At 37.7% G+C, this 144,179-nt stretch overlaps 1 protein-coding gene across 4 annotated transcripts; it reads right to left on the bottom strand.

The window, feature by feature from the left end:
• Positions 1-33,470: 33,470 nt before the first annotated feature.
• Ptn (pleiotrophin) lies at positions 33,471-131,683 on the bottom strand. 4 transcript variants are annotated; one of them, XR_003585057.2, is made up of 5 exons: positions 57,115-57,304; positions 55,879-56,052; positions 53,246-53,407; positions 34,148-34,253; positions 33,471-33,573 (listed from the first exon to the last, which is right to left on the bottom strand). XR_003585057.2 is itself a non-coding variant. In XM_027952170.3 (5 exons), exons 2-5 carry the CDS (start codon positions 57,227-57,229, stop codon positions 34,198-34,200), a joined length of 507 nt encoding a protein of 168 aa, XP_027807971.2. In that variant the 5' UTR covers position 57,230; positions 131,411-131,683; the 3' UTR covers positions 33,471-34,197. The 4 variants fall into 4 exon arrangements, 3 of the variants coding, with proteins under 3 accessions (XP_027807971.2, XP_027807969.2, XP_027807970.2); XM_027952170.3 differs by adding an exon at positions 131,411-131,683 and having other exon boundaries at positions 33,471-34,253; positions 57,115-57,230; XM_027952168.2 differs by having other exon boundaries at positions 33,471-34,253.
• Positions 131,684-144,179: the final 12,496 nt, after the last annotated feature.

Below are 144,179 nucleotides of genomic sequence, written 5' to 3'. Positions count from 1 at the left end.
CTTATGTCTTAAAAGACCTAAGACATTAGTCTTTATTTAATGCCATATTTTCCACATTTTTGTGGTTTTTCATTGATGACTTTTCAGTTTAAAATGTCCCCCAGCACAGTACTGAAGTGCTGACTGGTGTTCTCAGGTACAAGAAGTCACCACGTGCCTTGTGGTGAAAGTATGTGTATGAGAGAAACTGAGTCCCAACGTGTATGGGAGTCTCACCACAAGTGAGTTCAGAACTAACAAATCAACAATCTGTATTGAATAAGGTGTCTTGAAATGAGAACACACCTAATTCAAAGTTATTACTGATGAGTTGATTAAAATGTAAATGGAGGCTCACAGGAACCCAAGCACATTCCCCCTGGGAGCACTGATTCAGTACCCACTAATTTAGTGTCTATATCCACTTCATCACATATGACTATCAAAATTAAGAAATGATGATCTCCTTAAAAAAAAGTTCCCTTTAAAATAATAGAAAAAGAATTTTTAAAGTAAATCTAAGACGTCTGGGTACCTGAAGACATTGTGGCTACTTGGGTCTCTGTCTTTTAATATTTCACCCATACTTAATCAAAAGAAATTTACACAATAAGATTTTTCAGCTTAAGTTGATCAAGATAAAGTTCAAGTGTGAAAATGATTGTAGCTAACAAACAATAGAATGCCAAATCCCAGTTAATAATCCTTCATGTGCTCCCTCTGCTGTAAGTCTTCTGAGTTCAAAAGCAGAGAGGAGAAATTGGGGGCTACTGGTGGAGTACGATTGAATCCATACTAAACACAGAAATATTTTTATAAAATGCTCTGATAGGTCAGAGTACGGTTTCCAAGGAAGAGACTTTATGTACAATTTGAAAGACTGAAAAGAAGAAGCAGCAAAAGGGGAAAAAAATTCACAGTGTAGAAAGACAAAAATGTACAAAAAGACAGAAGGTGTTATAATCATTTTATCACCAACACAAAAGTAAAATATCCATTAGAGATCAAGTACTTAACTAACCACAAAACATTACATGGTACCTCATAAATGTAGAGGTAATTTTGATATTTAAAAATAATATTAATAAAAAATTACCACAAGGGCCTACTCTATGCTAACGATTTTGAAAACTCAATGAAATGGATAATTTCCTGAAGAAACATATACTTGCAAAATTAACTCCATTAGATAAAGAAAGATTAAACAAGTAAAAGAAATCAATAAAGTTGTTCGGTGACTTCTCATACTTTGTAGGTATTTCAATGGTAGTTCTAGATGTTGTCTCATAGAAATTCTATAAAAGCTTCCAATACTGTATAACATTTTCCAGAATACTAAAAATAAATAAATTTGCCCAGCTTTTTAATGAAGTAACTGAAATATTGACAGCTCAATCTATTAAAGAGAGTATAATTAATAGGTCAGTATACTTTATGGGTATCAAAAGTACTTTAAATTTTAACAGAGTCAACTCTGTGTTAAGAAAATGATACATTATGATCACACTGAATTTATTCCAGGAATGTGAAAAATTAGGTGCAAGTGATGAGGAGAAAAGATGAAGGAAACATAACATTGAGATTTTGAGTCTCAGTGGCTGACGAATGTTGGTGCAATGTTCAAATATATGTGAGTTGTTTTGAGAAAAACCACATTTCACTCTGGCCTCACATTAGGCCCTAAATTGTTTAATGGTGTACCTTGGTTTGCGATTTCTGTTAAATGAGAATTTTGTGTAAATATGATAAACTGTAAGTTACCCACATTATTTATTATGTATATATTCCTATAGCACTTGAGATGGTGACAGAGAGGACAATGACTAGAAATACTCTGAAGTCAAAGCATCATTGGATGGCATAACTACGTGCAGGAGAAGATCATCCATACGAACAAGCAATACCTCTGTCAAATGAGAGGGAGAGAACAGAAGGGCTGGGTAAGAGTTGTCTCCCACCCAGGGCTGAAGGACCAAGACTTGGGATGACAGTCTAAGCAAATGACTTTGCAAATTGCAGAAATGAGATGTTTCAAGCACATCATGGCAACATCCAGTGCCTGCAGGAATAACTCTGCCATGCTTTCGCAGCACCTTGTGTTCCTTTAATAATCTCAAATCTCTAGACAATGGAAAGCAATGGGAATACTTCCCTAAAATGTGCAGCCACAAACTTGGCACTTAGTTAGGTTTTGTCAGACCCAGGTGCAGTGTTCTGGAATTTGGTCACCTTTGTAGAGACGATGCATTTCAGCTGGAACCGAGAAACACTGTTATGCAGTGTGGGGGAGTTTTTTAATATGAGGGGTGAATATTGTACTTGTTGTCATTTAAAACCTCTAGGGTTTTAATTATTTTGTTTATGTATCAATAGCTGTTAGAACTAGGTTTTCTCCTCATAAAATTGATTTTCTTAGACATAATGAAAGCATTTCTCTTAACATCAACTTATATAATTTCTGTGCTTTGACTAAACTAGCAGGGTTTTCCTTCCTGCCTCTGTTATTCTCCCACCTGATATCTTCTCCTTTGCACACCCAGACAGATCAATTTTTCTAAAAGATCCACTTTGACCATGTCACTCACTCCCCTGCTTACAACCATTTAGTCCATGGTATCTAAACTCTTTAGCCCCCAAATAAAACTCTCCACAGTCTGTAAAAACTCTTCTAATGTTACTTCCCATCTCTCCTCTGTATATAATCTGTGCTCCTGACAAACTAGCTTACTATATACCATCACTAATTTTTTTTTTTGCCTCTACAGTACTGTGGGGTTTTTTTCTATTTTGTTTATTTGTTTAGCTATATGTAATTTTTCATCAGAAAATAAATTTAAAACATGCAAAAATTGTGAGAATGGTACTAAGGATGTTGATATAACTCTTAAACTAGATTTACTGACTGTAAACAATTTTTTTTAATTTTTTTTTTGTTTTATTTTATCTGATTTGCTCCCTGCTTTTCAAAAATATATACTACTTTTATTAAGTTGAACTTTTAAATTCTGAGATAACTGTAGATTCACATGAAGTTTCAAGAAACAGCACGAAGAGGTTCCATATCCCCTTAACCTAGGATCCACCAATGGCAGTTTTCTGCAGACCTGTGCTACAGTAGCAGAGACAGGAAATGGACAATGATACTGTCAAGGTGAAATAATTTAAAAATTATTTTTTAGATATTATATTATGACTGAATTCTATTCTGTTATCCCAGTGATTTTGTTTGTTTGGTTTTTTATATAAATTTTGGTAACCAAAAATCTTGATTAGGCTCTTATAACCTAATCAACCTTAATTGTTCTTTATTTACACATTATTGGTGCATGAAAATTGTACATAATGGTGGGATTTGTTGTTCTATTCGTACATGCACAAGATATAACCATATAATTTGGCCAATGTCCTTCCCTGCTATTTCCCCTTTCCTTCCTCTCTTCCCTACCCCTGGTCTTTTTTCTCTACTCTACCTATCTCTCTTCAATTTTTATGAGATCCTTCCATAAGCTGTTTTCCTTTTTCTTCTCTATCTTCCATATATTAAAGAAAACACACAACCCCTGACTTTCTGAGTTTGGTTTTATTTTGCTTAGCATAATGTTCTCAAGTTCTACCCATTTATCTGTAAATGTCATGATTTTATTCATCTTTATGTCCAAATAAAATTCCATTGTGTGTATGTATGTATGTATGTGTGTGTATGTGTGTGTATGCATATATGTATATATACATACACACCACATTTTCATTATCAATTCATCCATTAATGGACAGCTAGTTTGGTTCCATATTTTGTCTGCTGTGAATTGTACTGCTATAAACATGAGAATGCATATATCAATGTATTGAATTATGCTGATTTTATTATTTGGAATAAATACTCAGGAGTGGTACAATGAAGTCATATGGTGCTTACATTCCCAGTCTCTTGAGAAACTTCCATACTAATTTCCCTGGTGATTGCACTAATGTACAACCCCACCAACAGTTTATAAGTGTTCCATTTTCTTCATATCCTCTCCAGCATTTATTATTGTTTGTATTATTGATGGTTGCCATTTTAATTGGAATGAGATGACATATCAGTCTGTTTATTATTTGTATTTCCCTAATTGTTAAAGATGTTGAACATTTTTTATATATTTTTCAGTCATTTGTATTTCTTCTTTTGAGAAGTGTCTGTTTAGTTCATTTCCTCATCTATTAGATCTATACTTCTTCATATATTAAATGTTTTTTTTTGTTATTTATATATTTGGAATATTAATTCTCTGTCAAAAGAGTACCGTGCAAAGATTTTCTCCCATTCTGTAAATTCTCTTTTCACATCCTTAGTTGTTTCCTTTGCTATGAAGAAGCTTCTTAATGTGATATCATTCAGTTTATTAATTATTAGTATCATTTTCAGAGTTTTAGGCATTGTATTGACTCATTGATGTGGCAAATTGCATTCATTTATTTGCATATATTAAACCATCTCTGCAACCATGGAATACAACTAACTTGATCACAATATACAATCTCCTTAATATGTTATTTAATAAAATTAACTAATATTTATTAAGGAAGTTTGCACTTAAGTTCAACAGGGATATTGGTCTATAGTTTTCTTTTCTTGGTGTGTCCTTATCTGGCTTTTATATGAGAGTGATATTGGCTTTGTAGAATGAATTTGGAAGAGTTCCATACCTTTCTAGTTCATAGAATAATCTGAAATTATTAATTGCCATTAATTAATTTTAAAAGTCCATAGAATTTATCTGGTCCTGGAATTTTTATTTGTTGGAATACTTTTGTATTACTGCTCCTATCTCATTGCTACTATCAGTCTGTTAGGTTTTCTATGTTCTCTTAATTCAATCTGGCAGACCTCATGTGTCTGGAAATGTATCCAATTCTTCTAGGTTCCCCAATTTATTGGAGTATAAATTTTCAAAATAATCCCTACTGATTCTCTGGATCTCTATTATGTCTGTGGTGGTTTCCCCTTTTTCATCTCTAATTTTATTAATTTGGGTCTTCTCCTTTTTTCTTCTGATTGGTTTGGCTAATCAAATTTGTTGACCTCTTCAAAGAATGAACTCTACTTTTCATTGATCCTTCGTATGTTGTTTGATTCTCTGTTTCATTGATTCCAGCCCTTGTTTTAATAATTTTCTTCCCTCTATTGGTTTTAGAATTAGTTCGTTCTTGTGTTTTAGGGGTCTGGAAATGTATGATTTGGTTGTTTATTTGGGGTGTTTCTGATTTTCTTATGTAGGAATTCGGCTATAAACTTTCCTCTTAGAACCACCTTCAGAGTGTCTCAGAAGTTCTGTTGTGTTGTATCATTACTCTCACTTAATTTTAAGAATTTTCAAATTTCTTTTCTAATTTCTCCTATCATCCATTCTCTATTCAAAAGTGTCTTATTCAATATCCATGTGTTTGGATAGTTTCTGTGATTTTTTTTTCTTGTTTAGTGATTACTACTTTTGTCAGATCAGATGCAAGGAATTATATCAATTTTTTTTGTATTTTCTAATAGTTGCTTGGTGGCCTAATGAGACAATTGTCAACCAATCAGCACAACAAGAAACACACACACACACACACACACACACACACACACACACAGGAGAGGACACAATATTTTTAATTTAAAAAATGAAAGAATTTTATCCATCAAAGTGGTCAAAACTGTTGGCAGGGGTGGATGATAGCTGTCTTTGCCGGTCTCTCCTTTCTGTTTCTTTTTGGGCTGCATACACCTTAAAGAGAACAAGGGCTGGGGGTTGTTAAATCCCTCCTGGTTTTGTGTTGCTTACTGAAATGCCAACTGGAGTGGCCTAAAACTGAAGCTGTTTAAAATAGCTTTCAGTTCCCTTCTGACCAGTATAAGGTGGTATAAAATGGGCAGTAATGTCAGTTGGAGTTTTGTCTGGACCGACCAGATTGATGCTGCAGAGTTCTAAGTGGAATGTTTTGGCAGCTGAGGCTTAGCTCTATGCAGGCCTTTGGAACTTTCTTGGGTGTCATCTCCTTTGGAGAGATTAAATCAACATACCCTTAGGGTTGCGCAGATGCCAATCTCTGCTGAGAGCCTGGATCTCAGTAGCCTCAGGAGAATTCTATTCATAGGGCAGGGGAGTCAACCTTCCACGGTTCTCACACACACAGCTACCCACAAATAGGGCCTTCCCAGGCTTAATCCTCAAGTGTATCCATGCCTGCCTATTTGGTTTCCTAGCACTCTCTTGTTGGTCATGTGAGCCAACAGACTCAAAGGAAAAATGAGCTGCACCCCTTCCATATCTCTGACTTAAATCTCCCTGGGTACAATCCTCTCTTTGCTTGTTTGATTCATGTTCTGCTAGGTACGCCCTGGGTAACATGGTGGGTGCTTGCTGGGACAGTATGGAAATATTCGTTATGATCTCCCATGCTCCTACAGCAGCAAGATGCAGTGTGGCCTCCTTGGTGGGTCCTGCCTTAGTTCCCCACTTACCAGTTAAGAAACACAAAACACTTTTCATACACAGTTCACCGTGTAGCATCTGTATCAGCTACTGACTGCTTTACTGTCCCACAGATTTTTTTCATGCCAACTTTGCCCATCGGTATTTCTTTCTCTGTATTATCCCTCTTTTCTTCAGCGAACCCATGTCACTGCAGTTGCCACAACTCACTTGGCTCCAAAGTAATCTTTCTTGTTCTTTTTCAGGTCACCCACATGTTTGAGTCCCTGAGACTGACTGTCCAATATTGAATTTCAGTGAATTTCCTGTTCCACCCACCTCGCTGACAAGCAATAAGATTGCTACTTAAATTCTGAGCCATGGAGCAACAGCCTTTCTTTTATTCACTATCTTGAGTTTTTCACATGGTCAATTTTTGGCTGGCAAGTGACATCTTAGTACAGTAATTTGATTGTTTTTATGCCATGTTTTGAGGTTACTCAATTCATATATGATTCAAGAGTCAGTCAGAGATTAGGCAAATATCTGCATAAAGTTTGGCATTCCCTCTCCGTTTCTTTCCTTTCTAGAATTCCTCTCACATCATCTATTGACTGTGGTTTTCTGAACTATTTATAGAGAAAAAAAAAAAAAACGAGTATAGATTTCTACCAGTGATTAGGAAATTTTTTTAAATGATGAAAAAGAAAATTTTATGAATAAAAAATGAGAAACAATTCTCTGCCTTTCTTTTCTTCCAGGTTATTTTAGTCAGTTATTTTACTGCTGTGACTAAAAGATCTGAACAGAACAATTTTAAAGGAGGAAAAATTTATTTGAAGGCTCACTGTTTCAGAGGTCTTAGTCTGTGGAAGGCCAGCTCCATTCCTTGGGGCGCCAAGTGAGGAAGTCATCATGGTGGAAGAGTATGGCAGAAGGAAGCAGCTCACATCATGCTAAGGAAGGAGGGAGAGAGAGAGAAATCCACTCTCCAGATACAAATATATACCCCCAAGACATGCCCCAATCCCCACCTCCTCCAGCCACACCCTACCACTTCAGGTACCACTCAGTTAATCCCTATCAGACGATTAATTCACTGATTGGGTTAAGCCTCTTACAACCTAATCATTTTTCCTCTGAACCTTCTTGCATTGTCTCACGCGTGAGCTTTTCGGGGACACCTCACTTCCAAACCATAACACAGGTGTTGCGTGTTGCTGCTCCTCCCAAATCACAATGTTCATGTTCACTTGCAAGTGCCTTCAAATAAATATATATATGCCTTGTCCAGGCCCTATATTTGCTATCTGATAAAGGGTTGGTCCCCTGCAAGCTTATTCAGCTTCATGATAGAAGGAGATATTCTCCATCCCCATTGTTAATTTTCATTTCCTAAATTTCGTCTTTCTCCATTTCACATATGAATACTGGCTAGTGACTTGTCTATTTTGTTATTTTTAATTAAGATTTTATTTGTGAATTTGACTTAGGGCTCTTCTGTTTTCTATTCATTTTTTTAAAATTCTATCTTTAATTTTTCCTTCCTGTGACTTTATATTGACAACTCAATTATTTTACTTTTAATTTTTTAATATTTATTGCTATAATGATTCAGGGCTGGGCACTTTTCTGTGACTACTTTTAAAGGCAACATAGATTCTGATACATAGAATTTTAATTCTTTAAATAAATAAAATTTCTGGTTCTTTATCCTTTCATTAAAGAGTTGTTTTATAAAAAATAGATTTTTTTATATAGGAGGCTGTTTTTCTCATTTGATATTCAACCTTTATTTTTATTATATTGTTGTCAGATAGTACTCCTTATAGTAGTTCTACTTTATGAAAATTAATAATTATTTTTTGTGTACTGATGAATATTCAATTTATAGGAATATTTCAACAGACATTCTCTTAATGTTCTAGAATTTAATTTTAGAGTCTACAAAAGTAATTGACCTTCTAAATGAGTTCCTGGGAGCCAGATTTCCACTTTACTAACTTAATACCAATTTTCATCCCTTGAAAGAATCCTGGTTCAGAAACCACATTATGGCCTAACCTCCATTATATACTATATTTGATTTTCTTGAAAAATAAGTTCTACAAGGATCTTTTTGTTTGTTTATTTATTTGTTTATTTACTTCAGTGCTTTAGCCCCAGGTCTTAGAACAGTACTTTGCAGAGAGTAGATTAAAAAAAAAATTGGACAAAAAGAGCAGTAGGTCAATCAAATTGATTCTTGAAGTTGATTTTTTAAAAGAATTAATCTACATAATTAATGCACATGTTTGGGTTTGGTCAATTTATAGGCCTCCCTTAGGGATGTGTAAAATACATTACTAAGAAAAACTTTGGCCTCTTATGGTGGCTTTTCTACAAAAAGCTGGTTATGTGGTGGGTAGCCTGATTTCAATGATGAAAATGGGATTTCTTGGTGTCAAGGACCATGTAGTAGCAATAAATTGCCAAAGACCAGAAAAGTATGAATGTCACAATCAAAGAGAGAAAAAGGGAAAAATAAATGTTTGGTATCCTGGTATCCCTAATGTAAAAGGAGTGTATTCTATGGTTTCACTTAATTTGTGTAAGTAGCAAGCTCTAGATTTGGTGAACACAGGTTTGATTTAAGTTACTGCAATTACTGAGTAAAGCCAACTTTTCAACAGAACCAAGGCTGCACAGGGACTGTTCTCATCTGTGTCAAAAAAGGACTAACCCTCATGGCAATGGTATCATCAAGTTCAAAACAACGTACAATGAAAATAAAAAGCAGTCACAAAAGCAGGGTATTAATGACATCACAAAATTCCACCAGAACCTTAATCTTGGACTTCTCAGCTTCCAAAATGTTCAGAGATAACTGATAGTTGCTGAAGTAAGCCAGTCTGTGGTAATTTGCTATAACAGCTGGACCTAAGACTGCAACATAGGTTACACTTTGGTCCTTGAGGCAGCCAAACGTGTGTGTGCACTTATGTACACATGCACACACTCATTTGGCAATACATTGGAATACTATTCAAATAAATAATTATTTAACCCAATAAACTTAGAACAGGACAATTTGATTTGATCCTTGGATAAGAACAATATGTGAGCAATTTTGCCTGTAAACCTGGAGGATAAATTCACGTTGTTGTGGATTCTATCCAATGAATCAAAATGTTGATAGAAAGTTTGTGTCTCTTGTGTGCTTTCCACATTGCTTAGATATTTTATTCCTTAATAATAATTACAGTGCTTAATATGTATTGGAGCACCGCTAAAAATGAGTCTATTTTGCAACTGCATAGCAAAAGGAAAATAAATTTCCTTTCCTACATTGTTTCTGATCTCTACCCTATTAAATTTCTCTTCTCCAATTGACCTTTTAAGCAGCCATAACATGGTCACATACTTTGAGGATGACAATTCATGCACTCGTTTTCTGTGAACCTCTCTGTAGCTCATACAAATGCTGTAAGAAGTGTCATTCGAGTCTTGAAGATTTTTTTGATATATAAGAACTCTCCTCTCCCTACTTATCATCTTGAAATCTCTCATTTCTCTCTATTCTCATAAAAAGTGAGAAGATGCTTTTTCAAAAGTTATTAAATTTTATTTTGCAGTCCACTGCCTAGGAATGAGATTTCCTGGTGATTTAATTCTGTTGTGTTTCCTAACTCAGGTTTAATTCTATTCACCCCCATGGAAATCAGAGTAAAGAAGTACTCATTACTATGAATATGAACTGCATTGCTATGAAGTTGATGATATTTTAAATAATTTAATGCAGAGCATTTTTTTACACGGGTAATTTAATGACCCATATCAACTATAGGAATTTCAAAAACTGTTATGTAAAACACAAGAACCACTTGGAAAAGGCAAGTTGCATATTAGAAATTACCCCACAGAGTGAGATTACAATGATGAGTGTTCTGTGGTTTAAGGGTTGACCCCAGCAAGCTCAAAGACTCAATTATCAACAGACTATTGCTAAAAACCTATGGTAGAGTAGATTCACATTAAACATGGATTAATTTCTAGGAATGAAAATAAGTGCATTTCAGACTGTAATACTTTGACATTGCATTGATTTTCTTCCAGTATGGAGACCATGAGAGTATAAATATAGGAGGCGTTTTGCTTAATCTTCCCTTCCTGAGCATTTTTCTACTTGCACTGTGGAATGAGCCACAGCATATCCTCTTATCATATGGTAATCATTCTTTCTTATCTCCTCATATGGCCCAACTCCTATATTTGATGGGAATCATCCTTGTTTGATAACTTTGTGAAATCAATCTTTTTTTTTTCCTACACATTTTTATTTTATATTTTAAGACCGGGTAGTTGCTTAGGGACTTGCTAAGTTGCTGAGGCTTGCTTGAACTTGCAATCCTCCTGCCTCAGTCTACTGAGTTGTGAAATCAATCTATACTGCTTCTTTTTTTGATTTAAAAAAAAATCATTCCTTTTGAGTTGCCTTTACTTGTGCCCTATTGAGTACTGATCTTATAGACATCTTTAGAAGGCAATCTATTTATTTTTAAATATATATTTTCAAAGATCACCCATTCTATAATTTCTCTCTTCATGTTTTTAATTGTTCCTTTGCTGTGGAGAAGTTTTTAAATTTAATGACATCTCAATTACTGACTCTTGTTTTCATTTCTTGAGCTTTAGTGGTCTTTCTAAGGAAGTTGGTATCTGCATCAATAAATTGGAGCATTGAGTCTGTTTTCATCTAGGGGTTGCAAACTATCTCATCTAATTTTTAGGTTTTGATCCACTTTGAGTTGACTTTTTTGCAAGATGAAACATAGGAATCTAATTTAGTTTTTCTATATATGGAGCTCCAGTTGTTCGAGCATCGTTTGTTAAAATGGCTATTTTTCCTCCAGTGTATACTTTCGTAATTTTGTTGAGTATCAGATGACAGTATCTATATAGATTTGTTTCTGTGTCTTCTATATGACTCCATGGTCTTCATGGTTTTTTATTTGTGTGTTTCCAATACCATGTGGTTTTTGTCACTAGAGCTCTGTAGTATAATTCTAGATCAGGTATTGAAGTATTGTGATGCCTCCCACATCACTCTTCTTGCTCAGGTTTGTTTTGTTTATTCTGGGTTTTTCACTGTTTCAAATTAATTTCAAGAATCTTTTCTCTCATACTTTGAATGTCATTTGTATTTTGATGGGGATTGCATTAAATCTGTACAACGCCTTTGGTAGTATGGCCATTTTGACAATATCAGTTCTGCCTCTTCAAGGACATGGGGAGCCCTGCCATTTCCTAAGATCTTCAAAGTTTTTCTACAGTTTTCATTATGAAGGTCTTCCCTCTTCTATCAATTCCACTTATCCAAGAACATGGAAGGGCCTTCTATCTTCTAATGTCTTCTTCAATTTATTTCTTCAGTACTTTATAGTTTTCATTGTAAAGGTCTTTCACTTTCTAAGTTTATTCCCCAGAATTTTTTGAGATTATTGTGAATTAGACTGATTTCTTGATTTCCTTCTCAGCAGATTCATAACTGGAGAATAGGAAAATAATTTACTTGTGTATGTTGACCTTGTAGATACACTGTGACTTTGCTAAATTGTTTATGCACTGCAGAAGTCTTCTGGTGGAGATATATGGGTCTTCAAGATATAAGAACATGTCATCAGCAAAGAAGATAATTTAATTCCTTGTTTTCCTAATTGTATTCCTTTAATTTTCTTTTCTTCCCTGATTGCTCTTTACAAGCTGTTCCTTTGAAAGGGCATTAATATTCAGAATATAAGAAGAACTCAAAAATTTTAACAAAAGATAATAATGATAATAGCACAATTCATAAATAGACAAAACAACTAAACACTTCTCAAAAGAAATACAAATGACCAACAAATACATGAAGAAAGTATTCAACATCTCTAGCAATCAGGAAGACGTAAATCAAAAATACATTGAGATTTCATCTCACTCCAGGTAGAATGGCAATTATCAAGAACACAATCATATATTGCTGGTAGGATTGCAAATTGGTGCAACCAATCTGGAAAACAATATGGAGATTCCTTAGAAAACTTGGAATGGAACCACCATTTGATCCAGCTATCCCACTTCTTGGTCTAAACCCAAAGGATTTTAAATCAGCATACTATAGTAACACAGCTACATCAATGTTTATAGAAGCTCAATTCAAAATAGCTAAACTCTGGAATCAACCTAGATGCCCTGCAAAAGATGAATGGATAAATAAATTGTGGTATATATACACAATGGAATATTACTCAACATTAAAAAAAGAATAAAATTATGGCATTTGCAGGAACATGAATGGAGTTGGAGAATATCATGTTAAGCAAAGGAAGCCAATTCCAAAAAACCAAAGGCTAAATGCTCTCTCTCATAAATGGATGCTGATCCATAATGGAGGGGTGGAGCATGAAAAAAAAATTGAGGAATTTTGATGGGGCAAAGGGCAGGGAGCAGTGAGGTGGGGGGAAAGAGGGAAGGAAAGATGGTGGAATGATATGGACATCATTACCCTATGTATATGTATGATTACACATATAGTGTGATGCTACATTGTGTACAACCAGAGAAATGAAAAGTTGTGCTGCAATTTTGTACAATGAATCAAAATGCATTCTGCTGTCATATATACCTAATTAAAATGAATAATTAATTGATTTTTTAAAAGAATACAAGCTATATGTGCTGGTAATGATGTGCATGGAAAGGTACACTAATACATTGTTGGTGGAACTGCAAATTATACTACCATTTTGGAAAGCAGTATGGAGATTCTGCAAAAGTCTAGGAATGGAACCACTAAATGACCCTGTTACCCAACTTCATGGTATGTATCCAAAAGAACTAAAATTGACATACTATGGTGATACATGTACATCAGTGTTAATAGCTGTATAATTCACAATAACCAAGATATGGAACTAACCCATAAAACCTGACAAGAGATAAATGGATAAAGAAAACTTGCTATGTATACACAACAGAGTTTCTTCTTTATTACATTTGCTGGTAAATGGATAGAATTGGAGAATAATAGTCTAAGTGAAATAAGCCAGACTCAGAAAGGGGAATAGAATGTTTTGCCTCATATGCAGAAGCCAGAGCCGAATAATAGAAAAGGTGTGCCCCATGAAAATAGAAGGGAAATCAGTGGAGTAGAGGAAAGGGATAGAGGTAGAAGGAGGAAAGATGGGAAAAAGGAAGAACTGCAGAATAAAATTAACCAAGTTATGTTATTTACAAATATGAATATACAACTGTGAATTTCACCTTTATGTATATCTATAAAGGACCAATTTTAAAGAGCTATAAATAAATTCAAGGAAGACCAGTGGACTAGAGGAAGTGGTGTGGGGCGGGAGAGGAAGGGAAAGAGGAAGTGCTGGGGACTACAGTGAAGCAATTTATATTCCATGAATGTGTAGTTATGTCAAAATGAACCCCAATATTATGTGTAACTATAACTAACTAATAAAAACATTAAATGTAGGTGCATATACACACATGTACATAAATATACATTTTTTTTCAAATTCTTAGACACTGGCTTTCTGTAAATTTCAATCACTGACAATAGGTTAAAAATTATATATATATATATATATATATATATATATATATATATATATTTGATTAAAAATTGAAATGCATATTTGAAATAAGTCCTAAACATTTATGAGTTAGGAAACATAGTTCATGACTGGTGACCACTAAAGGAGCTTAATTCAAATAGATGTCAAAGAAGATACTTTTTTATGGCTCTTCAAGACTAGGCTGACTTTTTTTTCAGAATCATGCAAATATTGCCAACAACAAAAAAAGACTGCCTTTTTTAATATTGAGAGTATGAAAGTGAGAAGTTCTTGTTATAAACAATTTTGCAGATATAAAATAATGATTTGTCAGGCAAAAATAATTGCTTACATATTTTCCTCCTATGTAGAGATTAATACTTCTTCAGACTAAACTAACCTTATCCACCATATATTGTCGCAACCCCTCGCCGGCAAGGGAAAACACGACAGGATTCTTCTTTCAGCAGTTTATTCAGGCCTTGATTCAAGTATCATCTTCTAGCGACCCCCCGCCGAGCGCCCAAGCATAGCCTAATAAAGCCTCCCGCATACCAATCTTAAGCCGCCAGGAGGATCTTTCTCATAGGGCGGTCAGGGATTGCGTGCCAACTCTCCATAAAAGGAGTTGTTTACCACAGGCCACAGTGGAAGCCGGCGCCATCTTCTAATGGCGGCCACGATCTATAACAATGGCTTACCACAGTTCCCCCTTCTATTTTAAATAACAATGTAAGCGAAAGTAGAGGTCCTATCCCACTGTGTAAAAGTGGCTGCAATGTATGGTTTAGTCCTAAGGAGGCGCCTTTCCCAGACCTGATCCCATATCAGCCGACGCCTTTTTTCGTAGGGTGGGGCGTGGACATCAAACCCACATGCAATAGGACATGCTTTCCTTGAGGTCCGTTGAGGGATCACTCAAGTGCAGTGCTTTGTCTTGCATCCTGTATCGTGACGACAGCGAGAAGTAGGATAACACAGGTAGTCTGGTAATAATAACAAAATTTAAGTTGGCAACACAATCTCTAAGCCCCAGAGGAAGGTGAAGAGTCTGTAGCTGAGAAGAAAGACCAGTCCTGAAACCCATCTGTGTGTAATGGTAGCAAGACCTGCAGAGTGCAAGGGCTATTCAGCACTGGGAGAGAATAAGGAAGAGGACATGTCAATCCCAGTGCAATGTGAAAATAACTTGGGGTGTAATGGCCCTGTCCAGAAATCACTGTTTAAGATGTGCAAGCCAGATTTGTGGAGAAATGCCATTTTTCAAGGCCGCAAGAGCCTGTACGATCATAGCCTTCTCTTGTGCATGGCGAGTTTTAAGGCGACAGAGAAGCCACAAACAAAGCACAACACCGAAGCAACACATAGCACCAAAAATGCCCACTCCCACCCATTTCTTAAAGAAGGAAAAAGCAGAGGATAGCCAACTGGTGAATTGACCCAAAGTCACTGGTTCGACACGAGTACTATTTAAAACAGTAATCTGAGTTAGTTGAGACTGGATCAAGTTTTTTGTTTCCATGGACCAGGTTTCGGATAGATACTCTCCGATGATGCGAGAGGCATTTCTGGAATCATTAAATCTGACAGAGGTTATACATAAATGTGCACGTTGATCGACACAACCCAAATGTACTAGAACAGACAACTCCTCAACTTGAGCTTGAAGCAGATCTATCCTTTGATTAGCAGCCAGAATCCCAGATAAAATGTGTTGATCAATTTTACTTTGAGATTTAAGTATGGTGGATGATTGTTGAATAACCTGATTAATAGTGGCAGCAGTTTGTACCTGGCTGGCCATGGCTACTCCAGCTGTAACTGCTGCAGCAGCAGATACCGCCACAGCTGTCACTATAGTTGCCGTTATTCCAAAATCTCTACGGGCTCTAATCAGTTTAACAATAGGAAAAGATTCTGGATCTGTAGTAACCGGGATCGGGACAAAGGTTGGAATTTTTATAATCACTGCCATAGTTCAGGAGCCATTTTAACACTCAGACAAATAGCAGGTAACATTAGAACAATTAAGCATCCCCTGTGATGTATCATTAGCCAAAAGAAACAGGAACGGAGATTGGAGACAGACTGCTGCGGAGGGTAATGTAGCAATAGATAATTGTGAATTATTTGTAGAAATTTTAAGCCTTCTACCTCACTCCGAGTCTTGGGTAATGCCAGAAACATTAAACAACCAACTTTGAACTCCTTGTAATTGAGCCAAAGCGGAAATATCAGCTGTGGCTCCCTTTTCATTGGAAACCAACCATTGAAACCAAGACCAACCTGTTCCTACAGAGGAAGCATTGCTGGAAGAATTATACAAATATCTTTTGAGAGAGGGGGAAAGAGAAACCTTTAGCGACCTGATGTTTCTCCCAAGAATGATCTTGGCAAGGCGTGAATATTGGGGGGAAGCCATACTCAGGGGTGTAATAAGGAGAAGCCTTAAAATGAGTGGCATTAGAGGTCTGATTAGAAGGAGACAACGGAATTAACACCTGGGAAGTGATAGCCAGAGTGGTAATATTAAGCTCAGAAGTATTTGTCATGTTTCCTGAGCCCTGGTGCATCCCTGAGCTAATTTGTAGGAGCGCTGCTTTTAAAACTCCCTGTGAGATCCAACTGTACTGTAATGGGTCCTCCCAGTTAGTCAAGTTTTTAAGTTTTAAATGGATGCAATCACCCTTGGAAAAACTGAAGCAAAAAAACTCCTGTGAGATTGATGTTGGAGAGATTGAAGGACCGATCTTGGTCCCCTCTAGGGGAAACACAAGGAGCAGACTAGACTAGCCCAATCTGAAGGAGTCATGTAAAATCTAGTAAGTCCCTCCACCTGAGTAAGGGTGAAAGCGGCATCTATGTCATAAGTGCAGACAGATTCTGCCAAGGTTTTAATTATCTTAAAGTCTAAAGGCTCATGATATCTTCCCCTGTTATTGTCCTGAAATACAGGGTATGCAAGTCCCATATCTGTATTAACTGTCCTCCAAACTTGTGCATGAAAAGATCTCCCGGAACCTTGGCTCCCCCCCACATACGGGGGTGGGGCAACCGGCACCATATCTTTTTTTAGATATTCTACCTCCTCCTCCTCAGAGTTTTGTTGACCGATATTAAATCCCTTTTCCTTTTTACAGTAGGCCTGCGTGCCCTGTGTCTCCTTTTTTTTTTTTTTTTTCATTTTTATCTTACGTAGTTGTTGTAACAATATATCAAGGTCCTCAGAACTCTCTGAGTCGCTTGTGTTCTCAGGCGTTTTTAATTTGGTCAAATCTGGGTAGAGCCTTCTCCTATTTTTATTTTCAGGCTCTTTTGCCTTCTCACTACTCTTACTCTTAATACTCTCTGCCACTTCACTATGTGATCCTTCAGATTTTTTTTCATGTAGTTGCTCAAGAACAGCTTGACCCTCACTCACAGCTTCTTGGCATTTACTATCTACTATACATCCTCTAACTAACTTCCAAAGTGGTATAACACCACCCTCTAAGGTGCCTTGTTCACGAGCGAAATCTAGATCTTTCCCTAATTTGTCCCAGCTAGGAATCGTAAGACTTCCTGAAAAAGCAAACCAAGGAGCCGCTATATCAGCTTCTCTCAAAAACATTTGTAAAGTACTCTGCTTTACCTTAAGTCCTTTTGAACGTAGCAACCCATCTAGGGCCAACAAAATTGGGCTTGAAGAGGTAGCGCCCATAATGTTTTCAAAGCTATAAGGAAAGTGAAAGTACAAAAGCTCCGCTCTCTCTTCCTTTACAGAGGAGCGTCCTATTCTATTATTTTTTCCCCGCTCTTTCTCTGTTTACAGAGGAGCGTCCCGCTATTTGCTTGCAGATTCCCACTTACCTGGGAACTTACTGGTGCACCACCCTGACTGCTGAAAGTTCTGGATCCTGGGTTCGAGGAATATTCTTCCCCGTACGGGCCACCAAGTGTCGCGACCCCTCGCCGGCAAGGGAAAACACGACACAGGATTCTTCTTTCAGCAGTTTATTCAGGCCTTGATTCAAGTATCATCTTCTAGCGACCCCCCGCCGAGCGCCCAAGCATAGCCTAATAAAGCCTCCCGCATACCAATCTTAAGCCGCCATGTGGATCTTTCTCATAGGGCGGTCAGGGATTGCGCGCCAACTCTCCATAAAAGGAGTTGTTTACCACAGGCCACAGTGGAAGCCGGCGCCATCTTCTAATGGCGGCCACGATCTATAACAATGGCTTACCACAATATATATGCACAGTAGGACAGCAGAGGTGGGCTCCTTAAAGTCTCAGGTAACAAGGACCTTAGAGCCTGAAATATCAATGACTTTCACAGAAGGAATATTTCTGCTAAATGGAAGAAGTTGAGTCACAGGAAGTAGATGCTAAATGTAAAACAGGCATTGAAAGGTGAAGACTATGCTTATTTACCATTTAATATTTAGATGGAATTCTTATTTTTTTCCTTTGAATTATCTAATATCCTATAGATAATCAATTTTATAAATAAAACCAAACACAGAAGTGTAGGGCAATTATCTTTGATTGTCCTGAATGTCAAACTCAGCTTAAAGTTATTTATTATTATTTACATAGTTATATATGTATAGTTACATAAATAACTAAGTTTGTGTGTGTGTGTGTGTGTGTGTGTATATGTATATGTTTGTATATATAAATAGTCATGTTCAGAGGTGGGGCTTTTGGGAAATGGTTGGGTCATTAAGGCTCTGATCTCCTCAATATATTAATCCATTGATGGCTGAATGGACTACTTGGAAGTGGTGGGAACTGCAGGCAGGAGGACATGGTTAGAGGAAATCAGTCACTGGGAGACTCCCCTAGAAGTATATTTTTTGCTCCTGGCCTCTTCCCTTTCTGTCTCCAGGCTGCCTTGAGAGGCTCTGCCTCAAGAGGAATGGTTTTGCTCTATCATACCCTTTGGCTATGGTGCTCTGTCTCGCCTTAAGTTCAAAGCAATGGAGTCAACATACCACAACCTAAACCTCTGAAACCATGAGCCAAAATAAACCTTTCCTCCTCTAAATTGTTTGTCTCTGGTGTTTTGGTCACAATGATGTAAAGCTGACTAACATACTATCTAAAAACCTAGTCTTAAGAATCAGGATATTTTCAGATATTTAGAAGACTCTAAGATGAAGTAATCATGTTATATATATAGAAAAATAAATAATTATAAAGTATCGGTTGATATAAAAGTTATGAAAATATTTCCAGTCATATTGTTATTTCCCTAATTTTTAAAGTTGTTTTTTTGAGTGGAATAAATCTTGATTTAGCTACTTGGCTTCTATTTTGCAAAGGTCTGGATTTACAAGACATCAAGAAGCTCAAAAGAAAATCTATACTTATTTTTTCCATATAAATAGTTGAGAAATAGTATAAAACTAATCATTTTTATACTCATATCTTAAAAGATTTTAAAATTTTGATGATAATCATTGACAAAAACAGGGAATTATAGAAACTCCTGTAGTCTACCCAGGAAGATATAAGTTTCGTTTAATTAATTGACAAGAAGTTCAATGCTTTGAAACTCTAAGGGCCTATCGTTTCCTTCTTGCCCTAGAGTTTTTCATAGATGATTATTCCATCTTTACTTACTATTGACATCCATTGGCCACTCCATGGCATCTCTCCTAGCTCATGATGCCCCAGCTGTAGGGTGGCATGCACCATAGTCTGGACCTAATATTGAGTCTTTTCCTAATTAATGTCACACTTGCTGCTGACAGTTCGGCACTACCTGGTAGATGGGCCAGAGCACTAATTACTAGGTGTGAAATATTTTATCTCTAAGACCCAGTGAGGCTTGCCAAGTCCTTTGGCTTTTTGCTCCTGTTTGTTGTGGAAGCATAAGCAACATGTGGCATTTGTTTTAGTCTATAGTAATAGAGATATTGGCAACACCCTTCCCAATGGACACCTAAAAACTTCACTGAAGTGGAAATTCCCTGAATTTTCATAGAGTTCATCTTACCGTCTCTAGAACATAAGTGTCTTATCAAGATCTCTCACACACAAGCCACCTCTTCTCATCCTGTCTGATTTGTTGATGTCATTGACATAGTAGATTGGTTTGATGTTCTGTGGAATGTCCAGATGGTCAAAATCTCCTCAAATAACTAAACTGAGACAGATAATGCCAGAGTTAAAGTAGTTCTAAAGCAAAACTATAAATGAATAGTTTCTGTTCCACAAAATCAAACTGTTTCTGGTTCTTTTTTCTAATTGCAATCAACAAGAACACATTTTTCAAATCAATGGATGCTTATAGTATAGCTGAGCATCCTTAATGATACCAGCTCTGGAACAGAAGCTTCAGTTGGAGATTCTTGAAGTATGCTATTAACTTTTCAAAACCTTTCCGTGTTTGAAGACACTGGTCTGTCAAATTAAAGAGACTGAAAATGAGAACCACAATCCCTACATGCTTTAGGTTTATCATGATATTGATAATCTCTATCAGCTCAACTCCAAGAATGTGATTCTAATTTTGATTAAATGTATTGTTTGCAATGCAATGGCAGCTTTAATTTTTCTATGGTAGCTTTTATTTGAAGCCCATGAACCAATATCACAGTTACTCCAATTGCTAAATGTGTTCTCCATAAAGGAAAGGGGGTAGTAAAGCATTACATCTTTGAATGCCTCCTTCCTGTTCCTTAAAACCTAGCCAAGTTAAAAAACAATAAGAGAAATCCAGAGCCAGAATGTTTAGGTGCATATCATAGAAAGTGGCTTTCTTGCATATACACCAGGACTCATGCTCCTTGGGATGCTGGTATACAAAGTAAACTAATGCTGATGGTGTCACTGTCTCTGCAGCCTAACATATAAAAAACCCTCTCACTGATAATTGACAGAACTGAGGGTACTGTGGAGAGGATATGTATCACTAGTCCAGCCAGTGACCACTAGAAAAAGTACTATGAGGGACTGAGGTGCTACCAATTAAGGCTGTCACCAGTGAACTCTTCTTGGAGCAGTCACTGATCTCTTGTACGCTTACCCCAATAAATCATATGTCTTGCATGCCGCCTCTGGGCACCTTCTTCAGCCTCTGGGCAACCTACCCTGCTGCCCTGGCACATGTGAACTAATTACATATCAATTCCAATTACACAGTCTGGAACTGAGACCACTGGTTGGGTCTGCAGATGGAACAGGCCATCTGTGACCTGGACTTTATCCAGGGCATATTTTCACTTGCTCCTGTTAGCCTCAACTCAGGTAGGGGGAGGCGTGATGATGTTTGGAATCTCTAAGTATCAATGTCAAGTCACTGTCAAGTTCAATATATCTCAAAATATCTAAGAATTCTTCCTCCAGTGTGTAGTAACCATAGATCCATTTGATAAAGGGCTAAAGAAATCATTATAGTGTTTATTGTCATATAGTTAAGTTTAAATTTCTGATAATCAATGAATAATTTTGTATTAACATATTCCATGCAATATTTCTGACATACTTATACTAACATTTTCATGTATTATTTATGTGAAATTGAAACTTAAGGATACCTTCTGTATTTTATTTGCTAAATCTAGCACCTTACATGTCCTAGAATGCAATGCTAAAACTGCAAAGGTGTATTCCCTAAGCTTACACTTTAGTTAAGCTCCTAAAAAGTCAATCCAAATTTCTATTGGACCACAGTTCAGATAAAGTTAAGTAAGGTAAACCAAGGAATCCTGAGGTCATTTGTGTATTTCAATACCTTCTTATTTGTTTATTTATTTATTTATTCCTGTAAAATAGGTCTTTTGAGACACTATTCTGAAGTTTGTCTGTACATCTGGCACTCTGTGATCTCTTACATGGTTAAGGTATCAGACGTGAATTAGGGACATTCTTTTCATTGTGTGTGGATAAAAATTCACATTTTTATGTTTTCTTTATCTATTGTTTTCTTTTCTCTCTTTTTCATCCATTTCTATTTCATTTTAATAAACTTCCCTATCATAGCACCTAATTGAAAATGAAGCGACTTATTTATAGGAAGAAAGGGAGATAAAGACTGTCTTAAATCTAGAAGGAGAGACCTTTATACATGAATAAGAGTTACTTATGGGAAGGAAACCAGGGAGGAAATTGATCTGCAGAGAGTGGAAAACTACCACAGTATGGGGAATCAAAAATCCACCAGGAAGATATACATGTAGGCCACAGGTTGGCCAGAGTCTGACATTAGGGAAACCCAGCAAGAAGTAAAAATGTTTGCTCAAACTTAACCTGGATATCATGGCAGCAGACATTCTAAAATCTGGCAGAATGTAGAGCTGTGTCCTGGCCTGGAGATTTTATTTGCATCACATGTCGTTGCAGACATATTAAGATATTCACAGCAAGACTGCAACATGAGGTGGTGATGGTGTGTGTTATGGTTTGGATCTGGAAGGTCATGTGTTGAAAATGGTCCCCAATACAGCAGGATTTAGAGGTGGGGTTTTAGGCAATGAATGGATCATGAATGCTCTGACCACATCAGTGAATTAATCCATTTGGTGGATTAATCCATTAATAGCTGAATGGTCTACAAGGAGATTGGAACTGGTAGAAGGAAGTAGGTCACTGGGGGTGTGCTCTAGAAGGGTTTGCATCTCTCAGCCTCTTCCTTTCTTATTGCTTCCTGGCTGCCATAAGCTGAGAAGCTTTCCTCCACCATGCATTTCCATCATGATGTTTTAAAATAATTTTTTTCCTCCTCTCAGCTGTTTTTGTCAGATTTATTGGTCACAGTGACAAAAAACTAACACAGTGTGTTGGTGGAGGATGATGGAAAGGGGAAAACAGTCTTAAAGGAGCTGAATAAAAAGGAATTAGGCAAGGACAGGATAGAAAGGGAGACTTTACCTGTGATATAAAGCATCACCCTAATTCTTATCCCTGGGTTGAAAGTGAGCATGAGAGAAGCAAGGTTAACTTGAACCAAATTTGTTGTTATTCTATTGGAATATCATAAATAACTGAGTAGAGGATGGCTTACAAAATCCATGGTGTTTAGACTGCTAGTCTAAGTGACCTGATTCATGATAAAGAGAATGTAGGATTATGAAGTTCAGAATCCTGGAAATTATAGCACCTTGTCAGCTTTCTAACCCGGCTTCACTCCCTGAGAGACCACCCTGTGTGATGTTAGGCCCCCAATGCATGAAGCAAAATGCATTATGAAGCCAGATCTCCTTGACCCACAAGGAAAACACAAAGGCAACCGTGATAGAAGAAGAGAAAAAGGAATAATCTAGAGAGAAAATAATTGGGTAGCCGGGAGCAAAATAAATGACAGATCCAAATGAACTTCATTATTTCTCAGCTGGAAAATGTCAATGAATTTCTAAATTGCCTTCCCATCTTAAATGCTTCACCATTAAAATTTATAATATTAACCACTTCTAGGTGACAGACTAAAATTCTTCAAGTATATACTGTCACTTCAGTCGTCTACGAAAAATCAGTAACAATTCTTCATTGCCTCCTAAGCTCCTTTTCTTTGCATCCAAATCTTCGCACAGTAGATTCATGTCTGGTCTCATGTTGATGTTTTTTTCTTAGTATTTTTCATTCTTAATGTTGAAAATCATAAATTAAAATATTAGCATTCTAGTACTTTGTTTTTAATATTCCTTTCTGTTCCCAACAAGTAGGCTCTTCTTTGAAGAATTGCTCTACATCATTTCCATGCAATTCTGGTGATCTGCCAATATGGAGGCTATTAGATTTTAACAACAGGGGCACCATCTGGCCCAATTTAGGCCAACGAGAGTCTCCTTCCCAGTGGCAGTGTCCTAAGAAGGAAAACACACACACACACACACACACACACATACGCCAAATCTTATGATATAAGTCATGGGAGGAGGTATCAAAATGCTCAGGTGCTCAGAGCATTTGTGACTTTTAGCTTCTCAATATACCTAATCTTTTCCCCTTTCCTGGGCTCTTCTACTTAATTCTTTGAATCACCTATAATATAATACTTTAAGGAAAATCCTTCACACACACACACACACACACACACACACACACTTTTGTTTGAGAATAGCAATTTCTATTTCTTGCAACTAAATATCACTAATAGTATCAGAAACAAGCATAAAAGCAGAGTTGGGAACAGATCCCCAGGGATCTTGGAGTATGTGGAATTCATTATTGAGCTAAAAATGCCATGTGACATTAATGTCAGGGATGAGACTGACATTAAACTGGGAAATTAAGAGTCCATGATTAATAATGAAGGGTTGATAGACAAAATTATAGACAGAGTCTCCTGAGATACTAATTATAAAATCTTAGGAATCAGTGGCTGTTTCAATAGATGGATAAATTAAACTGAGGAAATGATGAACTTGATGCTAAAATTTGAGACACAGACTGAAATTCAGAGCCTTCCTATAACACCATGCCCTAAGCATCCCTTTTAACCAGTTGTTATATTACAGACATTCCATGAAAACTGAACTCAAAAATGGATCATGCAACTTGTTCAATTTGATAAGTTTAATTGAAAACTTTTCCACTTACCTTACAGGAATCTTAAGGAAAATAATGGGATCCAAGCTGTTTGCCAATTTTACTGGTGAGGATTTAAAGACCTAACAAAACCTAAGCCATCAAACTTCTTGCCAACATTTCTGTTTTGCTTCCATTGCAATATTTCTCACAAGAGAAATAAGTGCCCATACTTCATTGATACTGACCCCATTTCTCATTACTCTCATTGATCTCTAGCACCTTTCTCCTTTTCTTGCTTAATTTCATCTACACACTCCCTTGAATACCTAGAATTCACTAGAAACTTCTATCCCAGAACTTGTGCCTCACTGCTCTTACTTTCTCTGCCTGTACATGTTCTTTCCCCAATAACCGTGTGGCTTGCTACCTTTGTTCCCTTCCAGATCACCTTCTCCTGGAGTTCTTCTCCAGTCATTGAACTTGAAGTTTCAACCTTTGCCCAGCAATATGTATTGCTCTTCATTGTTTTATTTTTCTGTTGCATTTATCCTAAACCATATATTTTACTCTGTTGTGTACTTTTGCTCAAACTTGGCCCCAATAACTTATGCCTCCTAAAATAGCTTCCTTGGATAGTTGACTCCCCTAAAATCCAGCCCTTGACTCATGTTAACATTTGAGTGGCAGAAATATTATCAGACAAATTGCTGGATGAAGTCTTAAGAGAGTTTGGTGGCTTTCAAATTTTTTTCTTCTATTTTTTTGTAAACTATACATGACTTTCATTTTTCTTTTATAAATGACAGAAGAATGCATTACAATTCTTTTTTTAAAATATTTATGTTTTAGGAGTAGATGGACACAACACAATGTCTTTATTTTTATGTGGTGCTGAGGATCAAACCCGGGTCCCAACCGTGCTAGGTGAGCGCTCTACTGCTGAGCCACAATCCCAGTCCCAACATTACAATTCTTATTACACATATACAGCACAATTTTTCATATCTCTGGTTGTATATAAAGTATGATCACACCAATTCGTGTCTTCATATATGTGCTTTGGATAATGATGTCCATCACATTCCACCATCCTTTCTAACCCCCTGCCCCCACCCCTCCCCTCCCAACCCTCTGCCCTATCTAGAGTTTGTCTATTCCTCCCACGCTCCCCCTCCCTACCCCACCATGAATCAGCCTCATTATATCAGAGAAAACATTCGTCATTTGTTTGGGGAGGGGGATTGGCTAACTTTACTTAGCATTATCTTCTCCACCTCCACCCATTTACCTGCAAATGCCATGATTTTATTCTCTTTTATTGCTGAGTAATATTCCATTGTGTATATATATATATGCCATATTTTTTCATCCATTCATCTACTGAAGGGCATCTAAGTTGGTTCCACAGTTTGGCTATTGTGAATTGTGCTGCTATAAACATTGATGAGACTGTGTCCCTGTAGTATGCTCTTTTTAAGTCCTTTGTGTGTAGATGGAGGAGAAGGATACCTGGGTCAAATGTTGGTTCCATTCCCAGTTTTCCAAGGAATCTCCATACTGCTTTCCACATTGGCTACATCAATTTGCAGTCCTGGTGGCTTTCAATTTTGAGCTTTGCTGAGGTCTGAGATGTCTTATTAAATTAAAAGTCTAAGTATCCATTTGGATAGACCATAAAGGAAAAGATGATGCCATATGGAGAAAATGAAGTCTTGAGACTTCAAGACAGAGAGCTAGCCTTCCAGCATTTCACTCAAATCCAGTTTTCATCTGTTTCCTCTAAGAAGCCATGTTGGACGTGTGAGCCCCTCAAGCTAACAACACATGGATCAAAACAATGTCCTAAATAAGAGCAGTCAAACCACTAGGAGAACCATGAGAAATAAAATGACTTGTTCTAAACCATGGTGGGTTTCTGTGCACTGATAATCAGAGCAATATTCATTGTCTGTATCTCCCAGAGGAGTGTCAATTCCATGAAAACAGGGGGATTTGTTCGTTTTGCTCTTTGCTGCATTCCTAGCACCTATAACTGAACACTTAATAAACATGTTGCATAAATGAATACATGAATTAGTTAATAAAAATAAACTGATTTTATTTTTATGGATACTTGTGTAATCAGTGTTTAGAAGGGGAAATGTGTCCAAAGAGATTTTCAGGAATCAATCTATATAACTAATACTGAACAGTGTTTATAATGAAGGACTTTGGAGGTATAATTCCTAGGATAATGAAGTCTTATTTTGGATATGGTTGAATTTATTGATAAGGATCCATGTAACAGAATGTCAGAATTCAATTTGCCAGCTTCAGTTAAGTTTCCTCGTTTAATGAACAGATATCTAAACCAAACCTTCCCAAAGCAAGTTACCTAAGACAGCCAGATATCTACTGGCTTACTATGAAGGGAAGGAGCATGAAGATTTTGGAAAAGTTGGATCAGATAATACACATCTTGCCTCTCCCTTATTGAATACATCTCAGAGCAGACCTCTACTATCTCTCCCTTTACCCTTGCTATGAGACAATATATTGGAAATCTCTAAATAAATTGGTAAGAATTTCAATTATTGGCTCTTGAATTTGGATCTAGAACACTTGAAATCTAGAAAGCTAGAAGTTCAACTGGAGTTTCAATTGCAATGAGCCCATTTATCACAGCAGAAGGGGCAGAAACTCCACTACTTAGGCCACTAAATGGCAGTTGATCCTTGAGCTAATATGAATAAAACTTATTGTTAATAACATTCACATTATGTGACAGCCACAGAGAACTTAATTCAATTATCCTTAAAACAGATCATGTGGTGAAAGTTTTTTCTTTTGTTTACCAAAGATAGGGCTTAACTTTAACCACCGAGCATAGAAAGCTTCAATATTTTCGTTGTCATAATCTAATTCATTAGGACTTCAATCCTCCAACATATCCCACCTGTGTGATCCCAAGGTGCTGATGTGACTTAACTAGTTGGAATCAGTGAAGACTCAAGTGAATTGGTAAAAAACATGCATGAACAGTGGGAGATAAAAATAGTGCAAATAGAAATGAGCTTACAACAAGAAAAGACAGCCTGATACTACTCAATAGAACTTCTTATCTAATATGCTCAAACTTAAGAGAGCCAAAATATTGTTTCTCTCTAGGACAAGCATCGTGATCCCTGAAAAATCTTTAAACTTTTGTTCCTCTGAATAAATACAGAAACCTCTAAAAATTATAAATGTTAACTGGTATATACTTTCTTATATATGTATTATTGGTGCTCTTTCAAAGAGCATGTTTGAAGTATACTAATTTATGATTATGAGGTGCTACTGTCTTGCCCTTAGTGAGCACCTTTATAAACAGTTTAAACAAGGACTACAAAGATATGCATAGTGTATCCAGAAACCTCAAGGGGTAGTGCAGAAACCAGGGGCAATTTTCCTGTGCATGAATAAGTATAATGAGAGAGAAGATGCTGGGGGTGGGGTGGGGTGGGAGATGGACACTTACTTCCCGACAGGCACCAAGAACTTAACTAGAGAGATGTAGCTAAGGCAATCCCACAGGGAGAGCAGCAGGGAATAAATGAAATGACCTCAGTAGCTTGCTTTCCTCCCTCCTTCTTGTTGATACTCCCAGGTAGAAATAGAAGGTAAGGTGCCTGGGAAAACCTCATGAGACACAGAGCAGACTGGAGAAGGTAAGACGTAGCCCTCTATGGGCACATGGAAAGACTGTAACACAACCTCTCTCAGACCTATTCTTTGGGGAAATATCTCCAAATTACTCATAGGCCCTTGTGGAAGTTGAATGACCACTGATCTTGCCTCTCAACCTCTGTAGCCTCAGGGGGGAATTCCTTCCACCAGATGCAGGAAACTCTTGCCCAGGTAGCTTTGATCCCACAAAAGACGACTATGGAAAAAAATGGAAAAGTCCTGGACAAAAGTTGCAACAGTGCATTTTTTTCTCCTAAAGAAATGGTGTCTTGAAATCAGCATGAACATCAATTCTTGCCTAGTAGATAAAGTTATAGCTAGATGTCAAAGTGTCTGGAAGGAAAAACTGCTCAAATAAGGATTTTACTCCATGCATAGATTACTAATGAAATTAATGAATTGCAGCTGGCTTTTTGGAAAAATGAAAGAGAAAAATATATCAAGAGTATATAATACATAGTATGGATAAATATGGTTTTGTGAAAACTATATTTCATTAATAATTGCGTGTGTGTGTGTGTGTGTGTGTGTGTGTGTGTGAGAGAGAGAGAGAGAGAGAGAGATGCTTCCTGAAAATGCAAAATTCAACTTTATGTGATGGTATAAAACATTTCAAAGATACTACTTCAGCTTTAGGTAAATTAGTTTAGCAATACTAAACAAATACTGTAAACTGCTTGTGTTCATAAGTCTGTAACATTTTCATACCTTTGCCCTTAGAATTCACTCTTAAACTCCATCTAGATATTATCCATCCTCCAAGGAACATACCAACACTTAACTCCTTCCTTTATGAATTCTCTCAAGACTCCAGTCCTATAATTTCTTTGAAAATTTTAGGTCTCATCTACCTTTAATCATAATAATCATTATGATTCTAGTACATTACATTATTAATGCTTTTTCCTAATTTTGAAAATCTTTGTGTATTCAGGATGTATAAATGAAAGAGATTGGAGACCATGATTTCCAAATTTTATTTGTTTTCTTCCTAGAGAGTTTAATATTACATTATGCAGGTAATTGTGATTCAATTGATTCTTGATTACATAATTAAAAGAATGAATAAAGCAGAGGATTAGTCAGGGTGTTTTAGGAATTTTACTTTTATCCTGTAACTCAAATGTCATAATGTTTTAATGAATTTAGTCAGTTACAAAGATTTTTTTCAATATAGTATGTAATTTTATGAGTTTTCAAATATTGTGTGTAGCTAAAGAGTTCTTATCATTTTGTGGAAGTTTATTGAATTTTTAGAAGGCATTAAAACAAAATACTAAGGATGGTTTGCTTAATCCTGAAATTTAGTTGTGTAATTCTATATAATAATCACTTCATTATACTATCCCCCAGCTCAAGAGGAGCATGTAGTTCATTCCATCTTCATTAAGAAGAGACAAAATTTAAAAGGAGCTACATTGATCCTGGTGACTTTTTGCTATTTTCTCCTCATATCAAGTTATAGGTTACATTCCAGTATGGTATCTATTTAATGCTCTGATCCATGAGCAGCGCAAGAGAAAATATTCACAATTATAGCTGAAATGGTAGCAAATGATAATAATCTGACATCATGGTTATAAGAATTTGTGTTCAGACAAGTTCAACTTATATTTATCAGAGTCTTGTAAAAAAATAATGTGGTACCTACTTTTTTTTCAGAAAGAATATTAGGCAAAAAATGGCAATCTTAAAAATATATGGTATTGGAAATTATAAGTCTAAAATTCATGCCATTCATTGCTAATATCTCAATCTGTGGTTGCCCATTCACAGTAAATAAGGCATGCATGTGATTCTCCCAAGAATCTCTGAAACTGACATATTTTAAGCTTTACTCTGTGTTTGATGGAGCTGACAATCGAAAAGGGGATCATTCTCTGTGATTAGTTTACTTTATGTAAATTTTTATCTTCACTAAAAGCAAGTCAAATGCGTGGACACAATTTCCACATCTCTGCAACCTCTAAGGCATCCATTCCTTCCTTCCCAGGAGGCTAGGGATATGGTGTTGGTATTTTTCTATGTTCCATTCTTTGATAAGGTATATGATTTTCAAGAACACTTTCAAAGAACAAAGGAAAATATGTAGCAAGATTGTAGACACATAGCATCTTTAACCAGATCCACAAGTGACCCAGTATAGTAGTTGAAATGGATATAAGCAGAAGAAATGTGTATTTGGGTGTGCTTTGTATCTGTTTTGCTTGTATATCTATTTCATGCTTTTAAAAAATCACTTAACAGAATTAGATACTCTCATTGTTCATTATTTTTCTTGCTAGATAAAAATAATTTAACATGTAGTTCTGCATTCCTCTTCCATTCGAGTTGAAATACTCCTGAATTACACTGGATTCCTTGTGACTCCAGCAGAATACAGCATTTGTACTTGCTTTTGGTGCCTTTCATGAAAGAGTGAAGGATAGAAAAGTAGCAGGAGGGTGGATTTCTAAGAGAATGATGTGTTTTCCTCTGATGAAGATGCTCCACATCTTTTATTTCTAGAAGAATTAGAATCTACATAAGTTTGAAGTAGGCATTACTTCCTGGATTCTTAGAATAACATTATGCTCATTTCTCCTCATGCAAATAAATGTAACTTTTTAAAAAGTGCATTGAATGCTGTGATATCCTAATCTAAGAATGTTGATCTGCCTTATTCTTTTGGGAGAGGATTAATGGGAGGAAAAGTCCTTGCTTTTCTTCATTAGAAAAACCTATAACTGAAGGTTGATAACATTCTAATTTTTATATATAGGAACTACTTTTAAATTGTTCAATTTGTGGAAGATACTGGCTTCTATTCTCTCTGTTTGCAAAATCATTTTGATCTCTGTTCTTTTTTTGAAGAAGTTAGAGAACAATTAGTTTTAGATTTGCAGAATTATGGGTTAGATGTTATGGGGAAAAATACCTCTTGTTTCTAAAGAAATATCTGCCCCTTCAATAGGTAAAGGACACAGCCTTTCTTTTCTCACAATTTATTACACTCACATGAAATCATTTAACTCTTTTATGCCCATGTCTTCCCACCTACCCAGTTTAGCAATCCTCCTTTGATAAATATTCAGAGCATTGGAGTCCCTTGGAGTTACACTCCAGTAGAGCTAATAGGATATGAGGAGGTTTTTCCAGGAGTATGTGGAGTCACAAACCTTCCCGCAAGATCCTCTTTTTCACAATCTGCCCACAAATGAGGGTGACATCATCCATACTTGCAGGATACAGGAGGAACTCTCAGGGATGCCAATGCTAAGCTGAATAAGGACACTCTCTGGTCACTGGAAGGTTGTTTTCACTAGGTTTTTGGTGAAAGTGTTTTACACCCTTCCAATGACTATAGGAAGAGCTTATCTTCACTTAAAGTCTGAAGAAATAGACATGACTTCTTCACATTTTCCTTACCATCCTCAAGGTTTAACGAACTTCACGGTAACATTCTTAAGCCAAGAACATTTGGAAAGAGACTCTATGAATTGCCAGGGACAATCTCTTCTACCCCTCTCGCAATTGTGAGAATCAGTGATTTGGGGAGCTGGTTCCTTTATATTTGTGTTTCAGTGCTTTGGTGTGATTTAATGAGGTGTTCGAAGCTGAGGCTGGGTAGAATAATTCTCAGGACTTTGGGCATGTTGAATTTCATACCCTGTGCCAAGAAGATTTGCATCTCAGCCCTATTTTAATGGAGAATCGGGGCATTGTTATGGGGTTTGCTAGGAATGGTAGCTGACACAGCAGAGACACTGTGCCCTTTTGGCTTCCTGCCATGCCCTGCAATAAAGGAGTATGCCACAGTTATTTACAGGACTCTTTTTCCCTTGGGAGATTTTGTTCTAGTTCACCTGATCTCATTCCTGATTCATGGTTTTGGCTAAATGGTGATGAAGGGGCAATGTTAACTAACAAAAGTCTAACAAAATTTGCCACAACCATCATTCTACCCTCTGGAAACTTGCTGTTAAAAAAAAAAAAACAAAAAACATTTAAGATGCTGCCTTTTTTCGTCTTTTCCATCCATCCCTATAAGTACTTTTTTTTTATTCAGGTCAGCTTGTAAAAGGACTGTATTTACTATTCATGTTTTTGTCATTTGCACTTTACAAGGTACTCTGTTTGTATGAAGCACCCATCCATAAGACGCCTGGAAGCTTGTCCTGTTTCTATTCTGGCAGTTGGCTTTGACTTAGTGGGAGAAATGGACCCCATCAGCATTCCTAGCTCAGAGAGTTTTAGACTAGATGGCCAAAGCCGCTGAGCTGCCAAGACCCTTTGGCTGCATCATCAGACCAGTATGTAATGAATGGCGAGCCCAGGGTATGTGGAAGCTGTCATTTCTGAAAATGGGCTTAAATCATCTTGGTAGATGGCATTTGCTTATTGAGTTATCACTTTAGGATTAGCAGCCACTATGTCAAGATAAATATTTAAAGCTAATCTCAACCAGTTGTCCTAGACTCGACTTCTCTGAATAGTAGAAGCAAAGACTTGTTTACTTAAAGACTCTTTGTAGAGTCCAGCAGGTAAGAGTTGCACAAATAGTCTTTTTCACTGGTTAAAGAATTAAATAAATAAATAAATAAAGGAAAATGAAAGCTTTGGTTTATGGAAACTAAGTACAAACTATAATTCTGTATTTCAGTGTTCAGATCTTGATTTATACTGTGCTGGCCCAAACTTAATACAATGAGAGGCTTTTAGTGTTCCACTTTCCTAGACTATTGTGTGATTTTTGTTGATCTTGGTAGCATCAGTTGAACCTATTAATAAATAATACAGGTTGAGTCTCCCTTATCTGAAATGCTTTGGACGAGAAGTGTTTGGATTTCAAATGTTTAAGGGTTTTGGACTATTTGCGGGACTGTGATTCCCTTGGGAGATTTTGTTCTAGTTCACCTTAACTCTTTCCTGGTTCATGGGCTGTTTGGCTAAATGATGATGTAGGAGCAACTTGGGGATGGGATGCAACCCATACTTATTCATGTTTCCTATACACCGCACACACAGGCTGAAGGTTGACTCTCTGCAATATTTTTTATGCACCTGCATTTTGACTGAAACACGTCACATGAAGACAGGGATGGAAATTTCAATGTGTGGTGTCATATTTGTAATCCAAATTTTTGGTATTTTGGAACGTTTCAGATTTTGGATTTTGGATTTAGTGATGCTTGAACTGTAGAAAGTAGCAAAAACATGTGTCACATTTGTGCCCATAGTGATGTAACTAATTTGAATGATGAATTCTCACTGAAATTGCACTGAAGAGTGCAGGTGACAAAAGGAGAGCCACAAAATCAAATTATTGCACACAAAAGCACCTTTTATTCAGCATCACCTTGATTTATTTTTCTAGTATTTTTTCCTCAGATGGAAAAATAATTTCATCAAGAAAACATCTGTTTCTGCCAAAATGAAAAAAAAAAATCATGTTTTAATATTTTAATTAGAAAACAACAGCATTGCACTAGGGCACGGTTCTGCCTCTCTCCCTCCCTCATTTTGCTGACTTACTTTTTAAAAAAGAATCCAATGGCAGAGAACAAGGTATTTTCCTCAAATGGAGTGATTATATTTTATTGCTGCTTTGTTTAGTATGTACTTTTTTCAATTTGGGAAAAAAAGAAAAGTCTAGGTGAAAAAAAAAATACCTAGAAAGATAGAAAGATATGTAGTTTACATGTTCACAACATTTAAATTGCTGCCAAAAAAAGTAAAAAAAAAAAAAAAAAGTAAATGTGAAATATCGCATAACTTCAAAAACCTTACCTCAAGTGTCTATCATTTACCATGTACTATAAGTCAACTTTCTAAATGGGATTACAGTCCTTTATTATAAGCCCCTAGTGGTACTATGGTATATATTTAAAAAATGCTACTACAAAAATTTCTTTCCTCATCATTTTGCCTATTGTGTACTTAAGCTATAGATATTTTTTGAATAAAAAGCCTACAGTAGGTATAAATGCAATAGTTAACTGATTCCGGTTGCTGATGTCCTTTTCCTGTTCCTCAGAAGGTGGGATCATCTAATCCAGCATCTTCTCCTGTTTCTTGCCTTCCTTTTTCTTCTTCTTAGATTCTGCTGTGATTCAAAAGAGAAAGAGAGAAATCAGCCATCAAGCTACTACTCCGTAAGGGAAGGGGAAGCCACTTTTCTTATAATTGGTCAGAAATTAAAAGATAAAATTAATAAGACAAGGTGCTTACTTTTGGCAGTTCTCTTGGTGAATTGACAGAAGTGTGTGTGTACGTGTGTGTGTGTGTGTGTGCACGAGAGTAGCCAGGAGGAACACAGCCTACCCTGGTGTAACTATAAATGCCTGTTATCTTGTTGGTTGCCTCCATGTGGTATGGAAAACATTGTTTGGGGGTCCTGCTTAGAGAGCAAACACAACATGCAGGCGTCTATCTCAGGAAATTAACCAGTCCCCCACTTAGTGGAAAACTTCAGGAGCTTAGCTTAGCTGAGAAAGCTCTCAGCGCTCTCATTCCTTTGACTAGGAACTGTTTATGAGCCTTAGCATTTTTTTTTCTCCAAAGCATAGTGATTCTAAAACGCTTCCACTCTGAATATGGCCTCTGCTTACATAGTCAGCAACTGATTTACATAGAAGAGAACAATCATGAACCACACATAGTCTGCTTTGTACTTCCCTGAAGGAGCTCCTAGTCTTGGTGAAGCTAATGGAAGAGGCCAACCTGAGTTAAACCAGGCAAGCAAAATCATGAAAATTTAAATCCACATCATATACAACCACAAGACCGAGATCCTAAGTAGAATAAGATATACTCCATGTTTGTATAAATTTGTCGAAATATACTCTACTGACATGTATAATTTAAAAGAGCAAATTAAAAAAAAAATTAAATCCAAAGGCTCCATCCTTTTCCACTCAAACTTCTTCCTTCTCTCTTTTGCTAACAAGAGGATACAGTAGAGGGGAGAACACATTTACTTTGGCTGCAAAGACGAGAATGGTCAGAATCCCTGAGCTAGAATCCCAGAAGATACTGCTAGTTGTCTCTGAGCTGCTTCACCCATTTGGTTCACACTGATGGCAGAATCATACCAGCTAAGTACAGGGTCTGAAGTCAGATTGCCAGAGTTTAAATTCTGGTTAAATCACTAGGCTACTGTGAGACTTGGGGAAAGTAATTTAATGTTTTTGTGTCTCAGATCACTCACTTTTGAGTGGGCATACGAATAGTACCACAGCATAGGAAAACAACCACAAGATTAATATCCAAATTAAATGAGTTGCCTAAATCCACTGAGAACAGAATGTAGCACAAATAGCTCAATAAAGGTGCATAGTTATCATTAGTTGACAATAGAATAAGAACAGGGGGCCATTTCTCTGTATAATTAAAATTCTTCATCATCACCAAGACATTCATACTGAGCATGTCACTGAACGTGGTAGGCAACAGAAGAATGGCCATCAGGAATCAGAGCATTGTTGATTAAGGAATCATGCCCATCAGAAACACTGTACACTTCCCAGGTCATACTAAGTAGAGCTGGAAAAATTTCCATTCCTATTTATTCTCCTCATCACCTTTTCAAGTAGCTTCCAAAGTCCACTGAACACTAGGCAAAGCAGTAATTCTATTCAATGTAATTTTCCAAAGCTTCCTTTACTGGGCTTCAAGAGTGTCCAATATGCAATTGAGTCAGCAGTTTCTAAAAGCTGGCTTAATTATTGGCCATAAATATATTCATTCGGTTCATGCCTATCCTCAGCTTTCCCCATTTCTATACTGAAGAGATTTAATCTTTCATTCTCTATCTTTTTTTGCTTGATTTTATAAATGTCTCATTTCATCAGCCTATGAAATGTGAAATAACCAGAATTTCCAAGTTCAAAGATACACGTAATGTCAAAGAAGGTATTCTGTTTAATTTCTGGACAAATATTTAGTGTTTAAACATTTAATAATTTCTAGTCACTGATTGACATTTTAAGCAACAGCTGCATATTAAGATCACATCTTCAGGGAACAATCTAGAATATCAACTGGGAGCCCAACTCCAGTTTTCCTTGTCTCAATTTCTTCATGTGCCTTACTGAGCAACCCTTGGAGATTTGTAGTAGAATGGTTACTTGATGTAGTATTTTCATAGTTTAGCTAACATGACCCTATTTTATATTTAAGTCTGAATGGATGATATACGAATCGGCTGTTTTGTGTACATTTATTTTATAAAACTTGAAATTATTTTGAATATTGTGCACTACTGATCTAGCTAATGTAGGTTGTCCATCTCAATAAACACTTTCCAAATTCAACTTGGCAAAGGCAAGAGAAGTGCATCTCTGTTACCTGGGCCTGACATTTCATTTTTCTTCACTAATTAACAACTTGCCCAGTGCCAGGCAATCAACCACTTGCCCAACTAATCTGCACAATGCCAATCAATTTATTCTTCTGACACAATTGGCACATCATTCTAACACGGCCTCGAAATGGAAATATGAGAAGTCTTTAGTAAAACCCAATGGAAAGATGGAAGAATTTGCATTTATAATGAGATCATTTTGATTTTTCACATAACTAATAAGTGTTTGAATTTTTCCAAATAAAGAAAATCAGGTCAGTAATACCGCCTCCAATCAAAGCCACCTTTTTTTTTTCCCTGACTTTTATTTAACTGGCAGACTAAAGGAGCTTATCATTGCTTATCTCTGTGGCCTCAAGAACTTATTAACAAATTCTCAATTTTGACCTGGCATATGTACAGAATTTAAAATAGTATCATGAAACCTATGATCTAGCAAAGACCTGATCTGACTCTTTTATGTAAGGGATAAAACACAGAAACAATCAAATCACCTCCCTTTACTTCTGTCTTCATATTTGTACTTATTTTTATTCCCCAATGGGTCTTACCGTTTTTTTCTGTCTAGTCTTTGACCTGAAACCTAGTCCTCTTTGTCAACCTCATACTTCCATTACTGCTCCATCCTCTCACTTCCTCCCACCCTTCAAGCACCAGTTTTAACATTAGTTCTAGTTTGCTGACTTCGTGGTTTGCATTAGAAGCTCTCCTTCCCTTACTGGAGCATATACCTTTGGGGTTGCCATTGCCACTAAAGTATTAGTAGTGAGGGAGCGGAATCTCTACTCACTGTTGTATGTCAGCCCAGGGCAAGGTGATTTATGCATAACAGCTGACGAGTAAACCTTCAGTGAGATGCATAAGTGTGTCATTTGACAAGAGCAATCCTCACTTCTTCATGGTGCTGCCTTGTGTCTTTCTAGCTCAGCCTCTACCACACATTGCCTCTGCTGCATATTTTTCTTCTCACCATCTCAACTTTACATAGCCAACATCTGCTCATCCCTATGATCTTAGTTCAGTTTCACTTCTTCAGGAAAACCTTCCAGAACTCCATGCACAGATGCTTATCTTGTACTTCTCACTGCTTTTTCCAAAATTAGAATGGAGTTATTAATTTTATTTCTAATTCACTGATATGCATTTCTACTTCCAACAAGGGTAGAAGCCCATTCTGTCTTTTCTACCTGTATCCTCAGTAGCCAGTACATTTGTGTTCATGAAATACTTGTTCCACACAGACTGGATAAAGGAACACTTGAATGGAGAACAAAGAGAGTCAACTAATCACTATGTGGAAAAACGGTATCTCTTAAGGAAAGCCAGGAGTGTAAATTCAACTGAAATCTTGCTATGGTTTAGTACATCTTTAAACATAAATATTTTATGAGGAAAGGAATTATAGACAGACATGATTTTCTTGTCTTTAACGTAGAAGCCTGGATTGATAAAACCAATATCCCATTTTAGTAGTTCTTCCAGTTTATAGTGAGAAATGTTTGCTGTGACCATCAGAGTCATGAATTGGCCTGGAGCAGGGCTGTAACTAGATAAACTCAAGTACTCAGTAATGTAGTCTTGTAGTGATAGTGGCCACCCTGCAAGGTATTCAGAGCAGAAGGACCTGATGTGGAACAGTAGGGCACCTTAGTTCACACTGAACAAGAGCCAAGTTGCAGGTCACACCTTAAATAATACCCCAGGCTGACACTCTTCCCCACATGGAATGAGGCTGTGAGGCAGACACAAAAGCAAGCTGGAAATAAGCCATTGTCAAAACGTGACTGTGAAAGGCACCTGCTGAGAAGTGACTTGTTCTGCTCCTTTGATACTGCCCACGAGGACATCACTGCGCTGGAAACTCACAGTAAGGCCCTTGGTGCTGTTTGACTTCCTGTGTTGGCAAGCCTTGGTCCTTTCGTTAGCCAGTTTTGGATTGATGAAAGCTAGGGTGCATAAAAACTGGGATATGGACCTGAGAGAGGAAGGCAGGTGTGCCAAATCTTGTGCTACTCAAATAGAAGCAAGTTTTGTCTGAAGATATGTTTGAAAGTGTTCGAAAAGTCCTGAGACTTTCCAAAGGAAAAAGCCTCAAAGATTCAGACTTTATTCTACGGATCACAGGAACTGAAATTCCATTTTTACCATATTTTCTACAAAACTCAAAATTTCACTAAAGAAATTATTTTAATATATAACAACTACTGACAGGAAAGAAGAAAGGAAGTGGGGAAAAAGAGGAAGAATTAATATGCACCATTTCACAATAAATTCTGAGTCCATGTATTTTTAATTCTAAATACAAAAAAAAAAAAAACCCTTAATAAACAATGAAGTAATAAAGAGCACAATGAATGACCTTTGGGTTCCATGAGGCAATGGGGAAACCAGGAAATGTTGCTAGGATCATACTGAGAACCAAGTCCTAACCTAGAGAATTAGTTCTAATCGATATCTGCCACTCAACCAGCTCTGTAATTTGCAGGAAATCAATCATTCTGCATCTGCTTCCTATAACCTGGGGATTATAAAAATCTATATCTTTCTCAGAGGGCCATTGGGAGTATTATGTAGGATTATGACCTTTGAGATCTCAATTGACCACTGCTGTCCAAAAGTTTTCCATTTATTCATTGAGCAAATATGTACTTCCTTTCCACTATATATCAGGCTAAATTCTAGATGCTGGGATATAGTGATGAGCAGAACAAAATTCTGTCCTCATGGAGCTGATATAAGTAATAATTTTAAGATATCCCTATATCAATCTTTCAGAATTGCACATAAGTTCATATTAAAATTATGGGCAGAGGTGGTTGCTACTTTTATAGCTTTGAGGCCCATTTTTCTTGCTTCTCATTTACCATTACATTTCAGATATACATAATGTAAAAACCTAGAATATCAACAAGAAGAATGAATTCCTAGAGAAAAAAAATATGCCTATCAGTGATAACCTGAAGAAAAAGATAGAATTTGTCCCCTATGAGTTATTTCATATTTTAAAAAATATTAATTACTTTTCTGGTTTGAAAGGCAATCCAATATTATATTAAAATAAAGAAATACATATACATTTATTAACAAAAATTATCCATTATTTCTCAATATGTTTAATTATGGGCTATATTTATGTTTTCTTCCTATGATTTAATTGGGAATACAGTAACAGCTAATCAGGAATATTTTTATGCTAAATATTCAATTGCATCTATTTTCCATCACATGTACTTTGAAACATGACCAAGTAGAATCCCTTTGTGTCATCCTCTCCCCTTATAACCTTTCTTCTTTTATAGGTCATTGGAATCATTCCACATTTTGTTATTATAAATAATAATTCAATGGTAGTTTTATTCACAAAGCATAACATATTTAAATTTTGCCTTAGTATAGGTTATTAGAAGAACACTTACTGGATCAAAGAGTAGGACATTTTTAAAGTTCTAGGTAAGAACTGACAACTTTCTTTCCAGGAAGGAAGTGCCAATCTAAATTCTTAGCAATTTATGTGAGAGCGTATCATAGCAATCTTGTTCTCAAAAGGCAAAAAATCAAACAACACGCAGCATCTCTTTTCCATCTATTCAGAGGTCCTTTAGGAATACAATTGCCTTGCAGTTGGCACAAGTAAACATGTACTCCCACTTTCTATATATGGGAACTCTGGAAGAAATGGGGTTGGAAGAGGGCCTCGAGAGAATAACATCAATTTAAAGGTTTCTTGAAGACTTTGACTGAAGATGCTTTTCCAAGAAGCAAAGAGCTGAGAATTCTGGAACTGGCTAATGTTAGTCAAAGGCTTTGCTTTGATTACTTCATTTCAGATGGCCTGCTGTATGCACAGAAAACTAAGAGGGAAGTCAGGAGATAAAGTAATTGAGAGGAGCCCACATTGTAACTCAGTCAGCCTCTGTTTGCTGCTGACTTGAGAGGCTTTGGTCATTAAAGCCAAGGGAAGGAATATTGATTAGACTAGAAATGAGAGACTTGTTCCTTAAAAATTCATACTTTGTGGATGGTAGACACACTCAGAAATGCACACTTCAGATTCAGAGGTCAAGGGCCAGTGGCCATGGACTGTCATAAAGACCATTATGAGTTTGTTTCAGGAGACTTGTTCAATAAGTCACAAGAACTCATTGAAAGAAAAAGAACACACCACTATCAGACAGTACAATCACAATGTAAATACACCCTAAATCCTGGATATCACCAAGATCCTTCTAGTCCTTCTTGAACCTACTAAAATAACTCACTCACTCTTAAGATCAGCTGCTTAGAGAAACATAATTCCTTGCACCACCTCAGCTGTACCTCAGAACTGATAATAAGACTTGTTGAATTGTGAATGTATAACTTGAAGGTCCATCCAAAGTCCAGGCTCTAATAGATTGGGCTTCTTAACACGGCACCATTCATTAAATTTCCAAACATTTCCATTTAAATCAGAGTAGCACATATTAAGTAGCACAATGCAGAAAGAAATTTCTATCTATTTGAAAATCAAAGTATCCTCTTTAAAAAATCCATTTAATATATTATTCACAGATAAGCTTCTGTTGAATAAAATGTGTAGTAATTTTGCTTCTTCTTTGACTTCTTGTGTTGTAGTACCACTTGCCTCATTTCCTGTCTCATGAACTCCATGCATGAACTCCTAGGAGCGTGCACGGAATACATGCTGCCCACAGAACTGCATACATGCATATGCAGGACTGCCCTTCAGTGCTACCTGCATACACACAGGACTGCCCTTCAGTGCTACCCACATTCTGACACTTTCCTGCCCTCACTGTCCTCCTGTTTCATCTTCTCTCCATCTCATCACATCACCTCCCTCTCCTTCTCAACCATCTGCACTTCTACACATATGCCTTCTATCAAGTATAAGGAAATAAAAATAGAGCATTCACCCGTGTGCAGACATGAACTCAATCTCCACAGCCCTTCAGGAGCTTCTATTTTACTCCTGCTCACTTTGGGAAATGGCTCAGCTCTTAAGTGCAATCCTCAAAATCGAAAGATCCTCCATGAGAGCATTAGTGAGTAATGTAGATGCAACTGAAGGTTTAGTGGAGGAAATAAGGAAATTATTTCATCAACCAAATAGAGCAAAAGTAGTAAGAGTCCTTGAACTTGTTTGTTTTCTTACAAAGCAAGTCTGCAACATCAGTAAATGAATGTAAGCAAATAAGATTAATAAATAAAAATAGTAATAAATAATAAGTAATAATAATAATAGTAACACATGAGTAAATATAGTAAGTAATATAAAGTCAAGTCAATGTTGTGGAATCCAAACTCCTTGGCACAAAGTTTTTAGCCTCTTTCCCCTCCCATCTCTCTACTGGCCTGTCATTAGATGAAGCCAAAGAGGTATCTACTGGCTTCTCCAATTCTTTAGGAGGCAGTTTGTACTGTTGAGTCAGAAGTGGGCAAATCTGCCAATGCTCAGATGTCCTGCAGAAAAATCTTTACACTGTGTGCACCAGGCAGAAAATCACCAAGGTAAACTACTTTTAATTAACACATTTGCATCACATTCTTATACGTGAGCTACACCTATTCTCTCCCCCTCCACACTCCCAGATGAGAAACTGATGTTTGCTTTTCTTTTATCCAGCAAAAACCTCTGTTCCTTCCTTAATTTGTGGGTCACTTTCAAGACATTTTATTTGTTGACAGTGATCTCCTCATCCAAATAGATTCACTGACTTCTCCTATCCCAAAACAGGAAGGAAAATTATCTCTTATATGACATTTAAATATTTAAGAGCTTATATCTGCAATAATGAGGACATAGGTAAAAAACTTGCCCTTTCATAAAGTATTGCAGATTATACCTAGCCTCTGTCAGAAATGAAGCATATTATTATAAGCAATAGTAAGTAGTTCCTACTTAGTACATCGTTATTTCCCATTATCATGTCTGATGCCTACCTTAACATAATATGACCAGTGTTACTAGAAAATCAAATTATGATTTATGAAAAGGGGGAAATTTTGAACTCCATCACATGTGAAATTCTAGTACGTACAGCCCCATAAATTGTTCCATATTTGCTTCCAAATGGATTTTTCTTTTTGGTTCAAAAAATTATAGACATAGTCAGTAGAGAAGAAGAAGGGGAATAGGCAGAGGAAGCAGAAGAGGGAAGGCAGGGCACAGGAGTTGAAATGGAGTAAATCAAATTCCACGCATGCAATTTTGTCCAAACGAACCCAACTACTGTGTATAATTCAAATGCTCTAATAAAAAAGATTGCATTGACTAAAAAAAAAATCACAGAAATAGAATCAATTGGTATCCCTCAATACACTCCAAGCCCTAACCCCTATACCTCACAGTGTGAACGTATTTGGAGACAGAGGCTCTATCAAGGTAATTAGGGTAAGCCCAAACCCAATACGGTGTCCTCGGAAGACGAGGTGCTTTGAACAGACACACACGTTAATGAAGACACAACAATATGGCCACTGCCAAGCCAAAGGGCAGCTCAGAAAGCACCAACCTGTGACATCTTGATCTCATACTTCCAGGTTCCAGAACTCTAAAGAAACACATCTATGCTATTCAGACCACACACAGTGTGGTGTTTTGTTATAGCAGCCCTGGCAAACACATGCAGCCACAAATTAGATGTCTGTATGTGCTTCAGAGTATCCTCATTCACTGTAGAGGGACAAGATACATGTGTATTATTTTTCATTTGTCCAGCAGAATTAAAATTTCTTTTTAAATTTTAAATAATTAAAGACTGTAATAGTATGTAATATAGGATTTTATACTCAATGATGGTTTCACAAATGCACATTGCATTAAATTCTTTCACCCATCTCCATGCCTGTCTTCCCAACTCCAAACAGGGAAGGTGTTCATGCTCTATCTATAGAAGCAGCAAGTATCCTAAAGAGCTTTGTCTGCCCTTCTTTACATTTTGTAGACAGCAGTCTTCAAAGTTGAATTTTATTATTCTTGTGCATCTGAGTAAGGATCTGAAATAATGTTTTTTTTTATTTATTTTTTTTGTAGAATGAAAATTATTTTCAATAGCCTTGCGAGAGAGTGCTATGAATTTGTTTATTTATCCGAATTAAATATCTCTGGGCCCTACCTCCTATGTGCCTGAGCAGCAGGACACCAGAGAAATTTTTACCTGCATCTTGTGTTCTGAATTTCTGATGAGCTTTTCTACAAATAATGTTTACTCTTCTAGAAAAAGTCTTTTTTTTTTCTTTTCTTTTCCCTGCCTTTGTACGCTAAGCACCAGCCAGTCTGCTTTGACTTCCCTGTGGGCTCCTGGAAGCTCTGCATCAGTGCAAAGCTGAGTCGAGTCACTGTGAGCATGTGATGTATCCTCACCGATGGCACTGCTTTCTAGTACGGCAGTGCCTAAGATCCTGGCAAAGCACAGTCTCTGTGAATTTCGCAGCAGAGAGAAGACAGTGCAGTCTAGGGTCTAGACTAGGAGGATGCTCAGTGGAACAAGGTGTCTTACACCAATATTTCTAACTTTCAAGAAATGTGGCCCCTATAATTGAGCCCTGTTCGAAAAATACAGCACAATAGCAACCTATAATGACCCATCTCCTTTTGGCTTTGCTTCAATCATTATACAAAGGCATGCTCAGGTCAGGAATTATTTAATAGGAGTCAAACAAAATTTTTATTATTTTATTTTATATTATCAAAACAAAATATCATCATCATCATCATCATCATCATCATCATCATCATCATCATTTAGAATATCAAAGACACCCAGGAATCACTCACTTTGGGAAGCAGTGGTATAACTGAAAAGAACTAGAAATCCACTGTCCTATCTTCATGTTCAAGACTGACCATTCAGTGGTGGGGTGACCTTGGATAAGTTGCAATCTTAGTGTCCTAGATTGTAAAATGTGAATACAATTGTTTGGGGATGCCATGAGGTATAATGCAGACAAAGCATGCTAACGGCTTAGCATGATTCTGTTGTATCACAGATGATCAGTGAATAGAAACTGCTTTAATTATGTTCAGTAAATGACATTTGCTACAACTTGAAACACCAGAAGAAATTCTCCATTCAGAAGTCAGAAATGAAAAATGCAAAAGTTTCAGGGGGAGAAAAAATCAGGTCCTCAACCCAGTAAGTAATTCGTGTGAGCATTGTTCTATTATACTGCCTTCCTTAACATTAATTATTGTATGGCTGTTTTCTGTGTGCACAACTAATGAGTCTCTGAGCGTAGAATTTACCCAGGGAGATGAAAGTAGACACACAGTATGAAGCAAACCCTACCTATATTTATAGCTCCTAGTTCTCACATCTGCCCTGGCAATTAGGACCAAAAATTATTTACTAAAGATGGCTGTGAAACATGAGATAACTACTCTTTCAGGTGAGCTCCTTGTGTGTTAACCGCAATTTCTCTGCATATATTTGAAGCCAGTGAATGTATGAGGTGTCCTAGTGAGCCAGACCAGACAATTTAGCCAGATACATCATTTTTTCATTCCTGCAAATCAGTACACTTAACTGAGTTCCTCCCATGAACCTGGTCCTCTGAGATGCAGTAAGTTATGAAGGTGAATAAGATGTGACTCATAGGAGTTTCTGTGTAAGGCAAGGTAGATGTGCACTCAGCACAGCATAGTGAGTGCCTCCTCAGAGGAACCTCTCTCAGAGAAGTCAGTGGCTTGATATTTAAGAAAAGAAGTCTGGCAAGATTCTACTCTGATATCTTTTCTAGTCCTTAAGCAAAATTCTTGGCCTGAAGGACTTTGAACTTCACCTTGTTTCATTCATAGCACTAACTTGGTTAGCCTCTTCTCTATCATGACCAAGTTCAAAAGTTACCTTCTGAAAAAGACTTTCCCTGGTTACTTTCTCTACACTATTCCCTTTCAGTCAATTTGGTTTTTAAGGTCACCTATTCCAATATGGAGTTATCACTTCAATTATTATTTCTTTATGTTTTCACTCTCTGTCCACCTCCAGTAGAACATGGCAATAAAAGGGGGGGGGACTTACTTGTTAAGTATCACAAGGACTTAATATACTCTTCACCCCATTGTAGGGCTTGTATTAGATTTTATAAATAAGTGAATAAATTAGAAATGGTGCCAAATGACTAGTCTTCCTTTTCATAGCATTTTTTACTTGGTGTGAAAACACTGGAATGTATCTCTCTGCTTCTGCTGCTCCACTTATAATCCCATTAAAGTCATTATTTTTTCACTGGTGCTAACTCTAGTGTACAACACCCACTCAAGGAATGAATAATGCACCTATCATCCACTCATGCCCCCAGTGACCCATCTCCTTGCCACTGAATGGGCAAGCTAGATTTTATAGAATGCATGATAGGAGGAAAAGAGTCACAGGTGCAAAGAAATAGATGCATAAGACATCACAATGCATTCCGCCATCTTCTGAGGACTGGGAGTATTCTTGACTGGTGCAGAGTGTACCAGCAATGTCTGGCCCATGGGTCATGCAAGAGACCAATTAGGATGACTCATGAGCAGGATGTCTCATTATGTTTACATGAGAAACTTGGATACCAATATCAAATAGATACAGGGAAGGAACTTTTCATAAAGCAGGGGATATTGCATTAGACTGCCTTGCTTGTGAGCTCTATAACCTTGCCCTAGGCATTTAACTTCACTACATCCTCTGTTTCCTCGTATGTAAAACTGACGATGATAATACTATTTTAGAGTTTTGTGAACATTCAATGACTTTGCATGTCAACAATGTACTAAACTATGACACTAAATAATTATTAACTATAGATACTATTATAATCAGCATAATTCTTCTCTTGCCTGAAAAATTGCTGAAACACCTACCTCAAGAAAGTGATTTGGAAAAAAAGGAAACAGTCTCAAAACCACTGCACATTGACCAAGAATTTTTAACTATAGTTCTTAAATTTTATCTTAACAACAACGCTATGAGGTATTCATTATTAACACTAATTTACAAAAGACAAAGCTTATCATTCTAATAAGAAAGGAACAGAATTAGATCTTCTCACCTCAAGTGCAATATCATAGGAAGGAAAATATAGGTGTTAAAAGATATTTCCACAAGCAGAATACAAAATTTAAAAATCTTGAGACCAAACTGAGAAAGAGTTCTTCCTCTGATAACGAACTGTAGAACTCCCACAAGGTACCCCATGCTACCACTCCAGGTCAAATTCAAGGGCAGTAGGCAGTATCCCTGCCCCATTTTTTACCCCTGTCAGTGGTTATGGTGGGGGAGGGGCAGGTCCTGGGCTAGCCCATGGTGGGATTCTGCCCCTCTACCTCTCTCAAAGTCTCAGCCTAGTAAAGCCCATCTAAACAGTGTTGCTATGCTCCTTCCTGAGGGGTGTCAGAGCCCAGAAAATAGAAATGATGGAGAACTTCTTTTATCTTTAAAGGAACTAATAAAAACATCTATTTAATAGACAAAGGATCGAGAACACTGGGACTATCCCTTTACTGACCCCTTTTCCCATTTAATAATCAGCTGCCAAACACTGAGTCCTGCACACAGAGGAGCCTTGACTTAAATGGCGACTGTTCTTTTGATCTTCAAAGATGAATTGTCAAACCTAAGAGAAGGCTGGGCACTTGTCCAAAAGAGAGTGGCATAGTGGCAGAACTTTTAGAAATAGCTGGGAAGAAATAAAAGGAGTTGGGGTTATCATGAGCAGGGAAGTTGGTCAAGTGTCTGGTTGCAGCACAGTGTGGATTGTTAAAGAAGGCAGGAGGAATAAACACTCATTCCCCAACCACCTACAACCCAACATCTATCCAGGGACTCCTGCCTCTGCCTGTCCCAGGAACCATTTGAGAATGTCCTTTCTGTTGGCAGGTTCAGAGGCCAAGTTCAGAGGCTGCCATGAATGCCATGCTAACTTTGTCAAGACCAAAAGGAGTTTCACAATATCTTTTATTTGTCCATCTTATTTTAAAAGCAATGACCAACAACTGCCATGTGAACAATAATCCAAGACCCTGGAATGTTCCAAGATGATCATAAGGCAATATCTTCTGTGCCCCCCAGGAAATTCTAAGTTCATTGGCTCCTCCCACACAAGCCCCAACCCCAGCCCCAGCCCCAGCCCCAGCTTGACTCTGCACTCCAGACACTGATGCCTGCTCCTTGGGGCCATACCACACACAGATGGGACTGGCTATAGGGCCATGATTCCAAGACAGATGGGTGTCTCCTGGAAGCCCTGCCTGTCTTGGCAATCCTCTAATTCCATAGGGAGCCAACTGTCTAAGGGGATCCCTGAGAAACAGCCAAGGCTGGGAAAAGAGTTACTTATCCTCTGAAGAGTCCTCTACTCTGAGACTCTTCACAGAGCTGTCAGCACAACTGACTTTTATTTCCAGTTTTCTTCACTATTTCACAGATCAATTAGCCCCACAGGAAAAAGAAAAAAATTCAGATGGTTCCAAAGAGGAAAAACCTAATTCTTTATACAATGGGACACTCAATTGTCCCAAATAAAACCACTTCCGTCCACCTTTTCTCCAGGCATCAGGGCCTCATCTAGTCCAAGAAAAGAAGCAGGATGATTCTAATGATTGACTCCAACACGTTCCAACATTCCTGCTCGCTCTGGCAGAGGAGCTCACAAAATACCAATTCAAGACCCTTTCAGCATCCCCTGTTGTGTTTAGAGGTATAGTCTGGAAAGCCAAGCACACATTTCCCAGACTCCCCTGCAGCAGGGGAGCGACCTAGTTTCTACCAGGTAGATAGGTTAATGGATGGAGACAAAAGTTAGTAACTCACAACAGTGGCCAAACTGACGATTCTGGAAAGAAAAGATGTGTAAGTGTCTGGTTTAGGAGACAGCTATAGTGGAGTTTCCAGGGTTCAATTCTTCACATCGTACATGCCAGCCAGTGGGTAATTTCAGTAAAAGGGTTTCAGCTAGATCAGTCACATGGTGTGATTAGGTATTTCTTCTGAATCTATTGCCTTTGGCTTCATTATTGCTGGCTTTGCAAGACTCAAGTCAGATCCTCCAGCCCTCCCAGAGAGTCTTTGAACTATATAAGACCCTTGAATAAACACCTTTCTCCTAAACTAGCTGGAGTAGATCTTGCTACGCCCCAAACTCTGACATTTATAGGATTTTTTCAGTAATTAAATAAAACTTAATTAAAACTTTTTAGCTCTTTTTCTAAGAAAATAAAAGCTGAAGTCTCCAACACAATCATTCACTAATATATCAATTGTTAAATTCTTCTAATAGTTAAGCACATTCCGGTTTCAATTTCTCAGTTGAGTAATGATCCATCCTCAGTTTGACTTTCAATTCCCAGGTAAGCTGCCTTCCAAATAGGCATCTTTACAATGTTATGTCTGCAGAGGAAAATAAAATTGTATGATTGAATGTTCTCTTTGGTGTAAGTGGGGCTTCCACGTGAAAGAATCTTTAGGTAGAGGCTCCAATGTGACATTGATAAGCATTGAAATTGTGGGCTCAAGCTAGACTATAGAATCAACACAAATTTTCAGAGCACTAGGAAGGGTACCTTCTACACCTTGAGTGACACTGATGTTGGCCTGCACTAGGGTGAATTGTAAAGCAGTTTTTAAACTAAGTGGTATATTTTAACCAAGTGTTTAAATATCGACTTTAGATATTAAACCTCCCCTTCTTTCTCAGTCAAGTCTTATAGTCTTTTAGCCTTATTAGTAGTTGTCAAAATCAAGGTTATTGTTCAGTCTTCTTCAATTCACTGTTGAATAAGTCACAACCTTATCCACATCTTTATGTTCCATTCTAAAATTTAAGCCTGTGTTTTTCACACTAGAAATCAAACAGTTTTTATATTAATCCAGTACCATTTCCCAAAACAGAACAGGTGAGAAAGTAAAAGAGGTAAATTTGAGGGGTTCTCGAAAACAAAACAAAATGAAAACAAGACATACAAAACTGAGCCTGATCATGGGTTTGATGAGAAGGATAATGATGGAGGAAAAGCATGTTTTTGTTTATGTGCCCATTAATTAAATTACATGAAATAATTAAGCTTATTTTTTTCTTGAAGACCATGATATCCTATGCAGTTTATTTTTGAAAGTCTGCTGTAAAAAGTCCAATAGTCCCTGTTTGAAAAAAGACAAAAAATATAAAAGATCTCAGCAAGAATGAACATTGAAACTGATTCCACTAGACAACAGGACAGACATGGCTGAATAATTGATTTTCTGTCATTTGACACTGAGCATTAGCACAGATAGGGAGGTTCCCCAGAAACTACTATTTAATGATTTTAGATGGGAAAATTATCTAATATTACCAGAGTTTCATGAGTTTTAGGTAACAAGAGAAAGCATGGTGTCATTGAAAAAGCAGACGGAGTTTGATGTCAGTGAACTATGGTTTTAAATCCTGCTTCAAGGACTTAAAAGCTGTGAAACCTCAGGCAAGTTGCTGAACCTCCCTGAGCCTACGCTTTCTCATATAAGGCAGGATAAATAAAATTGACTGCGTAGAGTTGTTTTGAAGTTTAAATTAAGTGATGAATAGCTCCTATCACAGTGCCCACTTAAAATTAGTATATTTCTACTTGTCTTTCTCCTCTTCCTGCATTGATTTAAAATAAGAGAAAGCATTATTGATTTATTCTTTCCTGAATGAAGAAAGTCATTTCTATTTGGACCACTTTGGGAAAAGCTTAGGTAAAGGACTACCACTGCAGTTTCCACTAGGGTTTGATGGATTTCAGGTGCAAAACCTTTTTGCTTAGCACTCATTTATTGCATAAATATATGTTCACTACCTACTATGTGCTACCTTGTTCTAGGCATAAGGGATACAATAGAAAACAAAAAGGCCAGGTTCCTATTCTCCTGAAACATGTTCTGATGGAAGTCTTCCAGAATTGTCTTAAAAATAATATTGCAGAAAACGTCTTCTTCCATTTGACACACTTGTCTTGGGCTTTACAAAGCTAACCTTCTACTTCAAAGGAAAATAAATCCCATACTCATATGGGATTTAGATAAGATATCAGCAAGGTGCAAAAGAGAATACAAGTTTAGAGCTGGCCAAATCTTGGCTCTGTCATTTATTAGAGATGTAAGTAAATAAATTAACCACTGTTGCTCAGTTTCTATTATAATAATATTTACCTGTAAGGATATATGGCATTATATGAAATAATATATGCAAAATACTTTGAGCAATGCACAGGGGTAGAAACAGAATAAGGGTGCCATTACAGATTCCATTTTAATATGATTGCTAATTTCACTGATCAGAAGAAAATGAGCTATCTTAAGGTTATGGTTTCAAATAATCCACAACCTGGGTTATTTGAGTAAAACAGTACAGAATCATATAAACTCATATATGCCACTTGTTACATAGTATTAATTAATTAATTTAATTAATATTTGGTACTAGGGATTGAACGCAGGAGGGCTGAACTCCTGAACAACATCCCTGCCCTTTTTTATATTTTATATAAAGACAAGTTCTAACTTTTTTAGGTCCCTGCTAAACTGCCGAGGCTGGCTTTGAATTTGGGACTCTCAGTCTCTGGCGCCAATGCGATTACTGACTGGAGCCACAGCTCCCGGTGTTATGTTGTATTTAAACCATGAAAAATACATCATGGAATTTGTGTGTTTTTCCCATTAAGAAAATTTGCTATCTGCCACATCTCCCTGGCTCAACTCCTACAATAAGATTATTCTTTGTGCAGAGTGTCTAGTGCCAAAAATGGCATTCATAAAAACCCTCCTCTGTTGAGAGGGAAAAGATTGGTTGGCTTTAACAAAAGCACATTATGCACAGAGGGAAAATTACATTTTAATGACCTAGAAAATGCATAACTAGTAGTTGAAACATGGCACTCACTTAGGCTAATCCATTTTCAATTAATTACATAATTTAGCTCATTACTATTTATGAACATTACAGAATGTCTACCCACCTGGAAGATTTTTTTCCACCATTATTCAAGCTGAAAGTCTGAAACAAACTTTTAACCTTCATCAAATATTACTAGGTGGGAAAGGTAAAAAGTTGAGCTATCCACCAGTTCAATTAAAAGAATTGAACATATTTACTTAAACCCTTAGGGGTCTTTCTTAGTCATGGTCTGTGTGTTCTAAACTTATCAGCATCTTCCACATTCACCAAGCCCCACCATCCCCTACCTAATCACATTCTCACTTTTTTCTCCCCTTTTATTAAGCTGTGGTTTCTCCTTCCCTCTGTTCCAAAAACAATGCGCATGCATGTATTCCCGCTTGATTTGTTGTTGGTGTTGTGTTTTTGTGTGTGTTTTTTTTTTTTATTAGAAAATAGCAGCTCTCAATTTTGACTACATAGTGAAACTGTCTAAGGATCATTTAACTTTTTTAAACAACTGATGTTGACTTAAGTGCTCTAGTTTATGCTCATGCACTGGGATGTCTATAAGCTTCTGCAAAGAATTCTAACGTGCAGCTTGGGTTGAGAATCACAGTGCTGGAGCGCAGAGGCCTTAATTTCTTTTTCTTTCCATTTTATATATATGCTGAATATGTGTAACAGCTGGTTTAAAAGAAACTAATTTGAAGACTATACCTCTGAATTCATTGATTTGGAGAAGTTTTACACTTCATAGATGCAGTGACTGGTTTTAATTTGATCCATGTGGTTTTCCATAATACTTAGAAAGTTGGCACAGCTACCCACAGCACTAACCTTAGCCCCAGTTTGTGCTTTCTAAAAACACACTAATGCAAGTGGAGATTTCCATAATCTGGAAAGGGCAGCCTGAGTCCTGGAGTGATCATTCACAAGTCCAACCTCATACCTGGCCATCCTGAAGTTGAAGGTAAACAATTTCATGGATAACTCCATCAGAGGCCAAAGAGCTGGGCATGCATAAAGAATTCAGGTACCAACTAGCCATTCCTCCTCCGCTTCTTGGGGATTTACTCTTTCCTGTTTTTATTCATCATATGGTCATTATTCTGAATTTCTCTGTTTAATTTTTCTGGTATTATGAATTGGGGGAAGATTATTTTAGGGCTCAAATAGGAGTAGAATCCAAGAGGATATTTTAATTTAGAGCTCACTGAGACTTAGTGCATTGGTTAGCTGAGGCTTCTGTAATTAAAGTACCACAGAATTATTGGCTTAAACAATAGAGATTTGCTTTCTCAGAGTTCTGGAGGCTGGAAATCTGAGATCCAAGTGTCTGACTGGTCTGATTTCTTCTGAAGATTCTCTCCTTGGCTGGTAGATGGCTGTCCTCTCCCTGTGTCTTCACATGGTACCCCTGTGTGTGTCTGTGTCCTAGTCCCTCTTCTTGTAAGGACACTGGCCATATTGGATTTTGTGAAAACCCCATTGCAGATAATGTCAGAGAGGTCTGATTTAAAATCTGCCTTGTGAACCCCCTAAGTTTGTCTCCTCAGGACCTAGTTCTGCTGTTTTAGAGTTTGGAATGTATGTCCACCTATCTTGAATACACATCTGACAGCTTAACTGACAACTGACACCTTTTACTCTCCCCTCTCTGCCTCCCTGTCAGCTATGCAGAAGACATCAACTTGAACTCTCTGGCTGCCTGCACTGCTCGGTATTTGGAACTTTTTCAATCACTTTCTTAAGTGGCTGGCTAAGATTTCCTTCTAGAAAATTCAGGATCCCGCATTTGGAGATTGTGCCTGAGTCCATTAAAATACTCAAGTTGTGGAAGAAGGACAGGGACCTACCTTGAGGTTTAGGCTTGGTCAGCTTGCCACAGGGCTTGGAGATGGTGACTGTCTTCTGGCAGTCAGCATTGTGCAGGGCGCGCTTCAAACTGCCAGTTCTAGTCTTCAAGGCCGTATTCAGGTCACATTCTCCCCAGGCCTGGAACTGGTACTTGCACTCGGCTAAAGCAGAGTCAAATAAGACACAAACCCTTGAGAGATTCTGTTTTGGTGCCATGGTAATGACGGTAGACTTCTGTTTTTAATTTTTTGTATTGGGATAATTATAGATTATCCGATGTCGTTAGAAGTAATACAAAGAAATTCCATATGTTCTTCGCCCAGTTTGTTCCAACATGGTATTTTGCATAACTCTAGCCTGGTAGCACCACCACAAAACCTGCCACAGAATAAGTTCTGTGTGTCTATTTAAATCTGTATGTCATGTCAATGCACATCACTACCAATGCCATGAGCAGCTCCTAATGCAGAGGTCCTGTGCATCATCATCTATAGACATAGTCTTCTAACTTCTAAATGCCCGGCCACCAATCTTTTCTCCAACTCTTTAATTCTGTCATCTTAGGAATGCTATGTAAGTGAAATTATACAGTCTCTGACCTTTTCAAATCGTCTTGTTTTTACTTAGCATAATTTCTTGGAAATCCACCAAAGTTCTATGTGTCAATAGACTGCATTTATTATTGCTGACTAGCCTTCCATGGTATGGTTATACCACATTTAGGTCAATCATTCACCAGTTGAAAGATATCTGTTTATTTTTTTCCTCTACTTTTTTAGCTATTACAAATAAAAGTACTATACACTTTCATATTTTAGTAGAAAGAGAAGTTTTCATTTTTCTGGGATAATGACCAGGAAACTGATAAATTGCATGGTAAATCCATGTTTAATTTTTTAAGAGAAAAGCATCACAATTCTTTCAAGTGCAGTTGTATAATTTTGTATTTCCTCTAGCACTACGAGTGATCTAGTTTCTCTGCACCCTCACGAGCATTTAGTATTTTTACCACTATGTTTGTCTGTGTAGCTGCTCTGTGTAGCCACTCTGACATGTGTACAGTGATATTTCATTGTGGTTTCAATCCCCAGTTCCCTGAGAAAAACAGTCAAATATCTTTTCAGATGCTTATTGGCCACCTATGTATTATCTTTGCTAAAATGTCTGCTAATGTGTTTTGCTCACTTTTTTACTAGTACTTTCTTCATATTTTTTCTGTTTTGATAAATATATCCTTAAAGATGTTAAACTTTTCATAGATGGAATTTTAAGGTTCCCATAGGCAAAACTAAAATGTATCTGAACCAGAGCCCAGTGTGCCTCTACTGAGCTCCTCATCATTCAAAAATGTACCCCAAGGACTTGGGATGTAGTGTACAGTGTAGTGTACAGTGTTTACCTAGCATGTGTCAGGCCCTGAGTTCAGTCCCCAGAACTTGGAAAAAATGTACCCCAAAGGTTACAGAGAGAAAGAAACATGCATTGGCCTTCTTCAACTTGCCAATAGACCAGTGTGCTGAGAGCCATAGCCAAGTAGGAATGGCATTTTTGGTTGAAAGGTGACCCTGCTCAGGGATTAGGGTGGCTCCAGGTTTAGGGTGGATCCTGCTGGATTAGGGTAGCTCCGGGTTTAGGGTGGATCCTGCTGGGAATAGGGCGTATCCTGCTGCCTCAGGCGCATGCTCCTTGAGTTCCGGTTGAGTTCTCTGGGGTTCTGAGAGTAATTAGTAAGCAGAGAACGGTGGAGGGAGTGTATTTTCCCAGAACGTGCATGTAGAGTGGCAGTGAGAGTTCGGGAATAAAGAGTTGCTGTTGGAATCTACAAGTTTTTGTGGTGGCTAGGTTATTTTGTGCCCAGCCAGACTGCGGCATTTGGTGGCCCATACGGGGAACCTTTGAAGCTTGCAGGTGAGTGATTTTTGTGCCCAGCCAGACTGCGGCACCAGTGTACATTGCATTTCTCCATCACACAGGTATTACATTGGGGGTATTAGGTCCCACAATGGCCACAAAAGACAAAGCACCTGGGATTCAATACTGGGTTGAAGTTGAAAGTGTTGAGAGAATCTGCCTCAGATATACAGATCAGATCCACATGAGGCTGAGCAGTCAGTGAGAGGGAAAAAAAAATCTATAAAAATTGGCCATGACCAGCCCCTGTTTGATCAATAAGTCAATCTATAAACTTATGTGAAGGGAGGAGAGGAATTCAAAGAGAGAGGGCTTAAGTGTAACAGAGAGACACAAGGAAAAGGAAGTTAATAAAATGGGGAAAGAAAATTAAAGGAACTTGAAAGAGGGAACTTCAAAAAGAAGTTAGTTCAAATTTGACCATTAATACCTGGAGATATTTTTTGTTTACTCATCTGTTGGGGGGGAAGTGTCACTGGAAACCAGTAAGCACAGGACATATCCTGCATAAAACAACAAGAGATCACCTGGTCCAGAGTGTCTCACTGGTACAGAAGCTGAGAAATCCTAGGGTTAGACAAGATGTTTGGTCATCTTGCAGCTGATAAAATAAACATTTTTAGAAAGAAATAGCACCCAAACTCAAAAAGACATTTGATGGAAATACACCAGAATTATCTCAGAATAGACTAAAGCAGTAGCACAGTAGAAAGAGTCTTACCTCCAAATTGCTTTTTCCAGTTGCAGGGGATCTTACATCTCTGGGTCTTCATGGTCTGCTTGCACTCGGCTCCAGTGCGGGTGCCCTCCCGGGTGCCCAGCCCGCAATCCCCGCTGGTGGGCACACACACGCTCCACTGCCATTCTCCACAGTCAGACTTCTTCACTTTTTTTTCTGGAAGTAAAGAACCAAAAATAATCAACATTCAGAAAACTGTTTATCTCCTAGATATAACTAGGTTCATCCTGAGAGCCTTAACTGTAGAGACCAGTTTACCTCTATCTTCTGTCCAGTAAACAGGAGGAATGTGACAGATGTCAGTCACCTGATCGAATCAATGAGTAATCAAGCAAAGAGAGAAAGAAAACTGAAAGAAGAGCTAGAACTACTACTAGTTTAACCCCTATATGTGTTAGAGACTAAGTGATTTACTGACATCTCTTTCTAGAAGCAAATATTTCTATTAAAAAAAATCAGATGTTCAAGGGCTGGGGTTGTGGCTCAGCTGTAGAGCGCTCGCCTAGCACATGCGAGGCGCTGGGTTTGATCCTCAGCACCACATAAAAAATAAACAAATAAAATACAGGTATTGTGTCCCAAATATAACTAAAAAGTATTTTAAAAAATTAGATGTTCAGAAAAAATTAGGCCGAAAGAGAAAACATTCAATTAAAACCAACAGTTATTAGATCATCTATTTCACTGCAGGTGGACGCCCCTTTCTGCTTTATGGATGGAATAACAGACACAGCAGACATAACACAGACATAGGCAGACTCCCCACTCCACAGCCTTCTCTGACTCTGGGAGTGACACAGGGAAAGTGCTACATGGGCTTCAGTTTTCTTCTTTGTAAATTTAAGATTGAAACAAACATCCTTGTGTGACATTATTTGGGGAAGAGAGATGACATAAGTAAATTACTAAGAGCTGTTACTTCTAACACAGTGTCTCCTCACATTCTTTAGGCTTCATTATGAGAATCTCTTCTTTTACAGAAGCACCTGATTAATAGTCAATGTTCTATACAGGGACCCCCTAATATGATCATATTCCAGAACCTACAGTGGGGAAAAAATAAGGGAGATGTCTCTGCTGCTTCTAAATAATTAGAAGAAAGAAAGAAAAAAAGGGGGGGAGGAGGGATTAAAGGCAAGGGAGTTGGAAACAAAGGCAGGGAGCTGGGTTTGATGGCTATTAACCGATGAAGCATCCCATCCTAACTCTGCTGCTTACCTGGTTTCTCCTTCTTCCCTGCCTCAGCAGTGTCCACAGCGGCCAAAATGAAAATGAATGCCAAGAAGACAGCTGCAAATTTTCGACGCTGCTGCTGGTACTGTTGGGACTGCATTCTAGGAATAACAAGAGAAAGGAAAAACAGAGATGTCAACCTAAGACAGAGAGACATGGAACCCCTTGATGAAGGAAGGGCTCCACTTTCCATTTGTGGAATGTTGGCTTTCAGAAAGATGCATGTCAACTATTATAAGCAGAATTTTATCTCTTCTCCCCAGTAGCTGCCGAAATACATGATCTTCTGCAACCAGTCACGTATTTACAGACAAAATGCAAGTTTTCCACATGATTCCAGGAATTATGGAAGTGAAAGAATTTTGAAGACATGTATTTTAGCAGACTCCTACAGCAAATTTTGCTGATAGCATCACTTGTTAACATCAATAGCTACAACCATCTTCAGAATTCCTGATAATTCCTAGAAACAACCAGGGCATTGTAGTTCACAGGGCTCATTTGAATAATGAAAGATTGTCTCATACAAGTCTATGTTTACTGCTTCTCTTTAGAAGCATTGCTAATAACCAATGGCTTTGATAGTTTTATTGCTTTCCCGGATCATTTCACTCATCTTATCATTATTCCGGTATTCATTAATCGACCACAGATTGGAGCACAGGAGTAAAACTAGCACACCTGTGTCACAGGCAGCACCAGCTCTGAACTTATGGGCCCAAGAGTCTCTAAATTCTAGGATGCAGAGAGGTATCATTATGTTCACTCATAACTGAAATTCTTCTCCACATTTGACTTGAATCAAAATCCCCAGATAACATTAGAAAGACCCTCTAGATCTTGAAGCCACTTGTGACAAACTGGTATCATATATATACAGGTCACATCGTCAACACACCCCTGAAAGAAGTCTCAGTGGAAGGCCCAGCCCAGGGCCACCCAGTGGATCAAATGTCTATGGTCATTAGCTCAGAGCACTTCTTATTCCAAATGTGGCAACAGATGACTTTAGCTGTTTTTACACTCTGATCCAAATAAAACCTTTCATATATATAAAAGATTGAGACCACTTTATTCTCATTCAAAAATATCTATGAAATGATACCATTTTTGGTGAATTTGTCCCTACTTCAGGGACATTGGATATGCTGTCTCTTATTAGTTTTTATTTTTCAACCAATCACTTGGGATCCATAGAATGAATAAGGCTCATTTCACTTCAGAATTAAAATTAATGTTTTGGTCATTTTGTCATTTCATTGAGTCACATACCCTGGCGAGCTATTCACCAACCATCCCCATCACTTTCTACACTCTAATATTGGATGTTTCATTCTTCCTAATGCTAAATTTTTATGATGTGCCCAAGTAATGGTCACACAGGAAGGTTCTTATTGATTCTGAGGGTTTTTTTTCCCCTGTGCTTTTCATGGGGCATGAATAACATAAGAAGCCAATCTAGATTTGCTGGTTTCCAAGTCTTGTAAGAGTTTTCACAGTTGAGTACCCTGGGCATCTCTATGATTACAATTTTCATAACATTCACATAGCATTTAAAATTATTAGTTGTAAAGTGAACCAAAATATATGTCTTCCAACTTTCTCCTAAGGCTGATTGAGAGCCTTCTTTCCGTGACTAACCACTTTGGCAAGAAAAACTGTTCATTTGAGTTTTTGTCACCTTTTCATTTGACTTTTCTTAAAAGTCAATCAACTTTTCAGCTTTGAACTTTTAAATTTTAATGAATTTCTTTCCAAAACACCCCATGGATTTGCCTTCATGTTTAACAATTACCTAGAAACACCTGAAGTGTTTGGCCTATTGTGAATTAGATTACTACGAGAATTTGGAAATTCCCACTGAGAACATTCAGCTCCTAAGGAAACTTTCTGACCAAGGAATGGGACGATCCACCGTATTCTTGTAGCACATGTAGAGGAAGAGGGGTGAGAAGCACCTTGGAGTCCTCCAGGGAACACGGTCACTTGGCAGAAGTGGAGCAAACTCCACCTTCCACAAATATCACAATAACATGCACACACACGTACACACACGCACACACATACACCAGAGCTTGTGGAAACAAAGGAGCTGTCGTACACGAACTCAAACCTCAGCATTTCTAGTTTTACATTGCAAACCTCTTACTTTCAACGTTATTTTCAAAAAGATCTCTTAAGCAAGTTACATTCACTTATTGAGAAGAGGATAAAAAGCCTCGCAGACCAAGAATTTCCTTCTCATGTGAATTTTTGAGTCCCAAAGTGATCCACTAAATGAATGCTCATAACTGAACTATGAATTGAGTAGAAAGAAGGGTGGATGGGAACTGGGATGAGAATTGGAGAGACGGTCCAAGGAAATGTGCTCTGCCTGCTTCTGATATTGATTCAGAGCAATTTAGAATTTTAAGGAGTGGGTCAGTTGTGAATTTCAGCCCTTAAATATTCTAAGGGAAAACTGCGCACAAGCCCACGTTTGCCGTGAGCTGCCTGTGCCAGACGTGTGCAGCCCAGGCTTCTGTTTCTTCTCTGCATCCTCCCTTCCGTTTCCTCCTCCTTTGCCCCTCATGCTACTTAAGTCTGTATCTTGAGAACTTAGATTTTCTGGGTATATAAAAAGGAATAAAAGTTATTTAAAAGAAAAGAGCAAGAGGTTTGGAAATGGGATTATTAAAATTATCCCAGACATCAAATGTGCCTCAACAATATCCAATTAGCCTGCTGGTGCCTCCCTGTCCTAGTAAATACTTGAGCAATCAGCATATGTGCAGATAAATAGTTCCCCTTGCTTGTGGTATTTGCATAGTTGATTGTTCATTTGTCCTAAGCACCAGGTGAAGGCAAAAGCTCTCCCTGTGTAGAGTTTAACCCTGCCTGTTCCCCAGCAAAGGTTGGGATTTTCCATTGGTTGGGATTTTTCCAACATACTCCCCAAAAGTAAAGGGTGGTGTTGAGGTGCCAAATGAGCCTAGTAGCATAAATTTTGTGCTTAACAAACTGACATTTGTTTTTTCATATTGAGGAAAAACAGTGGGAGAATGAGGCTTATTTACTTATTTCTCACCTCCTCCTTTTACAGCCTTCTTTCTTGCACTTGCCCCAAAATATGTAATTTCCTACAGTTTAACAACTGAGTTGAACATTGCCATAGAAGAATAGTGGTGTCCGGAAGTTATTGCTATCTCAATGAAGTCTGAAACTCAAGGATTCATCTTCAGGAAACTAACTCTAGGGGAAAGTGCTCACTTTTTAAGAGCCAATCTCTTCTCTTGAGAAATAGCTGATTAGGAGAAAAGAGCTCACCTTTCCTAAAGCACTGTAATGGGATCTAGAATTTTTAAGATGGTGACATCTGGTGTAAACTCAAGACAGGGATGGTGGGAACTATCCCCTGGGGATCTGTTGGAATGAATTAATATGGGATTTCAAGGCAGAAGTTTTGGCTAAAACCTCAACACCACCCTTTACTTTGGGGGAGTATATAGGAAAACCCCAACCAATGGAGTTGTTCTTCATATCTGTGAAGTGGACATACCATGTAGGACAGTAGCATAACTGCTAATGATACATAATGATAGCAAGGCGTAGACATATAGATGATTCCAAATATTATTAGTTGATGAGCAAAATTGATTTGCCTTTACATCTTCTTTACTTAAATGCATTTTATAGAAGAAAAAGGAGAAGAGGAGGAAAGAGAAGAAAGAAAGAGTAGAAAGAAAGAAAATGAAAAAAACAAGCGTACACTTTACATTATCTAATATTATCCAAATGCAAAACAAAACAAAAAAGAAACGGAGAGAGTCATCATTTAATTAAGGCCAACTAAGGGATTGTTCACCTTTATCAGGCACAAATTCATCTTGCCTTTACTTTTAATGCATAATACAAACTCATAGATCTTCACCCATGGTATTTTGAGTCCAGAGGTCCTGTGTTGAGAGTTAGGAAATACATTGATGTACTTAAGCTCGTGTGAAACATGAAAAAGCTTCTCTCCTTATAACTATGTTTTTATGTCCCCCGTGTGTTAAAAACATTTTTCCTCTTCTTTTTAATAAAAGTACTGAAGACCAGATCCAGGGTTTAGTTGCTGCTCATTAAAAATTTTGCTGGTGAAAAATATCTCTGCATTAAATGGAGGAGTGAGCATTCATGCTGAAATGTCTCGAGCCTTTGTTGATGTCACAAGATGTGGAATGCACTTAAGAAAGTGAGTTGACAACAACAGTGCTCATGCAGTATCACAACAAAAGTGACATCAGAAGGCTGCAGGTGTTCCTCATCACAATCCAAGCCCCATTCCTCTAAAAGTAACTTAAATAGTAATTAGATCCTAGCGTTACTCAAGGGCTTTATCTCCGTGTCCTTCCCTAGACTTGCCTAATTTTAACATGTATTTTAATTTGCTTTTAACAAATAGGATGGCCCTCCATTGTGTTCTGTTTCTTGCTTTTTACTTTTTGCAAAACCCAGGCCATCTAATCAATAGTATCACATTCTGATGACTGCAAATTTGGACTGCAGTTCAACACTCTTGTGTTTAGCCTCAGATTGGCAGCTAGATGCAGAGACTCAGGTCAGACTCAGATGCTCTCTCTTTGTCAAGGCTATAAGTGGTGTCCTGTCCTTTGACCAGGAGCTGCATGATATTTTGCTCTTGTTCTTCTGTGATGTTTGCAGCCATTGGTGTTTGATGGGTACTGATGGAGCTTGCCAAATGGTGAGATCCTAATTCTACCTTTTTATTTTCATTTATTATGTGAGATAATTCCATAAAGAAATGTTTTCCTTTGTCTAATAGTTTGCTATACAGTTTACATTTTGTAAAGAAATGCTGGATAAGTGCTGTATTCTTTCCTTTTAATCACCTAGTTTTCAAGATTATGCATTTGTTTCCTATTATTATTAAATGTGGCCAATTACTTTCCCTCTTTAATCTTATAAATTGATGAATGTATTCATATTTTAGGGGTTTTAAGTCAGCACATTTCTTAATCTTTATTGAAGTTCTAACTGTGCCATCTTTGGCCAGTGTGATTCTCCTAAGTTGGCTCTTCAATTCTTTGGACATAACCTTTGCAATCTTGGATAAGGACCTTGCTCCGGTAGGCTAACATGTGCCTGGTCTATTTTGCCTCAGATTTGAAATCAGTCACTCACACACGATTCTTTTTGTTTTGATACTAAATGATGTTTCAAGCCCAAATCTGGATAAGGATGATTGACATAGAAAATGACATAATTAACTATCACAAAATTAATATTTTTATTTGTTCTACATTACATAAATAAATCTCATATATATTAATACTAAAATACCAGTTATGAATCCTAAAAGCAGTTAAATTATTTTTGCATACACCATCTTCTTTTGGCCCAAATTTTTGCAGTTGCTTCATAATCTGTCTTCAGACATTTTATTCATTACCTGCGATGTCATCTTTTTGAATTCTCATTATTTTAGTTATTAAAACAGCTATATGCTTATGTCCACCATTAGTTTTTATATCAGTGCAATCCAAATCTAATTCTGTAGTAGATTTTTATAGAAAAGCTTGTAGGAATAGTATTCAAGTTATTGAATATTGATAACAAATTGGCCCTTTCATCTGTAAGAGTGACTTTTGTTGAATGTAACCTCCATGGTTCACAGTTTCTTCCTTTAAGGGTCTAAAATATGTTCACCCATTTTCTTTCATCATAAAATATGTCTGTTGAAAAGTCTAATAATAATTTAAAGTGCAAAAAATTTTCAAACATATGGCTTGGTGGTGTTTATTTTGGGCTGAGATTCTCAGATAATTATGGGCCAAATTTCTTTGTCTATTTTGAGCATTTATGACTTCTCTCAAATCCTTTCCATATTTTTTAATTTAAAAGAAAATTACTTGTTTTATCTTCAGCTTATATTGATATGACTTATGTTTGCTCGATCTTGTGTTCCTTCTAGTTTAGCTTTCATTTCTAAAATATCTTGCTTTTGTTTCTAATTCTTATTTGAGTTTTGCCACCCTATTTCTGAGTTTTTCTGATGAGGAGGATTTGATGTGTTTTAGCAATTTGAATTGCTTCCTTAACATTTCCCAGCTCATTTTGCAACAATATGTGTTCTAGTCAACTTTTTCACTGCTGTGACTAAAGGATATGACCAGAACAACTATAGAAGAGGAAAAATTTATTTGAGGGCTCACGGTTTCAAAGATCTTATTCCATAGAAGATTGTCTCCATTCCTTGGGGCTCAAGGTGAGGCTGAACATCATGGCGGCAGAGTGTGGTGCAGGGAAGCAAATCACATCATGGTAATCAAACAGAGAGAGACTCCACTCTCCAGATACAAAATATATACAAAATACATGTACGAAGATCTGAATTTGGTGTAAACATATCTTATATACAGAGATATGATAAATTGTGGTGTAAAGGTGTATTAATAATTGTAATACAATAATAATAATAATAATAAGAGAACTCATGTAAAAGAATAAATAAAATTTTTTAAAAATACATATATATACTCCATAGCCACGCCTTAATTCCCATCTCCTCCAGCCACACCCTACCACTTCAATTAAATCCAACAGGAATTAATTCACTGATTGGGTTAAGATTCTTACAACCAAATGTTTCTCCTCCAAACTTTCTTGCATTGTCTCACTCATGAGCTCTCAGGGTACATCACATCTAAACAATAACAATGCATGTCAGGGTTCTTTTTTTTTCTGTTTCTTGAGCATATTCAAATATGCTTTCAGTGCCTGTAGGGTTATTAGTTCAGTCCTCATGTTCTGTATTCTTTTTTTAATGGTCACATTGAATGCAATTTCATCTCAATATGTATCTCTCGTTCATATTTACATTGAGATAGGAGTTCTAATTTCACAAAATTCCTCCCTCTTTCTCCTCAAGATTATGATTAATACCTAACGGCTACCTTTCTGAGGTGTTCTGGTTCTATTCTCTTCTATGTACTTTTTCTCTGGACTTTGCTTTATTTCTCTGGTGCTCTTCTGATCAATTTCAGTTTTATTCCCAGCTGTCTATCCTCACTGTCAGGTCCTGACCTGAGAGGGAGTCCTGGTAGGTTAGCTTTTATTCTCAAATTGGCTCACCATGATTTGTGAATGTGTGGGGAGGGTTGGGAATTCTCCCTGGTCAGGTTCCTCTCAGACGCCAGTAGCCTGAAGGTGCTGAGGCTATTAGTGATTTGCTCTCACCCACTTTTATTTTCATATTTGTGGGAAATAATCTGTCCGCCGTTTTGCTTTAAATCTCTCAATGGCTTTGGTTTTACTATCTATCAACTTGCTCCCTCTATTTTCATATGAGGATTCAGGAAGATCCCCAAACCATCCTCATATCTCCTTCTTCCCAAAATTAACACATTATTTCACTAAACTTTTGGAGGGCACCCACCCTATGCCAGCCATGGATTGATATTCTCATGATACACCAGTGACAATTGCTGAAATACGCATTTTGGCTTGTCCTTATGAAGCTTGCGCTTCAATAAAGTTTACAGTGCAAAAAGCAAAATAGCCAATTACAGTTTATTATGCTCTTATAAAAAGTACAGAAAGAAGATCAGGAAGAAGAAGGGAAAGGCAACTAATTTGTATTTCCCTCTGTTTGTTAAAAAGTAATTTAAAGCAGGGATACAGTTAAGGCCAAAGATAGAAGTTCACCAGCTTTTGAATAATGTTATTGAAATAATTTATAGACAGAAATTAGGGAGTATAAACTATTAATCATTTCCTGTTTATTTTAGTCAAATAATCCAATTCCTATATTTCCTTACTTAGCAATAATTTTAATTTAGCTTAAGGACTACTTATATTTATCAGTTGGAAAGGTATTTATTTAGTTAACAAATATATTTATATACTTTATTGTGGTACCCACTTTTAGTACTTTGCATATACTGACTTGGGCTGATATTAACTGATAATTGAATCATCATTGAAAATTTATCTATCTACTTAATTATTTAAAAACTTTGAGATTGGAGATGAGTCAAACAAGATGATGAGATTTCTAACCTCTCAATACAAGCTAAAAGTTCACAAAGGAACAAGTGGCAAGTAAACAAATTCAAAATTAAAATAATTGATGATGGTGGTAAATTTGGGGGAAAAATCTAAAAGATGATTGGTGAAGGGTGACTGTAGAAAGATGACTGAAGTGGGGTGGCTTGTGGGGCTTTGAACTATATGACTGAGAAAGAGCCAGTGGAGGAGAGTATTTCTTACTGATGAATATTTTGCATTATGGAACCAATTTATCACTTTTTCATCTTCTCCCTTCTCTTCTGAGGCTGGATTATCATGTTTTTGCCTCCAAACATTTATAATTCCCCTAGAATTCAATAATTTGCCATTTGTGTCTCCTGACTGACCTTGTTCTCCCCACTCTACTGTGATCTTTATATCCACTTAATCTTCCTAGGTTTAACAAATCAATTTATCCTTCCTCTTGGGCCACAGGAGTCAACCCAGTGAAACCTGAAGTCCTAGCAGCTCACAATCTAGTTAATACCTAATATCATAATTTCAAAGTTACTATCAACCAAACAAATCAATTTTAAATAGTGTTTACCTTTTCCAAGAAATATAATGACGACCATTTATTTATTTAGATGCAACACACCAGAATATTCATCTCTTATATTTTCTGACTTGGTAATAGAGTAGGAAATTCATTTTGAAGAGGAACCCTTTCACCTCTGCCCCCTATTAATCTCTACAAAGATGCATACGCTTCTTGAAAATTGCTTTCTACTTCTAACTGAACTCTAAATACACAGAAGCACTCAGGAAGGAGGAAGGAAAAAAAATACATCAACTAAAACAAGAATTCAGAGGAAATGTATCGGGCTTTCCCTTTATAATATAACTGTGGGTGTTTGTGCCATTACTTGGCAGTGCAAATGAGTTAAAAATGGACTTGGGTTGTGTATGATTCCCTTAGTGCTTGAACGGATTATAATCATAAGAACCTGGAGATTGACTTTGGGAATTCTAGAGTTTTCTAGTTTCCTTGTCATTCTTTTAATACTCTATCTGCTGCAATTTGTAAGAGGAAGAAGTAAGAGTTGGGGAATAAAGCAGACCTGGGTTAGAATCCCACCCTGGCTGGGTAATGGGAAGCAATACATTTCCTTTCTCTAAAATGTATTTCCCTTAGTTGTAGACATAGGTATAATATCTTCCTTGCAATATTTTAGGATTAAAGACTCTGCATAAAAAATAGGCAAGACAGTGCCTGGCACGGGGCTGACCCGTCTTTCTTTCCTCTGTTTCCTTTCCTAACTTCCACGGCAGCCCTCTTGCCTCTGCACCTTTAATTGTACTGAAGCAACAAACTCACCCTCTGCGTAGATGTCATCCTATCATTGAAGGCCAATGCTGAATGTTCCTGGGCAAACCTGGCAACACGGGTCTCCCCTTCACCACGCCATGGTCCTGTCCTGGACACACTCCTGCTGCCTTTCTTCTCTCCTTCTAACCTGTACTCCCTGAAGCCTTGCTGTCTAGACCAGCTCAAAACCTTTCTCTCTCATAGGCACCCTTCCCCCTCGTCCCCTCTCTTCCTACACCTGCTCTATATATCTTTGGCCAGAAAGAAGTGCTTACTCTTCTTTAAACCCAGAAGCAATGTTTTAATCAACTAGTCCTTGATCCTGCTGTCCTGTGTGATTGGAAGTTCTTCCTCAAATCCTTCTACCTGGCCAAACTTGATGGCCTCAGAAGTTGAGTTTACCCTCAATGAAGACTCTGTTGGGGTAATGATACGTTTTACCTCCAGAGTGCACTGTGCTATACCCATTCCATAGACTGTTCTCATTTTCATCTCACAAATACATGGGACTCATGTTATTGATTCCATAGCAGGTAGCATGCGAAATGGAAAAGAAAATGACCGGAACTGTCTAGACCTTCATGTCCGCTAGCCATCATGCCTTTAGACCCCTTCATTTTCTCTTCTTTTATTATCAATACTAGCAGTTAACTCTTTCCTACAGTTACTTCTTTTCAAAACATTGAACGAAAAACAAAATTAAGCAATATAAAACAAAATCAGACATGAAAATCTTGATAAACAAAATGTAGAAAATAACAAAGCTGTTCTGGGAGGCAGATACTCAAAACACAGCTAAAATTCTTCCCTAGCTGATTGACGGCTGTTTGGTTCCCATACCATAGTCAGGTCACAAATTCTCATCTTAGGAATAGCTCTCAGCCATGCCAGCAATGGGCTTTTGAAGTTCTAGATATCAGAGTGGCTGACATTCAGAACAGCCTCTGAGGAAGATCAAAGCCTTTGGATAATACACGTATGTACCATGTGTGACTGTTTAATATGTGTACATGTAATAGTAAATGTGTTTACACAGACATTTAGATACACCTTTCTTGTGATCAATGAGTCCTTCAAAGGACAGCATAGTTGTCAAGTATTGGTTAAATAAATGAATTAGATAAATATAGAAGAGAAAAAAAACAGCTTGAGTTCAAGTAACTGACCAAGCTACCTAAAAATAAAAATCACCAATATAACTCTGGCCCCTTACCTGGAGTTGTTTTTTTTTTTTTTTTTAATTTTTTATTCGAATTTGTTATACATGACAGCAGAAGGCATTGCAATTCATAGTACACACATAGAGCACAATTTTTCATATCTCTGATTATATACCAAGGATATTCACACCATTTGTGTCTTCATACAAGCATGAATTCATGTTGTCTGTACTATAGCTTTATTTTTGCTGGCTAATTCTCTCTCTCTCCCAAGAGGGCAGATTTCTGAAGAACAGCAGCTCTAGCTGGTGTTGAGATCACATTGAAGACAGGTGGGGAAGCACACAGAAATGTAAAAACATACCCCAGGGGTTATGCTGAGCCCTGAGCATTATCTGCCATAGCAGCTAAAATATATCTTAATTCTGACTTTTTTTAAAAGCTAAAGGGCCTTAATTTTTTATTTAAATCAATTTTTACCACCTCGTTTATGAAATGCAGAGAACTGTTAGGAGAAGCCTAACTTTAAGGTTACAAAGTCTAAAGAACTGTTGGGTAGACATGCCATTTTTACTTTATCATTCTGCTTTAAAAATGTACCAAAAATGTGGTTTTCTGTTTTCAATATTATATTTGAGGGATTGTATTCTTATGGGGGATTTTGTACTTTCAATTTTATTTTTCTTTATTTATAGAATACTTTTCCTTCTGAACTCTCACTCATTTTATATTGGTCTTTAGTCAAATGATTTGACCATTGCCTTCGATTTCTATGGTCTCATATAATCAGAGATTATGTTTGTGATGAAGTCTGTTGCTACAATCATTTTGGTCTTCTAGTGCTGCCTTATTTAAACACCGAGCCTTAAAAAGTGCCATGTACATGAGTGTAGAACTTCAGTTGCAGCTACACACAGCACAGAAAGGAATCCAACCATGTTCCAGCTTAAACTAAGTGCATATCAGTTAGACTAATAAAGTAGGGCACGCATTTAATTTACAGAAATAGGGAACTTTCAGACTGAACCATGTTAACGGCATGGTGGCACTCGCTAGAGAAGTATATTTTAGGATATTTTGATTAGACCTTCATAAACAAATTTTTATAGAAACTAGTAAGAGCTAGACCTGTGCTGGGGAGTGGGAATATGAGAAATCAGTATGATACAGCCCTCTCTCTAAGAGTTTTTTCTTTAAATCAGTTTTTACCACCTTGTTTATGAAATGCAGAGAACTGAAATAGATAAATGAATATGATCTAGCGAAAAATAGATAAATAAATATGATGTTACACTACAGTAAATATTGTGAAATTATTACACATACGATTTTACCCGAGTACACAGGCCCAAGTGATTTTGTTCAGTAGGATGGAAGGTGACAGAGAAAAAGCAATGTTGACACCTAAGTGAAGAAGGAAGGGAAGAAAGGAAACTGCAGGCAGAGGAGACCACATAAGCCAATGTGTGGAGATGACTGTTCTGCAATATTCAGAGACAAAATGTGGTTACAGTATAGACAGTAGCCAGAAGTAGGGGATAGATCTCGAAAGGAGAAAGAGGAAATGGATGAATCCTGAAGCTGTGAGGAAGTTTAGTAGAAAGACAGATTCACTAAGCAGACTGGAGAAGTGGTAGGGTAGATTGTAAAGGGAAGAAAAGGCCATGTACCATATCAATGTGGCTGAACCATAAGTCATCACAAAGACTCTGCCTCCATTTGAATAGTTTGTCCAGATGTCCTTTGCATTGTACTTTGGCTACTGCTTTGACATTGCTCTTATTTTGGTTAATCAGTTCTGTGGATGTTTAAGTATTTCAATGTTGGGTAATTTTTTATTATAAAAAGTACTGTAATTGGGATTCAAGAGCAAGCTCTAAGGCCCCAAAATGTAACACTCACTCACACAGAAAAAAAAAAAATCTTATTTTCTCTTAGAAAAACAAAGTTGAGCTAAAGCAGTAATTTTTTTAGAGCACTGGAGTTTTCAAAGGGAGGCATCACGGGTTGCTGCAAAGCATTAGGAGGATCCTAGCAGGTGTATTGAGATGCATGTGCCCTTCAGAGTTCCCCCACCTTTGCCTCAGTTTTGGTTAGAGTGGGTCCTCTATAACTATTTTAATCATTGACTTCCTTGAAAGATTTTATTTGCCAAATAATAATGAGTTTAAAAATCACTCATCTATCCAATCTCAAGGCCTAATGGAAGTATAATGAGATTTTGGAGTCAGTCCAATTTCCTCTGCATTGGCTTAATCACTTACTATATCTGTGATCTGGACAGAGTAATCAATTTCTTCCATTATCATTAACCCATCTGTTTTTGTCAGGTTTTTCATTGCTGTTACCATAAGAACTGACAAGAACAATTAGAGTAAGAAAAGTTTATTTGGGGGCTCATGGTTTCAGAGGTCTCAGTCCATAGATGGCCAACTCTATTCCATGGGTATTAACATGAGACACAACATCATGGCAGAAGAGTGTGGAGGAAGAAAATGGACCGGCACATTACACCAGGAAGCAGAGAGAAAGACTCCACTCACCAGGGAAAAACAGAAACCCCAAAGGCATGCCCCCAGTGACCCACCTCCTCCAGCCACACCTACCTGCCTACAGGCATAACTCAGTTAATTCCTATGAGGATATTCATGCAATGATCAGGTTAAAGTTCTCACCCCAGTCATTTCACCTCTATACTTTCTTGCATTGCCTCACACATAAGCTTTTGCAGGACATCTAATATCTAAACCATGATACCACTTATAGAAATTAGAGTTTTATTATGTATGCTCATAATTTATACTATTAAAATGAGATAGAAGATATAAAATGCCTGATGTTTTGTCAGGCACATAGTAAGTGCTTCATCAATGGCAGCCCTCGGAGTTCTGATGGTGAAGGTGAAAGAGTGTACATCTCCCTGAAGGGATATCAGAGGTAGCTTCATTAAGAGGGGGATATGACAACATTTAAAGATGATTTAGATTATGATAAATGCGATGGTTTGTATATGAGGTGTCTTCCAAATATGCTCCTGTGTTTACGCAGGAATATTCAGATGTAAAATGATTAGATTTTGAGAGCTGTAACCTAATCCGTCCATCCTGATTTGAATGGTGAGGCAGGTGAGGCATTGCTGGAGGAACTTAGGTCACTGGGGGCATGACCTTGGGGATCTTGATACCCTGGTTCCTCCGTCATGCCCTTCCACCATGCCTCTCCTTGGGCCCAGAACAATTGAGTTGGCCCACCATGGACTGAGACCTCAGAACCATGAGCCAAAATAAACTTTCCCTCCTCTAAATTGTTCGTGACATGTATTTTGCTCATAGCAATGAAAAGTTGACTAGTACAATTAGCAAATCTGGAATGGAAAGTACTTCCAAAGGTGAAGGGGATCAAATAAGTCAGTTTCAGGTAAGAAATTAAGAGATCGATTTGAAGTTAGTTTGGTTTGGTAGTAAAAGAAGTTAATGTGGTGTACATAGTGGGTAGAACTTTGAAATTATAACTAGTATTAGTGACTATTTAGTGACCACCTCCTGTATGCAAGATAGTATCCTAAATTATAAAGGAGATGCAGATGAGAATTATATATGATATAATGAACTCTACAGATGGCAAACTCTTTAAGGAGACTAAAACAATAATAGTATATGCCATATTTTTGTGTGAGGAAAAAAATGTAAGAAAATCAAAAGTGTTTATGATAAAATTCTTGGAAAAATCTCTTTTAGGAGATTAAAAGGATGTGTCTTAAATATTGGCAGTAAAAACCAAAAGAAAGTCTTCTATATTGCAAACCAAATCAGTTCCTCAAAGTAAGAATCTCTAGCACTCACTAGTTATGGATAAATGCTCCAAGTTTACTGTAAATACAAATCTATTCTCATATAGCCTGAGACCATATTTTAAAATATGTAAATCCCAGTTTCAAATAAAACTTTTTCTATCAGGATTGTTACCATATTTTCATATTGCTTTAAAATAATGGTTTCATTAACTGCTGAGTTCAGATAGCATTTTTAATAACTGGTGACTTTCTTTGTTCAAATGAATAACACAATTAAAAACATAATTAACAAAACAGCATGCAGATTTTCAAGTTCATTGGCACACCACTAAGCAAATGAAGAGTGTCCTACATTTCCATGTACTGGAGGGAAGGTGAAGAATAAAAATTATCTGGTTGATCTTGGTTATGAGCGTAAGGCAGATTTCTTAAGGCGGTATGAGTGAACTCAGAGACAAAGCTCTTCTATATCTACAACGGTCAAATAACTAATCAAAGTGCTCATCTGAAAACTGAGAATTTTAAAAAGAGATGTTAATTTCTTGACTAGTCTGATGAAAACGATTAAGTTGATGCAGAGAAGAAACTATTATTGGATATGTCTCTGAATGGCCTCGGAGACCTAACTCGGCCCTCCTTGTTTATAGTTCAAGAGTAATTGTAGAATGTGCTGATAATATAACATCCCGAGATTATGAAAAACTGGAAATAGCAGCCCAAGTTCTGTTCCCTCCTGTCTCAGAAAGGAAGTCCTGCAACGTGTTAGACTAGACAATTTACTTATTGTGTGTCTAAAACCCAACACAGAGTGGATTTCGGGGGTCCCTAAGGTGCACTACACTGTGGGGCACATATCAATAAGACTCGATCCTGAACAGCTTTCATTAGCCTCATGAGACTGGCTCACCATGAATTCCAGGTTTCTGTTATCCTTTGCTGCCTATCTGCGAGTAACAGAGTTGCTTTATGTAACTTGTGTAAATTTTCTTTTTCACCAGTCTGGTGCAAGTTGATTGATACTGGAGCATGATACTAGTGAAGTGTTTAGAGTTCCCTCCTGGAATGTAAAAGGGTACACAAACAATGAACTTGCTTCACAGTTATTTTCTTAGCAGTAAATAAATTGTAGAAAGTCTTACCCAGTACAGCTTGGTTGTATCTAAAAGACTGTACCAGGTTGCATAATTTGATATATAGAATTACCAAAGAGCCTGTAAGAAATAGAATTATATTTCCAAGCCAATGGGATCAAATGCTAAAGCTACTTTCCAGTTTGGGTTACTACAGGAAGTAAAGTAAGCTGCTATGAACATTTGTGTACAAGGCTTAGTGTACACTAACATTACTAAATTAGTAATGTTGCAGGATATAAGATCAGTATACAAATATTATATATATATATATATATATATATATATATATCACATATAAATATGATTTATATATATAATTGGTATATATTATATATGTAGATATATAGAGATATACACATATATGTAGATATATACATATATATAATAGGTAAATGAACTGAAAACTATTAAAGAAGATCCACAAATATATATACCAACTAACATGAAAATATTTGCCTAGTCAACAGCATTAGGAAAACTCACTGTAACACCACTATACAGCCCACTTAACTGAACACAATTTAAAGACTGTTGACAAAGATGTAAATTAACTTTCACAATCCAACTCTGGTGGTGGGCCGATTAGACAATTGCAATCCCTTTCAAAACATTTGGCAATTTCCTTAGAATTAAAAAATACATCTACTGTGCAACTCAACCACTCTACTAACTTGGTATTTTTCCACAAAAAAAGAAAAGAAAAACTTAGGGCCTTGTACACAAATGTTCATAGCGGCTTACTTTACTTCCCATAGTAGCCCAAACTGGAAATCATCAAAATGCCCACCAACAGGTGAACTGATAAATAACTTGTACTATATCCATGTTATCCTAAAGGAAAAAAAAAAAAGATTCTTGATACATGCAACATGTATGAATTTGAAAATCAGTAGTTACACAGATATGAAGTTTGGGGGATGGAGTGGTAGGTAAGAGAAAGAATAGAAAAGAGCATAAGAAACATTTGGAGCTGATGGACATATTCATTATCTTGATTGTGGAATTTCATAAGTATATTCATAAATAAATAGTCATCAAATAAACAGATCAAATATATGAAGTTTGATGATTAAACTAAATAAAGCTTTAAAAGAGTAGACACTGAAAAACTATAAAATGGGACAATAATCCAGAGATACCATGATTGACCAAAAAATATTAAGGTCAATAATGTTGGAAGTAGCTGACAAGAATGCTGTGGATATGACAAATATATACAGCCATTCTTGTGAGAAGACAGAAGCCCTGCAATAACAAATGTAGTCAGAAAAGGGGGAATAAAAAAATGCACATGAAATGTTTACTGGATGAGATCAGTAGATTAATATATGCATCACAAGAGGGTTAAAACGTTTAATATAGTTCAATAGAGACAATCTAAGATAAACTATTACGTTTTAAAAAAAAATGAATAAAACTTCGGCGAACGGTGGGGAAGTATTAAGTCTCATATACTCCAGTTAGGAGTTCTAGAAATAGAGACGAGAGAGCATGTGCCACCAGAAGTATTTAAAGATATAGTTGAACACTTTTAAAATTCATCAAAGCACCAACCTGAAAGACCAAGAAATTTAGCAACTCTCCAGCATGGTAAATACAAAGAAAATCTGAAATAGACACTTCAAACTGTTAAAAACTAAAACAAAGCAAAAAACAACCTTAAAAGCACTCAAGGAAGAAGTTACACTTCTTAGAGTGGAACAACTGTGGGGATGACTGTTTGTCTCCAAGTAAAATAATGGAAGTCGAGAGAGAGAGTGGAACAGCAACAGATAAAAGAAAAACAGCAAAATAGAATTAATATTTTTTGAAAATTTATGATACATTTTTAAAAACCTGAAAGAATTTGATGCCAGTAAATTCTTTATGCAATACATTTTAACTGAAGTTCTTCAGACTAACTGGAAATATTAAATACTGTATTTCACTATAGTCTTGCTTTATATGTATTACACATACATGTAACATATAAACATATATGTCCATGTGTCTTTTTTTTTTCTTGATATTGGAGATTGAACACAGGGACACTTACCCTCCACTGAGCCATATCCCCAGCACTTTTAATTTTTTATGTTGAGACAAGACCTCACTAAGTTGCTGAGGCTGAGTTTAAACTTGTGATACTCCTTCCTCAACCTCCTGAGTTACTGTAATTACAGGCTTAAGTGTGCCACCGTGCCCAACTTGTCCACTTGTCTTATGGATATATGAAAGTTCAGATCTACAGAATAGAATTAAAGGCACAAATAAGGAAAAATACATGCACAAATATAAGATGCTTTTTGTTAATTTTTAAATAGGTGACTACTTAAAGTAGGCACAATAAATTGAGTATTTAAAGCAAACTAAATAAAAAATATAAAAGAATATTTAACCTTAAACGTATGATTAATTGCACTGAATATAAACTGACTGAATATATCCATCAGAAAGCCGGTTGTCAACAATATTCAAATGTATGCTACCTAAAACAGACATATTTTAACTATTTATAAATGATTAAAAAATATTTTTTAAAGGATGGGAAAAGTTTTTTCACAAAAACATTAATTATAAGAATGTTGGTATGATTTTAGCGGTATTAGTCAATTTAGACATCAACAAAGGGAGAATTAGTAAAATAGGATTATTTCCTAAGTAGAATGGTTTATATTGATCAGGAAGACATTCACAAAACAAAATTTCCAAACACATCAATCAGACACTTCCAGAACTAAATAAAAACCTGACAAGGATGTTACAGGAAATTGAAAAGCAATATGCAATGCATGTAAACATTAGAATATTTTTAAATAGTATAAAACCAAACCAAATCCAGCAAAAAAGAAAGAAAGAAAGAAAAGAAAAAGAAAGAAAGAAAAGAAAAGAAAAAAATCTATTAAAAAATAACTTCAGGGGCTGAGGCTGTGGCTCGGTGGTAGAGTGCTTGCCTAACATTTATGAGGCACTGGGTTTGATCCTCAGAAACAAATAAAATAAATAAATAAATAATATAAATAAAATAAATAAAAGATATTGTGTCCACCTAAAACTGAAAAATAAATATTAAAAAAAAACAATTTCAGGACACAAGGTCAGTTTACAAATTGAGTGTTAATATAGATGAGTATCCTTTATCCAAAATGTTTGGATGAAAAGTATTTTGGATTTCAGTTTGTGTTTTGTTATTGTCATCATCATTTTTGTTCTGTTTTGTTTTTGTTTTTGACATATTCACATATACATAAGAAGATACCCATTGTTGGCATGCTTCAAGGAAAATCAGAGGATGTTTCAAAAAGATAGACCTCAGCTGAAGGTGGCTGGAATGATCCTTTTTCCCTTGAGAAAGCTGATTAGATTGTGTATTTTGACACATTTTGACAACAACCTGTTACATGAGGTCAGGTGTGGAATTTTTCATTTGTGATGTTATGTCAACATTCAAAAAATTCCAGGATTTCTCATAGAGTAGAAAAAGAAGATCCAGGGGAGGAAGGGAGGGAGGGAACAGGGTGATACTGGAGACTGGGATGGAGAAAAGTATGTTGTCTTTCATAGATATGTCAAAATGAACCCTATTATTATGTATAGCTATAGCGCACTAAAAATAATTCCAGGTTTTGTAGCAGTTTGGATTTCAGATTTTGGGATTAAGGTTCTTCAACCTGTAATAAAACAATGGGGGAAAAAAATCACAGGATCATCTCATCAGATGCAAAAAACAATATAATTTGTTCAATTTCTAAAACTGTTTCTTGATGAAATTACGATGCATCAAAATGAGAAAACTGCTATAATAAAAATTCCTTAGGTACGTTCAGAGACTGTAAGGAAAAATGTTAAGATTTGGATCTGGAATGTCCACTGATAGCTGAACAGACTACTGGAAGGTGGTGGAAATTGTAGGAGGCGAGGCATGATGGGATAAAGGTCACTGGGGCATGCCCTAGAAAGGTATTACTTGTCCCTGGGCCCTTTCCTCCCTCTTTCTACTTCCTGATTGTCATATGTTGAGCAGTTTTCCTCCACCATGGCCTTGAGCTATGATTTTCTGCAATCAGGAAGCAGACAGAGGAAGAGATAGAGAAACCAGGAACAAGATACGATATCTAAGGCCATACCTGCAGCCACCTATTTCTTCCAGCCACACCTTGTCTGCCTTCAGTTATCATCCAGAAGTCCATTCAAATTATTAATTAATCAGATTATTAGATTAGAGCTCTCACAATAAAATCATTTTACCTCTGAAAATTTCTGCATTAACACATGAGCTTGTCAAAGGACATTAAAGATCCAAACCATAAGAGGGCCAAAGCCATGGAGCCGGCTCACCATGTACTGAAACCATGACCCCAAATAATCTCTCCTCTTTTCAGTTGTTTTTCTCAGCTGTTAGTCACTGTGATGAGAATTCGAATAACACAGAAAGCTTCCAAAGGAGACTAATTTTGAGTTTAGTCTTGAATAACAGATTAAATGAGAAAAGGAAGAACATTTAGGAAAATGTGTAGATTGAAGTAAGAATGATCTATTCCAGATACTATCAACTAGTTAAATGTTGCTGTAGCATCCATGAGAAAAACTGTGAATTGAGAAAGTAACTGCAGAGAGAGAAGGGACTAATCTCACGCCTCTTCCTTGTCCTATATAAAGGTTACATGAGAAACGTAGTGTGGTGCACACTTCATGAGACATGGAACCAGGAAGAGTTTTGAGCAAAGAAGGAGCCTAGTCATGTGTGGGTTTCTCAGAAAGCACTCAGCAGACAATTCACAAAGTGAATGGAGAATGATGAGGCTTGACCCAGGGAAACTTAGAGAGGGCCATTTGACAGCCCAACTGAGATAAGGAAAAGTCTTAAATTGTAACACTGAATGGTGTGAAGAGAGGGGAAAGAGAAAGATTATTTAGTAGATAAGATCTATTTGGCTTGTCAAATTAATTGAATACTCTATGAGAAAATACATCTAGGCTATCTTCCAGATTTCTGATGGATATGCTGCCAACATAGACAATGTGGGTTGATGAGCAGTTTCTTACATAACACATACCTTGAGGGTCTATCCTAGCAGCAGTATGCTAAGCATCTGACATATATGAAATGTGATTTAATTCTCAGAAAATCTGATTATTTTCATTATTTTACTAATGCTACATTTCAGATTAGTAATTAAATCCTAAAGAAAGTTAAGTAAAGTAAGTAAAGGTAATAAAATTCCTTTTGGAATGTTAAGTTTGAGGCACAAGGTGGATATCTGAAGTGAAGCAGACAATAGATGTGGATCTGGAAGACAGCTCTAGACATAGAAATTAAAGCATAATCCAAAAAGTTTTTTGACTGAGTAGAAAGATTTGCAATTGCTCAAGAAAACCACAACTCAAGGAGTCTTAGAATAAAAACGTAAAAGGCAAGCAAGAGGCAAGAAATTCTTCTTCTGTCATAAGTGAATTACGAGCTGCAAACAGAAATTTTCTGGAAGAAATTATGAAAAAGATCAAATTCTTCAGCTAGGTGCCAATGGGAATAAGCAATAAGAAATTATTCATGGGGCTTACTATGGTTTAAATATAAGGTGTCCCCAAAAGCTCATGTGTGAGAAAATGCAGGAATTTTCAGAGGTGAAATGAATAGATTATGATGTTTTTAACCTAATCACTTGGTTAATCCACTGGTATGGATTCACTGGGTGGTAACTATAGGCAGGTAGGGTGTGGCCAGGGGAAGTAGGTTAGTGGGAGAAATATCTTTGGGGTTTATATTTGGTGGCTGGCAAGCAAAGCTGTCTCTGCTTCCTGGTTGCCATGCCCTGAGCTGCTTCCCTCCACCAGGCCCTTCTGCTATGATGTCCTGCCTCACTTGGGCCCAGAGCTATGGAGTCAGCCAACCATGGACTGAACCTCTGGAACCATGAGCCAAAATAAACTATTCCTCCTCTGCGTTGTTCTTGACAATGTTTTTTAGTCACAGTGACGAAAAAACTGACTAAATCAAGGCTTAATGAGAGTTTTAGTAAGTCATGAAGTTGGAAGAGAATATTGCTGTTTTAGAAGCAACCATTAATTTAAGATGACATTGGTTTACAGGCTGTTTCTTGGCCAGTGGCTATCCCGTGTGACCAGCCAAGTTACTGTGTTAGAAGAGACTAATAAATATTCAATGTGGCATCCCGAATGGCTTGAGAACTTATGCAGTAGAAGAGGAATGACTGCCCAAGAGTCAAGGCGCCAAGTGCCTGCTAAGGGAGTCAGTATCATTCAAAAGGATGACAAAGAAATGGAATCTCCCAAGACTATTGCAGGTAATTTTGGCTAGAGAGACAAAGCTTTTGGTCATAAAAGAGTAAGAAATAAGAGACCATCTCACTGCTTTCAGTCATGCCCCAAGGAGTCTGATGCACTGAATACTAGATACTTCTATGAAGCGCCAAGGAACCCTTTGCTACACAAAGTGCTACTCTGGAGCCAGCAGAATCAACATGCCCAGGTGCATGCTACAAATGCAGACTCACGTTTCTGCCTGGACCTTCTGAGAGAGAATTGGCATTTTACAAGGTTGATCATCCTCCACATCCTTGGCATGTGAAATTTTAACTGATACTTTATTATTCTCAAGAAGAAAATGGGACATGATGGAGAAAGTGCCAGCACAGAAGCAAAATAGAGGGCCAGGAACTAACTGCTGTTTTTCATGTCATTTTGTGCACTAATCACTAAATTCACATTGTCTGTCACAATAGGGTTTATTTTTATTTTTTTGAAGGCCTTCAGAAATGATGGAGATATAGAAAAAAAAACTCAAAAAATTTGAAGGTAGTCTTAAAAATGGCTACATAACAAGGCATCATGCCATCTTCATAAAATAATAATATTTAGCAATCAAAAATTTCACTGTAGCTGAAAATCTTATTAGATTAGATTGGTCGCTTTGCAGGAAGTTTTGAATACACTTAGTGATGATTTAGAAATAAATTATTAAAAGGCAAATAATTTTTAAAAAGAAACATTATAAATAAGTTTTACTCTCCCAAAATGCGTGTGTGTGTGTGTGTGTGTGTGTGTGTGTGAAAGAAAGAGAGAAAACGGCTTTATGTCTACCTCCCATAAACATATTAAAAGTTCTGGCCCTTCACAGAGGCATCAAAGTGGATTCTTGACTTCTAGAGCTCCTAGAGTCTCCTGAATCTGTGGTTTGAACCCTGTGCGAGGCTAGGGTAGAATAGGAAGTATCAGGAATACCCCCACTCCACCCCCTGTACCACAAATGATGTAAACTTCTTTCCCACACAGTTCCCACAGTCCTGGGCAGAGTGCAGATGGGTACTAAGGCATCACAAGGTAAAGATGAAATGTGTATTTCTTGGCTCAGCTGTCAAATGCTGGGTTGTTAATGCCTGCTTCCATACCAGAGACAAAACCCTAGAATCATCAAACAATTGCTCAGGAAGCCATTTGGATTGAAGCTAGCCTCTCCTTCAAGAGCGGAAGAGCTACAACTTGCCAGCTTTGATTTGCACGCCTTTCAGCTGCTATTTCCAGCCGATTCCGTTCATACAACTCTAGCTTTCATTTAGGGCTGAGCTCATTGACTAAAAAAATAAAGAAGAACGGGGGGGGGGGAGAAAAACAAGAAAAGAAATCAAGGAAAGGCTTAATTGATTATGCAAAGTGTTGCTTTGGGAAAGAGGAAAATTTTGTTAGAAGTCTGGCAAACTTAATTCATTAGAGACCTAGTGACATCTTCTAAACCCAGAACATTACTTCAGGTTAGTTTGAAACATTGAGTGCACTTGTGATTTGGTGGTAAGGCCATCCATTCTGTCTGCCACATTCTTTGCATTCCACATCATACTTTTAACAAAGCAAGAAGTTTGTACTACTGAAAAACATATGCTAAAAATGAATGTGAATTATAGAAAATTAAAAACATAAAAATCAGGGATGGTGATTCTGACCACTGACCCTGTCATCTTAAAGTTCAATCTCTTTTCTGCATACATGGTCATTTGGACATTTCCATTGTCTTCTCTCCTACACATGGTTCCACTCAAATTCCCTTCAACCTAATGATCCACTGTATGCAAGATCAATAAATGAATGTGAAGATTACAGCAGGTCTCATAATGGTGTATGAGATTCAATTGCTTCCTGCCCCTTTAGAGATACTCTGATTATTTACATCCAGTCCAAAAAAAAAAAAAAAGGGTGGTTAAGTTTTTTCTTCCTCTCTTTGGGAGCATCAGATGAACTTCTCATTCACATCCCTCCTTCTGAGAAATAATTAACCTAAGGGTTATAACTACCACTGAAATTTATCAAAGTTCCACTAAGAGATCAAAATGGTTCATTCATTCCCAATAAACTTTATTTAGTTTTGTGAGAAAAAGTTCAGATCATAGTGATTTCAATGCCACAGTAGTATCTTGGTTTTAGGAAATGTTCTCAAAATACATGTCTGAGTACAATAATGAAGTTTGAGTTATACAATAATATGGGAAGGTAGATAAACTTAGATGACTGCATTCCAAAGAAGTCAACTTGGAGAGATTGATGGAAGAGTCTCTTTAACCTGTTCTGGAAAAGATCTTATTAATAACTGGAATGAAAGCATCAAAAAGATTCTAGCTCAAGTGCAGTTACTCAAAAATTGGGATAAATGTAAAATTACACAGATGATAGCATCAAGGTTAATAATATTTGGAATGGAATCCAATGTTAACTTTAAATAAATTAATCAAAGCTACCAACAATAAGTATAAAATCCTGCAACTGAATGCATTTAAATTAATAATTTAAGGACTATGATGACTTGCTTCATGGTAATTCACAGGATACAATGAATGTTTTACTTGATCACAAAAGTAATTATATGCAAATGATAAACATAGATAGCAAAACAAAGCTAATGAGCAAATGAGTACATACCATTTTTTTTTCTTTTTTTGAGGGGGGATCCAGAATTGAACTCAGGGACACTCAACTACTGTGCTATTTCTCCAGCCTTATTTTGTATTTTATTTAGAAGAATAGGTCTTACTGATTTGCTTAGCACCTTGCTTTTGCTAAGGCTGGCTTTGAATTCATGATCTTCCTATCTCAGTCCCAAGGCCCTGGGATTACAGGCATGTGCCACTGCGCCTGGCTCTATCTCTCTTTTGAGAAGCTCAAATTGTTAGAAAGTTTTTCCTTACATTGACTTCATTGTAAATTTAATTTAACTTTTATCAAAGAAGAATGAGGTTGAATTCCTGGCCACTCATTCATAGACAATAAGATCTAGAATTAACTTGGATTATCATGTGTCTGATGTGACTATGACAGCAGAGAACACTCAAAGAGGTTAGCGATTATTATCTTACAGTTGCAAAATTTAACTGGATTTAAAGTAGAAGTAGTTGTTAATCCAGATGCTAGTATTTTGTTAAAACTAACATGTTTTCTTTTTAATTGTGATATAACCCAGCAACAAGATGCAATGAAAAAAAATGTTCTGTTTAATCTTTCTACCCCTCTGGCCAGTAAAGTACCTTAGCAATTGGCAAACATTGAATGGATGAATGAACAAATAAATGGATGAAATTTTAAAAAAGACTTACTGGCCAAACCCAATGAAACAAAAATCTCATGGTTGCAACTGTTAGGATGTTAGTCATTATCTCTTGAATTTTATGTATCATTCAGTAAACTTGGCTATCTGATTTTCTGTAGTAAACTAGAAGAAAGAAAAATAAATACTATAGCCAAGTATGTCAGTATCAGCATAAAAATATAGAAAATAGAGGGAAATTGTTTTTAAAATTCATGTGCAGAGAATTTGGAGTCATTTATGATAGAATTAAATAACTCCTAATAACTCATTTTGTTCCCCTGGTGAGATCACTCACAGCCTCACAGTACTGCTATCCATGCTATCCATTAAGATAGCCAAGATCATAAAAATGCAACCTATTTATAAGCCAGTATGCAATCAGCAAGATAAGAAAGTATATGCAATTTTTTTTTACAAGGCTACACCTACAAAGTTAATTATTTGAAATAATTAGTTCAGGAAGGCACAAGCCCTCAGCTCTTTAACCAAACCCAATGACTCATGGTCACTGGCTATGTCTGGGATACTGAAAGTCTCATTTTCATTACACTTCAAGAAAATCTCATGGAAACACATATTACCAGCTTCCAGAAGGGATTTCCCTTAGGAGAAATTCCTATTTTCAGCTCAATGATCATGGAAACTCAGAGTGGTAGAATTACATCATGTCCTGTTTGTGAATAGGTTTAACAAATAATATAAGAAAAAGGAAAACAGGGGAAATGAGCCAGTCTACTCTTCAAGAGCTAAAGGGTTCCCCCCCACACTTTTTTATTCATAATAAACAAATATGTGTGGATGCACTCTAAATACCAAGATGGATGGTGAAAATGCAGACATAATATAACCCTTTTGGGAAAATAAACACATAAATATTGGAAAGAAAGTATTCAGAAGGAGTTAAAAAATCACAAGATCTGACATGACCAAAAACTGTATATACAGTTCTAAACTTCCTCCCTTACATCACAATTCCATACTTAGTAAGACTAAATAAGCATCAACTACTTTCCCACTCCAAAATGGTATCCTTGTATCTTGCTCAATTCTAAAACATCACTGTGAGACAAACATGAGAGGTGTCCATATTCAGTTAATAGGATATAAAATTCCAGATGTAGTAGATACTACAATTTTCTCTGAAACATAAAGTTTGTTAATCATGAAACCAGACAAGAAGTTGACTTTGAGTTCTAATTAGTAATTACTGCTGATTACGCACCCTCTCTCATCCATGCTTCACGAATGTGAAAACATTAGCTACACTGTTTCATAGGTTGAAATCTCATTCTGGTGCTATGTTTACAAAGCAGCATTAATGAAGCTTGTACCCCAAATGGGATAGCATTTGCTGATTTGCTAGTGAACATTTTCTGTCTCCTCTCTCAACACTCCACCTGCTGAATTTATGAACCAATTCATTGTTAGCCCTACTTATAGTGCCTCTTTGAAATAACTGCTGTTTCCAGAGAAATTGCAAAAAGTAACTTATGAACAACCCAAACCTTCTTACTATGTATATTTAAAGCTTGTCAGATATTGTTGGGATAGAATGAAGCTTCTTTATACTTAGGATCATTCGAGATGTGATCTAAGTACAAACAAAATGTAGACTTTATTTCAGAGAATTTTAAATGGAGAGTGGAATTAAATTGGTCTTTATCCTCCTTATGTTTCAACTAGAATTTACTTCATGATGTCATGAATAAGACCCATAGAAATACAAAATAAACATGATATAGAACCCTTTACTATAAAGAACCTAAAATTTGAAGCTTTTCAGGAAATTTTAAAAGACAATTCCTGTGCTCAATATGACAAAATATTCCATAGAATTAAAAGCCTTATACTATATTGCACTTTCAAAATGTTTACAGCACAATCTATTCTGAAGTCAAGGAGATTTATTAAATAACTGATTCTCTTTCAATAAAGTTTTTTCTATATTATAAAACACATGTATGATAATGTCAACTATTGATTCCTCTTAAAAGATCAATCAGAAAAAGGCTACTGCAATAGGATCATAACCAAGATTACAGTCTTGTGAACTGTCATTTAACAAGCAAGCTGTTTACCCAAGTATGTAATCAGTTATTCTAATGGGAGAGCAATTAGCCCAGATGAATTTGAAGGCTTGCTCTATTGGCTTTCAGGAGTATTATGAAGCAATAATGCTATAAATTGGCTTTATCACCTTATCCTCCAAATCTGATATTTTCTTAATGTGAGTAAACCAGAAACTCTACCCAGAATCAATCTTTATTCTGTTCCTGGAGATTCCAGGTGACATGGATCATTTCTGGACCACCCAGTTTGTTAAATGTGATTTATGATTATTGTCTCTACTTTAAAGGATATCTTGCCACATTCTAGCACCCTCCAGTTAAAGGAGCACACATCAAATGTATTGATTTAATTTTACCTAAAACCAAATGTGTTTTTTCAATTTAGTGTGGGGATCTACTAATCAAAGAATAAATATCTGCATAAAGACGTAAAGAAACACTTATGGGGGAAAAACAAATCTTTCATATGGAGTTTGGAAAGTTTGGACCTATCATTCTTCAAGGAAATTGAAATTATATACAATATATTCACTTTCAGGAAAAGCACTCAGAAGGCAAAATCAGCATGTTTGCTGGATGGTGCATTTAATTTAAAAAGGCCAAGAGAAGAAAATAATATAAATCTAATAATAATATATACCTGCCCAACTGAATAAAAATTTGAACCTCCCCTGGAAACAACACTAAGATTACTATTTATTTTTGCAGTTCCATGTAGGTGCCATGCTAAGACTTTGTGTGTGCACTATTCTTATTTAGCAGTCACACTTCACAAGGCAGAAAAACACAATAGAACAGGTTAAAACCATTGCTCACTACATGCATAAAAGTAGTGATAAAAACAAAATCTGAACTTAGTATATTTCATTTCTGAATCTGGTCTCCCCAGACTAAGAAGCGGAGAGGATACAGCTCTCATCATGAAATTACAATTTTGATATTGAAATGTGGTCCTCGTGGTCCTTAGAACTTGAACCTTCTGATGACTTTTATGAGAAAATAGCTCTTCTTTAGTGGCAAAGAGCTGTGCTGTGAATCTTTGGAAGAGAAAAACCTTGGCTTGCAGGGAGGTATATGGTAGGCAACATTGTAGGACCAATTAAGTGTTGTTGTAAAGGGGTTTCACCAAAGCAAATTAAGATCCCAAATTAGACAACCTTAAAATAGGGAGATTATCTGAGTGGGCCTGATACAATCACATGAGGCCATTAACTTTGTGTCTTGTGGTCAAAAATTCAAGTGAGAGAGGCATTTGGCCCAGGATTTTCAGGTGGAGAAGCTAGCTAATAGGGCACGCAGACGATCTCTAGAAGCTGGTGGCCCCCAACTGAGAGAGAGGGTCCTCAACCTACAATTGCAGGTTGCTGAATATGACTGACAAACTGAATGAGCTGGGAAGCATACTCTTCCTGTAACCTTAAAAAGAAGAAATATAGTCTGGCCAACACCTGGATCTGAGCCAAGACCTTGCCAGGAATCCACCATTTCATAACCAAACTTCTGCAAATTGATTTGCAGAACCAGAAGCTAATAAACAGATGTTGCTTTAAACTATTAAATTGATAGTAATTTGTTACATGGCAATAGAATAATAGAGGGTTTCAAACTACATTTATTAAAAAAACAGTGTTAACCTATGATTGGGTCTTTAATGAGTGTTTCAGATAAATCTGAAAATGATTTGCCTTATCTAGAAAATGTACCATCAATTTTCTGCAAGCACATTTATAAGAAAATACTGATGGTGTATAAATAAATTGCAGGTGCATTAAATTCCTTTGGTCATCTAATCATGGGATAATATTATTAATAAGAATATGTAAATAATGTTTCAGAGTGTTCACTGTACTTCCACATCTACTTTATCATTTGAGACTTACTACAATTCAGTGGGGTAAAAAAAATTATTAGCTTTCCTCATTAAATGTGATGTGGAGCTTTTTTTTTTTTTAATTCAAACTGGTTTCATTAAAGTTTGAGTAAAGCCTCAAAAAGATTGAAGCTCTATGATAAAAAATTGTCCATAGCCAACATGGGGTTCATTAAATGCACCTATAAAAGTCTGTGTATCATTAAAATGTGATCTATAGTAATCCACAAAAAATTTATGATCTATATTTATTTTCATGAGAAATTATTGATTCCATTTATATAAGAGAAACCCATTTTGGGTTTTTTTTTTTTTTTTTTTTAATGTATACTGCATACACATGCACACACACACACATACACACACACACACACACACACACACAATAAACCCAATTTTTGACAGAGGTTATCTTTGGAATGTGGTGCATTTTATTTTCTTTCTAATACTTTTATAAATTTCCTGCATTTTATAAATACTGTAGTTTATAGTATATGTGGAATATTGGGACACTAAACCATGTTTAATTTCACAGAATAAAATTATCTCTTAGTCTAGTTGTATCAAAGCAACATGGTTATTGTCAAACATCCTGGAGTCTATAGGAAGCTTGAGAAGTAAACGAAGGCTTCCATCTTCATCAATTCACTATTTATTCCCACCTGTGTGGCTGTGCACTTGTACATCAACAGCTTGTATCTTCTGCTCCAGTGGCCATCATATGCTCTCTCTTCTGTTCTCCCCCAGATGTTTTGTCTTCTGGAGAAAGCTCCAATTCAAGTCCCCAACAGCCTCCCAGATCATTATGGTGTGCCAGGCACTGAAGGAAACACTTCTGGTTTTTCAAAACTCCAACTGAAGAAAGTTGAGGGAAATTTTCTTCCTTCGTTTTCTACTGCATGAGCTGTGCAAATGTCTTCTTGAGTTGAGCTTCCATTCAGAGCTGCTGAAACCTATCCATTTCTAGCCAGAGGCAGTGAGATAAAAAATACTGTGGGCTCTTTTGACATACTTCAGCAGGTGTAACTTGGCCAGGGTTCCAAACTCCTACACTTATTGGAATTGTGTCCTTAGGCATCCTCCTCTATGTTACTCACTCCTGTGTTCCATTATGTCTGAAGAATAAAACTAGGATTCTGATACAACATGAGAAACCTTGGGTCTTTGGCCTGCCCTGAAACTATGAAAGTGTACATGAATTTAAAGTCCATTGACAATGATGGAAAATATTCCATTTAGAGTCAAGTGAGTGGGTTAGTTTGGGCATGTTGGTAGTCACCTTCGAAAAGGAAAAGTGTAATCAAAATGTGGCATAACATAATATTTTAACATTTTGAAAAAGAAAAAAAGAATGGATCCTTAGGCTTAACATACTATCAAAATTATTTTAAGTTTTAATTACTTTCAGTCTTTTGCCCACATACATATTTATTTGTTTTTACATAGCTGCCATCTTATAATAGTCACCATCTGGTATTCTTCTTCTAAAAATGTATCAAGTTATAAAAATGTTCCCATGCTTCTATGTAGTATCTCAATTTCTATTTTTAAAAACTGCACAACGCCTACCAAGTAGATGCAGTAGTTTGATATATCAATTATTTCTCTACTTTTCACCAATTTCCCAAATCGAAAACATTAGACAAAGATATGTAGGTACCAGGCCATATCAGCAGCCTGCTTGCCTCAAGCACCCAAGGTTGCTTTTCTTTGCAGGAGGTATTCCTGGTCATGTAAATGGGGTGAGATAAACTGTGTCTTGTGAGAGAGCTGAACAACAAGAGTTGAGTTGGAAAATAAGCAAGAAAAGATAAAATCCATAAACATATGGGAGAGGAATCAGCTCCTCCTCCCTGATTCATGGGACTAGAAATAGGTGATTGACACCAGTTTTTGCTGATATGGAATAGGCACTCTTCCACCTCTCAAGCAATATAACTCTTCACTGAGGAAGAATAAAAGAGCAAGCATCCCTAAATATCTTCAGCTCGGTCATTGCCATACAAGTGAAGTTTCTAATCTACCATATTTGAAGTGCTAGTAATTAAGGTTGGAAATAGTTGTTCAAGGAAGACAGAAATATTTTATTCTAGAAAGTGATACTTCAGATGAGTCTACCTAAAGGATATCACGAAGATGATAAACTGATAGTCTGTTCTTATTTTTTTTATTTTAATAGACTGTACAGGACAATTTTAGGTTCATATCAATTTTCAGAAGAAAGTGTAGGGATTTCCTGTGCATCCTCTGCCCCCACACATGTGCAGCCTCGCCCACCAGAGTCGTCTGTTTGTTACAGACAATGAACCCACAGGAACACACCGTTATTACCCCGAGTCCATAGTTTACATTAGGGCTCACTCTTGATGTACATTCTAAGAGTTTGGACAAATTTATAATGACATGTATCTGCCATTATAATGTCATATACAGTGTTGTTTCACCTGCCCTAAAAACCCTGTGTTATGACTTCACTTTTTAAACTGAACATTTATTATGGAAATAGAGGTCATGCTAATGAAGGTCAGAACACTGAATCTTTTGTTAATTGTACCAATGTCATTGTGATTGTAATTGTTGAGAAGCTTTTAACTTAGCATTTTCAAATGAAATAATGTCTAAAATTCTGGACATAACTCTGGTGTTAAACACATCCTGCTCAGGTCCTAAAGAGGGCTATTGATGGCCCATAAAGTGAACTTGCACAAAATTTAAGAAGGAAAACCCACACCCTTGGCAGTATACACGGGTCATATATTTTTCTCTGACTGTCCACCTGGCTTAGGTGTCCTTGGACAGGGCACATTTGACATCACGGTGTGCACCAGTCCTGATCCTGAACATTAAAATTTCTTTTGTAAAGTTTGCCTCTGGTTTCTTTGCTTGGCAGTCAAGTATCTAGTCAGATGCCAAAGTCGGGTCATTTGCTCCCTACCGGGTCATTTCATGCCTCACCAAGAGAGTTTGGCCTGTTAGCAAATTTCTCTGCCATGTACCCCAGCCACCAGAAAAGAGGCCAAGATGCAGTTACTGAAAAGCCCATTAAGCATCCCTGTCTTCCTTTTCTCCTTGCAGTACGTCTAGTTATATGCCTTTAAGGCATTGCTCATTTGTACACTGGGGAGAAGGTGAGGAGGTAAATACATCGATTGGCCTTTTCCATTAGCCAAATTGTTTGGATTGGTAATAAAGGTAACCTTGGTAATAAATATAACTGTTAAAATAATGTAAGGGCTGCGGCTATAGCTCAGCATCAGAGTGCTTGCCTAGCATGTGTGAGGCACTGGGTTCGATCATCAGCACCCACATAAAAATAAACAAATTAAATAAAGGCATTGTGTCCATCTATAACTACAAAATTTTTTTAAATAATAATAATAATAATTTAGAATGGGGCATGGATGGTAGATATGTTGGCTTTTTTCCGTTTTTCTAAGGTGACTCACAGAATTTTAAACTCTGAACTCAGAGTTCCAAAAAGTATGACAAGCAATAAAGAAGTCGCTTGCTCCCAGTCATCCCTGGTGGATGACAGAGTCTATCTTTTATCTTTACAATCTTGACCTCATCTAACACCATGGCCTCTGGCCATTTGTGACTATTGGGCCTATGAGATGAGGTCATAACAATTGAGATGTACCATTCAGTGTGAAATACACATGAAATTTTGAAGACTTAGCTTAAGTTAAAAATATCTCAAATATAATCATATATTAAATCATTTATTTATTCAAGAATTGGCCATTGTGGGTAGTTATTAAAAATAGAGCAATGAGCCCGACAGTTTCAGATTTAGCCTTTATTGAGTTTAAAGGCAAACCGACTTTGTTAAAAAATTTCTTCCATGATGGCTTAACGTTTCACATGAAGTCTTTGACTATATTTCTGATACTCCTGAACAGACACCATTGTCGCCTGCTGAAATGTGAAGCCAAAAGATGCGAACCAGGAGCCAGTTGCCAACTGCTGCCAGGCAAAAGCGCATTTTCTCATTGCTCTAGAGCCTCATTGTTCACTAAAAGAGCCACTTGTCCCATGTGACTGTGAACACTTGAAATGTGGCTAGTCTGAATTGAGACATGCTGTTAGTGTAAAACGCACCCTGGATTCCAAATATAGTATAAAAAAAAATGAACATAAAGTATCTCATTCGTATTTTTATATTGAGTCCATAGCAAAATGATAATATTGCATGTATATTGGATTAAATAAAGCATACTGGTAAAATTAATTTCACCTGCTTCTTCTTAATGTGGTTGCAAGAAAAATTGACATTACATATGTGGCTCACATAATGTTTTTATTGGCTAGCATTTCTCTATACTAACTCTTTCCATTCTGTCAGTGCCAATGACCACAGTAAATGGAGCTTAGCCTTCAAAGAAGCTGTGGAACGAACTTAAGGAGGAACTTGATTGAACCTGGCTAGGGCACTGTAAGCTACCTCAGCCCACTTTTTCTCTCCTGTTTGAAGGGTCACTTGTATCTTGAGTGATTAGTGAAGTGGCTGAAAAGCCTAGAGAGCTTGATGCAATGGAGAGGCAGCAGATGGTAATCAGAAAACCTGATTTCTCTGTTCTCAGAGTTCCCACTTACTGAAGGATAAGAGCAAATCGTGAGATGTTGTGGAATCTCTCTCTTTAGATATGAATATAAAAACAAACTTCCTCTCGATTTCAGATAATATTGGAGCAAGTGAGATAAAGATACAGGAAAACCTGATACATTGTAAAGCCTATTGCCATTATTATCCTTTATAATAATCATCATCATAACTATTTTAAGCAATCAAGAAAAATTGTGAGATAGAGAAAAATATCATAACTCTGGGGAATTTCTAAAACCAACAAAAATTCAAACAAATATTGAAAAATTCCAACAAATAATGAGTAAACAGGCTGACAAAGGAAGAAGAGAGTTAAAGAGATGGGGATTTACACTTGAGGCATGCATGCAAAAGAGTAGAGACAATTTAGTTTGGGGAACTCACTTCTTAATCAGTTGTCTGATGCCAGGCGATCACTTTGAGTTTTTTTTTTGTCTTGGTTTTTTTTTTTTTTTTTTTTTTACCTTTCCAGTGAATTTTCTCCTGTAGTAGCCATTAAAACACTACTGCTGAAAAATAAAGCCCTCTCCCTATTTATGTTTGGTCAATTGTTTATTTCTGTGGTGGTGGCAGGGGGTGGACTCTGATTTCACACTGCATAAGTTGAAGCTTTGAAACAGAGGAGACTCTGTACAATCTCTGGCTGAGCAATACCAGGCACCACACCACTTAGCCTACAATGGCACACTAGGGGAACACAGAGACACGATTATTTTCCTGAGTATCTGAGCTGGGTGCAAAATTCCTGGTCTCCATCAGACCCTGAAAATCAAGGCAGATCAGAGGGCCTCAGAAGTCCTGTTTGGCTCTGCTTGCTGTAGTCTGGGAAGTTTGTGGCAGTGTGGAAAGCCGAGTTGTTTTGTGCTAACTGGACTGCACAAAGATTCAAAAAGTATTTCAAATGAGAGCTAATTTCCATCAATGAATACATTTTCTAATGTGCATGACAAAGCAATTCATACCACAGGGAGAGGCATAGAAATGAAAGAAAACTGCTCCAAGAAGTTTCCAGAAGATAAGACATATAGAATAATATTGGAAAATTAAAATATTTTTAAGTAGGGTATATTATAAAATAGTGCATGGCCATTTTTTCCCAAGAAAGATCCGTTCATCACCTCCCTCATAAAAGTATGTTATATTTAGTTTAGATGTGGAGTAAAAGAGCAAGGGCATCCAATGTGGCAAAATCACAGAGATATTTAAGAACAGTGAGCAAATTTGTCTGGAAGGAATGGAGTAGCTTAGGGAGAAAGTTTCAGCGGGAAGCAATGGCATACTCCAGTGGAGGCGTTGAGCTGCATTTAGTGAATGCATTGTTTGCAATGATATGAAGAGAGTTAAAGGTCCAAGGAGAGACACTGGAACATTGTGAGTTGAGCAACCACAAGGTTTTACCATCTAAGTCAGAAGTAGAAAGTGGAAGAGGTCACTGTTGGAACCTACAGAGAAGAGAACTGTAGGAAAGTGCAGACTGAAAAAGAACAAACTCCAAAAGCTCACAAATGTGCAGAGAAGGAGGAGGAAAATAAACAACCGGAGAGTTATTCTTCTCCAACTCTTTGATCTCCTGACAGGCCTCCATTGGCCAAAGCCAAGCCAAAGCCAGACTGGGGGGAAAAAAAATCTGTTGATGTTTTCCATAAAAATTAGCCTCCTGGTACACAGTAGAATAGTGAAGGTAGGAGAGAGTAAAAATGGAGGTGCAAATAGAATAAATACAAATTTATCCACAAGAGCTTACAAATTAGACCAAGAGGTTATCTATGGGACTTGAAGCTTTCCAGTGGTGGTAAGATGGGGAAATATTCACAGGAGCTGTTTATGTCAGTACCCTTGTAACAAGTTTGCTCTGAATATCTGTCTCATACTGTCCCATGTCAGAGAGCTCACACTGCAGAGAGCAGAGAACTTGGTTAGAAGCAGCTGTCCTACTGAGATCTAACAGGAAATACCTAAAGCAAGAATTAGGTAGTAGAAAAAGATAAGAGGTAGGCCCACAGATAATTTTAACAGTACATAAGAATTCTTTCAGTTAAAAAAAATTATTGTTTCTAATCTTGAATTTTCTATAATCCTGAGATTTATGTTAAACTAAGTTTTGATTAAATTTTGATTGAACTAATCCCCAACTCTGTGTTCATTAGCTGAGTAAATATGTTTTAGATTTTCTTTTCCTTGACTTAGCCAGCTATTGACCTGAACTGTTCAAAAGCTTACTGAGTCTCTACCTAGCCACTACACAGAAAATGGTATGTTCCAGATATTTAATATGGTATTTTCTTTAATATGAATTTTTAAAAATTGTTGGATCCTTCCATACATTTTAACATAAAATGTTGATAATTAAAGAGTTATAAACTGAAGTCAGAAGTAGAAAGTGGAAGACGTCACTGTTGGAACCTACAGAGAAGAGAACTGTAGGAAAATATAATTCATGTTTTAAAATGCATGGTCCCTGGATGACTGGCCACTGACACAGTGAGACCTGGTGGGACTCTGAACAGTCTCTCCTCCGTGCTCAGCACACCGTATTGAGCACAGATTGTTTCCATGGAGGCCCCGAGTTCGTCCTGGCCCTGTGGCCCATCACAGTTTCGAAGCAGGACTATTTCCTGCCTTCCTGCCCAGGGTAGCAGGAAGCATCCAACTCTGTCAGCAACCTTTGCTCTTGGCACCACCTCTCAGCAGGGCTTTGGGTTCTCTGCCAGGAATTTCAAAAAAAGTAACTCTGTTTTGTTTTTTCAGGCCTGGTTCTAATACCAGGCTGGAGCAAAGCGGCAGCCCTGTCTCTCCAGTACACTCTCCAAGATTCGTTGAGGGAATCAGTTCTGAGTGAGATTCTGTGAGCTTCAAACTCCCTGGAAACAACTGGGGAACTCTGGAGAGTGTCTTCAGTACTGAGCACAAAGAGCCCCAGCGGCTTAATGAATATTTGCTCTGCCCTCTTCTCCTGCTTCCTCTCTGGGTCTGTGCTGCTTACCCATGAACATCCTCAGCTAGAGTACTATTTATCACCCATATCTCCAGCTGTATTTCCTACCTTTGGTAGCCGCTCAGGTTATGTTATCCAGATATCCAGTACCCAAAATAAATGCTTTCAAGCTATAACAAACTTCCAACTCATCTATCAAGTTAACGTTAGATAACACTAACTGGAATGTTTGTTGTTACTGTTCTTTTTCTTTTGGCTCTGGTATAACACTAAATGCTTTGCTTGGAATTTAGTTAATCCTTCTCATCTCTCCATTAGGAGATGACTGTCAATCCCCATTTTGTAAATGGAAAAAATAAGTTTTAAATAGATCAAGTCATTAGGCGAGGTTTATAAGAAAGTATGGTAGACAGGGTCTGCTAAATTGCTTAGGGCCTAAGTTGCCAAAACTTTGAACTTTCAATCCTCCTGCCTCAGACTCCCAAGCCCCTGGGAGAATGTATGACTTTTAATCTTCAACAGAGACCCTGCCTTGACTCATCTCTGTTCCTGTCCAAGGGACAGACATCAGAGAAAGAGAGCACCTCAGTGTTTTGCTTCTCTGACCAAGAACTAGCCCTGAAGATTAATTTCCTGACCCTTTGTCAGGAAATCCTGGTTCTGGTCCCAGAATCACTGTGGTCCCAAAGTAAAAGGCGCCCCTTTTAAAAGGCCAGAGAAGTCCCGGATTCTACCATGTACAACAAATTCTCAAAATTTCCCTCTTTGGGTTTAAGTTTAAGATCCTTTAATGGAGAGCTTATGACTTTTTGTCCGAAGCCTTTTGGGACAAGTGTGTGATAAAGACCCGAGATGAGGTGACTATCCATTCTGTGGGAGTGATGTCACCTCTCACTCTAAAACATTAATCCTCCTGTGTTTCTCAATAGATAGGTGGTAGATGGATGATTAAAGATAGATAGATAGATAGATAGATAGATAGATAGATAGATAGATAGATAGATAGATAAAACATTAGCATTACATTAAAATTCATGACTTAGGCATTTTTATATATTTTACTCTGTCACACCCAGAGTTTTATGGTCATGAGAGCGGCCTTAGGGCCAAAGTCATGGGTGATCGATTCCAGTTATATGAATTGAAAAGCATAAAATTTATCAGCTATTTCAAATGAGCTTAATAATTTATTCCTTACTAAAAATAGACTATTTTATTTCTTTATGCATTTATTCTTATGGATATTATCAAGTACTTCACAGGCATCAGCCACTGTGGCCAGACAGGAAAAAAAACCATCATGGGAACTGTGGTATAGTATTTGGTGAAAATCTGGCTCCTGTAATGGACATTCTTATATGATTAGAGTCTGCTTAACAATACTCTGAATAGGTGTAGAATGTGTCAGAGAAAGCAATAACCAAGGCAATTTGGAGAAAACCACAGCAAGACTGTAGGAAGAGACTAGTATAAGAGCAACCCTGAAAGGAGAGACTTTTTGTTCCCTGGAGGAGCCCAGGGTCTTTCAAAGACCATTGGATATCACTCTACTCCACAAACCCATCAGGAGAGAGAGAGCCACAAGAGTGGTTATAGGTCAAAAGATGAACCAGCCTGCATGAAGATGGGACCAGACATTTAAAAACAGAGGGAAAAGGCACATGTTTAGTTAATTCAGAAAAATAGAGGTTCACAATTTCCCTTAGGGTGCCAAAGAGATTGAGAATCATGAATATAAAATGAACAAAAATGTATGATGAGGCTACTCAGTGCAGAATTCTGCAGGACCTAACTTTAAAGTCTGGATTTCCTTGGAAGTACCAATGAGACTTTTTACAGAATGAGCAGAGTCCCAGGGACACAAATTCAAACAACAAATAGCTAACATGCTAACAGTTCTCTTGTCCTTTGAACTCAAAGGAGGATGTTTTCTCCTGTTTTTTTTTTTTTTAAATTAATGTCATCATTTAAAAATGTACTGTAGCATTTAAAGATTAAGACCTAGCAAGGCAGACACAATCCTAAACTTCTTTACTCCTGCATGTCAAAATTCAGGACAATAATTACAATGATAATATAGTGTTCCTTTAGAGTTCAATAATTTTATCAACATTCTAACTGTTTCATATTTCTCAAATATGAAATTTCAAAACTTTCCCTTTTTAAAAAATTGTATATTCTGTGTAAAATTAAAAAAAAATATATTTGGAGATTTAGAGACGTCAGTATAATAAAGTCTAGCAAGTCTCTGTTTACAGAACAACTTATGGTTTACAAAGAATGTTGCGCATATTTTCTGATTTGACTTCAACCATTTTGTGAAGAAAACGGGGCAATTTGTATAATTTCCATCATCCAGAGATGAAACCTAATCCTCCAAGAAGTTAACTGTCACCAAGAAGTTGACACAGCTAGTAAGAAAGGAAGCAGAGACAGCACCCCATGCTCTCTGATTCCTAGTTAACTGACTAGTTGAATGTTGCCAGGATGGCAACAGAATATCAACTGCTGGGAAAACGGTTGCTTTTATAGAGAAAATAAACAGCTTTAGCATCAGGTGAAAGTCAATGGAAAAAAGTGGGAAGGCTAGGCTAGATAAAGCAAAGAAAGGAAATCAGAAATCCATGCAAAGGACCTACTCCACCTCTAACCTCCCGCAGAAACCACAAGGGGTCTCACCGCCCATGGGCCCCTTCCTCCTCAACCCACTACTGAGCAAGGTCTCTGCGTTAACGCTTCTGATAAGGAATTTTAAGAGATGTCCAATACTGTTGGTGTTGCTATTATAATGAAGAAAAATGTAATAGAAGACTCCAGCTCAAACTTGCATGGTGCTTTTATAATTCAAAAGCTTTCACTCTCCCTCTCTTTATTTATTTAATTTTTTTTTTTTTTTTTTTTTTTTGTTAAGGCGCATGGTGGGGATAGATAGCATGCACCATTTAATGGCAGGACAGATGAGGTTACATAAATAGAGCAAAATAACACAAAAGTGTATCAATTCAGCTCGGCTCCCACTCTGTCCGTGTACACTGTGAGCAGTTCAGTTCCTTACTGAAACAATGACGGTGCCTTGTATGGCCTCAGTGAGAGAGCACTTGATGTTCGTGTATATTCACTGTATAGCGTTTATTGTGATCCTATCAATATGCCACTGTTTGTATGGGCCAGCTGCATGAGACATGGAAATGGCTTTGTTTTATAACACTCTTGCTGTATTTCATTGCTGCTGTTGTTATAATGGAATTTTGTTGTATGTGGCTCTGAATCTTACCAAGTGTTGTAGAGTTGGAGAATTTTTTTGAAAGTCTTCTTCCTTCTTTACTTTCCCTGTCCTGTGACAGTAGTTTACGAAACAAGTCACACTTCAGAATCACCACTTATAGAGCCTATAGCAAAAGAAAATTGCTTCCCAGGTAATTCTGATGAGCTATTTGATTTTAAAACAGCTGTCTTATGTAATATCCTTTTATTTCAATATACAATGAGTTTGAATCATTGTGTTTTGAGGATTCAATCAGATTGTCATTATATTAGTAGAATGAAACCTTTTCCTAGACAAAACTAGCCTAAACTTCTCTTATGATTCCCAGTTGGTATTAGAATTAGTGGACACAAACCAAGTAATTTGTTCATCTGATTAGATCATCTGATGTTAACCAAGTAATTTCCTGGCGTATAAAAAGTACTTAAGATGCCTAGAAAATTCTTAATTTCTTTTGTTCTTCATTTTATCCTTTCCATACACAGTTATGAAGTGCTGTAGAGATCTGTGCTATGGGCATAAAGACAAATAAAATGGAAATCAAGGCTTTGAAATTCACTAGGAAAATTTTACTTTGGTTTTAATGTTAATTCATTTCTAGTCAAAATTAAATTTGGGGTGTTAAAATAGCCCATAGGAGTGCAAAGCTAAGCAAATAAATTAACTCACTGTTACTACTGAATTTCTTGTAGTTGAGCCACATGACCAAATCACTAGGCTTGAGTGCATGTAAAATATGCACAGAGACAGCCTCTTGAGGGTTGGTCTTGCACAGTCTTTAGTGACAATGAATTTCACATACGGTATCACTCCTCCTACCCCAAAATGCTTCAATGTAAAACAACAGTTTGCCACCTAAATTCTTTTAGATAAAGTCATCAGTGAGGTGGGAAAGCTTTCATCTTGTGTCCAGAGGCCACACAATAAATGCCAAGTCTGACCCTTGAGAAGATCAGCAGAGGAATTCAAAGCATAATGACTCTTGTATAAAGTCACCAAACAGTTTTCAAAAGCACTGCAAATGATGTCAACTGACCCAGGGATCTGCGCTCCTCCCCCTTTCTCTGATCTTTCCCTCTTTTTCTCCTCCCTCCCTTTGTGTGGAGCCTTCTGAGAGTCAAGTCCTTGCACAGTTCCTTTGGGTTACAATATGTTATCCCCAGTGGAAATCAGAAGCTTTAATTCAAAAGGTGACCACTCTTGACCTCTGACCCTGGCTCCTCCCACCCTGCGGCTTGCCTCCATTTTCTGTCTCCATGGAACTGAATAGCCAAGTGGAAAAATGGGAACAGGCAGAGTCTATAGCTATTCATAGACCACCCTGCTCCCACCGAACCCCTCCCACCCCCACAAAAAGAGAGAGAGAGAGGAGAGAAAGATGAATGAAACACATTCATCAATAAGCAGGAGATGAAGAAGAAAGCCTTCCTGGCTGAAAAGCAAGTGGAGAACTAGGAAGGGCAAGAGACAAGAAATGCCAGGGAAAGAGATGAAGGGAAATGAGGAAGTCAGCGTGGAGCACCAGGGGCAAGTGCTCAAAATTAAAAATGCAGAAGATGAATCTGTAAGAAGCCCACGGTTTCCAAAATGAGTCTCTATTATATTTCGTGGTCTTCAAACAAAGCAGTGTACCTGAAGGAGGAGAAGACATGGAGCCTATGAGGCTCTACTTCCTTAGACATCGGGGACCCTCGTTGGGATGGGGTCCACAAGTAAGATACCTACTCAAATTGCTGGGGGCTGAGACCGCCCATAACATCCAACACCCCTGCATGGGAAATGTTCCTACACATCAGAAAACAAGTGACAGCAGAGACATTCTTTAGGCCACTCCTACAGCCAATCTATACTTCAACCAGTGTGGCTGAACATCTCAGAGTGCCCCAGTTCAACTATCCAATGGATCCAGTCAATTGTCTTGGTCACAACATAGAGGCCAACAAAGAAAGTGCATTTCCTCTCAGTTTAAGAATGTTAGATATGAAAAAAAAATAGCATTCAATTCACATCAAACTCAAAAATTGGTAGACTTCCAATTATTCTGTGGCATTCACTGTATTTCTTCTTCCCCCAAAAGATAGAAGTATTTCCTAATTTATGAATCATATTTCTGAAAATCTGTCATGTTTGTCACACAAACACTGTCTTTCAGGTTCAGACCCTAAAGAGTTTTCATTCCAGATGAACCGAAGTAACCATATGCTTCACAAGAGGTATCCCATCTCTTTTCACCTATTCTTCCCACATGAAATGAACATCTCCTGGACTGTTATGATGGATAGGGTCTAGACTTACGAGAAATAAATCCCCCTACTTACTCAATGTTATATTTTACCCACTTTCAAAGAGAATTCTAAGATGATCTCACCAGGAAATTTGGCATTGATTTTAAATGTCTGTCTGCACTTTCCCTCTATCTCCTCTGACAATTTTCTGACTACATTTTTTAGGACTGTCAGTTTTCAAGCATAAGTGGATGTATGAAGACGTGACATATGAGCATGGGGGATAAGTACCTGACAGTCCAATTGGCAAATTTACATCAGCCTGAACCAAGTGGATACTTTCACCATCCATACTTACCACCATCAGGGGCAGGGAATTTGAGCACCTTCAGAAGTCACACAATGGGACACTGAGGTGGGGGGAATCCCTCATAGAAGAAATGATCAGAGGCTCTATCAATCGTCCCTTAAGAAGAAACACACTAAGATGAACCTGTAACAAATACTCTTGTGATTGTCCCTTGCCGGCTCTGCCTCCTCATCTCCTCTCCTTACAGTTCTGCAGATTCCCATGAAAAGCACCAAAATAGGGACGAGAATGCATAGCCAAGTAGATTCAACTCCTTTTGGGCTTCTGCCAGATTCTCATTAGGTCCTGGACATGTGTGCCAATACTGATTTCCATGGCTGATCTACCCTAAATTTGCCCTTCCTGAAACACTAGCCTTTGTCCTGCCAGTTGCAGTCTTTAAATGGGGATTTGGGTGAGAGCAATACCAAAGGGACCATCATTATTCACCCATTATTATGAAATTGATGGGCTCTAAGTCTTTCTGGCTGAAAACTCTGACAGGTTGAGATCACATTGGATTGCAGAATCATTGCTTTCCTTGGTAAATCCGGTTACAAATGAGAACTGGAATTGGGAGGGAGGGTAGGAAGGAGGATAAAGCAAGAATGTTTTTCCTCAAATTCACCTCACTTCATGCTAGAGGGAGAGGCCATCCATACTCACCAAAGGCTAATTATATAAATCAGATGCCCTGGCTGAGTTTCCAACCCCCTGAGAGCAGGAGAGCTAGGAATAAATGAGGTCTTCTGCGAAATGAAAGAAACCCTTTGAAAAAATGCCAAAGCCAATACAGCTTAACTCACTATTTTTTTTTTAATAGAAGCAGAGAAATCTGGACCAAGGATAACAAAAATAGCTGAGTTTTCATCTTCCAGCAGATTTGGAAATGTATTCACCATTTATTTACCTCGCAGCTAATATCCACTCATCTTTATTCTGCAACACTAAATACAACGACTCCCTAGCTGTTGAGACATCTAAGCACATCCTCAAAGTGAAATCCCATTTACTGTTTTAGAAGATCATATTTGTAGGTGGAGGTCATTGTAATCAGTCCTCACTATGTAGCTGGGGCTCAGTGCAACGGGGAAAATCCACAGAGCTAAAAAGCAGAAGTGTCCACCTTTGGTTCTGGCTTTGCCTCCACTAGCACACCATCTTGGACAGCCACAGCACTTTCTGGAGGCTCAGATTCCTCTTATGAACATAATGGGTTCATATTTCACACTAGCAACTAGAACTCCCTGGTATCCGACTCCCATTTTTCGTACAGGCGATACTTGGTTGAAAACCTGAAATTCAGTCCAGCTATCAATGACCTACGTGCCAGCTACTTTGAATACTAGATTAAAGTTTGGGCTTTAGTGACTTTTGACCTTTTATCTTCCCTATGGACAGACTCAGCCTCTGTGTGTGTGTGTGTGTGCATGTGTGTGTGTGTTTATGTGTAGCCTTTCATTTTAAATGTTTGTGTAATGATTAATTCTAACGAACAAGTGTTGAGTGGTTTCCAGGTACAAGGTTTGGGAATCCACTGAATGGTACCTTTAAATGTGTGTGTGTGTGTGTGTGTTCATTGGCTCCCTGAACCTAAAATTCCATCCTATATACAGGATGCCTCTAACTTAATGAAGAGCGAATTTATTTATATTAATTTTTCTTCCAAACTACCCATTTATCTCTAACTTTTATTTCTGATGAGAACCAACAAATTAAAATCCATTCTTGCTTGATTAAGAACTCTGACTAGATATAGTTACTTTGGCTAGTCCAATTTGTTATGTTATGTGGCGTATAATTCTGAGATTAGAGTTCATAGTGGGCCCCAACATACACCACCCACACCAACACCTCCCAGCAGAAAGGGATATTGGGTAATATGCAAAGTCTGAGGAAGGGCAGAGCCATGGATAGAGCAGATCCTTGAGTCCCTCTGCCTAAACCCTGGAAAAACAGTTTCTGCTCCTGCTCTTGATCCACACCCCTTGCCATGAGTGGAAGTGAAAGAATACAAGATTTGCTGTGTTCTTTGGAAATGAGAAATAGCTTCCTCTGTTCACGGAATCTCCAAAGTATTTAGAGCTACATTTTCTTTTCCCTTTCATCCAAAGGGAGGGGTACTGAGTCCCCATTGAGGGACCCCACTATGCTTTTGCAATTTTGCTCCCTCCAGCTTGTTTATTTTACAGCCTATAAATTTTTTTATCTAGTCCAGGGGGAGGAAGAGCTACCTCTTGCTGAGCCAATTCATTGTTCATTATTATGAATTTTATGTCCAGAGTCCCTCATGGCTTTGGAAGCTCCAAGATTTATTGCTATTCAAGAGTCATGAATTTCATTCTTTTTTCCTGTATTTTGCTATAATCTCTCTCTCTCTCTCTCTCTCTCTCTCTCTCTCTCTCTCTCTCTCTCTCCTCTCTCTCTCTCTCTCTCCCTCTCTCTCTCTCTCTCCCCTTTCATCCCTCCCTCCCTCCCTCCATCCCTCTGTCCTTACGTTTTTTTCTAGCTTCTCAAAGGAAGACAGAAAAGTGAAAAAGAACCTGAATTTTCCAATGGGAAAAAGAAAAATCAGTTCAGAGCCAATCCTGCTATTTCACATCACTATATTACAGAAATAAAACTCTACATCCATGAATACATACTAGTGGTGGTGATTAGTTTATCAAATCAGCTGACCAAAACCTATTGAAATTACTAGAGGGACTGTCCATCTGTGTCTTTTCCTTTTCATGACAGGTTATGCCAGGCTGTTGGCAGGTGCTAGTATTCATATCTTAAAAAGACAATTACTTTTGTCACTTAGATCATGAAAGGAACCACATGTCATCACAAGGGAGTGGTCTAATCAGATCACATTCTATATCCTAAGATACAATGAGGATGACAACTTCTGCGGCTAACAGATGATGTCCAAGGATAAAACTCTGTGACCCAATGTGCATCTATCTCTCAACCTCTCCCCAGCACATTAACTTTCAGTCAGTTCCCTGAATGTAACAACTATTCTAGGGACTATAGATTTCAAAAGGAAAAGGAAGATTCGAGTTCATTGGGGATAACTCTGAAGTTACTGGATCACTCCAAATCAATGGAGACTGATATTTTTTGATACCTGGCAGGTTCAAATGGAAATAATCTTACCCTGAGACCTAAAAGGTTAACTTATCCTAGAGCAGAATAGAGAATGAGGATTGGATACAATATCTCTGCAATCTGGAGGGCTGGAATACCTTAGGAAATGGGTTTATTTCATCAATGGGCTATGTCTGAGAAGGGTAGATAGACCTGGTTTTAAAATACAGGTGGCAATTCTGAAGCTCTGTGGCATCTATTAAACTCACCAGACACTGCCAACAAGAGAGAGTTGTGGTGTCTTCCCAATTAAAGGGGAGGATATTAATTATTGTCCCTTTGGTGGCTAATAGCAAAGACAATTTTTAAAAATTATACATTTGCAATCTTTCTCCAGTGAAAATGCACATAAATTAGAATATGCAGCCATGAGGTGGCCAAAGGAATCCACTCGTTTCTGTTTGGGGAGTCTTTGCAGTGTGCATCTCTGAAAGTTTTGCTCAAGGATGCTTCGCTTGATTTTTCTGCCTGTGACAGAGAACAAGGTGAAGAGACAGGGAATGAAGCAGTAGGGAGCCTACTAATGTGAGAAGCAGAAGATGCACAAGGACAAATTCACCTGGCTTGACATTTTGTCCAGATGGTTGTTCTGCCCTTTCACTTTACTTGAAGCCTCCTTGCAGTCTCTGCAGTTTCCAAGACATCCTTGACCTCAGCCTTCAAATTCTGTTTAAAAGCATACCTTCAGGGAAATTTCTATTTAATTTTTTTTACCACTCCCACACCCTTCCCACATATTTAATGAAAATTGAATACAATTTTATTAATAAAAATCATTTTATTAATCACTTAATAAAGAATTACTTAATTCATTATTTATTATTTAATTCATTATTATTATTTAATTCATTAATATTTAATGAAACTGTGAACCACTGGAAAGATTTTTTTCAACATCTCCAAGAGGAGACAAAAAGTTAAGGAGACTGGAAAATTCCATTATTTTAAATGAAAAATTTGTAAATCTTAAATTTTGAATAGTTATAATCTAGTTTAGAATAGTGCATTATAAAACATGTGTATAATATAATCTGAGGAGTAAAGGAATTACCTGATATTAAAACTAATTCAAACAAATTCATTATGTTTTATGTACTGCACAGGATTGTTGTGATAATAAAATAAAAATGATTCAACATAGTAAATACTGGAAAATAATTTTATACTGTGATACTTAATGTTGCATATACTGTGTCAAGTGTTATTTATAATTTGACATTGTTGTTACAGAATACTTCACTGCTGTATTTTAGTAACCTCTCTTTTTTTTCCTGACTCCCCACACCCCTTACCCATCAGCAGAAACTGAGCCCTCTTTAATGCCCTCACTCCCTACATGTGTGTGCAGAGACACTCCTGGAGCCATCCATTTCCCCATTTCCAAGCCTATGTCAGGCACCAACTTTCCTCTGGTCAGCAGAAAGTGGAAACTGGGAAATCACATTTGGAAAGCAAAAAAAACAAAACAAAAAAAAGTGTTATTTATTTTATCTTAATTTATCTGTGGTTTTATTTTATTTTTATCTATTAGTCTATTACTCACTAATCTATTAATGGGTGAATCCATTTTCCTTATGTGATCAGGAGTGGAAAATCCCATTAGAAAAGGAAAAGAGGGCTGGGAATGTAGCTCAGTGATTAAGTGCTTGCCTAACATACACAAAGTCCTGGGTTTGATCCCCAATACTACAATAATATAAAATAAAGAAAATAGGGAAAGCAGAAGAAAGTATCACTTTTAGAAGCATCAAAGCTCAGCTTTAGACAATGAGGCATAGCTGACATTCTCAGAGGACTGCACAATATCCTAAAAGAAATGATCCCAAAACAGAGTTTCCAGAATAGATGTACATTAAGAATTTACAATAGTCTATATTTGGAATGTCCCTGAAAGGATCACGTGTTGAAGGCTTGGGCCCCCATTCAGCAATGTTCAGAAGTGGGTTTTTGGAGAAGTGATTGGGTCATGAGGTCTCTGACCGCATCAGTGGATCAATCCACTGATAGCTGAATGGACTACTGGAAGGTGTTGGAGGCTGTGGTAAGTGAGATCTACTGGAAGGAGTGGATCCTTGAGGATGTGCCTCTGAGACTATATCTTGTCCCTGGCCCCTTCTGTCAAGATGTTTCTGCCATGGAGCCAGACTGACCATGGACCTAAACCTCTGAAACCATGAGCCAATATAAAGTCTTCTTCACTTAATTTGTTCACATAAGATATTTTTGTCAAAGCAACAAAGAGTTGCCTAACCTCATATCCCATTAACTAAAACAGATTCAGCATTATTGTGGCTCACTATTCTTTTCTATGTGTATTATGCTACTCTGTTCCATGTATTGGCACCTGGTAGAGCTGAAAATGAGTCATCCGTGGGGTATCCAAAGTTGATGGAAAGTAGACATGTATAAAAATACTTAAAGCACACCTCAATGTGTGCATTGTGAAGAAAAGAGCTGTAAGAATAGACCCTTATCTCAAGAGATAGGATAGACTTCAACATCAAAGGAAACTGTATGTATAGATGTATAGAGTACATGATGCTTACCTTTAAGTTATTATCTTTCAGGTCTAAAGCCATCCTATTATGTGCTACTTTGTGATGCTTCATGATTCCTGAATGCCTTATTTCAGTTACCTAATTAGTAACTTTATATATTGTTAACTATCATTTATGTTTGTTGTTTCTGTTAAAATGATTACTTTTGGCTGGTCCTAATTTATAGAGAAGTTGATAGTAGGCCTTGATAGATCAGGAATCAGACCCCCAGAGATGAGAGTTAGGGATTGGGTTGGTTGTGTCCTTGATCTTGAACACAACTCAGTGATACGCTCCTTGCCAAAGGAAAACAGGGTGCCAATAACTTTGCAGTGAAGTGGCATCACTGTTAAATGAACACCTGTGGTTGATGGTGATGAAGTGCCTGGTGAATAAAGTGCCTTCAGAACCCAGATGGCAGCTGTGCTTACCATTATGGAGGAAATGGTGACTTTGAGGACTGTGGAGTAGGGTGGACTCCTATGAACAGCCTGGAACAGTTACAGAAACAAGGGACAGGTTGAGTCTAAATTCTCAAATCCCAGAAGAGAACTTAAGTGGAAGCCCTAAAGGAGTCTCATCTCTTACAATCTTTGAGCTGAGACTGCTAAAAATCAAGCCCAACATTTAATTTGAGTATATTGCAGAATTACAATCTAAGTGGATGTTACTATTTTATCAGTTCTCTCACATGCAGATGAGGATGTGGTTTATAGAAGACTGTTCCCGACAGATCTAGCAGGATTCAGCAAAAACCCAGGGTCTTAATCCTGTAAGTTTGGTTGAGTTTCCTTCTATTTGCCCTTATTGATAGCCTACTATGGTGCCAATTGATAAAACAAAAATGTGGTCTCAGTGTTCCAATGCCAGCATTAGGGTGGAGACTGGCAGACTGGGTTGGAGCTGAGACCCAGGCATACAGTATCTGGCATAGACATGCATCTAAATTGTATAGATTATGGGAGGTGGCATTGTGTACCAGAAAGACCTAGTCATACAGTTCTGTGATCTTATCTCTGCTTCTGTCTCTGAATTTTCATGTTGAAAAGAAAATAGATTGGTAGTAGCAACAAGTAAAACAACGTATAAAACTCCTATATAAAGACAGATAAAAATTAAGCTGCTCTGTTTCTATCTTGTACCATAATGGGAAGTCGGCCCTTTGCCTACTGCATCTTGCTTAAGGACCTTCTTCAGAGCCCTAAAGATTACAGAAATGAAATAAACCTCTTTAAATAACCCCTCATGGCCCTTCTTGCTCCAAATACAGCTGGTTCTGAGATGCTTCTTTATGTCCGAAGTACCTGTCCTCAGATCACCAGCATCACTGTCACCTGGGGACTTGCCAGAAATCAATATCCTCAGCTCTCTGACCTCATACTGCTTCAGCTCAATTCTCAGTCTCCCCACTCATTGCTGTGTAAACTTGGAGCAAGGTGATTCTCCTATTTTTCAGTTTCTACTCCAGAATTTTAGTCTTGAGCCATCTTCTAAATTAAGGGAACACAAATCTCATAAGAAATTCTCACTGGAAGATAAACAAACATTCCCAAGAAATTCAAAGTGATGCATTCTCTATGAATATATATGCCAAGGGACACAATAAAAGAAAAGTTTACAGAGACAAGCCAAGGTCACCTTTCATTAATAACAGGAGTCTCAAGTCTTTCCAATAGGAGGAGGCTGCTTTGGAAATGACCAAGGTAAGACCAGAGAATCAAGCGGCCCCCAAGGAGGGCAGAGAGCACTTTCTTTGCAGGAGAGAATGTCCAGGCATTTTGACAGGAACTAAGGAGAGAGTCAAAGCCCTCCTGGGGAGTGTTGGGTTGCAGACAGGGCTCTTGAAGCAGTACCTTTCCTGCAAATTAGGCAGCTGCCAGATCTGGGGAACATCATAAATCTCTAAGAACAGGGCTGCACTCAGGAGGGAACCCAGGTGTTTGACCATCTAGGGTGTTGAAATATGCAAGGCCAGGCCCGCCGGTGCCAAATGGGTCACAGCCACCCCTCTGTGCTCGAGTTTCCCAGGCCCCTTAGTGGAACTGTTCACAATTAGCTGCTTTGTTTGTCCCCAGGCAGGCCTCTTTGTTGGATGTGAGGTTCCTCTCAGGTTGGTGGTCTCTCTCTGCCTCTCATTTCTGCACATGCACAGCAAACTTAATCAGAAAGCACATCCGTCACCTAGAGCTGTTCTAAGGCCCTCAGGGGATCCATCGCTGGGGCTGTCAGGCTTGATGAGCAGAGGCCTGGGAGAGCAGGGAGCGGGGAACAGGCTCTGCTCCCCTCCTCCTCCTCATGCTTCCAGACACTCTTCATTCTGTCTTTAGTGCAGGAATCAGAATACAACTTTGAGGTGTTTTCTCATATTGTTTATGATGGTTACATTTAAATATCAAGAATTTTATAAATGTCCAAGCACTTCTAGATTTATCATTTCTTCTTTCAATTTTCTAGCTCTCGACAGGTCTGAGTATTGAGTATGTGGGGAGAAAGTGGGAGGAATCCCAGATGTCCTCCTTGTGGCAACCCCCATGCCACAAATCTACCTGACCACATGTCTGAGTGTCCCCTCTTTGAGAAATCATGTCAACTTTGAGACTTTATTCATTTCCTTTTCATCTTAAAACCTTCAAACTATTCCAGCAACACATCAATAAATTCTTTAACAAGTAACCAGGTATTTACTTTCTTTCTGTTTCTGAATTTCATTGGGTCTTCTTAAAAAGAATACCTTTTTTTTTTTTTTTTTTTTGGTACTGGGGATTGAACTCAGGAGCACTCGACCACTGAGTCACATCCCCAGCCCTATTTTGTATTTTCTTTAGAGACAGGTTCTCACTGAGTGGTTTAATACCTTGCCATTGCTGAGGCTGGCTTTGAACTCGTGATTCTCTGCCTCAGCCTCCCAAGCCACTGAGATAACAGGCATGCACCACCACATCCAGCAAGAATACCATTCTTAAATACAGTAAAAATAATTATGTAGAGAGCATGTAACATGTAAATAATGCTGTATGGAAGAAAACTGTGCTATACACAATTGCTCCCTCCAACAAATTCTAGTCTTGCTAAAAGAATATGTCAACTGAGACACTGACTGACACAGGGCAGGTGAACAGGGTCAACAGGAGTAACTCCCTGGGAACTCAAGGAGTGATACCAAGTGGGCTGCAGCATGCTCACTACTTGATGAAGTGGACTTGAACTTTTCTTCCTAAGAAGTCACCTGGGGTCAGAAAGCCCATTGGAGAAGAAGATATGAAGTTGGCCAAGTGTTCCATAAAGCACCTTGTTCTTCCCAAGCTGGCCCTGAAAGGGATTCAGCAATTCCAGAAACTTCAGGTGGAATCCTACAGATCCCTTCATCTAGTCTTTTATCATCTGTAGCTCCATATTAAATATAACTTTTTAATATGCTTTAAGCTCATCATATATAATTTTAGGACCACAAAGGGTAAGCTTTAGGTTTCATTTAACTTGGGACCTCCAGGTCTTTCAGAGAGCAGATACGTAAATGTGGGTGCCTTGAATGAATAAGTGAATGGATAAATGGCCACAGATTGTTTTTTGAATGGTGTGATCCACCTTCCTGTCCTTTCAAGTCACCATGAGATGATAAATGGCATGGATTTCGTAGTCAGACAATCTAAGTCCAAATCTAGCTTCTGCTGATTACTGGCTGATGACCTTGAGAAATCTGCCTATGTAAAACCCATTTTCTTCTTTGTGAAAAAGAACAAAAATGCTTCAAGTGAGATCAGGTATATTAAAGCAATGACCATACCACCCAGGGAACAGAATTAACCCCCCACACAAAAGCACCCGTGTTTCCTTGATTGCTCTATGGCATTTTCATGGTTGGTTTAATGTGTCTCTCCCTTTTTATACTACTATGGCAGGAGGGAGGGGTGTTCTTTTCAATCCGTCTATTTCTGTATCCATCAGTTTGCCCTTTTCCCACTGATTTTGCATAACTGCTGACTACTCAAGCTCTGGAGTAACAAGACACACTTTCAAAGTGTTTGTATCTGAAGAGACCAGGTTTCCCTATGACCCGTTGGCCTCAATTTCCTCATCTGTAAAATGGGATTAGTTAGATTTCACATCTTAAAAATTTCTTGCCAGAATTCATAGTCATATACATTCCAAGTGTATCAGAGGTGCTGGTTCAAAAAATGTTAGGAGTCACAGAACATCAGCCTGTATACCTTCTGTTTGTTCTCAGGAAACTTGTGTCTCCAAAGAAGGCTTTCACTAAATACCATAACTGGAGAGTTCTTGGAGGAATCTTTCCTAAAACCTGAAGTTGCTCCAAGGGGCTGCAAGCAAATGTCTCTTTGTCATTTTCCCAAGCCTGCAGGCCTCCTCATTCAGCTCACAGCTCTGGTTTTAGCAGGTCTGCTTCCTGTGTAGTCATTGAAATGGAAAAGCCAGGATTTCTCCCCCATAGGGTTTTGTTTTAGGTTTTTATCAGAATCTTACCGAATCTCAGACTGTCTCCCAGTGTCCACAAAGGGTATTCAAACCTGGACAGATGAGGAATAGAGACAGACTGCCAGGACCAGGGGTCTCTGGGTGCCGGACCGATGCTCGTTTTCTGAAGTGGGTCAGGTATGCTGCCTGCAACCTAGCTTCAGCCACACGGCTTTGCTAGAATTCCTTCATGGTACCATTTCCTACATTTAGGGTAGTAGTTAAGTTGCTCACATTTTGTTTAGGAGTCTAGGTCCCTTTTCAGTCCACACCGGCTCAGTATTAGGGACCTCTTGGGTACATCTGCTACAACACCCCCCCCCACACACACACACACACACACACACACGTCTGTGCTTTTGTGACATTTGAGAAGGCAGAAAACAAATACCTCCCCCTTCCTAGCAGAAAATTTCCTCTTTCCAAATTTGTGTGTGCTCTGTCAGTGCCTGCTAGCTTGTAAGACATAAATATATGTATTCATACTTCAACAGATGTAAACAACTTCAATTTTGTTATTATTTTAGACCATGAGGAGATATTTTTTTTTTCTTTTTCTGCTCAGATTTCACTGAATTCCCCCACACACTCCATGCACCCCTTCCCCCAATGCTCATACTCACCTTGTACTTACCCAACAGAAAGAATAAAAGCCACAAGGGGGTTGCAGAATTTTTCTGTAAAGCAGATAATTTTAGTTTCAAATTAAAAATGAAGACCATACCTTCTAAGCATCCTGTCTGTCACAGGACAATAATTAAATCATTTCACACTTCTAGGGATTTTAGCACTGCTGTTTTTCTCTTAGAGTTTAATACCTGCCCTTGCATAAATAATACCAAATGAATTATATTTCTATAGAGATTGGAAGCACTTTAGGTTCATATCAAACTTAAAACAATGGCTGAGAGAGAAAATGCATTGAAGGGGTCTCCGATGGAGAAGAGAGCTCAGGCAGAACTCAGGAGCATTGTAGAAAATAATATGACTCTGGACACTGAGCAGAGAAAAATAAATAAACTTTTTTTATGACACTGTAGGTGTTTTCCCCAAGTTTGCATTATATGCTTTCTCTTTCTCCTCTGACACTCCCTTGTCAATTGAATTTCAATGGGAACAGCAGTTGCCTAACACAAACCGGCTCTCTGCTTCCTGTGGTCTGGCAGCTCACTGTCAACCTACCCCACAGGACACCTTGTTATTTCTCTTCACACATCTTGATGTGGCTGCTATTCTTCTTGCAGAGCAAGCTCGGATCGGGAGAACACGCTGTTAGAACTTTTGGCTTTATTTTTCACAGACTGAAAGCAAGCTCAAGGTGGACAGTACGTACCCAGGCTCTAAAATGTGTGTTCCACCCTGTGTTCTGTATCCACAGGTGTCTTATTCGGAGCATCCAAGCTAATGGACAGTTAAGGAAACGACCCGACAGCTGTTCATACTCCCTGGCTATTGCCAATCTTGTTCCCTGCTCCAGGCGATAGTGGATTACATAATGCGTGCACAGCTAAACAAGCAAAGAATCTTTGAGGTCCCCACCCATGCTCTCCTCAAAACTCTCAGTTATACCATTTATCAAATTTGCTTAAGGCCAGGCTTTTTACCTGTTCACAGCTTGGCTAAGAATCAAAGAGATGTTTGCTTTGGAAGAATAAAAATCCTTTAAACCAAATGTGGTTTGGATGCCTCCTTGATTTTAAAATAAGTCTTTAACCAAATACTGTTACCTAGGTTTCTTTCTCACAGCTCACATTTCGCATTTCATACCTAAAATGGTAACCCCCGTGTCTTCGTTCATCCCCACAGGCTCATTGCAAGACTAGTGAGAGTCTTCTGCTATCTTCAATAGTATTTTTCATTGATGTCAAGCTCTTAGATGAAAAGATATTCTATATATGGCTTTGTAATTTTTTCTATAACAATACTGTTTTTGCTTGATATTGACTAAAGCTTGAATGGCTTTTCTTTGTTTTAATCAACAGCACACATGGCTTCCTCTTCTTGCCCCAACACTATTAATATCTGTTACTCAGCTGGGCTATGACCACAGACTTTGGTATTCAAATTTACGACTGCAAATGTAAATATATGTAAACAGCAAAAATTAAAATGATTATTTAGTGTTTAAATTATAAAAGAAAAAGTTCTCATACTCTTGAATTAAAGTTCTATCCATAAATTAATTTTTTTTCAATTTGTCTTTCCTAAAATAGGCCACAGGGGACTAGAATAAGTAAGACGATATGTTTCATATTAATAACTAATTTTTATAAATACATTGTAACACAATTGTCAGTTTTTTCACTGCTGTGAACAAAAGACCCAACAAGAACAATTTTAAGGAAGAAAAGATTGTTTAGAGGCTCACAGTTTCAGAGGTCTCAGTCCATTTGAATGGAGTATGGCCAATTCCATTCCTTAGGGCTCTACTTGAGAGGAAGCATCATGGCAGAAGGGTGTGGTGAAGGAAAGAGGCTGAGAACATGGCACCAAGAAGTAAAGAGAGAGAGAGCTCCCCACACCAGGATAAAATATAAACCCCAAGGGCATGCCCCCAGTGACCCACCTCCTCCAGCCACGTCACACCTTACTGCCACAGTTACCACCCAGGTAACCCCCATCAGGAGATTAGCACTGATTAGATTAAGATGCTCATAACCCAATCAGTTCACCCCTAAACCTTCTTGCATGGTCTCCCACATGAGCTTTGCAGATCACTTCCTATCTAAACCATAACAAGGAGCAAAATAAAAACTTTCCACTTGGTCATTGAAATAGTACCAGATAAGACTTCACAGCTATTTTATCCCAGCCCAGGAACAGAAACCCATGTGGTTGAAACCCAGAGGCCTTCCCTGACACCCTCCTTATTCACCCACCTTTCTTCCCTTCTACATCTTATTATCCTCTTTCATGTTTTTCATAATCCTTGCTACTGTCTACTTATTTGCTTTTAATTTATTGAGAATAAAAGAAGATACCTTTTATGTCTTTACCCCAGCACTGTTGGGGCTTAAAGAACAGTGTGTGGGCATTCCATAAATAGTTGATGGCTGGATAAATGTTTTCCATCAGAGACCTCTGCACCCTATTTTAAAAATGTAGAACTTTCTCACAGAACTGTTTTTCAGGAGTGATATGTAGACAGATATATAAAGATGATATAGATATGGCTATAGATGATATATTAGCAGTCCTTGCTTTGCACAGTAGTGTGGAACTATGAAAAGGATCATTGAATCTGAAACTGTGGAAAGCAACCTTAATATTCAGTGGGAAAAATATGATTGTTCCAAGACCTTTGAAAGTTTTTGTCCAGTTAGGAAAAATTCTTTTACTATCATCTATAAAAGTGTACAGCAATGAAGATATAGAGAAACTGATACTTATTTAAAACGATCAGTTGCTTCCTTGTTCTCTTAGTACCCATTACAATACAGAATGGGCACCTTTTCTCATATTTTCTTTACCTTAGCAAATTTCCATACTTCTTACTAGGTTTGGATTAGTTCTCAGCATTTTAATTCTGGTCACTCTCAATATTATAAAATAGATCCAAGAATTCCACAAAAGTGAGTTAGTTGCCAGCATAGTCCTTTGGGACAGCTTCACCCTGTTTGTCATGAGCACCTGTGGTCTTATGTTCCTGAGTTTTCCTTTGCTAAATGTTTGCCTCCAGGGGAAGAGTCTCAAACAGCACCAACGCCCATGTTCTCACCTTCAGTTATTTTCTCCAACTCCATTCATATTTGATTGGAGTTTTATTTAAATTACTTCCCATTTCTTGTCAGCACTTTCATTTTTGTTGGCCAATTTCTTCTTTGGATTACCCATGTTTGAAAAATGTCTTACTGGTTCCCCACTGGGAGACAGATGACAAAACCACATGCCCTATACAAGCTGCCTAAAGTGACTAACAGATGCTTGGTGACCAATTGCAGACAGATGACAGCAGGGATGTGATTGGTCACTGACTTGAAAACACATCTGTCATTCATGTAGTGATTTGTAGCCTGAGTAACTAGCAGTGAAATCTGTGCTTTCTGCAATTACTTATCGCTACTATACTAGAATTTAAGCCACGTTGTCAGAGGACTGGTGTTAATTCAACTGCAGTAACTAAAAGACATGTGTGTTGGGACCATGCAAAGTAAAGATTGCCAATAATTGAAAACTTAATTTCTCTGCCAAACTTTCGAATGACCTCTGAATAACTTTATATATTATAGAAGCCGCTTTAGAAACATGGAAAATCACATATCCAAAAAACAAACAAACAAACAAACAAAAACAGTCTTAATGCTTTTCATTGAGTCACCTTTAATCATAACCACAGCATGGGTTTAGGAAAACAAAATGTAATTATAGAATTATATACTTGCATTTCACATGGAGAACATATTAAAACACAGATTGCTGATCCCATCCTCAGGGTTTGGGGCACTATCTGAAAATGCAGCTCTAGTGAGTTCCTGTGTACTCAGATCTGGGAACCACATTTTGAGAATCAGTATCTTAGGCACAATCAGAGGGGGAAGAATCAGAGATTCCATGGCAAGAACACAGGCCCTGAATCAAAGAGCTAAAGGGATCTTAGAAGTCCCCAAGTTAAGCCTTTGTTTCACAATTGAGGACAAGAAATCCAGAAAAATTCAAGTGATTTAATGAAAATACAGAGTTAGACTGTGGTGAAGTCTGGGTCTACACCCTAGAATCTATTCCCAGAAATTCTGGAAGCCTGGTTTTGTAATAAGCCCTCTTTTTAATAGATATCAGCTGAACATCTCACACACACGCACACATACACACATGTACACATATGTGTGCACGCACACACACACACACACACACACACACACACACAGGTCTTCAAGCCTTACTGTTCATGAAAGGAGTCTTGAGGTATTAAAAATTAGCATTCCTGAGGTCTCAGCTAAAATTTTCAGATTTCAAAGGTGGAGGCTATAGGCAAAGGGTTCTTTAAGAAGCATTGCTCTTGAGTCGTGAAAGCAACATTCTAAGCCACAGAATCTATGAATAGAAAAGAACAGAATGCCAACATTTCTTTGAATGTTTTTACCGAATACTTTCACAGGCTGCAAAATTTCCCCAAGCAATCCTCTGAGGAGGAGGAGGCCACTGTCTGTCTCTCTTCTTGGAGAAACCTGAGATGGGTCTCCTCCACCCTCAGAATCTCATTTTTCTCATCTATAGACAGGGAAATTATATGAGGATACAATGAGATACAATAAATGAAAGCAATTTGTGAACACTAAAATATTACACCAATATTAGCTGTTAAAGTCATTAGGGAAAAGCCTAGAGAGACTGAAGTTCTTTCCTAAATACCTAATGTGTCATCTACAGATAATGAGTCTTAGAAATACTATAGTAGACTCATCCTGGCAGAAGCTCCCTAATAGGCCAAAGGGACCAGAGGAGGCAAACCCTCAATGAAATCACAGAATGTTTCCCTCATAGGCCCCAAATTACCCGGACCAAGAATTGCTGACTAAGCTGCCTTCCCATCTGGAACCACATTAAATAAAATATATCCTGAGATAAATGGCTTTCTTAGAGAATATCTAGTCTAATCTCTGTCTCCAGGACATTTCCTGCCTCTTCTGACTCATAATTAAAATGGGGATTGGAACCCAGACAATTCTGACTTCCTGAGATTTACTTTAGCAAAGCTAAAAATAATAATAATAAAAATGGTCTATTTACCCTCAACTCTGCCCTCACCATGAAGAAGGGTTCCTAGAGTTGGATTTTAAAAAATACAAAAAGAAGAGAGCATCTTCATATCCCAGCAGGGCATATGGAGGAGGAAGGGACCCCATTACAAAAGATGCTCCCAGGACAGGGGCCTTTTCACCCACTTTAACCAGTATTTATTGAGCATTTACATTCTGGCTTTCCCTGCCACTTGCTATAGAAGTAATGACCCTACAAAACTGTCAGATCATTCACTGGAGCGTGGGACAATGAGCAGTTTCAGAAGTAGAGCCCACATATAATGTTGGTGAATCTGAGCCTCTAAAAGGTGCTTACTTGAACTACAGAAGGTTCCCCTAGGCCAATTAGCCCCTTTCAGAAGATGTGGCTTCAAGTTGTTTTATATGCATGTAAAATATCCAGACCTGAGCTTTCTTGAAAGTCCCTGCATCTAAGAAACCCCTAAATAAAGATCAAAGTAAGAAAAGCGAGGCTCCATAAAATAAAATTATTTACATGGCCTTACAGCATTCTAGGGAAATTATGTTCTAAGTACTCCTGGGAAGGTATCTACAGCCATGAGCTTGGAAATCTGGAGTTGAGGCTGGAACTAGATCCCCATGGACCAGTAGCTACATGCCCAAGACTGCTCCTCTTCAGGAGGACTCACAGGTATTGAGGTTGCCCACAAAGCTCAGAGACACTTGAGGATCCTGTGTAGAGTTCGTACTCAGTTCTAAGAACAATCAAACATCCAATTCCTTCCCTAAATCAGCTCTTGCTGCAGAATTCCCTCTTTCACCCAAAGCACTAGAATTCCCAAGGCAATCAATTTCAACATCTCATTTTTTATTTACTCTTCTTGATGAATTTTTGATTCACCCTTCCTTCCACCTTTCATCCCAAAGTCTAGGCTCTAGAAAACTTTTATATTTCCATCATCTTTCTAGAAAGAATCCCTCCTAACTATCCAGTTACACCCAGGCACTATCAATTTGTTCATTCATTTGTAATTGTGGAAAGCATTTGGGCTAAAACAAAACCCACAGTCAAGTGGGGAGAGAGAATCATTTAAAGTAACTGTTATTTGAAAAGAATCTGTTATTTGTAAAGATTCACACCATTACCTCTTCCTAGAACTTACATTTTCTCTCTTATATTCTTCAGTCTTTAAACACTTCTGATTTGTATTTAAAGATTATAGATCCTTCTGGAAGCTTACCCCATCCCCCTCTGCTGATAGAGGTGTCTCTCCTGTGTGCTTCCACAAGTGCCTATCAGAACCATGACACTCGCCTGCTATTTATGTGCCTGCATGCTCCCTGCCACAGAACTGTGTGATCTAGGACAGGAACTGGGTCCTATTCATTTCTGTGTTCCTGATACTTAACATAGAGCTGGGCATGTTGTGTTCGTTACATATTTTCGCATGGATAATGAAAAACTATAAGTGAAGAATCATACAAAGTTGTGGAACAGAAAAGGGGAAAAATACTCTATTTAAGTAAGGGAGTAAAGAGATAGTATTCAAGTAAAGCACTGGAGCATGAACAGGATTTCCAGAATTTAATAAGATCAAGGGCTTGGGGGCGGGTGATACACAGAGGATTACTCATAACCTAACTGATTCTCTCCGCCTCCAAACTGCTACTTCTCAAAAGATAATTTTTCCTACACCTTACTTTTACCAAGTTTTTTCTTCTCTCTTGTAGAGAACCTTCATCAACTCCTATTCTATCTAACACAATAGAATTCAAGCAAGTTAACTTGCACCAGAAGGGTCTTGCTATTATTCCCCAACACTTTTTTCTGACTCTAACTTCCATTTGTGGCCACTCTACACAAATCAGGCCCATTTGTTCTCTGACACCAATGTCATGCTTGGCATCACCTAATTCTCCATTTCTCTTATCTCTTTGCCATAAAAACTCTGTCTTTGAAAACCCCACTTCTGCTGGGCACAGTGGTGTATGCCTGTAATCCCAGCAGCTTGGGAGGCTGAGGCAGGAGAATCGTGAGTTCGAAGCCAGCCTCAGCAATGGTAAGGTGATAAGTAACTCAGTGAGACTCTTTTTGTAATACAAAATAGGGATGAGGATGTGGCTCAGTGGTTGAGTGTCCCTGAGTTCAATCCCCATAGCAAAAAAAAGAAAACCCTATTTCTACATAGTCTTCCTTTTTCATTCAAAGTCTTCCACCTCTAAAAAGCTTGACTGAACATCTTTTATCATTTAATTAAATGCTCTATTGTCTAACTATAAGTCTTCTCTGTCTCTCTGATGAATGCCCTGCTAATGTGTGCACAGGCTAGGATACTGGCCACAGTCATCTTGTAACATGCACAATGTCTCAGACAAATAATCTATGAATGAAAAACTCTTGTTAATCAAAATATTGCTTTAAGGAGAAATGAGCCCTTCGCTTCATGCAGACATTTTGTGATTCTGAGTGCTCAGATGATAGGTTTACTTATGACCAGTTCAGAGCGAAGAAAGAAAATTCTTTCAGTTTTGTCTAGAAATCACTGACTTTGTCTATGCAATGAAATAAAACTTTCTACATACTGTTCTGGTGCATTAGCACACAGTAGGGTGACAGTAGATACTTGCCATGTACTGTGTATCTCAAAAAGCAAGAAAAAAAAAACTTGAATGTTTTCCCCATAAAGAAAGGATAATGTTGGAAGCGATAGATGCGGTGAGCCTGGGTTGAACATTATTCAGTATAGCCATGTATCAGAACATCACATGGTATCCTATAAATTTGGACAGTTTTTATGCTTTTACATCTGTGTTCAAAACTAATTTTAAATTAAAGAAAAACTTCCTACTTTCCTGTTTCATTGATAGAATTATAACTATTGTTATTTTTGCCTCACATGGTCCCACTAATGACATTTTAACTGAACGACCAGCCGTTGGTGATAGCTAAATCACCTTCGCTGCTTTTGCCCTGGTTCTTGTAATCATGGGGCTTCTTCATGCTTTCCAGTGCTCAGGTTTCGTCCCTCATCAAACCCCATGGATATCAGTCTCAAACCTGAATTATAAGACATTTGGAGGGACAGAGGCTCCACACCTCATGTAACAGAGTGACCTCATCACACACAACAAGCTGAGGGGCCTGGAGAATCCATCACCTAACCTTTCCCAGCCTCTGTTCATCCGTGTCCCATTGTTGGGTGTCCAAGTTTAACAGTAAATGCTTTCCAATGGGAAACTGTAGCAGAATTTTTTTCCCCCACCTCTAGTCCCTATTGTGTGTTCAGCTGCAGTGGAACTAGCTGTTAATCAAATCCAAAGACTCTTGTCCATAAACAAACCCGGCATTGTGGCCTCCCCCAGGGCTGGAACACAGCAATCCAACAAACAATTCAGTCAGGTGATGGCAGGTGGAGCATCAGCAAGAGCAGTTCCTGGACATTTCTGCCTGTGCTCCCAGGGGAGCCCTTCCTCAGTAAGCAGCACTGGCTGGTTGAACCACCACACCAGGCAAATTGGTGCTCTTTGTCCTGGAAAGGGGAATGAAATGTATGCAATGAATGAGATGCAGCTAAGAAGGTCTGCTCTAATGACAGCATTTGTTAAGCAAGGGAGTGCATTCTCCCAAACGCTGTGTAGTAGAAAAAAAATAACATAGAGCATATTCCAAGAGGAAAGAAGGAAATATTGAACCAAAATACTCACTGGGTCTTTATCATGGAATAGGGAGATGAAAGTAGAGGAGTATGGTATTGAAGACCTTTGTGGTCAGATGTATTGGGGCTTAAATCTCAGTTATGCTTCTGACTAGTTTGTGATATTGGGTAAGTCACTCAACCATTCAGAGACTTGGTCCCTTCATTTAGCAGGGGTGGGGGAAAGAGTCTTTACCCTATAGGCCTATTAGGAGCATTTGGTCTAGCACTGATTCTAAAATTTTAGTACCATGGCATCCACCAGATAGGACACATTCAATAAACACAAACTATTGGTACTAATGTTGGTGAATGGTGCTCAGGAAAGAAAAAGAGCTGGAAGTGATAAGCAAAGAGCAAGGTCTTCAGGTTCTAGAAGCAATTGGTGGTAGACAACAAAGTCTCCTCGTCCCTGGCCATTCCTAGGGACAACACCTCAGAGGTACTAGTGGACACTGAACTTTCACATAGTGCCACGATCCTCAGAGCATGACAAGGGAACTAAAGACACCAATAGCCAGCATGAAGGCAGAGCACAAGATGTGTATTTGTATGTAGCAGGAGACTGGCCTCTGGGTACATGAGCACTGACAATGGAAATATCCTCAAAGTACAAAGGATAGAGCAGGAGACTGGAAATGTCAGAGAAAACTGTTGTTCAGGACACAGTTTTTGGCTACGGCAGCCAGTTAATATTTTACCTCTCTTTGATAGAGAGCTAGGGGTGAGAGCAGAGGGACAGGTAGACACTAAGTGAAAGGTTATTCCAATCCCATGAATTGAACAACAACAAACATGGATTGAGCACCTACTATGTTCCAGTTCTGGCATTGAAAAGAAAAAGGACTGGACACAATTTGCTAGCAATGTATTGGGAAAAGTGAGTTCCAGGAAAAAGATACATACTCCTAAGTAATATTGTGACTTCCTTTGAACATAATAGAAATGACCCAAGACAATTTGGCAATTGAAGTTACTTTATATAGAAACCTCCAGATGGAAATAATACCAGTTAAATGTTGTCTCATGGGATATAACATAATTCCTGAAGATTTTCTAAACGTGATTAATATTTCCATGCTTTATTCTGTCTAGTATGTTCCTTGAATGCTTCTCAATTGAACATATGCTTCTCACTGGACTTTTCCCCATCCTTTTTCCACTGATCATCTGATTATCAGTTTCCAAGTTTCTCCACTCACCCTGGCCCCCATATTGTGGATTTTGTTCCTTGCTCTCATTGGTCTAAGCTTCTCTACTCTTCCAATTCGGAGATTCCTGATCTCTTTCCAAGTCTTAAAGGTGCTCCCATCCCACTTCAGTATTGATGCATAATATATAAAACTATCTGAACTTTCTCAAGGGACAAATTATAATTTTGTTAAATGCTACCAAGAGTCAAGATAGCAATCCCATGTCCAGTTAAAAAAGTAATGGAATCCATTTCAGTGTGAGAATAAAAAAATGGCCTCTAATACTTGGGTTGACTTTCTTTGCTAAAAAAACAAACAAACAAAAAAAAACACCAAAATCAAGGTAAGAAGAAATGCTCCACCTTCATGTCCTATACTTGTTTTTTCAGTTTCTGTTGGTGTAATGCATGGTAATGACAAAATTGGTTACCCCTGTTTATGGACTTGGATAAGGAAGGGGCCAATGTGAGATGGGAGGGGAAGAGAGAAATTTTTGTGGTTCAAAATGATATTAGACCTTTTAAAAGAAATGATAGAACCTATACTCTTTTTGAATTGAAACAGAATTGTTTAACATTACTCAGTACAGCTGGTGAACAGCAATCAAGGCAAAAAACAGCCCAGCAAGCTGCCAGACCAATGTACAGACACATCGTGGGCTGAAGGGAGCCCATGTGCTCCAGCCCACGAAAGAAGCCTCTTAGGGTCCTCTTGCTCCATGATGCTCCATCAAGGGCGCACAGGGATGGGGACAGTGGGCTAGAAGCATTTGGGAAGAGTTGGCTCCAGGTACCAGATTGCCCAACTCTGGTCCTATACCCAGGAAGTGAAGGTCCTAATAGTGAGGAAACTCTTTTCTGGAACAGCTGCTATTGCTTTTGTCTTCAAATACCCGCTCTGAGAAGAGCAAAGGGGGTACAGGGTTGCTCCAGAGTTGATTGACTTCATGGGATCATTATGGCAAGAGACATCTGGAGCCCAGAAAATTTGGAAGGCAAACAAGACAAACCCACCCCAGAAATATATCTCCAGGGATAGCCCATAGGACCCAATGACATTTGCCCAGTCCAGGTGGAGGGAAACTCAACACTCTGTAAATAGTATTTTCTATAAGGTCTGCAGCTTCTCTCTCCAAGCATAGGGCTTCTATCTCTCCCTTGTTCTTGGATTTTTTTCCCTAAGGTTTCAGTTCAAGCCCACTTTTATTTCTTTTGTCTTCTTGATTCTGCTGCCTTTGAAATTAATAACTCTCATTTAATCTCTTGCAAAAGCACTTCACGGGATGACATATTAGAAACCCACAGCGTTAGCCTGCATTTAGAAATGTGGATCTGTTTAGAGAGAAATTGGTAGAAATCCACATCTACCCACTTATAATTCCAGCTGAATTGCTTTTGATCTACTTCTCGAAACCAAATTCATTTATGACAGCCTTGAACTACATCTTCAAATCCCCAGATATCACATATCAGAAGGCAAACTCTGTGATTCCCTCAACATCAGACTAAAATCGCTATTTTAAAAGGCTAAAAACCCCACTCCAGGCTGAAGTTGCTTGGAATCCTAATACTGGCATAGACAATAAAAGCATTTGACTTTCACTTCTCTGTGATCAAGAATGTGGTTGTCAGACCCAAATTTGATCTGACTCACTTTCAACTAGAGCCAATTGTACACTAGTCATTCCAAATAATAACAGAACAAATAAATAACTCCCTGAAGGGTGCCAAGCCCTAGAGCGACATGCATCAAAGAGGTTTGTTGGCCCTGCAGTTTACCCACCTGCAGTGCAAGAGGCCCACTCCCATGAACCCCAGGGCAGCTCAGAAGTTTCCCAGGCTCCTGGGACCAGCTGAGGAGTTAGATGGGACCTACCAGAGCCCCGCAGCTGTGTCTTCCCTGGGGAGACTCTCACCCTTGGATATGTGGAAGGGTCCTCCAGGGGAATAATAGAAGACAGTGTTTAGTCAGCTTGATCTTTAACTGGCACAAGCCAGTTCCTCAGCATTATTGGTTCCCATCTAAACAACACACTGTTTGCTGGGACAAAGACTTTTTTAGTTTGCTGTACCGGATGTTTGCTTGTTTCCATTTTTCTACTTCCAGATTTTTAATGAGAATCCATAAAGTTACCAAGCAATTTTTTTGTGATTCTAATTTACCCATATTGAACTAAATAAATTGAATTTCCATCTTAATTGGTTCATTTGGTAGCAAGAAATGTACATGTTAATGTGTGTATAGCTGTTAAAAAAACATTGCATGGATCAATTACAATGTTGGTGGAAATGAAGGACACACAATTATGCATGTAAATATTTTTTAAAGTGATGCCAGAAAATATAAAGGTATATGAGAGTGTTAATAATATCTATTTTGAGGATTATGAGTATGTTTTTCCATAAAATGTGAATACCTTGTACTATAAATATGTATTTTCCTACAATGGGAAAAAGGGCTGTTTCTTTTAGTGTTTTTGTATTTTCCTAATAATAATATAAAAATTAAAAATATCCTTTCATTAATTTTTCATATGATTAAAATTAATCAGTGTATTTACAAGTTTGACATGGACTGGATAGTATTTGAGAATCTGCATGTTCCCAGAGACATTATTTAAAAATGAAATTATATTGTATATTTTAAGAAAACGAGAAGAAAGATTTTATTTTATTGGTGCAAGATTTAAGCAAATACACTTGTTTAACATGATCTAATAAATCACTTGCTTTATTTCCCATAGAAGCCTTAGGTTTCCCCATTTGAAGCTCTTTTAAGAAATGCATCGTACAAATTTAAAAATAAAAAAAAAAATGCATTCGGCACAGAAGGCAATTTTTTGTAATGAATATATTTTTTCAAAAAGCTAAATTGACCATTGCAATCAGGTTCTCCAAAGCTGCAGGGCATTTTTTTTTTTTTTTTTAAGAATTCAAATCCTGGCTTGACATGGACTCCACACTTGGCCATTTGGCAGATGTTCACTACACCTCTGATGATCTTATGCTCACAAATGAAGGTCACCATATGTTAAAACCAAAAAGACAGTTCTGGTACTGGAAGCAGTGGTCCATGGCTAAAACTAGAAAAGGCTGTATTCTCAGCAAACAGGGAAGGATATAAGGAAAACATTGTTCTAAAAATACTGTATGGATTGCATTTGTCTTAGCCTGAATGAAGACTTTCTCTGTCATTCGTGATTGTTACCAAATTATATTCCTTGTTGACTAAATCTGCCCTGTGAGGCCCAAAGCCCTGGCTTGCTGTCTGGACAGCCCAATGTCTTCCAGAGAGTCCCATACATGGATGATACCTGCTCTTCTTCCATTATTATAGCAGGGGACAGTTTGAGTGCAGTGAAAGATGTTAAGACCAAACCAAAAACAAGAGAATAACACTAAGAAAGCCTTTTATAATATATCTCTTTGACATTAAGAATGTCCTAACCACTTTTCATTAGCTTTAAGGCAAATTAAAAAGGCATCATCTGGATCCGTTACCCCTTCTTCCGAGAAAGACCTAATAGCAGTCAGGGTAAAGAGGACCCTTACACACAGAGCCCCGACCTTGTACTCTTTAGGGGCTTTAGCCAACACAGTTGAAACTCAGGAGGTGGGACAACTTTCTTTCACAAACAAACACTTTAAATATTTGGACATGAGAAGATACAAATGCAAGCAGTTTTTGCAGGGAGTAAGGAGTGACTATCAATGACCCTCACATTTTTTGTTAAGCTACAGATATCACGAGTGCTGTGTTCTGATCCCTCTGTGTTCTCTCTGGTTTGTTGAACTCAACTAGGTGGATTGATACTTTAGAGTGAAATTTCCCAGGTCAACCTTGCTGATGTCACCTGGGCATCTACTGAAAATGCCATCTCTTGGAGCCCCCTCCCAGAGTCGAGAGAAGCAAAATGTGGAATAGGGATCTGCATTTTGGCAAGGTCTGCAGGTGTCTGGGATGCACGTGAAGGTAAAAGAGGCACCACTGTTGTCTAAACTGGGTGCAGTTTCTTGAGAACTGTAAAGACCTAAATTTAGTGAGAATAACCAGCTGAAAATCTGGTACATATCATTTAAGACTCTAGAGAAGGAACTAAAATACAGTATTTAGTAAAAAGAAGTCATGACTCTTTAATGTATCCTTATTTAGGATTGTCTTCTCACTTTTTTTTTTAAATCTATGACTCAGATTGCCTTCTCTTCATTCCTGTCACACAACTTTCCTCCTCTCACTTCACTGGGTCAAACTTACCTTCGGGCATCTTAAGCATTCTCTTGGTATCCTGAGAAAATGACAGTGACAGAAGTAAAACTCGGTAATGAAAAAGACAGAACATGCCCCACTGGGCTTAAATAATGGGAGTTCTTATTTAGTATAATAGTTTACAGTTTATGAATGTTACATGGTGCCTATTTACCTTTCCCACCAACCTGCCAGGTAGGCAACACAAGTAACATCGTCATAAGTTCCAACCAAGAGCTAAAAAACCTAAGGTTGCAGAAAATTTGGTGGCTCATTAGCATCCTATACTGAACCACAAGAAAAATGGAAATGAAATGCTGCCTCCTGAATCCAAATTCAAACTCCTTCCTGCGGACTGAAAGCTCCATCAGCAGGGGCTGATGAATACCTGCCTATGGGTATTACCAAGGTCAGTGTATGGTGGCTGCCACTTGGAGTCCCCTGTTTGCAGAATGCTGTTTATGATTTCATGGGAAAGATCAAAGTCAAACAGTGCAGGAGTCAGGGGGGAAGGGGCCTTTCATCCAGGGCTGCTTCACCAATGTTAACATCTTCTCTTTATTAAATCCTCTGTGTGTGTTCAGCACCTTATATCAGTTGCCTCAATTCATACTCATATGTCAATCCTTGAAGATAAGTATCAGTGCCCCCAAGTTAGAGAGAAGGACGTTGACCTGAGAAAGACCACAATATTTTTCTCACAGTCACACAGCTAATAACAAACGAGGTGGCTTGTGGCTCAATTTCTTCGATCTTAGAGCTTTGATATTGGACCATTAGGGCTAATATTTCTAATGGATCAACTCCATCCAGCTTCATTGATTCTACCTCTTAAATCAGAATCACCAAAGATGGGTCCCAGGCTTATGGATGCTGAAATATGACTAGTCAATATGCTGAACATTAAAGACAGAACCGCTGCTCTGTTATTTGGCCTGTTAGTATATATACATTAGATTTTAGGTTTGAAGTGAGAGGCAACTAGGAGGTAAAACCAATTTATTAGCCAAAAGGAGAAGGGGCATTATGTAAATAATGGAGAGAAAAAATACCCAAATTAGAATTTAAAGATGTTTGTCTTATTACCCACATGTCATTGAATACAGCCCCCTTACCATCTCTGACCCTGAGTTTCTGTATCAATTAAAAAAAAAAAATCCTACTCAGCCTGCCTGAGTAAGGTTATTATGAAAATAAGATCGGAAAAAGAATATGGAAAATTCTTAGAAGCAAAGGCCCCCTAGCTACATTGATGTTATGGAGAAATTAATGCTTCAAATAAGTAGTCTTGTTGCTTTGAATAATAAATGGTTTGGAAAAGAAGAGGGAGATTTCTCAATTCTGGAGGTAGCAGTAAGTCAAAAACCATGATAATTGAGAGTGATCCAGGTGGGTAGAGTGTGATTAGCAGAGACACTCCAGAGAGCTCTCAGGTCTGCAAGACACTTGTGACACTGCCAGTGAAGGAGTGAAGGACAGAGCTGGAGAGGCTTCTCTTGGAGGTCTGAGACATCACCCACCAGGTGATGGTTAGTAAGGCAGGAGGATTGGTATAGAAGACAGCCAAAGGATTGGATCATCTTGGAAAAGAATATTCGAGGTCATCTATTTATTTTTTCACTTATTTGTCAGATATCTATTGGACATCTTTCAATGGACCGTGCTAGCTCCCCAGGGCTCTCTGGATGAGTGAGAGAGACTCTGTCTTCAAGAGGTGCATGGTGTGGGTGGGTAGAGCTGTGCTGGCAAACTGCCAGCTCTTCAGCAGCAACCCTGCTGACAGAGGAGGGGCCATAGAGGGGCTTAAAGAGAAGATGGGAAGACTGGAGGCTTTGCCTTTAAGACCTTTTGTGCCTTCAGTTTCTGACAACTTTACAGATTCACCCACATCCCACAGCTGAAGTAGCTGGATTTGCTTTCTCTCCCTCTGTGTGTATGTTTTCAGTGCAGAGAAGCCACCTCAAGTTTGCATAAGTTTTCCTGAAAAAGACATCTAGGGTGGCATGCCTTCAAAATTATATTTATTCTAAACAAACTCAGAGTGACTTCTCAAGCTATCACACCCAATCATTTTTTTTTTCTTCTCTATTATGTGGCAAATGTGAAATGAAAACATCAGAAAAATGATGGTTTCATTTCTCCTCCAGAATAAATTATATTAAAGGAACAAAAAGATAGGGATGCTTTCAAATAAGTATTTAGTATCGTTTAGTCTTTAACAAGCTTTATTGTTTCTTTTTCTCATAAAAATGTGATTTTCTTTGTCATTTTAGGTGCTTAGGACAAAAATGGGGTGTGTGTGATATATATAGATATATACACACATACATACACACCTCTTGTGTTGAAGTAGTTTGTGTCTTACTCTTACATATACATTGAGTAGACCAAAAACTGCTTGAAGACATATTATTTATCTTCATATCCCCTATCATACTATATGGCACATGGCAGGGCTGTCATCATGTGTAGAAGTCTGTTAGGTATAAAAATAAAATAACAAGAAGTGCTTTACTTTACTTCGCTCTCCACCTCCAAAGAAGACTGTGACCCAATGGTTCCCTTCAGTACAGAAGGAAAGAAAGGAAGAAGGAGATAAAGAGAAAGAAGGAAGGAAGTGGGTGGGTGGAGGGAAGGGGAGGGGAGGGGAGGGACAGGAGAGAAACTTAAAATGTGAGAACAGAGCTCAGGAGAGGTCTGAGCATTTTCCTAATGAAAGGTGGAGTTGAAGCTCAAGAAGAGCTGTGGCAGTGTTGAGGCATCTGAAGAAAGAGAGAGAATTCGAGACCAAATGTCCACTTCGAACCTTGAGAAAAAAAAAAAATAAAGATGAAAGGAGGACTGGGCAGAGAAGCAGAGAAGTTGTAGCAGGGGATAGCTCCGCAGGGTGGGCACAGGGAAGGACAACCTTAAGAAGCTGGGATCAGCAGACAGTGTTGCTGTGAGGGAATTCATGGAAGAAATGCAAAAAGCCATCGCTTCATGAAATGGCCTGAGACTTTTAAAGTTTTTGTTGTTGTTGTTGTTTTCAGACATAGGTGGGGGAATCATGGAGTTTGTTGGAAATCTATTTTAAGAGTTTCTATAAAAGGATTTCACAAGTTAGCACCTCTTGCCAAACACAGAGTGTCTGAAGTTATAAAACTGTGAGTCTCAAGATGGTGGAATGAGATGGACATCATTACCCCAGGTACATGCATGACTGCACAAATGGTGTGACGCTACATGGTGTCCAATCAGAGAAGCGAAAACTCGTGCTGCAATTGTGTACAATGAATCAAAATGCATTCTGCTATTATCATATATACCTAATTAAAATAAATTGGTAAAAAATTAAAAATAATTTCAAGTTAAATTAAAAAAAAAAAACTAAGTTTCTGAGAAAAGAAGCTGTGTTGTATTTTTTTAAATATGCTACGTTGTTCAGCACGGCATCAGGCACCCAACATGTGTATAATAAATATGGTTAAATTGACTGGCCACAGCACCAAGAAGAACTGCATTGTCTGGATGGAGCTGGGAGGTTGAGATGGAGATGAGCAACCCTAGTGAGGCTCTCTGCTAAAGCTAGGAATCCAGGAAGAGAAAGAAGCCAACTTTACTGCAGCGATAAGAGTGTAAGCCGACTTTACCAGTCCCTGAATCAAAAGTGGAAAAGTCTAGTTGAGTAGGAAGAGAGTGAATTGGTACTGAAAACAGATTTAGGCTAGAAGTAACTCTTAGAACAAAGAGCTCAATTGTTAGTTACTATCACTCACTTCTTTCAAGATTAATATGCAAAAATAGATTTCCTTTGTTATTATTGTTATAGTATGTATGAAGCTTAAGAATCTAAGAATTCTGCTTTTAGGAAACTCACCATGATGAATAAAGAATGCTAGAAGTAATTAAATTTTATTTCTCAAAATATTGCAAACATGAACCATCACTGGATTTCTTGCCTATCCTTAAGACAGAGAGATTTATGGTGATTGTTACCTATATGATAAATCCATAATATTACCATAATTATAATGTCCTTTAACAATGTTTCATCATAACTATCTTTTTAACCTACAGAACCCAAAATGTTTATAAAAAGCTTGTTAAATTTTACAATCTAGAAGGATCCTAATGATACCATGAAAATTTCAGCACATATAAGACTGAACCTGAAATGGATGGAAAAATGGCCCAGTGGGTAGAAACTTGAATTGGCCATAAACATCAGGAATGGAGAACAAGCTTTCCAAAGTGAGGCCGTGGCCCAAATTCCACTGAAGCCAAATGACTCTGGGTAGAAAAAAGTAGTCCAAGCTTGTAAAAAGAAGTCCCCTATCTGCATATTACTTGACCTCCACTCCTAGGCAATGGCCTGGACTGATGCCAGGAGGACACAGTAGCTTTTCCATTTATTTATTAGAATATCAACCAGAGGAGAAAACATCCTGAACTTTATGGAGAAGCTCAACTAAGCAAAGCATGAGCTAGGGCAGCTGAAGGCTCTTGGTGAGCAGGGGCTGCAGAGCAAACCACATCTCGAAGTTGTGTGAGATGGGGTAACACATTTGCATGGTCCCGGATGGTCTCAATTTGGACATCACCCCCCCAAGAGAAATCAAGGGCAACTCCCTTGTCTCTATGCTCAATGTTTGCAAAACTGCATTTTATATTCTGACTTCTGACTTCTGACCCTCAATGTACCTTTAACTCGTAACACCATTTTGAGCAAGCCAGCTAAGTCAGTTTGCTGGGGGAATTTTGAGCAGTAATAAAATCCCCACATCACAATTAGAAGTCTGATCAGAATTCACCTGAGAATGTCATCTAGGTGAGAAAGCAAGAATATCTTCAAAGGAAAATTAAACATTTAAGCCCAAAATATTTGATTTCTAAGTTTGATTTCACCGATAAAAATGATTGAAGTATTTGGGGATCTTATTTCTCTTATGTTCTTTTCAATGATTAGGTTTTACGAAAATTCAAAGTTGGGCATTGACTTATGTAGAATAATAATTTTTTTTTTAAATGCCCACAAAATTTAAAAATGCAGATCTTGTTACAAATTGCTGTATGTGAAGACCAAATAAGGGACATGAAAACTTCCAATAAATTAGTAAGTTTATTATTCCAAATTTCATAGAAAGAGACCCAGGAAAACACAGTGTTATATATTTTATAAAAGACATATTATACAATATATAGTCAGATATATTTTATTATTCCCATTCTCTGTGATATCTCATTTAATAGCCAGATAATTAAAAAGCCATATGTTCACAGTAGTTTCATTTCTGTCATAGCTGCACCTTTGAAAAAAGATACATTTGTTCCCACAAGCACATGGTTAGAATCCAGCATCTAAGGTGTTACATATTGGCTTCAGGAGTGGGCTCCCTCTTAAGGTTGTTCACTAAATAGGGGGCAAGTGTCCTGAAGAAGATTCATGAACAATAGGAGAGGGAAGGTCACCATCTAAAGACTTAAAGTACATTTTCAAAAATATAAAGCACAAAAGAATAGCACTATGGTTTTCTAAAAAATAAAATAATTAAAACATCTCAACCTCTAGTACAAATATCTCAGGTTCCAAGAGGGAGAAAAAGATAGTATTCCCCCATAATTACCTTTGAAATGAACTGCACTCTGTTTTTGATGATTTGGTCTTTAAAGCACATAATTTACTAAAAAGGAAAATAAGGAAGATGGCAAATACAAGTTTTATTTCCTATATTGGCAGACTTCTCTTTTGTTTCACTCCCATTACCTTTTAATTTTCTGCAAATCAATTCATTCCCAGATGATCAAAAGGCTAAAATGGGCTCTGCTCTTTCATCAATTCCACATTTGTCTAGGATCAGGAAATTACTCCATTATGTTATTAGTTCAAAAGCTTCTCTTGGTAGTTCCTAAATCTCCTCCCAGGCCCTTCCCTCCAATTCTCTCTCTCTCTCTCTCTCTCTCTGCAGGAGCAAAATGCCTGACAACCCTTTAGGAGAGATGCAAGAAATGCTAAAAGACTAGGACTTAGATATTCCTTCACATTATTCATTCCCTTTTCTCATGGTCCACCCACAGAGAAAGGTATGGTATGTGAGCATGTGTGTGTGAGCATGTGTGTGTGAGTGTGTGTGTGTGTGTGTGTGTGCGTGCGCATGAATGTGTGTGTGTGTGTGTGTTCAGGTTCATGTTTCACCCTTTCAAAAAAATATTTTGTTAACTTATTAAAAGCATCAACTCTGAAATCCTAAGCATCTGGCAAACTGGTAAAAAACACACCCCAGGTTTATGTGGGTGAAATTAAAAGTTCAAGTGCCTGTGTGCAGGGTGGTTATTAAAATTAGCATTCAAATGAGAGATGGGATTCAAGGTGTGTCTTTGAAACTTTGGACTGAACCATTTCTGGACTACCAAGCAAGTCCAGGAGTGTCAGCCAGCAGCCCTAGAGATGTGCTGTGTCAGCAGGCACCAGGACCAACCAGCCCCCGCACCACACCTAGAAATGCCAACCAAGAGACATGGGTTGCAAACTCTGGGGCATCCAGAGAAGCAAAGAGGAAATGGGGGAAAGAGACATCTCTCTCTCTCTTTCCCTCCCTCTCCTTCTCCCTCTCCCTCCCTCTCTCCCTCCCTCTCAGTCTACCAGTCTCAGACACACCTACCAAAGCTCCAGGTTTTGGGAACCCTTCCCTCTAGGGCCCACACCAGCGTGTTCCCCAGCAGGTAGCTAGGACACCATCCCCAGGCCCCACACAAGCTTGCTTAACATTGCAAACGCTTCCCTTCCACTCATCCAAGAGCACCCTAACCAGCTTGATCCGAATCCGCCCCAAATAAGCCTCGGTTTGCCTCTGGAGCAAGTCAGTGTTGAGAGCAAAGGCACCCGGCAGCCTCTCTCCCACTCCTACCACCATCATCCGCGGGCGGCCCCGAAGTGGCACCGGGATGGGAGACCCCTGGGAGGGATCGCGCGTTCCCTCTCACTTACTTTGAGTTGCAGATGTCCTCGGGGCGCGCAGGCTGCCTTTGTTGCACGGGGCGAGGTCTCTCTGCCGCGGCCGGAGTCCAGGTAGGGCTTGCTCTGCTCCCGCCTGGGCGGCTACCGCTCTACCTCCTCCTGGACGGATGACTCTGGCTTCTTTCTTCCCCTCTCTCCACTTTGGATTTTCCTACGCTCTGGGGCTCCCTTGGCGGGATTTTTGGACTGGAAGGCGGGGAACCTGATCCTGCCTTTGACTCAATTACTCCCTGACTGGGAGGGGACGGAAGGGAAACGGAGAAGGGGAGGGCTGAGAGGACGCAGGCTGGGCGAGGGAGGGAGAGCGCTTTGGCCCGAGAGCTGATTGGGAAGCTTATTAAAAGCAGAATACTCCAGGGGCAGTCTCTCCCCACGGAGCACGAAAAGGGATTTGAACCAAGAGGCCAGGAGATGCAAGATCGTTTTGTTTTCAGCAGAGCCCCAACACGATATTTCTTTTCCAAACTCCATGCACGACCTATTCTTTCTATGGGTGCCTGCTCCTGTTTACCAAGTAGGATGCCTTAAAGGGACAATGGGTGGCATTTTAGCTTAGAGTTTGGGATCTGCACAATTGAAAGGATGATATTCGAGATGAAAAAAACACAGTCTTCAAATCCAGCCGCTCCTTCCTCCCCCCTGACAACCGCCCTCCCTGCACGGAGCCCCAGTTAATTTCAGCTGTCAGTCGCAGCCCACCTGCAGTCACAAAACCTGTAAAGTACTTTTTCTGGATTGTCACAAAGAGTGGCAGATCTCTGAAAGTTCCCAATTAAGTGCCACTTCCCTTTAGGGGGCTTTTTCCTTTTGGGGCTTCCTGGTGCCTCTAGTGACCTATTTAGTGACATGATTCTGCAGCACTCAAGAATTCAGGGGATTAATCCAAGGGGCTCAAACTTTGAGGTTTGTAAAACGCAGAGATTGGAGATCCTGTCTTCCTGGAACTTGCGTTTCTTTTAGTTGAAGAAAAAGGCTGAAGTAATAGATCTAGGGTCCAATGAGTCTCCCATAGATCAGTATCTATGATATAAATGAGATAAATTATAAAAATGATTAGGAAGCTTAAAGCGTATTTACCCAAACATTTTCAAAATGTAAGTATTGAGATTTTAACCTCATTCATTAGTTCTTTCCTGCTCCTCGGCTTGCACCTTTTATTTCCTTTCAGTTTATTAGCTGCCACCTCAAAGTAGTTGTAAAATATACTTCCATTTCCCATAGTTCTGAGTTTGCATCTCTTGGATTCAACTCGACAAGTGCTTATTAAGCCCTGTATATAACTAAAATTTACATTTCTTAGGACCATTCCTAAATCCCCAAATTAGGGGCATTTTTTTCATGGCAGATAGTTTTTTAGGACTCAGAGCTCTTCTATTGACTGCTACCTGGACAGATGTCCCATTCCTGCAAGTAGAGCTTTAATAAATCAATCAACCCATCAATCAAAAGAGGAAGTATCAAAATTTTATTTACAGTCAGGTGAGGTGGCACACATCTATAATCCCAGCAACACATGAGACTGAGTCAGGAGGATGGCAAGTTTGAGGCGAGACTCAGTAAGTTAGGGAGGCCCTCAGCAACTTATTGAGATCCTATCTTAAAAAAAAAAGAAAGAAAGAAAGAAAGAGGGAGGAAAGGAAAAAAAGACTGGACATATAGCTCAGTGGTAAAGAGGCTCAATACAAAAATAAAAAAGTATATATTTATTTACAGCCCCAATCAAATTCTCAATTCTACACACATAATTACCCCAAAGGAAATAAATAAATAAACAAATCAATATAACAAATTCTCTTCCATCTAATCTTAGACTTTAGGTTATATGCTTTTCTTTTATGATTACATTTTCCCCAAGAAGCAAACAATCTTTGTTTTAATCCTGTTGCACCTATATAAATCACATAGCAGGGCATATTCTCATTTTTTATTATTTTCCCAGATCCTTTATTGAAAGAGATGTCTCAGCATTTCCTATCTCTTTACAAGAATGGAGCTCCAAGGCCATTAAATAAAGGGTATGTTTTCTTTCTCTCTTCCTGAACTTTACCTTCACATCTACCAGGGCTACATGCGACCACCATTTAACATGAACCATGCTGGCTTGATTATGGTGCTTGATGATACAGTTTAAAAAGTAAGCATGAAATTTTTATGATTTCTACTTAATTACATGTGTTATATCAGAAATACAATCTTGTTTTTTTTCAATAGGTGTTATAAAAAATATATATATTATATATAATATAGATATAGTATATAATATATACATATAATAATTACAAATTATATAAGTACATATTATATAATCATTGTTATATAATATATAATCTAGATAGCATATACATATAATATGCTATCAAAAGTGTCATATAATAACATAACATGGTATATAATATATTTTGTTTAATATATTTAATTGTCGCTGAATCTTTATTTAATTTATTTATTTATATGTGGTGCTGAGAATTGAACCCAGTGCCTCACACATGCCAGGCAAGTGCTCTACTACTGAGCTGCAGCCCCAGTCCACTATGTAACATATATTACATAATTATATACAATACATATGATGGATGGTTCTCTGTTGCAAGCACTGCTGCCTTGTGGCAATAGTTGGCATTATCTGGAGACATTTTGGTTGTCACAGCTTGAGGGAAGGGGTTGCCCTGGCAGACAGACAAGAAACTAAACATCCTGCAATGATCAGGCCAGCTCCCACCACAAAGAATTATTTGACTCAAAATGATAACAGGGTCAAAAATGAGAAGTTCTGACTAATATTATTTACAATTGTATTTTTAAAATAAAAAAGAAGATAGAGTTTTTTATTATAGAAATCTATGAGAATGAGATTTGACCTAATTTAATTCATTTTCACCCAAGTCTAAGTAGAACATACTCTTCAATATATCCTTTTATGCTCAATCTCAGACTTCATTAAGAGGCGTAGCCCTATTAACTCAAGACTTAAAGTCATTTCATTCATTTGGCCTCAGTGTTCTTTGAGTGCCTCAGTTTTTGATTGATTTTCTTTTTTTTTTTTAAGGAGGGGGCGGGGGAGAGAGAGAATCTTTCTTTGTAGATGGACACAACACAATGCCTTTATTTTTATGTTATGCTGAGAATCGAACCCAGGTCCCGCCTGTGCTAAGCAAGCGCTCTACTGCTGAGCCACAATCCCAGCAGGATTGATTTTTTGTTTTTTTAATTTTTTATTGTGGGTTGTTCAAAACATTACAAATTTCTTGACATATCATATTCCACACTTTGATTCAAGTGGGTTATGAACTCCCACCTTCACCCCATACACAGATTGCAGAATCACATCAGTTACACATCCATTGATTTACATATTGCCATACTAGTGTCTGTTGTGCTCCGCTGCCTTTCCCATCCTCCACCCTCCCCCCTCCCCTCCCCTCCTCTCTCTCTACCCCCTCCACTGTATAACCCTGAGGGTCTCCTTCCATTACCATGATTGATTTTCTTTTGATAAAGAAAAACAGACAAAAATCCTGATTCTCAGAGAGCTTATATCTTTGTTTCTAACTAATTAATTAAATTTAGAAAAAAAAAGATATGGTGTCATGAGAAAAATAAGACAATGAAGAAAAATAACCATGTCCATTTGGGGAAGAAAATTTCCCTGGGGTGAAGTCTGAGTAAAGACTTAAGAGTTGAGAGAGGAACTTCTAGGCGAAGGGATGAGCAGCTGCAAGGCTCTGGGTTCTGCCCTTTCCTGGGCCTGAGTTTTAGCAGAACAGTGAGGAGGCCACTGTGCTAGCAACTGGGTGAGGTGGGCCAATGTCCAGGGCAGTAACAGGCCGGGCCATGTTCAGCCTGCATCCACTGTAAGGATTCCATTGTACTCTGCATGACATGGGCGCTCAGCCTCTCCCAGCATAATTAATGAGCCCCCTGCATATTGTGGCTAGGCTAAAGTGCAACTAAGGCAAGTGATTTGAAATCATAGGAATGATAACACGTCCTAAGGGAGTTTTGAAAAGGAGGCCATTGATTCTGTGGCAACAAATAAAAAGAGGAGGGTGATCAACATAAAGTTTAAAATCATGCGGGAACCTGGTGAAAATTCATCATCGTTCTTCCAGGAGTGTCTCCTTGAAAGGACATATGGATTCTTGATGACCCCTCCCAGGTCATCAACATTCCTAGAATGCAACAGGACATTTCTTCAAGTTGTCACAGTTTGATAGAATCTGCTCCAATACAGTTTCATTCTCTCTTTAAATGTAATAAAAAAATTTTTAAAGTATTTATAATTAGTGTGATAGATTATAAAACCACATATCTGTTATCTACATAATTATTTATATTAGATATATTTTCATAACACTTATGCTCTTTTTTGACTGCAAAAAAGACAGAAAGTATAAGTAAAAATGACTTCAACAATTCAGGAATTTATCTCAACAAAAAACATAGGTTGATAAAATGTGTCCTTCAAAGTTTCCAGGACTTAGGTCTTTTGTCTACTCACCTTCAGTTGTCAAATAAAGGCTCTTAAATATGTCTCAGGGAGTCTCAGGTATATTTGGCTTTTAAAAGTGAAGCTGAAGGGTGGGGGATGTGGCTCAAGTGGTAACGCGCTCGCCTGGCATTCGTGGGACGCTGGGTTTGATCCTCAGCACCACATACAAATGAAGATTTAAAAAAAAAAAAAGATGTTGTATCCACCGAAAACTGAAAAATAAATATTAAAAAAAAATTCTCTCTTCTCTCTCTCTCTCTCTTAAAAAAAAAAAAAAAAAAAGTGAAGCTGAAGACTCAAATCTTAGTAGAGTCAACCTCCCCAGCCACTTAGCCACACAGAGCATTCCCGGTAAAATGAAGAGGTAGAAACAATCTGGGAAGCAACCAACAATGCCTGTTAACTTTTTCCTGAAATTTTATACGTTTACGCTTTATCAGTCTCTTATGAAACTAACTAGCTTGACTTAATCCACTAAACCTTGTCCATTTATAAATTAATTAATTTATTTATTTGCTCTAATTTGTTATACAGGACAGCAGAATGCATTTTAAATCATAGTACACAAATAGAGCACAATTTTTCATGTCTCTGATTGTACACAAAGTAGCCACACCATGGGTATCATCATACATCTACCTAGTTAATGATGTCTATCTCATTCCACCATCTTTCCTATCCCCATACCCCTTCCCTACCCCACCCTCCCCTATGCCCTATCCAAAGTTCCTCCATTTCTCCCATGCCCTCCCCCACTTTATGGATCAGCATGTACTTATCTGAGAAAATATTTTGCTTTTGGCTTTGGGGGATTGGCTTACTTCACTTAGAATGATATTCTCCAACTCCATCCATTTACTTGCAAATGCCATGATTTTATTCTCTTTTAATGCTGAGTAATGTTCCATCATGTATATATACCACAGATCTATATCTATATCTATATCTATATCTATCGATATATATACCACATATATATAATACCACAGTTATAATATATATCTGTGGTATTATATATATGTGGTATACACACACACATATATATAACACTTTATCCATTCATCTATTGAAGGGCATCTAAGTTGGTTCCACAGTTTAGCTACTGTGAATTGTGCTGCTATAAACATTGATGTGGCTGTGTCCCCTGTAGTATGCTGTTTTTAAATTCTTTGGGTGTAGACCAAGGAGTGGGATAGAACCTTGTCCTTCTTAACAAAAACTTAAAATAAGAGTTTCAATTTGTCTAAGAATTTTAGAAGAACAGGACTTGTACAATGACTTTACTTAGATTTGCACAGAAAATCAGGCCTAAAATACCTAAAGAATTTTGGTTACATGATATGAGAGAACTAAATCTACTGTGTAATAGTTCTCATGAACATAAGCATGAAAGCCCTTAATGAATATTACCAAATCAATACCAGTAATTTATAAAAAGTTGAATACTGTATGTAATATTGGATGCTTATCCTAGAAATGCAAGTTTGGTTTCACATGTAAAAATCAAACAATATTATTTACCACATTAAATGATTGAGTAGGAGAAAAGGAACATGTAAGTACACATAGGACAAGCTTTTCACAAAATTGGACATCCATTGGTAATAATTCTCAGCAACTTAAGATGACAAATGAATATGCTTGTTTTGATAAGAGATAGAAAGCTTCCAGCCAAATGTGATACTTACACAGTGAATGCTTCCATCAAAAACCAAGCACACACATAAAATGTTGGTGTGTCTGCAATTGGTGCAACCACTCTGGAAAGCAGTATGGAGATTCCTGAGAAAACTTGCAAAGAAACCATTATTTGATCTAGTTTTCCCACTCCTTAGTATATATTCAAATGAGATAAAATCAGCATACTACAGTGATGTATCCACATTATTGTTTATAGTAGCACAATTCACAATAGCTAAGTTATGGAACCAATCGAGGTGCCCATCAATAGATGAATGGATAAAGAAATTGTGGTATACCTACACAAAGGAATGTTACTCAACAATAAAGAAGAATGGCTTTATGACATCTGCCAGTAAATGGATGGATCTGGAGACTACCTTGCTAAGTGAAATAAGCCAATCCCCCAAAGAACCAAACGTCAAATGTTTTCTTGATATGTGGGTGCTAACCCACAATAAAGGTCAGAGGGAAGAATAGAAGTTCAGTGGATTAGAAAAAGGAAATGAAGGAAAGTGAGGTTGAGATAGGAAAAGGAAAGACAGTGGGAATGAATCTGACATGACTTTTCTGTGTACATATGTGAAAACACCACATTGAATCCCACCATCAAGTACATATATACAAAAGACTGGGAACCTAATTAAAATAAGATATTCCTAATTAGAATAAGATATGTTTATATAAACGTATCAAAAAAGATTCTACTGTCATGTATAACTATAAAGAAACAACAACAAAAAAATCAAGAAAAAGGCAAGAATGACCACTTTTAACCACTTTCACTGAATATTATACTAACAACTTAGCCAATGAGGAAATACCATAAAAAGAACTAAAAAGAATGAAAAGGAAGAGGTAGCATTGTCTTTATTCTCACACAACTTCACTGCATACATAGGAAATTATCAGAAATTCATGGAAAACTTCCTAGAACTAATGAGTGATGTTAGCTGGACACAAGTTAAAATTTAAAAATCAAATTTTATTCTATATTCTAACAAAATTATTGTACAGTATTGGCATAAAAATAGAATTATAGATCAATGAGGGATAGTAATGATCCATTCACAAAGATACTCAAATATAATTCATTGAAAGAAGGATAGAATTTGCATATAGATGACCTTAAGTTGAAAGAACTAAGTATCCATATGGAAAAAAGTATACTTGACAACATAAAGAAAAATTAAATCAAAATAGATCATAGAACTAAATGTAACAGCAAAGGCTATAACACTTCTAAAAGATAATGTAATAAAATCTTTTTTACCTTGTAGTAGGCAAAGATTTCTTACCTACGACATTAAAAAGTATAAAATAGTATTAAGATATTAATATATTTGACTTCATTAAAATTAAAATTTTGCTCTTTGAAAGTCAAAATTTTTAAAAAATAATAAAGCAATTCTAACAATGCAAGTAAAAATGTATGTGTGACAGATTGTGATCTAGAACTTTCCAAGATCTCATATAAATCATAATCAGAAGTCAATCAAAACAATAAAAATAAACAAAATATCTTAGCAGACACTAAGAAAATATGTAAATGCCAATAAATATGAAAAAATTTTTTGCATCATTTTTCCCATTAAGGGAATACAAAACTAAAACCTCAATGAGCCACGACTATACACCTCCTTAAAGAGCTAAAACATAAAACACTTGCCATCCAGTGGTTAGTGGGAATGTGCAATACTATAGACACCTGGAGAATCAATGTGATCATTTCTCATAAATTAAACATACATTTAACATATGATTCAATTTTTTGTAGACATACAAAACTTTTTACTCTTAGATACTTACTTATAGGAAAAAACAAGTGTCCCACATAAAGGTTTATACATTTTACATACATATGAATAGCATCTTTATTCATAATAGTTCCAAACTGGAAATTGATAAATGTATTAATCAAAGATCCATCAATCAGACATTATTTATCATTAAAAGAAAACTACTGATACATGAAACAAAATGAATTAACTTCAAAAACACACTGAGTCGAATAAGTCAGACACATAAGAGCAAGTGTTGTAAGATTCTATTATGTGAAATTCTGGAAAAAGTAAAAATAATCTATACTGACAAAACACAGATCAGTGGTTGCCTCAGACTGCAGGCTGGGTTTAGGAAAAATTTGATAGAACCAGCAAATATTTTATTGGGTGGTGATTATATGGAATATGTATTTGTGAAAAGTCATCAAACTGTGGGGTTAAAATAGGTTCATTTTATTGTACATAACTGATATTCTTGAAGATACCTCAGTAAGTTATTTTTAAAATAAAATAGCATTAATGGTATGGTGGTTAAATAGTAGACTCCATGGCCAGACTACCTGATTTCAAAACCTAGGCCTCTCAATTTCTGGTGTGACCTTTGGTAAGTCACTTTAACCCTCTGTGCCTTGGATTTTGCAGTAGTAAAGTAAGAACAGTATCAGTGCCTTCCCCCTAAATTTGCTTAGAATATTAGGCATGTTTGGAACATTGCTTTAGAGCATTACATTGTATTATCTATCTGTAAATTAATAAATAATTTTTACATCACTGAATTAAATTCTAAACCGCATGCAGCATTATCCATGTAACAAAAAAAGGTATGCTGTGAAGTAACTAGTCTAAATATACACATTCTTTTACAGAAAAGCTATGTCCCACGTCTTCCAGAAATAACCTCTTCATTTCAACTAACGATTCACATAAAATAAGTATTTTATCAAGAATCAAGACAGAATATTAAATAGACTACTGGTTTTGTTTTATCCTGTAGACAGCGTTTTTTTTATTCTGTAAAGGACTTAATGTGAAGTATTTCTGCTTTCCCAGGTATGGAGTCTGTGGCCAATGCTTAACTGTGGTTACAGTGTGAAAGTAATCATAGGCAATACATAGACAGGAGCCACTTTATTCCAATAAAGCTTTGTTTATAAAAGTTTTTAAAAAAGAAAAAGAAATTGGTTTTCATTGGTTCATTTCCCAGAGTAGATTGCTCACTCCTCTTCTTAACAGGGGCTTAACTGAGTCCATCCGGAAGGATGTCTAGGGTGTGTAGTGCCTGACCGGTCCAACCTTTCAGATTCTGTTTCAGGACCAGCTCATGCTGCGTACACGTGCCCTGTCCTCAAGAAGGCTATGTCCATGACATTCCTGACAAATGCTTATGAACCTGTACTAAGATGATGTGCCCTCAGTGGCAACAGTTGGGGAACGGCTCTGCTGAAGCAGGGGCACCAAATCCAGGAGCCATCCTGGGTTGCAGAGAGCAATTTGCTTTGTGTCCATCTTGAATTTGTCTGCACTAACCTGACACCACAGAGACAAGGGAAGGTTCCTAACACATTCACACAATGCAAGTCACATTTGGCAGATGTATAAAGCAGGGAGACAGCCAAGAAGAAAGACCATCTACTAAACCCCTGTCATCCTGTCAGCCTTTTGTTTAAGAATCTAAACTTTTATAGCATCAGGTGAAATTTCCTTGAAAAACATCATCTAAAATTTGGCTTGTACTTTTTTTTTTCTTGCATTCCTCAGTGTGTATTTGTGATGGCCACCTACTCTTCCCTGTGGCCTCTGTACACAGCATGCTTTTTCATGTCCTCCCAGGTTTTAGTTGTGTTCTGTAGTTAAAAGGTTTTCCTTGTTCTGTCACATTTACCTACATCCCACCCCTCAACCAAGTTCCCACACACCATGGAGTCTTCCTGGGAGGACTCGGTCACCCAGAGCCACCCAGCCCCAGCACACTGCTCCCAGATCTCAGTGTTTACTTATTAAAATAAACATCCCATTGTCATGGGGAAGGAGTGACCCCACAAGAATATGCAGTTAAAAATGATCAGAGTCAGGCATCCTTTATCTAGTGATCATTTTCTGACATTGGATAAATCACCAATGACTCTTTGCCTCCATTTTATTCTCCCTAAAATGTAAAGCTAGCAATCTTTAAGATTCCTGCTGTTCTGAGTCTGGGCTGAGGCATTTAATTATAATTAGAAAGTTAGAAGCCCTTATATTAAAAAAAAAAAGTAGGGGGAGGATCCACAGGGACACTATCTACTTTTCTTTTAATTGTTTTAATATGGACATTTTCAAGTGAATAACGTAAGTTTTCAAAATATTTCATGATTGATCTTTTATCAATGAATGCACATCATGAACCCAATTAGGATGGATATCATTATCACCGCTTCATGGCTGAGACAGTGGAGGCTAATCCTTTCGGGGGCACTTAGGTGTTATTTGAGGGTTCTTCTCACCCTGATTCCTTCTACCTTCCCACTGGTACAGAAAGAGTACATAATCTATACCTGAGATTAACTGATTTCCCACTAATAGCAATTATGTAATATAATGAAAAGGAACAAGCTTATACATGTGTACTCAATTTAGACTTCAAGAGATGAATCTTTTCTTGCATCAGTAGATTTTTTAAGGAGAATCAGGCAGAGATGTGAGCTTGAGTCATTTTGTTAGGATGTGTGGGGGTTCTGTGGTTTATTTTTAAATCAGTTGCTATTTAATAATTCATGGTCTTATTTTCATTTTGGAAATAACTTTCAGTTTCCACTGGGCATGAATATCTAAGAAAAGATTATTATTATCTCAGACCAAAGTTTATCCTATGGAATTCAGCAGAGCACTTTCCGAAACACAAGTGGAATGTGCCCGAGGACATATTATTGCAGACGGATTCTGCAAAGCACACACACATATCTGCCCACAAATACACCACAATTACATGCACACACACAAAGGAAGTAACTTGAGAAAATCTGTCAACAAATGATATATTACATATGGCCTTCTGTAAAGGCTATACACACATGTATCTAACAACCGAAGGAAATGTGCCCATAAATTATGTTTACCAAATTATTCCTTGAGATGAAATTTCAGAATTTTTAGTTCATTAAAGAAGAAGAAAGAAAAGGGAAGGAGAAGGGGGAGTAAAAAAGAAACAGAAGCCCTAACATACTGAAGACCTAGTTTTTCCAAGGGTAACTTACAGTCTCTTATATCTATATAGCAATTTTCTTTTCAAGGATACAGCAGACTATCCATTTCCTGCTAAATAAGCACAACAAACTAGATACAGATGTTGGATAACTGAGCTGAAAATGGGCAATTTCTTCTTACTCCTGGGGTACAAGGGTTCAGAGTTTGCAGCAATTTCTGCTTCTGCCTTCTCCCCCTGCCCCCCGCTCGGATTTGGGTTGCGCATGAAAAGAGAGATTCTGTGACTAATATCAATGAGACAAAGAAATGAAAACTCTCTAATCCCTGGGCCAGGCGCCAGCCATCCCACTGTACAGGGCCATTGGCCAGAAATCCCACTGTAGGCTGGGCCCAAAGCCAACCAGGATTGGATACAATGAGTTTCACAGCTACCTTTTCAGAGCTGACAGCAAATGTCGGGGCACCAACAGCCTTTGATAAGAGCTCCAACTTTCTCTCTAACATTTCTACCCAATAATAATAAAGCTTTTTCTGTGTATAAAGCGGTACTCTCTTGAAGATTGCTTAGTGCTTTTAGAGACTCCAACTTATTCATCTCAATACTTATAGTGAGAAGAGGTGGGGCTGGTGGCCAAGACTGGGAAATCAATATTCTCTTCCTGTTTTGAGAGAAAGAGAGAGAAAGAAAAAAAACACATTATTTTATGCAACAGTTCATTCTCTTACTGAGATTTCTAGACAAAAATCTCACATGAATATTCTTCCTTCAATTAAATGTGTTTGTCGTGAGCTACCGGAGCCTGGCTGTGTGATTCCCAATGGCTTGTTTACTTAGAATATCTTCTGTCCTCTTAAGACTGGGGACTTTTGAAAGGCCAAACACATACACAAACCAGTTAATACTGGCACCCCTCACAGAACTTTCTGGCTGTTTCAGATTTAAATATTGATTTCTTTCTCTCACTCTCCCTGCCTCTTCACAATGGCAGCAGCTGCTAGGAAGTTGGGAACTTCATGCCAAGAAAGCCCCTAAGAGGATATGAATGCCATTAAAATATTTTTACCTTATACTTTATTGTTGTTCTCTAAAGCCCTTGAGTAGCCCATTGAATATTGGGTAACCGAGAAGGGTTGATCCTCCACTGGGGAAACACTGGATCTGATTTCCATTAGAGATTCTGAATTATTTAGTGGGAATCGAGTGCCCCAATCAGCTGGCTTCTAAGTACTTACCTCTCACTGTGCATTCACATTCCGTGTGTGTGGAGGCCTTTTCTTGAAAACAGAGCACGCTCACTTGCAATTTGTTCATTTTAATTTTGAATAGTTTGAGAAAAAAGTACTTTCCAAGAGTTTGGTTGAATATAGTATCTGTATCTAGTATGCAAAGCCAGGCTTGCTGTATCGGAAATTAAAAGAATTATGGATACCTAATTTAATCATAGCCTGTTCTCATTTCCAAATCTCTTTATAATGTGTTCTGACATAAACTTTTCAGATTTTACCTTTAAAAAAAAAACTGTTAATGAACATTAATTGGATTAGAAGTCAAATTTCTAGCACTTGTATCAGCCTGCTAATTGGTTTGTAGTGACTTGATTGA

This window comes from Marmota flaviventris, chromosome 1, assembly GCF_047511675.1.
Source record: "Marmota flaviventris isolate mMarFla1 chromosome 1, mMarFla1.hap1, whole genome shotgun sequence".
In the NCBI taxonomy this organism is placed as follows: Eukaryota; Metazoa; Chordata; class Mammalia; order Rodentia; family Sciuridae; genus Marmota; species Marmota flaviventris.
This window is presented reverse-complemented; position numbering and strand designations above follow the sequence as displayed.

Bases quoted from the DNA above. Each gene is read 5' to 3' on its own strand.
- Ptn (XM_027952168.2), bottom strand. From the start codon at position 57,286: ATGTCTCTCTGTCTTAGGTTGACATCTCTGTTTTTCCTTTCTCTTGTT. The intron at 56,053-57,114 runs GTAAGCAGCAGA...CTTTACTTCCAG, and splicing joins AGGGAAGAAGGAGAAACCAG to AAAAAAAAGTGAAGAAGTCT. The intron at 34,254-53,245 runs GTAGGTCCCTGT...TTTGAATCACAG, and splicing joins GACCAAGCCTAAACCTCAAG to CAGAATCTAAGAAGAAGAAA.